Genomic DNA, 121,749 nt, shown 5'->3' on the forward strand with positions numbered 1-121,749 from the left:
GCGCCCTGCTCAGATGGGGGGAATGAGGAGCGGGGAGGCAAGGAGGATCCACCTCGGCTGGGTTCGAACAGCCAGCAGGGCCCAGGACATGGCCAGCGAGCATCCTCCTGTGGGGTCCCCAAAGCCTCCCAGTGAGAACCTGGCCTGTTTTGCATTGGGCAAACTGGGGGGCTTCGGAGCCAAACTGGGTGATTTGCAAACTGTTAAGGGCCTATCCCACCCCTAAAACGACGATTTTGAAGGCCGCCCTCAATGCCCTAGTGTGGCCCTGACGGAAGCTCAGCATCTCCTGTTACCCTGGGTTAACCAGCCAAAGGCTGCATTTGTGGGGCTTCACTTTGAAGGCCCAAAGAGAGTCGCTACCTGCCTGCAGCAAAAAGATGCATTTGGGGGAAGGAGTTGCACCAGGTGTTATCAAGAGTGTCCAAGGGTCAAAAAAGTCAAGGTGGTGGCCGTGACAGTGCAATTGAAGCTTTTTTGACCGTACCTTGCAGACAGACCTGGATGCTGGTTATACTCTCTACGCCAGTGTTTCTCAACCTTGACAACTGGGTGGACTTCAACTCCCAGAATTCCCCAACCAGCATGGCTGGTTGGGGAATTCTGGAAGTTGAAGTCCACACATCTTCAAGCTGTCAAGGCTGAGAAACTCTGCTCTACACACTCCAAAGCACCTTTTTGCCTTCAAATTGGAAGCACTGCACCCTCTAGTGACCCATATTCTGGCTGAATAGGTTGGCTTGTTCACACAACCTGTGAAAACAACAGCCGAGCTATCAACTCCACATACACAACTCCCTTTGAGTCCAACGTGCTGGCCAGACCAAGGCTATATGTGATTTGCACAGGAGTGGGGAAGCCATGGCTCTCTAGAGCAGCGTTTCTCAACTTCAGCAACTTGAAGATGCGTGGACGTCAACTCCCAGAATGGGGAATTCTGCGAGTTGACGTCCACGCGTCTTGAAGTTCCCGAGGTTAAGAAACACGGCTCTAAAGATTTGCAGAACTACAACTCCCAGTAGCCCCATTGAGCTTGGCCAATGGTCGGGAATCTGGGGAGGAGTTGGGCAATGCCTGAAGCCAAGGAGGTGCCAGTGCTCCTGAAGGTGCCCTTGAGCTGGCACTGCTTGGCCAGGATACAGGCAAGAGGTGCAGGTCCTCTGAAGATCCATCTGCAAACAAGGATGTAGTAAGATGCTGGCCCGTTGGGTCACCCAGTTGGCTTCTTTGATGAGCAGGAATATTTAAGACGCAGCGCTAGAGAGCAGGCACGGATCCCAACGCTTGAAGGTGTTCCCTGGTAGCTGCTTCGAAAAACAGCCTCCTCCCAGACCGATCCGGCTGCGTCGGCCTACAGCTCCCAGGACCCTGAGCCAGCACCGGTTCATCTTCCTCACGGCCTTGCACGGCACACCTTCCAAATGCCAAGAGCCGGGAGAAAAATCCAAGCCGGTTCCTTGTGTCGCTGCCCTGCCTTCTGCAGGCCTGAGAAAACGAAACGCTCCCCTCGGGGGCTTCTCCCGGGTGCCTGGTTGTTTGGGAACTGGGCTGTGGTGGGGGAGCTCCATGGGACTCCCCCCCATTGCAGTCTCTTCTCCAGCTCTCCAAGTGCCAAGGCTGGGCAGCCCCTCCGGCCCCTCCGGGGGAAGAAAAAGTGAATCTGCCCAGTGCAACTGCAGAACTTTGCTCAGCTTTATTGATCTTCCCGCTGAAAGCCTCTCGTCCGCACCCAACAGGACTTGTTCCCATCACCCTGTCCTGTGGGGAGTCCGCTCCTCCCCCCTCGGCCCTTGAGGGCTCTGCGGGGTCTCCCCGCGAGAAAACCAGGGCTTCATAGATGCGTCAACCCTGCTTCTCCGGAGAGGTGCCCAGCCTATTTTAAATGGCTTGTGGCAAGAGGAAGACAGGACCCTTCCGCCCGACGGACCCTGCCCCCGCTTTCCTGGCCCAGCCCTAACCCCCCCCCCCACTCTTTCATTCCAGGGTTAACCCTGAGGACCTTCTGCAGACGAATCCCCAGCCCACAGCTCTGCGTGCAGCCAGCATTCAGGTGAACCTTTAGTGATGAGCTGGGGAGGCAGAGGAAGGCTGGGTGCCTGGGCGCTTGGGCAGAGATCTGTGGGACCCCCGGCGAGGGCTCTCAGAGCGTCCACCTGCTCATGCCCAGAGACGACCCCTGAAAGCGGGGTGGGACTGCCGTAAAGGCAGCCTGCCCCTGCCCCAGCCCCTTCGCGGCAGGATCAGATGGCGGCGATACCCCGAACAGGCTGTGGGAATCAGGGCTTGCGGGAGAACAAAGCCACCATCCCGGGAATGGGAGCAAGCCAGGCGTGCCAGCCATTTCGGGGGAGGCTGTCAGCGCTCTCCACCCCCTCCAGGGACCAGCCCTTCCTCCCCTCTGGAGACCCCCCAGGTGAGCACAGGCCTTGTTTACTTTCAGGAGCAGCCAGGTAACGCTTGCTGAGAGTTGCATCAGAGCCAGGTGCCCTGGTGAAGGCCGGGCAGCCAGGAGGGAGCGCGGGAGCGTCGCTCCATTTCCTGAATTGCTCCCCCCTTGTGGAAATCAGCACTCAGACAAACGCGGTGGACCAGAGTTAGAGGAATTCAGACTCCAGACCTGTGTTGGGGTAAGGAATAGCGAAACGTATTTAGAGGATAGACCCAATTTTTTTAAAAAAAACAACAACAACTGAAAAACACAGCCAGCTGCTGAATTCATCGAGATGCTAGAAGGGATAGCAACGGATCCATTTCACAGATGTGACTCAGGAAAAAATGAATCTGGACGTTGGACTGAATTGGGAAAGAAGTCCGTTTTATTTGGAGCCCCAGCGATTCTGTAAATTTAGGTGAATTCTATGAACGTTTGGCCATTTTTAATCCAAAAGGCAACGGAAAAGATTCGTTTTTTTTAGCTGCTTAATGCACAAAAGCCAGTATATTTTCTTGAGATTTATTTGTTTACTGATATAAAACAAGCTACTTCCTTAAGACAAAGGGAAGCAGCATGATTCAAATACGTTCTTCCAGAGGCAGTACTGAAGAAAAAAAAGGGGGCAGAAAACTTAGCAATCGGTTTCACAGATCAGAACTTCTCTCGATGATCGATTTCTTCCAGGGTCATTTTAACTGAAAGCATACGAGTTTCCAATAAATAACTTATCCTCTCAAACTCGGTGGACAGATTATAAATCTAGGGATACATTTAAAAAAAAAAGGTTCCCCAAGTTCAATTCAGTTTAAATAGATACAGATTTACGCAGAGATGATTTTTCAGTTGCCCCCTTAAAATTTGGGAGAAGCTGTATACATTTTAGTATAAACATTTAAAGGCCTTTTCCCACCCAAACATGCCACAAACCCTGAAGCAAATCTAATTTTTTTCAAAGCAAAAGGAAGGAAGGAAGGGAGGGAGGGAGGAGAGATAGAGAGAGAGGGAGGGAGGGAGGGAGGGAGGAAGGAAGGAAGGAAGGAAGGAGAGATAGAGAGGAAGGAAGGGAGGAAGGGAGGGAGGAAGGAAGGAAGGAAGGAAGGAAGGAAGGAAGGAAGGAAGGAAGGAAGGAAGGAGAGATAGAGAGGAAGGAAGGGAGGGAGGGAGGGAGGGAGGGAGGTTTAGCCCGCTGGCCCCAAGCGATGGCACTCGGTCTCAAAGATTTTAGTTTCTTTCCTTTTTTGTCCTAAACGGCAGCAAGAACAGGCTTCTGCAGCAACAATCCCATTGTAAAGAAAATTGTTGACTTTCTGCCGTTTTCCCCCCCTCCCGCCTATAATTCTCCTTGCTGCCACTGCTAATTATCGAAGCAGAGCAAGCCGAGATGAAAGGAATTCTCCCCTGAGCCCGAGGATAGGGTCACAGAATCATGCGAGATGGCAGGAGGGGGAGAGGAGGAATAGCGTGCAAAAAGCAGGTTAAATTAGATTGTGTGCGTTTGCGAATGAGAGAGATTTAAATATAGCCACTTGCTACTTGCAAGTTGAACAACCTATATTGACCCCGGAAAACGGCAACAGCCGTAAGTCCAGAAAACGGAGTTGCTGGACGTTCTAGTGCTCGTGCAAAAATTATAGCAAAGCTGCCCCAAGAAGGTATGTGCAGCCGATTGAAAATGAAATAGCAATCATAGCTGCGTTGATCCATTGCAAGGGGGAAAAACATGGGGGGGAAAAACCCGGAGTTTTTTTTTACGGAGATCAACGAAAGTAGCACAAAACGACAGGCCAGCTTCGCAGTCCCCAAGAACTAGTTTGGGGAAGTGTAAAGATCAGAAATGAAAGCTTGGCTTCACACAAAACTGGGTTGTCGAAACACAATTGTGTGTTGGACACGCTATATTGAAAAAAAAAACCCTCTATTCCAGTTTAAGGGCCAGGAGTATGTAATTTAGTCAGACCCACTGGTTCTGATCCTATCCTGGTTCCTACAACATATGAAGACCATGGACGAGTTTTCACAACATGTGGAGCCACGAAATATTCAACCCCATCTTAACGGGGGTTCATTAGCTCAGCGGGTTGGGTGAACCAGGCAGTGGTATCTCCTCACCTGTACCATACAGGTGCGCCTGTGAGACGGCCAAGGATTAAGATCAGTCACCTACCTCTAGAGCAGTGTTTCCCAACTTCAGCCACTTTAAGATGGGTGGACTTCAACTCCCAGAATTCCCCAGCCAGCCATGCTGGCTGGGGAATTCTGGGAGTTGAAGTCCACCCATCTTAAAGTGGCCGAAGTTGGGAAACACTGCTCTAGAGGACGCCAAATTGGGGAAGGCTGCACCCACATATAAACGATGTATTTCTAATTTTATCAGAACAAATCCACATTTCTATTGGGCTTTATTGTTCAGATATAGGTACCTTCCCCTAATTGCTACCACGAGGGCAGGCTGCTGTTTCAAAGAGAAAGAGAAAGGAACAGCTGGCCTGAAAGGAAGACTTGTGTCAAGAGCTGCCTTTTCACAGGGAGCACCCCAGCAATGTTCAAAGGGGCCATCCTGCTTCTCCCTCGCTCCCTCCAGATCCCACCCCATGCTTCAGAGCAAATTTTGGAACTGCTGCTTGCTGGCACTGTCCTTCGAGATGTGAAAGACGTTGACTGCAAATGATATTTCTAAATGCTTTTAAGAGAGATGGAGAGGCGCTCGGATGCACACAGCTCTAGTAAAAGGCGAATCGTATTTCCCTTGTGATTCAAAACACCCTTTGGATTCACACGACATCCGGAACTACGCTCTAGCCACGCCGACTGGATCACACCACGTGCCAGGCTAGAAGGTAACCAGCTTGTTTGCGGCTCCGAACGCTGTGCAAGCGTAGCCAAAAAGTGCTTGTTTGCTGCCCCTTTCAAGATGCCAACGGCAGGCACCTGCAAGAGCCGTCGCCTGACGCCGAGTGGTAGCATCTGGTTGGGGACTGTTGAAAGGAGGCAGTGGGACAAAATGGGCTCTCACCTGGGACTCATCCAGCAGCTGGTCTCAAGTTAAAGGCAAATCCCCAAGGAAGCTGGCCAAGACAGCACACAATGGCCAGGAAGCAAAGCCAGCCAGTCCTCAGTAAGGGGGATTCGCCCATCAATATTAGGAACACCTGAATTCTTGCAAAAGTTGTGCTCCCTCCAGCTGTTCAGAGAAAGGTCATTGGGGAAGAGGGGGAGTGAAGCAAGAATCAGGCAGTTTCCCCCCTCTCTTCATCCCCTCTTCTTCTAAACCAGTGTTTTTTAAACTTGGCTACTTGACATGCTGGCTGGGGAATTCTGGGAGTTGAAGTCCACACCTCTTCAAGTTGCCAAGTTTGAAAAAACACTTGTAAATAAATCAGGTTGCAGCGATGCAAGCTGGGTCCATCCATTGTTAAGTCAAGCATGGCTTAACTAAGCTGCAGTTGGTTGGCTTCACACGTCAAAGTTACGAGAGTTACAAACCCCTATGTCATGGTCCATTCATTAGGCCCAAACTGGACAAAGTCTGCGATGACTCAGCATGATTTGTGCGTTCAGCCAAGAAGACAACAGCTTGTCCACTAGTAACGTTTCAAGCTTCAATAGATCTACACCATGGGCAAACCTGTGGTCTCCCTCAGAGGTCCAACTAGTGGGTGAAGCGTCCAGCTGTAGACTTGCTCCTCGGCAAATGAGGCAACAGGAGACCTCTGCCTTTCCCCCCTCTCAGATCTCATTATGTAAGGGAACACACTTTCCAAATCTCTTTCAACAGAGAATTTCAGAGAACTTCTTGCGAAGTCTTGTTGCAATGGCCCAGAGGCGCGAATGTCCTCTCTTGCACTGTGAAGACATCTCTCCAGCCTCCCTGGCTTTCTATTCAAGGAAAGGCACCCAGAAATAATTCCTTCTGGAGGGCACGCTGGGAGAGATGAACACGATTCGGGGATGAAAAGATGTGTAGCCCAAACCCCCAGCACCTCCATCCTCCGCTACCTCCAATATCAGTTTAGCTCTCAAGCTCTACCCAAAGAAATGAAGAAATGGCAAGCTTTGTGAGAATAAAGACGAACGGAAGCCTCTTCCCAGAGGAAGACGTTCCTTCGGCTTGGCCCATTTAGGTCACCTTGCCTTCTTTCCCCAGCAACAAGCCTTCTGGCAACTGCTCACCCCAACATCCCAAAAGCCAGAATTGCCAAACCGGTGGCACCAGCCCTTGTGGTCCACCACCGTGCAATAGACCAATTCTGAACAAGTGCCACCGTCCATAAAGTGCTTTTCCTTCAGATCATCAGAAGGAAGTATGCGAGGGAGTGAGAAGCAACCAAATCTGTTTTGGGGTCTGTTCCAGGCCTGGCCAGCTTTCAGCTTCAGCCTGTCCTCAGTTGTGGGGCTTCCAGCAGGGGACAGAAGCTACCAAGCTGTCCGTGGGGAGGCCTGTTGGCCTTCGCCGAGCGAGGAGGCACAGACAACAGCTGCTGCTTCCGATCCGTGCCAGCTACTGGATCCAAGGCAAGGGTGGAGTTGGAGAGCGGCTAGAAGGATGAGGCTCTCGTTCCACGGGAAGCAAATCAGGTCATCCTACCTGAAGGGCAACATCATGAGAAAGAAATATTGCAGAAGCTTCTATTCCCCTCAGTCCAGAGGAAAATGAAAGGACAGGAAGGGATTGAACAAGAGGGTCACCAAGATCAGCCAGGAAGCTGGAAGAATTTCTTTTCGGGAAAGGTTAAAGGGGTGGGGTGGGGGTGGCAGCACTTTCTGCAGTGGGGGCAGCATGGAGGGAAAGACAGGTGGAGGAGCAGGGAAGGTGGAGGATCCCTAGGCTTTTTTCCTTCCATGGAGGATTGCTGGAGAGGAGAAAACCCTCACTGCTGGTGTGAGGCGGCCATGTAAGTTACTGCTAGGAGTAGCAACCTTGTGAATACCTTCCACGTAAAAAGAGAGAGGGCTGCAAGGGAGGTTAATCCAATCCGATCCAGCTCCCCCTCCAGGCAATGAGAGTATCTGCTGGGGGCTTCCTTCTCCTGTGTTCTGGACCACCTTGCTCTGCCTCCTGCCAGTGGCAGGCTGGCACCGAAATGGAGGCGTGTCTTCAACAAGTGGTGAGCTGGCCATTTCAGTACCAGGGCAAAGAGAGCGTGTGGACAAGGCCCATGATGCTAAGCTGGCTAGTACAAAAGTATGGAACAGTTTGATCAATCAACTAAATACATCAACCAGTACTGAATGTGTACGTCTCTACTGCTAACGGTGAGCACTGGACTGTCCCATACCATCCCCCTCTCTGGGTGCGAGATTTTCTCCCTTCAAGCAAAACAAAAATTATCTACAATCAGTCCACATTATTTGGGGAGCACCCTTCTTCTCATTCTACTAGGAGTTGGGTTTGCCAACTGGCACTGACAGCAATGCATTCAAGGAAGACCCCACCAGAGGCATTTCACTCAACGCAGAAGTAATTTGCAAAACTGGCTCCCAGAAGAGGGTGAAGGAGAGAGATGGCATCACAAGGGATGGGATCCACGTGTGAAAAAGAGAAGAAAAAAGGCTGGAACCCCATACTGGAAATGTCTGCTTAGTTTTCCTGGCTGGGTTACGCTTTTCCACCCTTCATCCCATGTGCCATGTGCCAGAAAATACCCGGTATTATTCCACTTGGCCAGAACAGAAACCTTTTGCCTATTGCCTTAAGCCATCATGTACCCTGCTTGTGGCTTAATACGACATGTAAATGCAGGCACAGTGGCCCCCTACCTGGTTTGTGGTTTAGCATGGGGTACGTATGCAGCCAATTATGGTTTGCTCAATCAAGCCAACCATGATTGAATGCAATGTGCCGACAATCTCCCCAGTTCTCATGGAGATGTCACAGGCTGAACGTGTCATGCTGCAGATGTCAAAGTTCCAGCTACAGAGGGACTCTAAAGGCCAGTAACCCCACTAAGTCACGTTCTCACAGACTGATCTATGGAAAGCTATCAGCCTCCAAAGCCTGAACCCAATTCTTCTGCAGGCGCATCTGGTCTTTTGACTGGTTAAAGCGTTACACTTTTTCAGCACTGTTTACCTGTTTAATTTAATCTCTCCTGTTCTTCAACAAAACTAGCCGACCACATTTAGACGAGCATGTTGTGCACGCTCTGCTTAATTGTAGAAAATTAAAATCAAACTGTAGTGAAGCATGAGTAAGCACTTGCTGCAAACACAGTCTCAAAGAAGTCCGGGCATAGTCACAACTGAAACAAACCTGCCGCTGCCAGAAGCTGCTTGGCCCAGCAACGTAATGGGTCAGAACACCACCTGTTCAATTTCAACACAGAGAAATGCGTGCATCTATTTATTATTCAGCCTTCCCCAATCTGCCGCTCTCCAGATGTGCTGGGTTTCATTTGAGGAAGGCTGCTGTAGCACCTTCCCAGAGAAGAACCGCCCGCCATCTCTCCAGCCCCAGACACGACGTTCTTGAGTTCTCAGGCAACCAAGCAAATAAGGTAAAGGCTGGTGGGATCAACAAATTTAATCTGTAAGTAAGGGGGCCAGTTGTTTTTAATTAAAACAAGCTATTTATATCATATGTACAAAAAAAGAACCCATTTTTTTAAAAAAAAGGATAGTTTACACCCATTTCCCCTTTCCAACTTTGCTGCATCCCTTGTTTTTTCACCTTGATGTACGTAAATCAAAAGATTCTAGCAATTCATCTGGATCTTCAAAAAAAAAAAAAAAAAAGGGAGAACTAAAAGATTGAAGATCCACAAATGCTCTGCAGAAAGTCTTCTTGGTAGCCAATGCTTAACCGCTCACAAGAGTGTGCCAAGACCCACGTGCTACGCGCCTCATTTGATCTGGGCTGCTGTGAAAAAGGAGGGTCCGAGAGACCCGACCAGGCCCTCCTCCCAAATCCATCCGTGCACGCCAGCACTGCCTTTCGGTACACACGCAACGCTCCTCTCAACGGGGGGTGGGGGTGGGGGGCGATCAACACGTTCCTTTCAGGTCCACGCTCCAGAGTAATCAAGGAAAGGGTCCAGCAGTGCCAAATTCATTCGCTTTCTTTCTTGCCTGGTTCTTAGTGCTAGAGTTACCAAAGCCCATTCTCAATAAGCCACCGTTTCAGAGTCCCCCGACGTGGAAAACAGCACGCGGGCTTTGGCGTTGATGAAGTAGGTGGCAACGAACGAGACAATGAGGATAATGATGCCCACAACCAGGGTGATGATCTGCAGAGCATTGGAAAGGGAGAGCGTCAGCCAAAGAAATGAAGTTATTCAATGGCAGAGGAAATTATGCACATTTCGGATCGCTGAAGCCCAGAGATCAGATTGTGAGAAGTTGTCCCCCTCCACTAGGCCATGGGTCAGGGCCTACTTGGAACACCAGGACCAGTTCTGGCCACCACAATCTAAAAAGGCAACAACAGTTGCAGGGAATTCAGAGAAGGGTTATAACACCAGTGAGGAGACTCAAAACCAAGTCCTATGTAAAAATGTCCTATGAACTGGGTACGCTTAGCCTGCAGAAGAGAAGAAAGAGGCGAGATATGATTGCCGTCTTTGGCCCTCTAAAAGGCCGCCATATAGAGGAGGGGGTGGACATATTCTCTGTGGCCCAGACAGCAGACGCAGGACAAATTAGCTGAAATGGGGAAATATAATTTGAGGGAAATTCTTGATAGTAAAAGCTGTCAAAAAGCAGCAGAATAGGTGGCCTTGTAAAGTGGCACATCTCCCTTCACCGGATGCCTTCAGACAGAGGTTGGAGAGCCTTCTCTTGGAAGTCCTTCAGCAGATCTTTCAGGGGGTGGGACTGAAGCACCCCTGAAGTCCCTCCCAATACTATCATTCTTTGGGTTCTAGGTTGCCCCTGCTACAGGCGCATCCCCTGGTTGCCATATTGAGGACATAACCTGGGTTTGAACAGTCCACTCTTCAGCCAATTCTCCAAGTTTCATGACCAGTTACGACCTCCAAGTCCTCCCCAGGTTCTCTTAACTAGAAAGACCCGGCGCAGGCCGTCAGCGAGGTTCTGCCCTCCCCGAAATTTCAGATATCACAAGAGAGAATTAAGGGGGGGGAGTTAACTTCTGCCTTCAGGGCCTCATACCACTTTCTAATTTGCATGTATAAAGAAAGCTGGAAAAGCCCCCTTTAATTATTTTCAGGAACTTTCGAACCAAAAATGGCCAGAATTGATTGTTGCTTCCTGCAGTGAATCCCACTCCCCTCAAATGGGCTGCCATTACAACAACTGTCGGCGGCAAATGCCACAACGTGTTGGGTGAAAACATGTTGACACCTGTCTGTCTTGCATTTAGTTTTGGTCGATGATGCAGAATTCGAACACTGTGAGAGAGGGACTGGCACGACTGCATATTGATCACATCTCCCTCTTCCTCCAAGTTCAGTTCTTCGTCGGGGAGCTTTCATCATTTCAGTTGCCTTTCTTTATATCTTTTTGAGCTCCGTACTACCCCATTTATTTACTTAAAATAACTTTTTAAGGTGCGGGAGTTAGAACCATACATGGCTCTTCGACCGTATTACTGCACCAGCAGTCCTAGTGGAATTTGCCTTTTTAAAAAGCAGCTATGCGCTGGGACAACTTTCCCTCGACCTCCAAAATACCTTTCCTGGTCAGGTGTTGCCAGCTCAGGTTCCACAGACCCATCTGCACCAGCCCTTGGCTCTGGTGGGAAAACCAAGGCCTCGCCCAGCCCAGCCCCCAGCGAGTCTCCCTGAGGAGACCGTGGTGCAAAGTCGTGCGCTTCAGCAGACTGATCCGTCCCGCTGCATTCGGTGCCTCACCTCAAGCTCCCTGCTGGCGACCAGGAAGATCCGGCCATGAAGCTCTTTCCAGCGACTCTCAGTCCACGTGGAAAACTCGGTGGATCCCCACTGTTTGAGCTCAAAAGCCGGGGAGGACGCTGGCGTGCGGCGGACAGTCGACCTGACGCAGAACGGCTTGCGGGGAGAGGTGGAATTGGGGTACGGAGAGCCCTGCACCCACATGTAGTCATACAACTGCAGAGGAGGGCAACAGAGGCAAAGCCTGTTTGTTAACAGGTTGCTTTGAACATGAACGCTTTAAAATGAAAGCTGAGCTACCTGAGGGACTGCCTTGATAGGAATCTGTCCATATATAGATTTGCAGAAATTGCCCTATTCCAGATAACCCCACTGGCAGAGGCTCCCTTAAGGTGTGTGCAGAAAAGGGTCATCCCTGCGGAAGACACAATCAGCCGGGCCTCCGAACAGCAGGATGGTTGTAACGCATTGGCGTTTCTTGGCTCTTACCCTCTACTTTTATGCTGGGAGGCCTCTATCATCTTCCAATAAAAATCACTGAACCAATCTGGAATCTTCAGTGGGCACAAAAGGTTGGGGTTAGGGTTAGCTAGGCTCCTGGCTAGCTGTACATTCAGGAACTGTACCTGTCTATCTATGAGGTAGACAAGCTTGGGACTAAGATCCTCAGAAGGTCCCTGAATCCTGTGCAAATTTGCTGGGATATCAACAGCCTCATCTGAGATCTTCTCCAGATGCCTTCAAAAGTTAGGGTGGTGGCAACAGAAGAGGGAAGAGATCTCAGATGGCAAATTCCCCAAGGAAGTCCAGCAGGGTTTCATTGCTAAGTTTTCATCACCCGGCTGTTTATTTTCCAGAACTTTTTAAACAGTAAATGTTTGTTATACTTTTCCTAGTGATTGCTTATTTTATCCAGGTTTTTTAAAACAGTGCTTGACGAGAGGATGAGAAGACTCACATCTTCCTTGGAAGCTTTGCAATGGTCCTTGGTGGTGTTGTCTCTAAGGCGGGTACCTGTGAGGTTGGCCAAGACATACTGAACCAGACTGGTGGAGTTGACAGGACTAGACACAGCAATGTAGTACTGGAGGGGCTCGTCACCTGGGAGGGAACAGCAAGGAGAGGGGGGTTCAAAGGAGAGCTCTCAGGCAGTAGCCTTCACCCCTGAAGTCTTTCCTCTCTCTCTCACACACACACATACTAGCCTCACCCAGAGGCCCTTTGAAATCTGGCTTAGTGATGGACTGGAACCAGGAGTTGTTGGACTGGATCAGGAAACCATACAGCATGCGGGTGACCTGGAAGAAAAAGGCAAAGCGTCAAGGCACCAAGGTTTAAAGAGCAGCAGCTAACAGAGGTCTGTACCAGCCCCAGAAGAGAGCAGCTTCCACCCTTCCACTTAGCCATGAAGCCTACTGAATGCTGAAGAAGATGCAGGACTTGGCAGACCAAGAACTTAATGTATATATTTTCTAATGAGTTATCTAAAAAAACGGTGCTAGGAGTGCCAGTGGAGGATGACTCAAAGTGAATCTGATTGAGCTCATGCTGAAGCCTCCCATAATAGAGGTGAAAAGCCTCTCTCCTCCCTTATTGCGTCCGTAGATCGTCAGCCAACAGCCTTATTTAGGGTGACAAATTCCATTTTGGGTGCAGAAATGCCAGATGATCTCCCCTCTGACCACTGTGACAATGCCCATAAAGTTGTTCAGATTCACAATAGTCTTGACTCCACGTGGGCAAAGTCAATCGTGAAGATCAGCGTGACATCTTGGCTATATTAACTGGAGCTTGTTTGGGCCTATGAATCCTGAGGAAATGGATGGGGCATTCACTAGCATGTCCCCCAACCTTGTGGATTGGATAAGTGCCTCTCCTGGTTTTCGCAGAGGGTAGGAGTCATACTCAGCTGGCTCCTTTGATCAGAGATGGTCAACTCCTCTTTGTGGGAGAGCGTATCTCCTGTGGCTTGAAAGAGGCTGCAGAATGCCCTTTTCTCAAGAGGTCTTCTCTGGATCCAGACAGCTATTGCCCTGTCTCTGGCCTTCCCTTTTCAGGGAAGGTTGTTGAGACTGGGGTGAGGAGCTAACATCCTAGCACCTAAATTATCTGGCTCCTTTTCAGTCAGAATTCAGACCTGGGCGTGGGCTGGAAACTGCAGGAGTCATGCTTGTTTTTGATCTTTGTGGGGACCTGCGTGAGAAGACGCAGCACTTCTATTAGATCTCACAGCTGGCTTTGATGGCATCCTTCTGGGCCATCTCTAGAGACCGAGGACAATCTTCCTGATATATGATTCCAGTTGGGAGTTATGTGTGGGGAGAGTTCAGTCCAGTGTCTTCTTACAACTGGAATGCCCCAGGGATGAGTTCTCTCCCCACCATTTACATGAAGCACTGGCAGAGGTTTGGGATGTGGTGGTACTAACATGCTGATACGTAGAGAGTAAGGAAGGTGACCTCGATGAAGATATGCAGGCTCTGTTGCCTAGGCAAAGGGGGCTAAAGCATTCAGTCCGGAATGTCCAGAGAACGTTCAGAAGCTGCTCAAGCAGACACCTTCCTGATTCACTGAACTATAAGACTGTCAGCCTTTTACAAAGATGTTGAAGAGGTTCAGCACAATCAGACTTGCAAGATTTGGTGTCTATCTCAATAAAAGTAGTTTTAGCCATCCTGTGGACTTGATTTCATTGACTGGTCTATCTAGTGGGGTTGACGTAACGTTACCCAACTGCACATCACTATCCTGGGCTGCTTCAATGATGCGATGCAAGTCTTGTCCTGGTGCCTGGTGATGGTTGGGGACTGGATCTAAAGAAACAAGCTGAAGTCGACCCCAAGCGAGACGGGGCTACTGTTTCTTCAGTGAGGTTCTCTGTCAGCTCGGGCATTGTCTCTCAAAGGGGCAGCAGGACCCAAGAGAGCAGATCCAGGACTTGCAGGACCTCCTGGGCACATAGCTACTGCGAGATGGATGAGTGGCAAGCAAGCAGAGGCTGGTCAGGAAACCATCTGCTTGACTTCTGTTGGTGCCCCGTCCACGGCCAGAGGACCTTGTAATTCATTACCACCCAATTACATTACTGCACCATGCTCTACGTGGGACTGCCTTAAGGAGGCCCAGAAACTGCAGTGGGTACAAAATCTAGTGGCCCATATATTTGTGGCATTAAACACCATGAGCACATTACATCCTGAGAGAAATTACTTGTAGTTTGCCACTACTGTGAAGTCAGGGGAACTGAGGCCAGGAGATGTTTCGCAGCGATGGGCCCTATAATATGGAACAGCCTCCCCACAAAAGCCGTATTACCCTCATATTAATGCCCTAACAAAAGCAAGGAAGGGCTCTTCTAGAGGGCTTTTGAAATTTAATTTTTGGAAGGATCACCTCTGCATTACTTTAAGGCATCCCTTTTAATTTTTGTATTATTATACGGTGGATATTTAATGCTACATATTTTGTAATTATTTCTGTGCACCTCAGTAATTGCTTGATGGCAGCAGACTAGAAACAGAATAAATTCATCATCTGATCGCTGAAGAGACAGGTAGAAAGTTCCATGATTGGTGGTTTTACAGAAAGAGATGGAAGGGGTGAGCAGGAATTTCAAAAGGCAGGATGGGGAGAAGGAATTCCACACTCTGTGCAGCTCCTGACCTGCCCCTCCAGACCGGCTGAATAAATTATGCCGGCCCTAATTCAGAAGCTTTTCTGCACCACGTAAACCAGTCAGGGGAGGGCATCTTGCCAGCCAAAGCATCTGGGAATCTTGCATGCTGAACCTGGGGCAAGGGGGAGGACCCAACGCTGCAGAAGGAAAAGGGGGCGGGAGGAAGGAGGGCGTTCACAGGGAGCAGGACAACGCGGACCAAGGCAGAAGGGACGCGCAGGCAACCTTAGGCCTGGCTCCTTGCCCCACACCCCCCGGATCCCATCAGCACGTACCGTGAGCGGATCCGCCTGAATTGGCAAGGGGTCGCCCTTTCCTCCTGCAAGTGTGTAGAGCGTGCGGGCCACCACGGTGGCTATGGCAGCTAAGCTCTGGGAGAAAGAAAGGAGAATCAAGACAGCCCCTCTGGGACCTTTCTTCGTATGGCGGCGGCTGCCGGTCCCTATGACAACCCAGCCAGCAAGGCAATCCAAGTTAGCGCCCCCCCCTTGACAGACGGGCGGCTCCCTCTGTGGCCCAGCAAACCTTAGATGTTTCCGTCACATAATTCAGGGCCTCCTCTGGGCTCAGCCCCTCGGGATACTTCAGCCGGATGTTCTCGGACGTGTCGTAGACGCTCTGGTAGTACCTGAGAAGGGACGGAGCAGCCGTGTTGGCGTGGGTGGGGCAGGGGTGCAAGGAGAGGTCCTAGCTGGAGCAGGTGTGGGGAGGGATCCCTTGGGATGGGGCGGGGGGACGGATCTGGGCTTTGCCAGAAATCCGCCCCCCTTCCTCAAAGCACTGAACGAGGGTTTGTAATTAACTCGGCCCTTCTGTAGCTTTGCCTGTTTGATGAGCTCTTTATTAGAAAGGAAGCAGGGAGGGGGGAGGCAGAGGCAGAGGGAGAGAGACCTCTGCAAACAACCCCCCCAAATCCAAAATGGGGGATGCTCACAAATTCATTTAAGAAGATAACCAAACCCTGAAGAGATGATGCTTTCGTAGAAATGAGAAGGTTGTTGTGTGAGCCCGTCTCAAGAGGGGAAAAACCCTAACCCTAACCAATGGGCCCACCCTGGGCTGGTCAACCTTTGCCAGCTCAGGCCGGGTGAGGAGCTGACCAGCAGCTGCCCACCTCACACTTGGAGCACACAGCAAAGTCTTGTCGTTTGTACAGCACTTAATCAACAATTCCACTCATTTAATAGATTCTGCCCCAAAGAATGGCTACCCCAAACCTTGCTGTGTGCTCTGCCCTGCAGAATAAAAATCAGCTAACCTTGTTCCTGTATCCCACGTATTGCTTGTAAGTTACGCCCTTTTTATAGGCATCTTTATTTAAAGTTAATTGTACTTTTTAAAATGCCCACTCTTAAGGAACTGTAAAGGAAAGGAGGACTCCAGAGATTGCATGGGGCTACGGGTGAAGGGGCTCCCGTAGGAACTACCAGGCCTTTCAATACACTAGCCCTAACTTTTAGAGCAAAATGAGTCAGGATCCAACCCAAAGGGCAGCACGTGCTTCAAGAGTACAAGGACAGCAGGTGATGCTTGTCAAAAATGGGCAACGGCCACCATATGCGGCAGCGTTCCTCAATTTGGTACTCTCTAGATGTGTTGGGACTGCAACTCCCAGAATTCCACTGTCGATGGGGAATTCTGGGAGCTGCGGTCCTAACACAGCTGCAAGTGCCAGGATGGAGGAGGTTGATCTGAAAGTCCAGGGAAAGCACAAACTGGAAGGGAAGATAAAAACTGCCCCCCAGTTAACATTTTGTTAATGCTAATGGAATGTTGAATTATATACCGAAGCTTTGGAATCTGACTTTTATCAGGAATTATGGCTGTATCAAGCGGCGGGGCGGGGCGGGGGGGGCGCTTAATAGAATTAAGGAATTCTATTTGCTTAATAGAATTGAGAAACTGGAAAAAGTGATATTGTTCCATAAGTTACACATTTTGGAAATGTGTAACATTCACCCTGGAAAAGGATGAAGCAATATGTACTACTTTGGCAGAGATTTTATGATATTTTACAACAATTTGTCATATTTGATTATACTTTAGTACAATATGGTATTTATGAGTAAGCTTATTGATAAGTTTAATATATAGGGTAATTCCCCCCCCTGGTTTTTATATTTTTTTAAACTTTGTTAAGGATTGTTCTGTTTATTTATTTATTTTTTTAGCGAATCTTGGTGCTTTGCCTATATTTTGTATTTTTCTACATTGAAATAAATAAATAAATAAATAAATAAATAAATAAATAAATAAATAAATAAATGCTTTTTTTTCCCCTAAAAAACCCTGCCCCCTAGTAAATCTGCTAAGCTTGCATTAGCTCCAGAGATCTGAGACCATCGTATGGGGAAGAAGCAGATTCTGGAATCAGGAAGATTCAAGACCGAGCAGGGCACAGAGAAGAACCCCGACATTCCAGCAGGAACTCCTGGCTAGACTGCCAGCTGGCCCAGAGTTAAACCTTGGGAAGGCTTCGCCCATTGCCCTCTGCCGCCACCAGCACCTAGACTTACAGACATGCCCCACCCACCCAACGTCAACAAGCCAAGGACCAGGACTTCGAAGGAGTTGCACGGGATCCCATTCCTTGCCTCTCTCGGTCTGGAAACGTGGGCGATGAGAGCGACGAGGCAGGAGAGACTTCCACATATTGGAGTGGGGCAACGGGCCTGGGGATCAAGCGGGGAAGCACTCCATGGCTGCAACATCTGGATTTCCCCGGCCATCACAAAGATACTTCTTCCCCTGCTTGTTTTGTTTCAAAGCAGTCCTGGAAGAACAGATGAGTCCCTTCTGGATGCTCAGTTGCGGCTGCCACCCAGCCAGCCGCTGGAAACGTTCGCAAGACGAAACTGGATTTCTCGTGGTTGTCAGAACAATTATGTTGCGCCTCTTTAATTACATGGCGCACGTCTGCTTTCCCTCTGCCTTCTTCTGCCTCCCCCAGCCAGCAACGGCTACGCTCGTTCCAAGACCCTCTCCCCTGCTTTCGGCTGAGTTCCCGGTGCTCAGGTAAAATGTGGTCTTCTGAAAAGGCTTCGTCCATGGGCCACGCTGGCAAGGACTCCAAGCTGGGGAGAGTTCAAGCTTTTGTCCTATGCAAAAAGTCCCATCTGGCAAGCTTTAGGCCAGATTCCGGACTGCCGTTCTTTGCCGCGGCAGCTCTGTGAAGATTTTGATCAACCTGGGGTTTTGAACAAATTGCTGGGCTTTCAAGAGTAATGGAAAGAGAAGAAGTGAGCCAGAGAGAGCGGCTTCGTAATCAGGTTACAGGTTACATCTGTATTCTGAATAATGCAAGTAACAGCCCGGCACTCCTTCAGTACGTGGGGCCAGACACTGCTAGGTGGCTACCAGGCACCTGTGGGGAGTGAAGTGGAGGTCCTGCGTGTTCAACTGCCTTTCTGCCCTGAATGGCCCAAGGCGGGTTGCTCACCCGGCCGCAGCCTGTCTGCGTCTTGATCAAAGTCCCTCTTAACTTACAGCAATGCTCAATGAATGGCTATTTCAGAGATCTTGGTGGGGAGAGCTAGTAAGAGTGCCTTAAGGACTGGAAACTTGAACTAGCCAAACAGAATTCCAACTGAAGTCTCTCAAAACTTCTGAGGAGCAGGCGAAAGGTAAGGAAAGGAAACATTTGAAATTCCAGCATCTCCTCTCCAGCTTGGTCAAACCACAGACTCACTTTCAGGCATCTTCTCTCTAAATGTTCATAGATTAAAGCAAACCTCTGAAAAGGATCCATTACCTGTTCTCAAATTGGGAATAGTGGTCCGCCAGGACTACCCCGGGAATCTGCCAGGCCCTCAGGAATCGCTGGAATGAGCATGGTGGGAGCGGCTGGGTGACCCCGATCTCACTCATCACCACTGTGGTGTTTTTGCTGCTCTTGTTCAAGGTCTCCACGATCCTCTGGACGCTTTGCTAAACAACAGGGCCAAGAGTAAAGACAAGGAGCTAAATTATGAAGGTGCCTCCACCGTGAACTCTGAACAAGAAAAAACTCTATCAAGCCCCCTCTGGAACAGCCTACTGATGCACTGTTCAAGCTTTTCATGACCCTAAAATGGGCACGTTGATGACTTAAGGCCAAGACAGGGTGCAGCCCACCCCAAGTGGTGCTTAGGAACATGGAGAGCTCCCAAGAAATGCACCCGGATGAACGCTCTCAAGTGCAAAAATCTCCTACGGGTACCCACCCACCAGGCATTCGGAACAGAGGAAGGAGGGAGAGAAAAGTAACAGCAGAAAAGTTCCATCTCCTCAAGGCAAAAGGTGAGGACCAGGAATGGTTCCAAAGACTTCCTGGAAACTGTGGAACTCGAGAATGGCTAGAAGAAAGCAAGGGGGGCCTTCGACAGCTGTCCCAAACGAAGGGAGCAGCCCGGGAGAAGGAGGCAGCCCTCTGAGAGGCCAAGAAACCCGAAGGCCGGCAACACAAAGGAGAAGATGCTGGTCTGAAGGTGCTGGCGAGGAGTGTGAGCCGGATCTGTGCAGGAGCAGAAAGGCGGCCCTGGGATTTCAAAGAGGAAGGTCGCCCGGCCAGGGGGATGGCGGGGGGCAAGTGCGGCAGCAGAGCAGGGGGACCAAGGCAAGGCGGGAACGGCCTGAACGGGGGAGGAGATGCTGACACTTTGGCGAGGGATGGTTTCCACTGAGGCAAGAAAAGGCCAGCCTTCTGTCAACGTGTCCACTGTGACGTGAGGAACAGAACGGGCAACGCTGCTGTTTCTCAGATCATCAGCAGAGATGCCAAGGCCATCCGAACATGAGCTGGCCTTGCTGGATCGGACCCCTGGCCCATCTAGTCCAGCCATCTGTTCCCCCCGTGGCCAACCAGCTGCCCGAGGAAGCCCACGAGTCTCCCGGCAGAGGCCATCCCGCTGCCAGCAAGGCTAAGAGCCCTCGATCCCCAGGACTTCCATAAGGGCCTATCGGAGGCAAACGGTAGCTTTCTCCATCCTTCCCTGCAAGCACCACAATTCACAGCCTCCATAGAAGCAACTCACTACCTCAATCTCGTGGTTCTTCCGAGAGACAGGATCGGTGTGCATCCACAGAGAGGCGTTACTCTGGAGTGCCACCTGCAACAGAAGGAGCACGAAGGGCACACTTCAATGGTTGCCAGTGGCTTTCTGCAACGTAGCCTCCCATCAGGAGCGGAAGCCAAGGTGCAGAACCAGAAACACGCTGAAGGCCACACTTCAACATGGAGCAGCTTCTCCAGGGTGACAGGGAGCGGCAACCTTTTTAAAAGTCAGCCGTTGCCAAGTCTCCCCCCTGCCCCCGTGGCAGCTATCTGCACTGAATGGGCACAGTAAATGACAAGGATGAACCCACAATCTACTTCTTTTTTCCCTTTTTACTAGAACCCCAAGACCGCCAGCCAGGGCCTGGTGCAAAAATCTCAGAACCAGGAATGTGATCTGAAATTAAACGGAGTTCGCTCTTAGCGATTGGATTCGGGAGACATCTTCTTGCAAGACGCAAGTGAGATACAAGCGGACATCAGACTCACATCTGGGCATTCTCATGTCCCAGAGGCCCAACTCTCTTTGGCTCCTTCCACTCCTCGCTTCCAAAATACGGAAAGTACACTAGAAGCCAACATCCCAAAAGCAATCAGATAAATGGCTGCTGGAAAGCAAAACCAGCACCAGCTTGTCTTCCCTCACCTGGCTGAGCTCCAGGAAGGAATCGACGTTTTCCAGCTTGATGGGGAATCTGTCATTCTGCATATCGTACACCATGCGGGAGCTGCCAATGTAGTCAAAGGTCTCCTTAAGAGGGGAAGGGAAATTCAGAAATGGCCTCCCAGAAAAGAGGCAGAGAGTGTCCAGCCATCCAGCTGTAGCAACGAACTGTAACATTAATCTGCAAAACAGGCTTAATGCTTTTAAAGCTTTATGCAGTTTCTGCAAAACCCTCGTAACATCTCAGCCAAATAGTAGAGCAACCATGTTGGGCCGAGGGAAAAAAAAAAGAAAGGCAACATTCAGAACCGAACAACGCGTTTTCTGGAATTAACCATCCCACACAGAGTTCTTCATCCACTGAGGTGGTATGAAATAGTGTGGACTTCAACTCCCAGAATTCCCCAGTGAGCAAGCTGGGAATTGAAGTGGCCAAGGTTGAGAAACACTGATCTAAGGCAATGTTTTTCAAACCTAGCAAATGCTGGCTGGGGAATTCTGGGAGTTGAAGTCCACACAGCTTCAAGTGGCCAAGTTTGAAAAACACTGATCTAGGGCAACGTGAAGAATGGGGTCTCCTGGGTCCCAGCTCAGTCTTCTGACCGCCAGCTTGCTTAGACGAGCTGCAAATTCTTCCCCACAACACCACACGACAGCATGGAAAGTTGGAAAAACCCTACAGAGACGTCGTAAGGAGGACAACAGACCTGCCAGGCGCTGAGAATCCTAAAACATAATAGAGCTGATGACTTCTGGTTTCACGATCACAATTGTGTAATGACTAATTTTGTGGCCCTCTGAGGAAGGGCGCCACTGCCAATTCCCCCCATGTGGGGGGGGGCGGGGAAGAGACGATCACGTGGACATTTTACAGGACTGCGGAAGCCCCTGTAAAGTTGACAGCGCTGATCAAAGGAGGCCTCCCAACCAGATGCCTGGAGGGGAACATCAGCTGCTAACCATCGGCCCCCCACCCCCTCCCCCCTTTTCAAATATCCTCTTGGCTTTGCGCAGCTGCCATTTCCCCCAAATTAACTGCTTTTTGCTTCAGTGTGCACATATATTTTTAATCTGCTCCGTATGACTTTATGTTTGGAGACGGCGTGCCTGCGTGTGGCAGTTGCTAGGGGATGAGCAACAGAGAAGGGCCCTTTCCTGCCCCCTGGGGGCATATTGTTGCCCACAGCTGCTGCCCACGGGCGGCAGGAAACGGCCTTTCCGGCTAGAAATTCTGAAAATTACAGTTCCAGCACCACTGGAGGGCATCAGGTTCGAGAAGATTGCTTCTGACCAACCGCCCACTTTACTTGGCACCCTTGAAATGACTGGGGTGCTCCGGTTCTGCTGCCAGGAGCCCTCCTCTACTCTGGGCGAAACCCAGCTGGGCCAGTTTCCTATGGCCTCTCCCAGTAATGGGTGAACAGTTCTCTTCCGAAGCCAGCACGACCAGAACCAACAAACATGTTGCTTTTTCTCCTATTTCATTTGTTACTGCAGATTATACAGTACAGCGTGCTAAAATGAAGAAGGTAAAATCTACTCCTTTCCCAGCATAACCATGATTAAACCATCAATCCTTCCCTTCCACAGAGAGAGTTACCTTGGACTCTTTCCTGACTGATTTTGTACAGCCTCCCCCGCCCTGATATGCTCTCAATGTGCTGGGTCTCGGTTCCCAGAATGCCGTGTGCCTGCCTGCCATCTGAGAATTCTGGGAAATGAAGTCGGGTGTCTCAGGAGGACATTGGTTTGAGGAATGCTATTATGCCCCTTATATAAAATCAACACACTTTCTAATGCTTGTTTATGGGATGTTCCACAAGCAAATGTGAGAAACCAGACTGAAATCATTTTAAGGCAGTGTTTCTCAGCTTCCACAACTTTAAGATTGGGTGGGTTTCAACTCCCAGAATTCCCTAGCCAGCCTTGCTGGCTGGGGAATTCTGGAAGTTGAAGCCCACCCATCTTAAAGTTGCGGAGGTTGAGAAACACTGCTTTAAGGCATCTCCAAAAAAATGCTGTGAGGTTTTCCTATTTAAGTGTTCCTGAGCCTTCTCTCCCATCATTAGTTAATTCTCTGGTGGAACTGGGATTCGGAACATCTGTCTCTCTAGTTGGTTTATTCATTCCCCAGGGGAAATTCCGTTCTTGCAGGGCATGATATTTTCTAGCTGACGACAAGGAAGCCCTCTAGTGCAAATCTCATTCCTAATCCAGTGGCGGCAAGCTCTCTCCACTGAAAGCACAGGGGAAATTGGGTCACAACAAGCCACGGCACAGGTCGATGGGGCCGGCGGCTGGTTGCTCCTTGAGATTTCAGAAGAGCGAGACCTTCCAGGCCCACCCACGGGTTCCAGGGACCGAATCGGAGATCCGTTTCAAGCCGCAGAGTCCAGAAGAAAAGAAAAATGAGAACTTACCCCCTGGAAGAAGACAAACATGATGTTTTTGGGGAGCGACTGAACATCAGAGATTTTATGGATGGCTTCAGCTGCGGCTAAGAGGGTGACAAAGGAAGCGACTGCGCTCTCGGCCCCGGGGGCCACGTTCCAGAAAAAAGAGTGACTGTCAATCTGCCAGGAAGAAGAGGACGAATGAGGTCCAGCCAGTTCAGAGGATCTGCCAGCATTTCCCTCCCCAAAGTCAGCCATGCGTGTTTCCATGCACAGTTCAAAGAACTGGCTTTATGCCCAGATGGCAGCCACCGAGCCCCAAATATATTTTTCATTCATTTTCTAAAAGTATATGGTCAAAATCTACCAAGCACGTCAAAATGAGCTCGTGCAAGTTTTCAGAAACTGCAGCTGGGGCCTGAAACGACAGCGACCTCTGCACCAAGGCTTCAGATGGCCACGATGGGCAGGAGCATTTTCCATGGCAGCTCCAGCTGGCCCTCCTGCTTCAGGCCACCCTCATCAAGCAAGACTGGGGGAAGAAGGGGCCCTGGCTGTGCCTTTTTGAGTGCTGACCTGTTGTCCTCTTTTTTATTTACTTATTTGCTTTTTCAACTTGGACACGGCCCTACTCCAAATCATCTCTGGGCAGTTCACAGCATAAAAACAGAATAACAGATATACAATCCAAATCGAAAGCACAAAACATTAAACAAGATGGCAAATTTGGTCAGCAATACAGGTAGTCCTTGTTTAGCAACCACAATTGGGACCAGCCACTCGGTTGTTAAGTGAAGCGGTCACTGCGCTTGTGATCTGACTTCAGCTTTCCTTTGCTTTACAGACCTGTGGAGGTCGTCAATACAAGGATTGGTCGCAAAGTGACTTTTCATCACCATCGTTACTGCGAATGATCACTAAATGAAGCAGTCATTAAATGAGGACTACCTGTAATCAAACATATCATACACCCAGCAAAGGACTCCAGCCACCCTAGCCCAGAGCCTTGGAGAAGACTAGGTCTTCAAGGCCCTCCGGAACACCAGTTGGGTGAGAGCCACCCGGATCTCAGGGGGAGCCCCATTCTGGAAGACAGGTGCTGTGGCAAAGAAGACGTGCTTCCAGGTTACCAATTGATGGTGCTGCTTGATCAAAGCAACCCAGAGTGCACCAGCCCTGTCAGAATGAAACAATTTATAGTTTGCATTTTTAAATAAATTTATATGTTGTGTATATTGTATAATTTCTTGCTTTGTATTCTTATATTACATTATTACACATTATCTGCTATATATTATTGTATTATGTTTATAATTTGCATAATTTGTATGTTTTAGGCCAGCCTTCCCCAGTCTCCTTGAGGAATTGGAACTGCAATTCCCAGAATTCCTAAATAATCTGGGCTGGAAATTTCTGGGGGTTTAAAGTCCACTCATCTGGAAGGTGCCTGGGCTGCAGAAAACGATTTCAAGCATTTTAAAGTCAAGTTAAGTTTGCAAGTCCTTTTTGGAATCTTGCATTAAAAGTAGTTCAGAATGAAACAAAATACATCTTCCAAGTTACCAAAAAAAAAAAAAAGAAAAAAGAAAAAGAAAAAGAAAAACGCAGAAGCGTGACCATTTCACACAAGAATTCCCAAACTATGTCAGGATTAGGCCAATCAGGTTTTTGTTCCACAACACAGAAATGAGGGAACAAACCAGAACTCAGCACCCTGCCCTGGCAAGGCAACACTTACTCGAGAGGAAGCAATGACGACACTTTTAGGATCCAGCTTCTCCGAATCATTGACCGGCCGCACCGTACTCCACACGTTATAATCAGCAAGAGGATCGCAGACGACTTCTGAAAGCAGAGCAGCAGCAGCATGGCATCGCTGGCCCTTTTCTGACCTGGGAATTGCCAACCCACCCCACAGCACCAGCCATCGAGGACTTTAGTTCTTGAATAAGACCTGTGCCAGTGGTCCTGCGTGCTGAGCTGAAAGGCGATCCAGAAACGCTGAGAACAGCTCCCAAGCAGCCAAAAATCAAGGCAAACTTGGTACGTGATAACTGCAGCGAGATTATTGTACGCTCGAAAGTAGACAGACTCAGCACTACCCACAACGGAGGAACGGTTGGTGAAGATGATGGAACTTGCAGAGATGGCTAAGTTGACTTCTTTGATCAGAGAAAAGACTATCTCTACGTTTATTGCTGACTGGAAACCCTTTATAGACTTTTTGAATGAAACAGAGAAAAATGAACTTATGATTTATGGCTTTGATGATTAGAAAAAACAGATCATAGAAAAAAAGAGAGCTTTTATTTTTGTAACCATAGAGTAAAAGGTAATTTTGTAATTGTACTTATGTTTTCGGCAAAGAAAATCGGAAGCTACTTCTATTTCTTTCCATTCTTCCTTTTCTGCACCTTTTGTATTTTTTTTTCTTTCTTTTTTCCTTTCTTTACTTTATATTACTTCTTGTTAATTTTTACTCTTTATTCAAAACCCTTAATAAAAAATTACATATATACACACACACACATACACGTATGTATATATATTTATATGTACGTATATAAAAAAAAATCAACGCAAACCTGGGAAACAGAGCTCCGGCCAGGCCAGTGAGATCTTTTTTGGCAGACTGGCTACCTCAAAGCCCCATTGGAAATGTTGATGTTTGAACACGCAACCTTCCGAATACCAAAAGGAAAACTCTGCCACTGAACCATCAAAACTGCATTAATCCATCATACCCAGTTGGGTAACCCTGGCTGGCTGGGGGCGGTTCTGCAACTGAACCCTGGCTCTCCAGAGACCTCTGGCATCCACTGACAATGGGTCAAGCTACTTTTTTTTTTCTTGGCAGCTGAGGGCTGGGGGGGGCAGCTGGCATCACTGAAACCCAAGCTGCCAGAACTTCCATCTCCTATTTTAGGGGGGCATGTTGTAAAGTCTTAGATAAATTAAACCAAGCCAGTTTTCCATTCCTCCCACACACACACACAAAAGCTGGAAAGAATATTGTTGCTTCTTGCTTGGTTGCACACCAAAACCCAGGAATATGACTGATGGTGACTGCACAAAGGGGATTTCTACTTGCACAGAACTGATCCCACTAATTGGGAGCACAATAGATTAGAACAGGGTTTCTCAACCATGGCAACTTTAAGATATGTGGACTTCAATTCCCAGAATTCCCCAGCTGGCTGGCTGGGGAATTCTGGGAGTTGAGGTCCACAAATCTTCAAGCATACTGGCTGGGGAATTCTGGGTGTCTTAAAGTTGCCAAGGCTGAGAAATCCTGGATTTGAAGGTTGTTGTTTCATAGCACTTGGACCTTTTCCTCCTCCCAGTTCAGGCAAGAGGTGGAGGAGTTTATGACTGGTAAAATGGCTAGGCCAGGATTTTGTGTATTTTTCAAGACTGAATGTACAATGGATAAGACTGTGTGTCCCCGAGGATGGGGGGTTCTGAGAGAGAATGGCTTGACACAGGGTAGCCCCCAAAACCAGAGTCCCTCCAAACGTGGCCACGGAATAACAATTATAACATAACCCAAGAGAAGCATTATTAACTATATCCATCACTGATGAAAGTTCAATTTAAAAATGACTAAGGCATGTTTTTGTCTGAGTTCCTCCACTCTATGGAGGGCAGCCACGGCGTGCTGCGGAAAGGCCTGGCGTTCCCCATGGCTCGAGCAGGCTGGGCATCGTTGCCTTCGAGTTCAGTGCCCGGCTCAGCCGCCCCTGGCTCCCCCCTGCTGGGCTCACCTGGGTTGAGGCTGAAGGTGCTCTGAATGGTGCTGCGTCTCATGCAAGTGACGGTGCTGGTCACCGCGTGCATGTGGGAGGAGAGCTGCATGGCACAGAGGGGGTATTCGGGGTCAGAGCCGTTGAGGGGGGTGTTGTACTTCTGATAGCACTGCGAACAAAGCAGGGAGTGTTTTGATTTTTAGAAGCAGGCAGTTTTGTGGAGTCGTGGGCATGTCTTCATCATCCAAGCAACCAGAACTGACAGTTTATTAGCAAACTCTTTTTCATAGGACTAGCTGCACTTTCTTTAACGCTGAAGCCACAAAGCTGATAAAAACCAAACTACTGCTTATCTGTTTACATCAATGTGTGATGTTATTCTCGACAGTTCACACCCAGAGGAGTCATGACATCTACTATTAAAACTAAAGTAAAAAAAACGGTAATCCTCTGAGCCATACACCAACCTCACCCTGTGACTGACTCCAACTAAATGGCACCCCCCAAAGTCTCTTTGGGAAAGCACCACCTTAATTAAACAAATATTCATTCATATAAAGAATTCTAGCATGACTAAAAATGGTCTTATATCTCAATATCTAAACATTAAAACTGCCACATTTTAAACATATTCAGTACAAACCACATCCAAGTAAAGAGTCAGTTATAACAATAACTCGTATCATATGGGACTTCCTTATTTTGATTTCTTAACCTAACATTTCAAAAAACAGAGATGGGGCAGAGCAGAGAATCAACATGGCAAGCTTTTTGCCTCTGCAAATGGTTCCTTCGTTTTATTTACTCAGTACAACCAGAACATACAAGCTGAACCAGCTCTCCTATTCCTTTAGAGTGGAGAAATATTTTCCAGGAACCCCCTTTGCTGAGGTGGGAGAGAAGTCCACATGGCTGGCTTCTGCCAGTTGCCAAGGTCTGGCTGAATCACTGTGGGGCAGAGAGAGCAGCCATGATGAGATCAAGCCAAAGCCCCTGAACCCTGCCACTCCCCTTGATGGCCCTCCCCACAGAACTTGCACTGTTTATAGATCTAAAGGAAAATGAAGAATTCTCTTGACTGCAATTCTGCAAAGCAAGAATTGATCCTCCCCTTCCTGTCCCAAACTCCTGTATATCAGGAGTTCCCCTGAGCGTGCCAATAATTCCCCTCTATGTTGGCACTTAAATGAGTTTGCTTTTGAATGGAATGAGACCTAGCACTGATAGGCTTTTCAAATGCTGAAAGTGCTATACATACACTAGAGGAGTGTTTCTCAACCTTGGCAACTTTAAGACAGGTGGACTTCAACCCCCACAATTCCCCAGCCAGCATGGCATGGCTGGCTGGGGAATTTTGGGAGTTGAAGTCCACCCGTCTTAAAGTTGCCAAGGTTGAGAAACACTGCACTAGAACAACAGTCTTTTCAGATTTTACAAGAGAATGCCAAAATCTCACCCAATTTGCTGCATTAAACATTTCTAATGGATTACTTCCAGGTATACAAATGTCTCTGAACAGAGACATTGAATATGGATATTTATTGTTTTCTGCTCCCCTTTAGATTTCAAATTTATATTCCTGAGCTGTTTCTTCTTCTTTTTAAAATAACTTTTCTGTAGTTTGCGGGGGGGGGGGTTGGTTCCTGATTCTCCCTCTCTTATTTTCACTGTTTTGTTGATATATTTTTTGCTCAGATAAATTAATTTTTTATACTTGGGTACTAACTTTTGTGTTTAGCTGCACGCTTTAAAATATTCTCTTGTCCTTCCTGCTGCAGGAAAGGATGGCAGAGTTTTCATAAAGTACGGTACCTGCTTAATAACCTCAGTTTCAGTTTCATCTTGAAGAAGGAAGATAGGGAAGCCAAAGTCCAGGTAGGAGAGGCTGTTCCCAAGATAATTCCACTTGGTCATGTTGCAATGGGCGTATTCAGGGCCGTAGCTGCTGTTGTAGACGCCTGAACGAAAAAGAGGAAAGAGATGAGGAATCCACGAATCACAGCTGCTGGAAGAGTAGAAGCTTTCAGAGCAAGGAGACATGTGTGCTCCCAGGCTTGGAAATCATGGCCTGTCACAGAGCTAGGAAGGTTGCTGAAAACATTCTCCACATTTGACTGTGAAATCAAGTCAAGTCATGGGGAGTGCCAGAAAGAAAGAATTAAAGTCGGGGATGAGAAGAAAAAGAGGAATGAGACAAGGTAGGAGTCGAAAGGAAGTAGGAAAATGGGAAAAGAGGCAGAAAAGCATGTGTGTACGGACCAAAGTGATTGGAGACAGTTGAAAGAAATATCTTTCAGCAGCACACACAATTACAGTGATCATTGGGTTCCTCACCAAAGGAATACAGAAGAGCCCTGGACAAAGCAAGGTCACGGGATATATACCTTTGGTTTGTTACACAGGAACAATAAAGAAAATATTGTAAATCATATTATGATCTCTATAGTTGGAATGTCTTAGATAATACTTAGGGGATGACTTTACCACAGTGCCCCTACATTCCTCTAAACTAGTGTGACTCTATTCTTACTTGAGATACTAACATCATGTACCATAAACAATGGCATTGTGCCCATATACTGGGCTCCTTTCACACCAGAGGAAAAGCAACAGTCTGGTTGCTGTTATCTGCCTCCTTTCCAGGGTCGCAGTTCCAGCTGCCTGCCTTTCTGCACACGAGGCTTGCTCACACATACATTAAAGCATCATCCAGGTTCTTAAACCTCCACATTACAGTCAACTGTGGGCACTAACAGCCTTTCAAATTACATAGGGAGAAAAACTGTATGGACAAACTCTCCCATTTTTTTTTCAGCAGAAGAAATTCTCCACTCATTTCTCAAGGGCACGATTCCCCTTAGCAGTGATAGTAACTCCACAACTGAAAAGGCTCCACAGAAGGATTCCCCTTTTGATGACAGCTGACCTCAGGCGTTGCTCTTTTTCAACCCAAATGTCTGCCAGAGGATTACGAGGAAGACAGGGACTGATCTTAAGGGAGTGTAAATTCTCCCACTCTGGCTGAGTTTGATCAGAAGCCAGCCAGCACAGAAGCAACCCAGGCAAGCGCTTAAGAGGCAAGTTGGAACACCCCACAAGGGCCAGGCTTCCTCCATCCTCACCAAAGCCATCGTTGGGACACTGCAAGCCGGGAGAAAAGCCTTCAGGGGGCCTGGTCTTGGAGAGAGCCACCGCCAGCCCTGCGATCCGAGAGGTGCCCTTCAGCTTCTCCATCACTCTTCTGCCAAGAGAACCACAACATGAAAAATATAACCATATTTTTATTACCTGCTACTACAGCACTAAGGGGATGAAGTCAAGGTGGGACAAACAAAAAATAGCATTACTTTCTATAGGAATGGAATAAATCTTAGGTTTCCTAGGGTTTCCCCAGAGAGGCATTCTTGCCTTTTGCCCAGAAGCATTTTCAAGTGACTGGAAAGAGTACACAGATTAATGGCTTGTGTTCACACGAAACTGTGGTAGAACACAGCTAAGAAACCAAGAGGGCTTTATGCACACTTCATTTATTGCATGGGATTCTGGCTTGCTTCTGCTTGGAAAACTGGAAAAACACAAACAGACGTTATTAAGCCAAAACAGCAGGTGCCAAGAGAGATGAACCAGTGTCTTTCTTTATACCTAGCAAGTATCTCCTGGGGCCATTTTTCTCCCCAACTATCTACCGAAGGACAGTAGTTCAAAAACAGTCCAGGGCACATGATGCTAAAGTAAAACTGTGCACTTGGTCACTGGATACCAAAGGAACATCTTGCTAAACTTTTTCTGCAGAAGTTGCAGATTCAGGAAAAATAAGGAAAAATTTTGGGGGGAGGAGGGAAATGCCCACTTACCCTGTGAAAAGCTTTGTATCTAGCAGTACCATGTAAGGGGGATGTGGCCCATCTGACAGCACCCAGTTCAGATCCGACTCCTCCTCTGCTACATGAATTACTCCGGTATCTCCATTCAGAGAGGCTGTGAGAAAAAGTCAGACTGAGGACATCAGATAAGCAGAATTATACCTCCTCCGAAACCAGCAGCGGGGGGCCTGTGACCAAGCAGTTGCACCCCCCTCCCTCTAGGACACATTGTGCCACTCCCAGAGCCCTTTTGCGATGGACGGGGCTCTTTTCAGGGTTCTGCAAGGCTTTCCTGTATCACCCCCAATAATTGGCCGATTGTCCCCATTTGGGGACTAAGGATAAAATAGCTGTATTTAGCCTCTGCAAATATCAAGTCAGCCATTTCATTTATTAATAACACTTTAACATCCAGAAAATGAACCAGTGGTTTGTACCACCCTTTCTATTGATGTTGCAGTGTCCTCAATGACCCTCCAAGCCCCTGAAATGTTAAATAAAGAATGGCTGTTGGCTGCAAGAACTCTGCCCTGCCCAAAACAGTATCTCTGAAGACTTTCTGGGGATGACCTCCAAATCTCCATTCCCGCACCCCTCTGGTCTACAAAGCACTCTCCCAGTACTCTGCAATTTTCATTGCAAAATCTTTGCTTGCTCCCCCTCCTTAAAAGTCGTTTATGAAAGGATGGAGCAAGTCCTGTGTTTGCGCATAACGCTAAATGTTACTTTACTGAATAGGCCTCAACAATTTGATTTGCAACCCCAACTTCACTCCCTCACAGACAGGACTGTAAGATTAAGCTCTTTTGGGGAGAATAGTTAAGATTCATCTCTTTTAGGACTCATACAATTGGAAGGAACCTCAGAGGTCATCTAGTCCAAAGACCTGCTCAATGCAGGATCCACTTGAGCATCTCTGACAGAGGACCATCCAGTGCTCTGATTCATAAAAAAAAAAAAGAAGAAGAGAAGCAAAAGTTCCTGCTGTCCTATATTGCTCCTTTGCTGTGGAACTCTGGTGGCATGGCACCATGGGTTCTGGGGACCACCAAAACAGATCTGGAGCTGCAGGTAGCCTGCCTATTGTCCACACCTGCCTGGCCTATTTATGACCAAACAGACATGGGCGAGCTGGCATTGCCCCTCTACCCTTCCCAAGTAAATATTCCTTCAACACAAGACACTCACACTGGCAGCCTATTTGATGGGTGGCATTCAGGAGACGGACACAGGTGGCTGTTCTGTTCAGCGGGATATAGATTTTCTTCTCCACGGAGTTACACCACCCTGAACCTGCACAAAAAGTGATGAAGTTAGTGGGAAATGACTTTCAGCAAAAAAAGAAAAGCGACTAGAAAAAAGGAATATTCTGCTCTGGTGTTGGCAAACCAGAGCAGATTAACCAAGTGTTCATATAGGCGCGGTGAATTTCAATTCCCAGAATTTACAGCAGCTGGATACAAAGTCCAATACTTTGCCCTAGTCCCACCTTCCAGTCAATTCATTACAGAGTTTGAAGCAATGGGAAGAGCTAAAGGCAAAGTTCCAGGCAGTGGGGGAACATGGGCTAACATAATCATAGGATAGTCATGTAAATAAAAATATTAATAAATAATTAGTTGCACTCATCTGGGCAAGAGAACCTTCATCGTTACCTCAACAATTAAGCAGAACCTGTGGTCAATGAGAAGTCAGGAAAACTTGTTTCACAACCCTCCACCTCCAAATTGTGCAATCAAAAGACCTCTGAGATTTTGCCCAGATTGGAGGTATAAAATGAGAATTGAACCAGAGTGGATAAATTCTTCCCTAGAATTTCCTTCATGACCAAATGCACTGTACGGTGCAAATACCTCCATTCTTTAGCAAGCTGTGACTAACACCAGCTGCCTTTTCCTCTTTACTTACATTCTACTTATAGCATTAAGGGTCTCTCTTTACCAAAAAAAAAAAAAAAAAAGCAAGCTAAACTTCAGCCTGTTACAAAGCTAAAAGTTTTTGCTCAATAAGTTCTCCTTTATCTTCCTCCCAAGAGAAAAGCAATTTTATGATGCTTCCCCAGGAGACTTAGGCTAGGAACCCCCCCTCCCAGATCCTTAGAGGCACCTCCACCTCTATTTATGATAATCAACCATCATCACCCCCATATTATTCCACAGTGAACTCCTGGGGAAAAAAAGGATATAATACAATAAAAAAAAATCATATTAAGAAGATGCTAAGTAAAACCAGCCCATATCTATAAACTCAGTAAAGTTTGCCTATAACAAGCACACCATTCCCACACCCAATAGCCAAGCTAGAGCCCCAAAGCAAAAAAGAAACGAAGAGAAGAGGCTATGAACAGCCAGCAAGCAGCAGTAGCATTGAAACAGTCCTATACAGCTTCCATTTGCAGATGAGAAAGTGTTATGCAGCGTGGACACAAGGCAGACCCTGAATTGAGACGCCCTCCAAAGCCAAACCTCCGCCACCGGGCTTAATGCTGGGCTCCGTTAAATCACCCGGCAAGCTGGCTGTCCCTCAGATGCCAAAGCCTGAGCTTTTTCTGAAGTTTCCACACAGCTTGCTTCAACTGGTGCCCTCCTAATCCCAGCCTGGCCTCCTTCGCGGTTTTTGAAGGCCCAACATCAATAAAGAGGCCGTGCCCCCTCAGCCCGGATGGAAGTGGCTTATCCTTGTACGAAGCCCGCAGGAGGGGCTCGTTTTTGGCATAGCACAACAGGCCAACCGCCCCTTGGCTCCGAGGATTAGACACTGTACAGACCGTGTTTCTCAACCGTAGCCCCTTGAAGCTGTATGGACTTCAACTCCCAGAATTCCCCAGCCAGCATGGCTGGCTGGGGAATTTTGGGAGTTGAAGTCCATACAGCTTCAAGGGGCTAAGGCTGAGAAACACTGGTCCAGGTCATCGTGGCTTGTTCAACAGACCCCAGTTTAAGAATCCTGACCATGCCGGTTAGGCATTATGGGAGCTGAAGTCCAACCCTTCCGGAGAACAACTGTTTCGGGACGACGCCCGGCACGGGGAAGCCCGACGTCTGCCGCCTCGCCCTCTGGGCCCCCCACCGGACTTCCCCGGAGCAGCCACGCCCCCTCGCGCGACCACGCCTCACCCGGCGCCAGGGCGCACAAGACCATCCCGCGAAGGACCCACGCCGCCGCCTTCATCCTCCGGCCGCGGCAAGGGGCCGCTTCCTCCTCCTCTTCAACAGCCGCCATCTTGCCGGCAACTTCCGCTTCCTGCCCTGGCCGGGCTCTCTGGCCTCCACTCTATGGTCCAGGGCGGCGGTTCCTTCCGGTTTCCATGAAGGCGAGCGGGAGCGGAGGCTTGGGCTCGCCCTCCGCTAGGGGGCGGCGGACCCGCGCCTCTCTTCCCCTCTCTCTGGTACCCGGCCGGAAGAGGAAGGCCGGAAGAGACCGCCGGGACGGCAGCGGTGACGTGGAGGCGGCGGCTGAGGAGGCGACGGGGCGCCGCGCGATGCTGACCAAGTTCGAGACCAAATCGGCGCGCGTGAAAGGTACGCCGAGCCCGTGAGGGGCGGCCTGGGCGTCGTTGGCGGGGGGGAGCCTCGCTGCCGAGGGCGGCTGGCCTGCCCCGGAGGCGGCTCGCTTTAAAAACCGCTGTTGGGGCCCTGATCGCCCGTTCGTCCCTTGCCCTGGCGCGCCTGAAAGGGCAGTCGCGGTTCTCCTCAGGCCTCCCGGTTTAATCTTCGGCCGTTCGGGTTAAATCCCCCCCTGTCGCCCGCAGGGCGCCCAAAGAAGCCAGCTGCGATAACGGGACGGACAGCGCGTTAGATCCGACCGAAGCGGAGTTGACAGAGGGTGGAGCCCCTGATTGTCCCGCGCAGAAAGATTTTATTCCCTGCTGGGGGGCCCTGCGGTCGGAAGACCGCGTTCCCGGTTTTTCGGTTCGGTGCCAAAACGCTGCCTATCAATTTAATTATACATTTTAATAAATAAATGCTTATAAATAAATCCCTAGCACAGTATTCCACAGGTATCAAAGCAGGGGGAAGGTTGTGGGGTTGGGGCGTCAGGCGCGTCTGCAGACAGAAGCCGCTGCGTCTGGTTTGGCAAAGACGCGCCACGGATGGGGGTCTAAGAGTTCTCGTGGGCCAGATTCGTAAACCAGGTTAATCTGGGGGTGGGGGGCTCCGCTATCCCCCACCCGGCCTGGGTTGTGGGAATCCAACCTCAGCCAAGGCTTGGCACAATGTATAGGCAATACCAGCACTAATTTAAGGGAAAGGTTGAGCTGAGCAAGTTGGTTCATTCTCTTTCTTCGTAGAAAAGGTGTGCCGTATATTAAATGTTGTACAGGTTTCCTCTGGGCCCCGTGGAGGATAAGAACAGCAGCTGGCACCCAAGAAATGTCTTTATCTCTATTTTCAGGGCTGAGCTTTCACCCGAAGCGGCCTTGGATCCTGACGAGTTTACACAATGGGGTGATCCAGCTCTGGGACTATCGGATGTGCACCCTCATTGACAAATTTGATGAACACGATGGTCAGTGTGATCTGGTTATACTGGGTGCAGGCAAGCAGGGCCTGCTTTTCTCTAAAATATGAGAGGCTGCCATAATTTGCCGTGCAGCAAATTCTTATTTATTGATTTATACAATTTACACATTTACACAATTTACAGTTGTAAATTTACAACTATACAAATATGCTGCATTTTTTGCCTGTGTTTCTTTTTTAGTAACTTTTGTTATTATTCTTGAACACCGTTGCTTCCCATTCTCATTTTTTTTTTTTGTATTTTAATTTGACCTCTTTACTGTAGGAAAGAAATGCAAGCCACTCAGACTTCTGTTGGACTGCAACAGTATATAAGCCTCAATAAATAAATATGCTTTAGTTTTTGTTATTTTTTTACGTGGTATACTACTGATTACCAGAATTGATCAAACCAGTGAGAAACTTAACCATAACCCAAAGTTGTAATTTATAATAGATTTCCTCCAAGGGCTTTGTTAAAAAGCCAAGTTTAGTAGCTCTCCGAAAACATAGCATAATAGAGTTGTGGATAACCTGATTTTAAGATGAACTGTTTGTAAGTTATTCCAAAGAAGTAGGAATAGAATAGCCCCAATGTTCCTTGGGCCCTATAAATGATGCTCCCCAAGGAAAGGGAGCTGGAATCAACCTACCTTGCTGGATCTTATTGGATGGGACCAAGTCTATCCAAGATTAATTCTGCAGAAGAGGCAGAACTGGGGAAATAAAATATTGTAGGCAAAGAAGATACTATGGCAGATGAGTTTCATTCAGCAGAGGGAAGAAGTGATAAAGTGTGTGTCAGAAGAAAAAAAGAAAAATCAAAAGGAAATATTGCTGTTACAGCATTGAGTTAAGCACTCTTTCCTTTATTGAAAAGAAAGTGAAAAGCCTTAACCCTTCTCTGATTTCCCTGTGACTCACAGTATTTTATATTTGTTTTCTAGGACCCGTCAGAGGGATTGATTTCCACAAGCAACAACCGCTCTTTGTCTCTGGAGGGGATGATTATAAAATCAAGGTGATATTGGTGGTGGGGGCCAAAAAAGAAAACAGTGCCCAAGAAAGCTGCCCAAAAGAGGGGGAAAGGGACAGTGGGAGGTGTGCAGTACTTAAACAATGCATGATTTAGCTTTCCAAACTTCCTGCCACATGATGCAGGAGTGGGTAGTTGTTGCCTTGGGATGTAGTGAGATGGTTTATGAGAGGGTAGAATTCTTTAAAGATCTGTGGAGGGAAATAGGATGGTGGACTGATTGACCCTCTGAATTGACCTATTCAGCTGCTGCATGTTTGTCTTTCCCTTGACTATCTACCAAGATTGAGACAGACCCATAAGATGGAAGCGTAGGTAGAAGATTTCTCGACAGGCCATATGGAATCGGATGTGTGATCTGTAATTAATCAGATGAGGAAAAAACAGAGAGCAACCTAGGATTCACACCACTGATGCCTGCGTTTCTCTTCTCAAGGTCTGGAATTACAAGCTACGTCGTTGTCTCTTCACGCTGCTGGGGCACCTGGATTACATCCGCACTACCTTCTTTCATCATGTGAGTCCAGCTGAATGCTGCAGTCCTGTTTATGTCCTTTTCTCTGTGAGCTGAACTTTTGCAACAACCTGGGACATTTGTTCAGGGATTCAGAAACTGTAAGATGTTGTTAGGCCTGTTGCTCTGCCGAGGGTCCTGTTTGCCTGTCTGACAGAAAGAAAACTGTTGCGTGTCTCTTGTTTCTAGGAATATCCTTGGATCCTCAGTGCATCTGATGATCAGACCATCCGGGTGTGGAACTGGCAGTCCAGAACCTGTGTTTGGTAACCAAAAAACCCCACCTCGTTTCAGAGTTAAAAATGCGGCTCACAGACATTTGTCTTGCAAGGAGCCCCCCCCCCCCACCCCCGCGCCCGGCTTTTGTTGGTCACTGAGAGAAATTGGCTGATCCTAAACAGAATGCCTGCATGAGGGCAGAAACTGGTGAGGCTGAAAGTATGGCTATACAGAACTATTGGATTAATACAGATGTTGGGTGGCTCCTCTGCACGCGTATAGCTTTTTCAATATTTGCTACAAAAGCTGCTTGCCCAGCCATGCTCTGCAAGACTTCTACTGCTAGCTTCAGGCACCAGGCTGACTATTTGGAGAGAAGAGATTTATGGCCAGGTGTGGTGTGTTATTGAGTGCTATAAACATCTGTTAAGTAAATCCTATTGCTGCCATAGCTTTCCTGGAGCACCTTTTCAGTGTTCAGAGCTTGCAGGTATACATTTTCTGTACTGCAGCTGCTTTAAAGAGTAAGTGTGGTGGTTAGGTTCAGAATAAGATCAGAGAACACTGTTTGGACCTGAAGTTATTGGGACTCTCAGCCCAGCCACTGGCTTGGTTGTGCCCTGCACAAAGCTGTGATGAAGTTTGGCTTCATTTAGTGTGTTACGCCATCCCAGCCCTTGTGTTTTGTTATGTGTGATTTATGGCTTAGTATAGCGAGTGAATCTACATAGGGTTTATTCTGTAAATCACAGCTAAATGTGTCCCGAAGAGATAAATTGAGGGAGATGAGGGAAGAGCATTTTGCGAGTGGGCGGCCATGTAAATTGATTAATTGAATATACATATATACATATAAATCCCATACAAGTAATCTTAAGATCTGGTGAGAAGCCCCAGCGATACTGGAGATGGGGCTGAGATTGAGAACAATGGCTTGGTGTAACATTCATGTCCTTTCCCTCTGAATATGATGCTCCCTCTGCTTTCTGGAAGTGCATGGCTTAGGGTTCAGTCTGCTTTCCCAACCTGGTACCTTCCAGATGTGTCACATTTCATTTCCCAGAATCTATCCAGCATGGCTAACAGTTAGAGAAGAGTAGATTAGATGATCTGCAATAACAGAAGTGAATTCACTGGCCATGCATTTCTTCAGTACGTGTTTTGCTCGCAAATAGTTAACGCATTTTGTATTGTTGGAAGTGGTGTTTTCTGCCATACTGGAATGGCGTAAAAGGCCAGCTGTGCTATGCCATCTGTTCTCAGCCTTTGCAGGACGTTTAGGCCATAGAATGACAGCTAAGCTTCCTAAATACAGATGTGTAAATGAAAAGAACTTACGTTCTGTACTCATCATGATGTTGGTCTTGAATCTTGAGAGGACTCATCGCTGGATTTTGTCTTCTTCCTAGTGTATTGACTGGACATAACCATTATGTGATGTGCGCCCAGTTCCATCCTTCAGAGGACCTGGTAGTATCTGCCAGCCTGGACCAGACTGTGCGCGTTTGGGATATTTCTGGTGAGCTGCTCAGGTCAAGGGGGCTGTCCAGCAACAGGACTCTACTGAGAACTGCAGTTGATGAAACCAGAACATGACTGGAGTGAAAAAGCAGCAAGGGGAGAAGTGGACAGCAGAAGTGTAGCAGGCCCCCCAAATTAGGTGGAGGTGGGAGTTTTACTGGGCCTCATCTCTTGACTCTGTGGAAAGTGGTTGATGACTCCCTTGAACATCAGAAGATTTCTCACTGATTGTAGAAAGACCACTGTCCAGTTCCTGAGTAAACAGATTAAAACGAAGAAGGGGGAGAGGAATGAAATATGAGTTCAGACACTGGAGCAGTGCTTCTCAACCTTGGCAGGTTTAAGACATGTGGACTTCAACTCCCAGAATTCCCAGAAGGCTGGCTGGGGAATTCCAGAAGCTGAAGTCCACACGTCTTAAAGTTGCCAAGGTTGAGAAACACCGCGCTAGAGTGAAAAATAAAAAAAACGGGGGTGGGCAAACTAGAGTGGTGAGAGAAAGTTTGTAGACCTTTTAGGACTATCCCTGTTGTTCTGCGAGACAAAGTGTAATTGGAGCTTCCCATTAATACAAGTTCTGGTTAAATGGACAGTACACTTTTGAACAACATCAGCATCTGGTCCTTTGATCAGCAACTGTCCCCGGACTTGGACTGTGGTGCAGTCTTGTGGAAACAGAGCCTATAGGCCTTTTGGCTTTGAAATCCATTGCATCTGGAGGACGCTAGGATGAGGCAAGCTCTTGCTGAGAGGTGCAGAACTCTGATTAGAGGTGAGATCAGTTCAGGGTGTTGGAGAAGGGCCTGGGCTGGCTTCCCAGGGACACGTGAGCAACCATGATGCTCAGTCAATCCAATACGGGAACTCCCTCCATTTGAGAGGAAAAGAGCTTTAGCCCTCAGTGAGCTTGTCTGTGATCTGCCCACTGCTTTCTCAACTGCAGCTCTTGGCCAAGTAGGTTGCTGGGGTTTTGTGGCACACAATCGCAGATGACCCAGCTGTGTTGGGGGAGGGAGGGGGCGGAGAAGGGTCTGTGCTTGGCATGAGTTCATTGTCTCTTTTGCCAGCACCCATGCGGTGAGTTTTGCCTGCTCTCTCAGCAGAATCCAAACCCCCGAAATTGTTTCAAAGGCCTGGAAACGTTCCCAGTGTTTTTATGCTTTTGGAGTTGCTGACTTGATGCTTTCACAGCCTTCGCAACCCTGCTTGGTTCATCCAACAGTATCCGTACAGCAGCTCTTCTAGCAGGACGCTGTGGTGAAAAACAGACTGATAGAAGCTTGCTTTAATTTCAGCTCCTGGCTAAATATGGTTAGAAGCATCTCTTTTTGGCTGAGTCTCGTTTGTGCATCAGGACGGGGTGGGGGGGCACAGCCCAAGGCTCCTCTGCCCCCCAGGTCCTGTAAAGGTTACTGCCAATTTGTAACATTGAATGGGAAGGGGATTTTTGAAAACTATATGACGAGAGTCATTATATTCATGAGTTTCATTAACATTTAATGAAATTGAAGTTTTCATCCTGGCCTCATTTCCTTTTTGGGGTGTGGCTCCTGACATGCCGTTCAACAACCATGTGTGGTCCTTGGCCCCCCCTTTAGGCTATTTCATTATGAAATGAAGGGGCTGCTCCTGGATTCACAGCGCTGTGCACTACATTCTGAAGTCTCTTGATATTTCCAGAACTTTATGGCTGTCAGACCAATTGGAACATTCCAGTGGCCCATGTGGCAAGCCAGCTCCTCACTTCATTTGTAAGGCAATGTGGGGCGCTCTTGCTACTGCCGAGAGAGAGGGTGAACATAGCCAGTTTGGGTCTGGATTCCGGTTGCATTGTGCATGACAGAGTTGTATCATAACTATGAAGCCGTTTGCTTGTAAAACTAACAATGACTTTTCAGGATTTATAAAAGCACCTCTTCTAACTTCTGCATTCTTCTAATTCCAAAGTTGGTCCTTATCTTGAGTGCAATGGCATTTCAGCTGTAAAAGTAACAGGGCAGTTGACTTTAAAACCGAATGGCTGAACCTCTGTAGCTGTGTTCTTAACCAAGAGCATCTGTTCTGAAAATCGGGGCTGGATGTCATTCTGCTAGGCAGAGGGCTGGGAGGAGGGAGGACCTGGCAAACTAAGCATTTGAGGGAACAGTTCCCACAGAGGACTGCGCATAATGACAGGAGCCTGGCGGGGTGTGGCCCAACCCTCTCAGTCTGGTCTTTAATCTTCAGCTTCAGCCTGAGACTTTAGCATTGCTTTTAACTCCATCCCACTGTCAGGCAGGACTTCTGCATGCCTGGCTCATCGATCTCCCCTTAACAGCTGTATGCCAGTCTAATTTCCACAAGTCTTACTTGCATCTGCCCCTTTCTCTCTCTCCTCTCTCCCTCTCCCTCCCCGCTCTTCCCCACAACATGTCAAAGCTGGTTCATTCTGTGCGTGTTTCCCATTCCCTCTAGATTTGTGTAGTAACCCCAGAAATTTTCCATCTGTTGCTCAGTTCCTTGGATCTTTCTGAAAGCTTTCAATGACTTGGTTTCTCCAGGAGCAGGTATCTGTATTGTTCCTTCTACTCTTGACTAAGGTTCTTCCTTGAGCCTGGATCACCTTGGATTTGCAAATCACTTCTTGGAAGTGCCTCTGTCATACATTCACCCCACAATCAAGTTCATAGTAAACGCTTTCCGTCTTTTTTCTTATACAGTCCATGATATTTTTCTTCCTGGTCTGTTCTACTCAGAAAGAAAAGGTCCATCCTTCAGTTTTGTCACCTTTATTTATTAACCTGGTCTTTGCTTCCTCTGCCCCATGCACTCCTTCTCCTGCCTGAAGGCCTGAGAAAGAAGAATTTGTCTCCTGGAGCTGTGGAGTCCGAGGTCCGGGGAATCACCGGAGTAGATCTTTTTGGCACCACTGACGCTGTGGTGAAGCATGTCCTCGAGGTACTCTGGGATGTGGGTGGTGAGGAGGGTACCTTCCTGTCAAAATTTTTGGATCAAAAGTAGTTGTTGACTAGGGCCTCAGATCTCTTTTGAGTGACTTGACATTAGAGCCGGACCGCAGAGGCCTATCAGGAACCTATTTTGTAGAAGAGCATCCCCACGTGTAGCCTTTTGTGGAGTGAAAATAAGCTAAATGTCTTGGACTCCTTCTCCCATGGTCCCCTGTCATTGGCCATGCACCCTGGGTCTGTTGGAAGCAGAAGTCCAAAACTCCCAGCAGGCATCAGGGAAATGCTGGGCTTTGAAAGAAAGATTTGAGGCGGCCTTGAAGAATTGCTGTGGCAATTGCCTCTGGATATAAGAGGAAACAAGAGAGAAAGGATGGATTCCTTTGAAGCAGGAGGCAGCGATGGGCAGTAGTAGGCCACCTGCAGCCCCCAAATGTGGAGAGCTTCAGGTTGAAGAAAGCTGGTCAGATTCTAGTGATGACAGGAAGGTGGCAGCGGTTGTAGTAAACTGCTTTCACATCTCATTTTCCAGCATGCTCCCCAACCCACACCCTTATTTTAAAACTCTCCTTTTTTTAGGGACACGATCGTGGGGTAAACTGGGCAGCTTTCCACCCCACCATGCCTCTCATCGTATCAGGGGCTGATGATCGGCAAGTCAAGATTTGGAGGATGAACGGTAAACAACTCTCCATTTTTGCAAGCTGCAAAACGTAAGAGCCAAGATCAGCGGGCACATCTGCCCGTCACCAGTCAGCTGAGCTGCTCACCTTGTGGTCTCAAGACAATCCAAGGACTTTGGCATTCCACAGCAGTGTGTGTGAGCCCTGGCCCGCAAAGGAGGAGGACTGAGCTGCTGCAGAACAGATCTGATCGGGGGCTGGTGGGAAAAACCAGATGCTGCAGAATTCACTTTCTGCTTCTCAAAAGCTTATAGCAGGGTTCCTCAACCTCAGCACCTTTTAAGGTGGGTGGACTCAACTGCTGGCTGAGGAATTCTGGGAGTTGAAGTCCACCCATCTTAAAGTTGCTGAGGTTGAGGAACCCTGGCTTATAGGAACCAGTTAGATCGTGATTCGGATTGTGCTACTGACTTGAAAACATGGAAGGAAGATGCTCCAGCCTAAAAATCATCATTCTCTTGTATGTGATCCAGGGTTTAGAATTGCTCACAGAAACAGCAGGCAGGACAAGGGTTCATTTGTCTCCTGCCAGAGCCACTCACTGCAGCTTCCCAGCCATGGAGCATCGGTGGCCCTGTTTGCTTTTCCCTGAAGGTCCTCGGCATCTGCTCCCTGCTCACAGTTGCCCTTCCTTTCCCTTTAGAGTCAAAAGCCTGGGAGGTGGACACCTGCCGCGGCCATTACAACAACGTCTCCTGCTCTGTGTTCCACCCCCGGCAGGAGCTCATTCTCAGCAACTCAGAGGACAAGAGCATCCGAGTCTGGGATATGTCCAAACGGTAAGCACCCGTTGGATCTTGGCCCTATTGCTCCCCCTGCCCGCCCCCAAGTGGAACCCCAAGTGCTGAACCACCAAGTGGTGCTCAGGTGGCGGTGAACAGGAAGATTGGGGGACTTGTGGTGCTTATAAATATTGGCTGCTTTTTCAGTCTTATGCTGGGGCATTACAAGTACGTACTTCACGTGGAATAGAAGTCTGAATTCACTGGATTTTGGAATGGGGGGCTGTGTGCTTATTTTTCCTAAAATCTGGCTCAGCAGAGCTGCTGTTACTTTCCACCACTGGCATTTTTTCACTTGGTTTCGGTCTTTCTTTCTGATTGCACACCTCACTCACTTTTTCTCTGCAAACCCATGGAGAGGCACATTAGGTTTTTTCCTAATTTTCTCTCTATGGTAATAGCGCTGTGAGGTCAGTTGGGCTGCAAGCAGCTGGCTCAGATTCCCCCAAGGAGCCCCATAGTTGAGCAGGGACTTGAATCTAGGTCAATATTTCTCAAACTTGGCAACTTTAAGATGTCTGGACGTCAATTCCCAGAATTCTCCAGCCAGTGGGAATTCTGGGAATTGAAGTCCAGACATCTTAAAGTTGCCAAGTTTGAGAAATACTGACCTAAATCAAGCTTCAGCACTTTAATCCTGAGACTACATTGGCTTTTAAGACTGGTGTAATAATTCCCCCATGGAACTGGAGGTGTCAATGTATGACCCATGGACTTTTTTTGTCCACATTCCTCACCCCTGGGTTTTATGCATCCCTGCGTTTCAAGCAAAACAGTTCACTGGCCATTTGTTTTGTATTTCTCTGCTTTCTGCCCTCCCCAGCACGGGTGTTCAGACCTTCCGCAGGGACCATGACCGCTTCTGGGTGTTGGCAGCACACCCGAATCTCAACCTCTTCGCTGCAGGTAAAAGGATCTGGGTGTGGTCCTCATCTGGGGCCGAAGGATGGGCTTTTCGGGGGAGGGCCCTGAAAGGGTAATCCAGGGGTTGGCAACTTTTTTGCCCCACCTCATCCCCACCTTACTAGAATCTCACCCTATCACACCCATCGCATAAAATAAAAAAAGGGGGTGCGTATGGTTTTGTCCAGTCATCCACAAGGGTGTGACTCTGATTCTCTGGACTCCATCATTGCTGATGGTGATCCCAGTGCCTTCCCTCTGGGTGACTGGGACGAGAACTGAGGCACCACTGAGGGAATCCTCCATCGAGCTCTCTGTTCTTTCCACGCTGTCGTTTGGTGGCCTAGGAAGGCTTCCCTTTGCCCAGCAGTTGCTCCTCTGTTGACCTGCTGATCTTTTCAGTTTGGTTCCTTAAATTGTGGTTGGGTGGGGCTTTGGATGTGTAAATAGGAAAACAGTACGTTACCGAAGATAACAAGTCTGACGTAAATGAACGAGAGTCAGTGATTTGGTTCATATTTGCTGCTCCAGTTTCAATATTCCCTGAGGATTTTCAGATCTTCTTGTTCTTCTTTGCGATCGCCACAGTTCTGTTCCAAGAGTTCTATTCAGTTCTATTCTATTTTGCCAGAATCATTCATTAAACCTGGTTTAATGAAGCTTCTTGCATTCATGGTGTAAACCTGGTAGAACTGCCCTTCTAGAACTTCTCTGCTCCTTTGTTGTCCAGGCCACGATGGAGGCATGATAGTCTTCAAGCTGGAACGTGAGAGGCCCGCTTATGCTGTGCATGGGAACATGCTCTACTATGTAAAGGACCGCTTTCTTCGCCAGCTGGACTTCAACAGCTCCAAAGATGTGGCAGTGATGCAGCTGAGAAGGTGAGGGAGTGTCCTTCCTTCCTTCCTTCCTTCCTTCCTTCCTTCCTTCCTTCCTTCCTTCCTTCCTTCCTTCCTCCCTCCCTCCCTCCCTCCCTCCCTCCCTCCCTCTCTATCTCTCCTTCCTTCCTTCCTTCCTTCCTTCCCTCCCTCCCTCCCTCCCTCCCTCCCTCCTCTCTATCTCTTCTTCCTTCCGTCCTTCCTTCCCTCCCTCCCTCCCTCCCTCCCTCTCTATCTCTCCTTCCTTCCTTCCTCCCTCCCTCCCTCCCTCCCTTCCTTCCTTCCTTCCTCTCCCTCCCTCCCTCCCTCACTATCTCTCCTTCCTTCCCTCCCTCCCTCCTCTCTATCTCTTCTTCCTTACTTCCTTCCTTCCTTCCTTCCTTCCTTCCTCTCCCTCCCTCCCTCCCTCCCTCCCTCCCTCCTCTCTATCTCTCCTTCCTTCCTTCCTTCCTTCCTTCCTTCCTTCCTCCCTCCCTCCCTCCCTCCCTCCCTCCTCTCTATCTCTCCTTCCTTCCTTCCCTCCCTCCCTCCCTCCTCTCTATCTCTCTCTCCTTCCTTCCTTCCTTCCTTCCTTCCTTCCTTCCTTCCTTCCTTCCTTCCTTCCATTCCATTCCATTCCATTCCATTCCATTCCATTCCTTCCTTCCTTCCATTCCATTCCTTCCTTCCTTCCTTCCTTCCATTCCTTCCTTCCATTCCATTCCATTCCTTCCATTCCTTCCATTCCTTCCTTCCTTCCATTCCTTCCATTCCTTCCTTCCATTCCATTCCATTCCATTCCATTCCATTCCATTCCATTCCATTCCATTCCATTCATTCATTCCATTCCATTCCTTCCTTCATTCCATTCCATTCCATTCCATTCCATTCCATTCCATTCCATTCCATTCCATTCCATTCCATTCCATTCCATTCCATTCCATTCCATTCCATTCCATTCCATTCCATTCCATTCCATTCCTTCCTTCCATTCCTTCCTTCCATTCCTTCCTTCCTTCCTTCCATTCCTTCCTTCCTTCCTTCCTTCCTTCCTTCCTTCCATTCCTTCCTTCCTTCCTTCCTTCCTTCCTTCCTTCCTTCCTTCCTTCCTTCCTTCCTTCCTTCCTTCCTTCCTTCCTTCCTTCCTTCCTTCCTTCCTTCCTTCCTTGCCTTCTGCCCCCATTTAGTACAGAGGAGGGGCGTTCTCTAGCCCCAAGGCTGTGTGGAACTTCTACATCCTTTCTTTTACACTCCTCACGACTGCCTGTGACCATAATTGGGCCTTGGGGTCAAGATGAGTAGAGTTCCCAGTTGCTGAGATATAGAATACTGCAGTTCTGATTGCTACTTGATTGTTCTATTGTAACTTTTAATGAGCTGTGTTGCTTGTATTGGTTGATGATGGCTTTTCTTTCTTCAGAGTCACATGGTCTGAACTGGGTGACCATGCTTTAATAAATAAAGAGAATAATTGCCATCTTGAGATGGGAAAGACATGAAAATAGTAATAGATTGCTTTGACTCAGAATGAAGATGACCCTCAAATCAAATCAAATCTTTATTACGGTCAAAGACCAGCATAAAAGATGAGCCTGGATTTAAGACAGTTTCTTCCAAAAGAAAGAACGGACAGACAAAAAAATTATAAACCCAGACAAAAGTGCTGTGTAATATTATGTATGACTGCTAGATAAAATTGACTTAAAGTAAGCTATGTCATTTATAAAATGAATTGCTCCACATCTGCCTATAACCCTAACCCTAACCCTAACTGGATGAAGATAAAGGGAAGGGAAGAGGTAACTGAACAGAGAAGGAAACAAGCACAGCTCTGCGAAGACATCACCAAAGGGTTAAATTCGCCAGGCAAGCATCTCCAGTCAAACGATAATTTACTGTATCTTCAGAGGCATCTGTATTTTCAGCATCTGTACTTCTTTTTCTGTCGGTTTTCACACCCTTGCTATTTGCAACTAATTATTTTAGGGGGTGGGGGGAGGGACCAAATCTTCCTATACAGTAAGTTCTAAAACAGGGCATAATGGGGTTTTTAAAAAACATTTTCCATGAAGCCATAGGAAAAACTACTTTTAAAAGCGGGGGAGGGAGGGAGTGTAGGAAACATTTCAATAAACGCAGCGCTTATTAAATTTAAATTTATTTGATCAACTCAGGTGGCAGCACATAGCCATTACTGGCTGATCTGGGGGAAAAAAACTAGCAGAATCATGGTTGAAAGTTGATACTGAAAATAAAAACCATGCATTTTGTTGTAAGCAAAACAAAACGTGTTATTGAGACAGAAACAGTCTCATGCAGTCACAAGAGGGGACTAGCAGTAGTAGCACTAGATTAAACTTTGTTATACCACTGAAAACATTGAATTCTACAACATACCACCAAATTACTGTTCCTTAAGGCTTAATTAACTCTGAATCTTACATAAATCTTCACAGTATGCAGTTTGTATGTGAGATGTTGTCTGGAGAAGGCATGCTATTCCTCCCCAAAGCAAAAAGCCCAGAATTTCTGCTTTCTCCTTTAGGGGAAAAACCCTGTCCTCTGGGCAGTGGGGAGGCAGGGCTGTATTCCCCAGTTTTTTCCCTGAACCTTTTCATCTCTGGATTGCTGTAGAAATCCTGAGAAGGTGGCAGCTGAAAGGAAATCAGGGTGGATCAGACTGGAGGAATAGCAGACGCTTAAGCGGCTCTGAGTAGACAGATGGGAACCCAGCTGGGCCTCCAGGCTGGCTGCTTGCCCCCAGTCCTCTTCCTTGGCCAAGGGAAGATGCCCTGTCCGGGGCAGTTGCGCTCCACCCCTTCTCAGTCCTCTGCTCGGGAAGTGGTCACCAGGAGCAGCCAATAAACTGGGGGGTGAGAGCACAGGTTCTTGAAGGATTGTTGCTGGTGGGGAGGGGGCATTTCCCCCACCAGTCATGCCTGGTGCAGTGCCAAGTGCTTCAGGCAGGGCTGCTTGGCCCCGGGGTCTTTGGAACTTGGGCCCTTCTTCTGACTTGCCAAGGCTCTCAGCCAGAGCGGGCTCCACGCCTGACCTTCCTCTTCTGTCTTCTGCAGTGGCTCCAAGTTTCCCGTCTTCAACATGTCCTACAACCCTGCTGAGAACGCAGTGCTCCTCTGCACGGTAGGCAGAAGCCCAGTTGGACTAGGCGGAGGGGTTGTCGAAAGGCAGAGCGGGGAAGGGGGAAGCAGAGCAGCTGCTGCTGACTTCCACGGCTGTCTCAGCCAGGAGCAACCGTGATGGAAAAGTCATATTCTTTCATGGAGGGTTGGGAGGGATACCGTTGGTTGTAGACAGGTGTGAAAAATCTCTCTGTGTAAGAAGATGGAGATCAGGGGCTCTTTTGTTCTGCCCTTGTTCTGAATTTGCAGTATGTTTCTCTCTTCCTTCTTTCCATTCACTGTTCCCTCCCCATCCTTATAAGTTGCAGCAAGGCAACCGGGCTGTTCCAGTTTTTTCTCCACCTCCACCCCAAGGCATTTTTCCCAGCCGAGTGTCATTCCTGCTGCTTGCAGAGGCTTAGCCTGGAATTCTGGGAGTTGTAGTCCATCACATTCAGAGGACACCAGACTAGAGAAGACTATGTGTACGGTGTTCCAGATGCAAGCATGTGCATTGCATCGAGCCCTGACTGGGTCGCGATTCCATCCAGGATGCTTCAGGCTCCAGATCCATGGCTGGATCCACATTCTTGCCTTCAGGTGGACTGCAGTTGAGAGGGAAAAAATCTGTTCCAGAATAGGGTTTTGAAAGAAATCTCTCTCCTGGGAACAAATTTGCCCTGGATCCTGCTGGGAGCCGAGGTTTATCTTTCCTGGAAATAGTCTGCAGTGAGGAGGATGGATAGGGTTGTTTTGCTTTCTAATCCTTGTTGAGGGGGGCTGTTTATCCATTTATTGGACAAGGTCCAATAAATGGATAAATGGGGTCAGGCTTTTTAAAGGTATAAGATGCACCCACCGTTTTCAAAAGTTACGTAATGTAACTTTTATTCTCAAATCCAAGTAGGTGAAAATTCCTGTACGACAGATAATAAATCATTACGGAAATAGAGAAGACTGCAAACCTCCCATAGAAATGCCTGGTCTGTCCATCCCTCATCGATTGAAAGCCTAACCGAGAGTCATACATTGCTGCTGTTTTCTCTCCACAGAGAGCTAGTAATCTGGAGAACAGCACCTACGACCTGTACACCATTCCCAAGGATGCCGACTCCCAGAACCCAGATGGTAAGCCTTGTGTGCGATGCATGGTTTTTTTCCTCCTCTGCTCCCTCGCCAAAGGTTTTCCTCTCCCCCGATCCTGGGGAGCCCAAATGAGATTGGCAGGCCCTTTGACTTGAAAAATTCATGCCTGTCTCTTGTTTTTACAGTCGGAAATATATATTTTATAAATCAGTTATTAGAAGCTCTCCATCCTGTCTCTTCACCCAGCAGGCTGTTCCGCTGGCTTGCTTCCCTTGATGGATTTCTTAGCAGAGCAGCAAATCTATCCCAGGCAGGCCTGGATGCTTTCGAGGCGGCTGTAAAAGTGCCCAGTGTTCATTTTCTCCCTCTTGGCAGATTCCTGATCAAACTTGCGCTGTCTGCAAATCAAAATGAGTTGCTGGAACTTCTGCCTAATCAGCACGCCATTTCACCAGGGAGTTCAAATTCCACCTGGGTCCCCCCTGCCTCTGACGTCACAGCAGTAAACGCCGCTGCAAGGGGCTGCTGCGAGCCAGGCCAGCCGTGATCGCCCCCCTTCACGGGTTTAGAAAATTCAGTCCTGCTGCTGGCTGTCCTTGGCCATCAAGGAGGGGCACTGTGGTGCTTCTCCCGCCCACCCACTCTCTGTGTGAAGGCACAGAACCTCTTCTTCTTTTTTCTTTTTTTCTTTTTGCATGCTGGCCTTGCTCACAGCAAACTGCAGGTTCTGGCACAGGGTTTGAGAGTGCTTTTGAACCTCATTCCTATCCTGTGGTGATCGTGGCATGCATGAAATGAATGCTTGGCCAGATTCAAACAGGGCAGATGCCAGCTCCTTCCCCCTTCAGTCTGAGGCTGAGCAAATCAATTCCGTTGCTCCGGTTATGAAAAATAGCAGAGGTCTTCTCTTACAGTCTCTCTCTTGCGGTTTGAAGCAGCCCAAAGTCTCAGCCAGGGAAGTGACTGGTAGCGGAAAAGACTCAGATTATTCACAACTGCTACCTGATTTTTAACCCTTTGAAATGCCATGTGGGGGTGGTACCAGAGCAAAAACTTAATTCAAATGAAAGTAAATTAAATGAAATTAATAAGTTCGCTCCCTTGATATTTAACCCGTCAATGTCCTTCTGGAAAGGCGTTGCCCAGAACTGTACACAATACTCCATGTGTCTCAGCAGTGCAGAGTAGAGGGGAATAAAGTTCTTCTAATGCAGCCCTGACCTGCATTAGCCCTTTCAACAGCGGTCTCCTGCTGCTGGTTCATGTTCATCTTGTCAGTGGCCACACCTAGCAACTTCTCATTCAAGCTGTAAATTCCCCCATGTTGTCCAGGTGCCTCATATTTTTCCTCCCTAAATGTAGTAACATACATTTTTTTCTGTTGAAGGACATCTTGTTCTTCTCAGCCCAGGCTTCCAACCTATCCAGATTCTAATTTTATGCAATTTTGTTCTCCCATCCTGGCTGTTGGCCAGTTTTGCCAGTTTTCTATGATTCCCAAGTATGTCCATAAGCAGCCCATCAATTTCATCATCCAGATCATTAATAAAAATGTTGGATGCTCAGTGTAGAACAGTGTTTTTCAAACTTGGCCACTTTGAAGTGTGGGGACTTCAACTCCCAGAAGTCTATGCTGGCTAGGGAATTGTAGGAGTTGAAGTCCCCACATCTTAAAGTGGCCAAGTTTGAAAAACACCGATGAAGAGCCATGAATGCCAACTCTCTGAGTGCAGTTATCCAGCCGGTTGTTGGCCCACCTCATAGCAGTGCGATCCAAACCCCATTTGTCAATGATAATGTCGTGTGGAACCTTCTCAAAAGCCTTGCTGAAATTCAGGTAGATTATGTCCACAGCGTTCCCTTGTCCACTAAATAAGTCATGAAGGAAAAAATGCTACAAGGTTGTTATTAGAAGCTCTTCACCCAGGTTTTGGGCTAGGATAGAAACAAGCCCAACAAATGTAAGGACATGCGGGAGCCCTTGCAATGTTGCGGCGCTGTGCTTGGGATTGTTTTATTTGTTCTATTTTATATTATTGATGCCACCTAGGCTTATCTTGTATAAGATAGGCAGTCCTGTAAGTTTCTAAATAAATATTAAATCAGTTGTTAAGTGCTTAAAGACTCAATTGTACTTGGCCTCTTGGAAGTTTCTGAAGAAGAATTAGGTGCATACTTTTAAAAAGCATTTTTTTAAGGAAAGGGAAATCAACCACCAGCTTCCTTTTAAAGCCGTTGTTGGTGAAAATCTCTCTGTTCAGCTGCTATATTTTGAAGAGAGCCATCCTAAGAGCTGGCTTACCCTGACTTCTGCCTCCATCCTGCATGTGCACATTGAAGGGCCGGTCGCTGCTTTCTTCCTGCTGGAGGGTTCAGAAGGGGCTTGGGTTGCTGACAGAGCTGCTCTCAGTGCAGGTTTTCCTCTGTGCTTCAGAGGGAGGCCCCAGGTGTTGAAATGCAGGTTGCAGGGGTGGAGGAAAGCTCTCTTTGGACCTAGGGACCCCGAGGGCTCCCTTGGCTTGGCTGCAAAGCCATCACTCGTTAGCCTGATAGAACAGCTTGTCGTTCAGGATGGCTGTTCTGTCCTGCGCCAGACCATAATGGCGCTTCCCCTCCAGGCTTCGTCTCTGTGGTTGCCATTTTAAGGATCCAAGGCGGGGGAGAGAGGCATGCGGTGGCGGGGGGGGGCTGGATTTTATTTGCAGCCTGAAATTAGATGGCATTGAGTGAGGGTGGAGGCCGCAGCGACGCTGGGGCCAACCCTGCCTTACCGCTTGCTTCTGGCTTGCCTTCCAGCTCCGGAAGGGAAACGTTCCTCTGGGCTGACAGCTGTGTGGGTCGCTCGGAACCGCTTTGCTGTCTTGGATCGGATGCACTCGGTAAGGCCCGAGATCCTGGGGGTGGCACCCTTCCTCATGGACAGAGCACTGGCTCCATCCTCCGTACAAGTATCAGCTTCTCCCACATGACGCTGGGACTTGCTTGACAGCCTCAGAGGGAAAAGCTCAGCTTTAGAAAGCAGGAAAACCGAAGTGAAGGAGGGCTGAAGCCCAGAGTGATGCGCTCACTGTTCTGCTAGCACACTTGGTGAGATCTAAAGAGTGGAGGCAAAGATGCAGATTTAGTGCAAAACTGGCTGAGTCCGTGTACTCCCAAAGCACAGATCAGTTAGGGTTCCCACGCCTCTCTATCTTGCCTTCAATGAACAGACCCCTTGAGGGAGCCCCTGAGGAAAAGAGGCGAACATCTCAGATGGGACCACTCGCATGGGTGCAGTGGGGGAATCAGCCTCTTCCAAATCCATCACTTCCAGCTATCATTACCAGTGGTTCCTGGATGAGGGGGATTGTAGTCTGTAACATCTGGGGACAACTGGACCAGAATGTGGTAGTTTTTCCTGGGAGACCAGCAGCCAAGCCACCTTTTAGGGCAACGGGAGGGGGCACAGAACCAAGTATGCTGCTTTGAGCTCCTTGGGGAAAGGAGGGGATGATCAATTTTAAAAATAAGAATTAAGGAGGCATAAGAGAGTCCATTAAGATGTGTGTGCTTCAACAGGGATGGGAAAAGTGGTTCCCGGTAGCTTGATTTCTCTGTGCGCTGCTCTGAACTTTAGTTTTCGTGGGCCTTAATTAGGCTTTCATTTCACAAATGAATTGGGAAGTGTGTAGCACTTCTTGATAGTTAAGTGTTTGTGTACCTTTTAGCTCTGCAAAATAGGCTAATGTCTTCTGGTGGACAGTGTGTCTGGGTAATGCCTTGCTAAAGGCTGTCTCAGCAATTCATAGCAGAAGTGAGCCTTGGACTAGGACAGAGTTTTCCGCTCTGGGCCTCTTCCAGAAGCGAGGATTTCAACTCACAGGGTCCTTAGCAAGGTCAAGCTGGTTGGGGAATTCCAGGGGCGAAAGTCTTGACGTTTCAAAGACATTTTCCCCTGTGTCTCTCAGCCACAGTGTTCTCCCCCCCAGCCATGGTTTTATTGCCTGCTGGTAAGGTGTCCCTCCAGAACCATTCGGGTGGGATGGTTCGAATCCAGGTGTAAAGAAAAAGATGCCGAGAAACAGCTCTGGGTCAGACCTTGCTACTTCTGCATTTGAGACTCATGGTTTGGCCCAGGTATTGTGGGAGCCCAGCCGTCGTCTCAGCACGTCCTGGGACAGCGTAAACCTTGTGGGTCACTGAAGGTTCCATGAATGCGGCTGTTGGGTTTTGCTTCCCTGAGTTTATGGTCAGTGCATTGCGTGCTCTGCGGAGCCTTGTGTGTGCAAAAGAGTTTCTCCTGCTTTTCTTGCCTTCTGTTTCTACTGCGTGATCGTGCTCACGTTCTTAATCTGCCCAAACTTGGCAGATCCTGATTAAGAACCTGAAGAATGAAATCACTAAGAAGGTTCAAGTCCCCAACTGTGATGAGATTTTCTACGCTGGCACAGGGAATCTCTTGCTGAGGGATGCAGACTCCATCACCCTCTTTGACGTTCAGCAGAAACGGTAAGCCTTCCAGCAGGATATAATCTGACCTTTGAAGGGGAAAGGCAGTGACATCAGTTGCCTGAGCTCCTGATAGTCCCCTGGTTTTGACAGTTTAAGGGGGTAGGTTAGTTAGCAGCGCATCCTAAAGCCCAAAGAGCTTGCTGCTAAACCTTGTCAGGGCAAGCAGGATTCCTTGCCTGCTTCAGTGGGGAAGCAGGAAGGCCCGCCATCTGGCCAGAGCTGGTTCAGTGTCCTTAAAATACCAGCAGTGTGTGCCTTTGAGCGTCAGGCCTGGCCATGGGGACGATCAGTATGCAGGGAGTTGTGCTTGGTCTGTAGAGAGAGATGGAAAAGGTTTGTAGTGGGCAGAAGAAGAGTTTAGCTGCCCGAGACCCAAGATTTACTTCACAGTAATGAGGAAACAGATGCTCTTTGCTTCTCCTGGTAAGGGAGAGAAGGATACGCTCCTGTACTAAGAGTGCCTTCTGACCTTGCAGGACCCTGGCTTCGGTTAAGATCTCCAAGGTGAAATACGTCATCTGGTCAGCAGACATGTCCCACGTGGCTCTCCTGGCAAAGCACGGTAAGAGGAGGCCTCGTGTGCCTCTTGGCAGCCAGGCTCGATCCAGCTACACTTTGCGGCCTGGCAGGCCCACTCAGAAGGCTGTAGCACAAGGGCTGGGATAGGTTTAACGCTGTCGTTCCAAATGAATTTGTTGCTGGTTCAGTGACCATTTTGGATTTGGGATCTGTCAAAACAGTTACGAGGAGCTTCATTTTTAATGGCTTTGTCTACCGTTCCCCTGGCTTCTCAGCATAAAGGTGAGGGGATTTTGACCCCCATCCGAGCAAGTCAAGGAACCATTATTGCCCATTGCAACTGGCACCCATTCCCTCCACTGGTGGTTTGCTTCTTTGTTTTTGCATTACTGATCTCCCACCTGACTTCTTAAAAATAACAGGAATGAAAATAATATTATTCTTATAGGATGAACCCACCTTAGTTGGATCCAACCCAGTTATTATTCTCTGGCCTGTAAGTGGCTAGAAATCTGCCTTCCGTTCCAGATTGCCGGGCCTCAAGAACTCTTGGCCAACCTGGCCGAAAGCTCTGGGGGAGCAGCAGATGGGGAAGACCGCTTTGGGCACGACCACCCCATCAGATGCTTGGCTTCAGTGGGTTGCTGCTCTTGGGAATGATCTCTCCATGTGGGTTTTCCCCCCCAGCGATCATGATCTGCAACAGAAAGCTAGAGTCGCTGTGCAACATCCATGAGAACATCCGGGTCAAGAGCGGGGCTTGGGACGAGAGCGGCGTCTTCATTTACACCACGAGCAACCACATCAAATATGCTGTCACCACCGGGTAAGTGCCCTGCGCAAAGAGTGTGCGGCCCCCAGGCTGCCTTCCTCTCTGTAGTCCCCTGAAGCAGCATCTCCCAACTTGGTTCCTTCCAAGTAGCCCCACTGGCTGGGGATTATGGGTGTTGGGGGGTACTGTTCTAAGACTGGGATAGAAAATTGTAGCCCGTATAGGTATGCAGCCTGATTTCCAGTCCAGTTTTATCCAGGTTTGGGAGCAGGGAGTTTATTGCATATTCCCAAGATTTAAGGCCTCGCTTTCACTGCTTTAAAAAAAAACAAAGAACTTTTTCATTTTGCCCCTTCAGATTTACCCCAAAGGTAGATATTTTGCCTCTGTCCAGTCTAGTGACTTCATGATATCTGTGCCAAACTCTTGGGGCCAAGTTCAGCCTCCAGACACAAAGAAGTTGCCCGCTCTGTGGCATGCTGGAACACTGGTATAAGCCAAAAGGTTAAAGTTATTTGCAGTCTCAGCTTACTTGATGTCTAAACACGTTTGCTAAGAAATGGGATAATGGGTTCTGTGCAGAACGGCGCTCAAGAATCCTTTGTGTCCTGCCACTTGCAGGAAGCGTGGCTCATTTCCCTACGGGAGAGGTTGTCCTTCCTCTCTCTTCACGCCAACTGATTTCTTCACTTCCTCCTTCTAGAGATCATGGGATCATCCGCACGCTGGATTTGCCCATCTACGTGACACGAGTGAAGGGGAACAATGTCTACTGCCTGGACCGGGAGTGCCGGCCCCGCGTCCTGACCATTGATCCGACTGAGTTCAAATTCAAGCTGGCGCTGATCAATCGGAAGTATGATGAGGTGGGTTGGTGTGAGGATGCTGGTCCTGTAGAATTTGCCTTTTTCCCTTCCACCCCGTAGTCTTTCCATTGGACTGTTTTGGTGACTCACAGGACTGTTGTGCAAAGGAGAAAGGGAGAACCCAGATAAGCTGCCTTGGGCTCCTGGAGAAAAGTCAGAATATAAGTCTAACAAACAACATAAATGGATACGTTAAAGAATGACTTTGGGGGTGATAATTATATCATTAGAATTAAGGATTTTAAGTCCCTCTACTACATGGCCAAACCAGGAATTTATTTTAGGACTAGAACCAATTTCCCTCTCCCGTCACACAAAATACACTCCTGGGTTCTTGACCAAACTTCTTTTGATCACCATAGCGTAATTTGGAAGGAAAAGGCAAGTGGGATTTTTTTTTTTGCTCGCTGTATTAAACTATCTGAAGGGACAGACTCTTGGTGGATCTGCAAATAACCCACCCGTGATCCCAGTTTAGTGAACGAAATCCAGAGCCACTCCTTATTGAGGAGAGCCTTACTTTTTCACTCTCGGAAGGTCCTCCATATGGTGCGTAATGCGAAGCTTGTGGGGCAGTCCATCATCGCCTACCTCCAGAAGAAGGGCTACCCTGAAGTTGCTCTGCATTTCGTGAAGGATGAGAAGACTCGGTTTACCCTGGCCCTGGAATGTGGCAACATTGAGGTGAGGTTCTGCGCAGTTGTCCTCCAGTCATCTCCAAGGACAAATTGAGGACGGTCGTAAAAGGCAGAGGGTTCGCAGGTTCTCTGTTCCCATGCCATAAAGATTCTGGCCTATGGAGAGCGGGCAGCATTCCAGTTTGGGGCTTGCGCAAGCAAATTATCCAGCTGGAATTCAAACACTCAAAGCTCTGCTTTGCGTTCGAACTTGGAATCCTAATTTGGTGTTCCTCAAAAGGCCAGGATCTGTAAGCTGTTAACAAGCCCTGATTTATAATTCTGGTTTCTGTGGGAGCAGCAAACCAGGATCCCAGGTTTGGATACAACACTCAGCTTTTCATTTCTACTTTGTGAGAAGAGCAAAGCTGATAGCATTAGGAAATCATCCGTTCAGGTCCTTCCACTACTGGCTTTTTTTTGCTCGTCCTACTCTTCCTTAAGTCCACTGGCTCCTTCCCCCAGATACATCCCCAGTTCACTTTTTTTTAAAAAAAAATCCTTGGGGGTCACGATTTTAGGGAAGAAAGGAGGGCAGGAGCGCTCTTTGCTTTTCCTTCCATGACTTCTTCTGTGTCCTCTTAGATTGCTCTGGAGGCAGCCAAAGCCCTGGATGACAAGAACTGCTGGGAGAAACTGGGAGAGGTGGCCCTGTTGCAGGGGAACCACCAGATCGTGGAGATGTGCTACCAGCGCACCAAGAACTTTGACAAGCTCTCCTTCCTGTACTTGATCACAGGCAACCTGGAAAAGCTGCGCAAGATGATGAGGATCGGTTAGTTTCAGCGCAGAGCCACAAGGCTGTTAATCCTGAGATGCGTTGCAGTGTGGCCTCCTGAGGCGGATGCCCGTCCCACTGGCCTCGCGGGCTGCAAATTCGGGGGGGTGTTAGTTGCGTGGAGGGTATACTGCATGGCAGGAGTGGGCAATGCTGGCAACCACGCAGCTGTTTCTCAGGGTTCTTACAGCCGTAGGAGATTCCAGGCCAGCCAGGAAGGTGATATGTGCCTAACAGAGAGGTTGGGGTCACCTGTCATACTTCACCTGCTGAGTCAACCCTTGGTTAGCCTGAACCCTGCTTAGGGATTTTTCTGGTTTTTTTCCTGTCTTGTGCAACCAGTCAAGACCCAGGTAGTTTTAGACAAAAAAAAAAGTATTGTTTCAAACATTGCTGAAGGAGAAAAAAAACGTGAAATAGCAGTAACGGGCACTTTATTTTATTTTTAACACAGTGCACACTGAATCACACTAGATCAGTGTTTCTCAACCTCGGCCGCTTTAAGATGGGTGGACTTCAACTCCCAGAATTCCCCAGCCAGCCTTGCCCAGCCCCAGTGGATGGCTGGGGAGAGGGCGAGGGCTTGGACCGGAGTTGGAGGCGGGGAACAGGCAGCCTTGGCCCAAGGAGCCAACTAGTGCTCTGGGGGGCAGGCCAAGAGTCAAGACACCTCTTTTTTCTTGCAGCGGAAATCCGGAAGGATATGAGTGGCCACTACCAGAATGCCCTGTATCTTGGTGATATTGCCGAAAGGGTGAGGATCCTGAAGAACTGTGGGCAGAGTAAGTCAGCCAGCAATTCGGATCGGGTTCCCCACCAAAGTCCCCCCGCTGCTCCCGGGTACCCACGCGCCCTCCCTCCCTCCCTCTCGCTTGCTTGTCCTGCAGAGTCCCTGGCCTATCTCACCGCTGCTACTCACGGCCTGGAGGAGGAAGCGGAGAACCTGAAGGAGACCTTTGACCCAGAGAAGGAGGTGGTGAGCGTGGGGCCGGAGGGTTGGGAAGGCAGGAAGGGGCTGCTCCTTGTTTTGGTATGCCCTACCCCGTAAGACCCCAGGCAAATTGCCACTGCTGCTGTTGCTTTCTCCTGGGAGAAAACTGTCCAGGGATATCTTCAGCTTCTCAAACAACTGTTGCTGAACACTGGCTCCCAGCATCCCTCACCGTTGCCTACACTGGCTGGGGCTCCGGGGAGTTGCAGTTCAACTGTATCTGGGGACAGAGATTCCCCAGAGATATAAGGTGTTCTCTGTCGGCACTCCCGTGCTGAGCCTCACCTGCGCTAAGAGAACGGAAAGGGGTCAAGTGCACACACAGGGTTTGGTAAAACGGCCCGCAAGCTAATCGGCTGGAGATGAGAGTGGCTCCTGTACCCCAGTTACCATGGGTATTTGTTGGGTAACCTGTCTTGCTGCCCACGGGCATTCAAGCCAACCAACAGCAAAAAAGGAGGCTGCTCTTTTCCTGCGACAGACTGACTGGTCCAGGGCTTGTCTCTCAGGCCTGAGCTGAAATTGCCGCCTGGCTCTCGGGGCACACTTCCTGTTAGCTCCTTTAGGAGGCCCAGGGAGGGGGCGGGGGAGGGACTCATCCACATAGCTGGACATGGGTGTCCACCAGGATTTCTGAAAGTTCTCGTGTTCCTTCATCCTTCAGATCCCAGAGATTGACCCCAAAGCCCACTTACTCCAGCCACCTGCACCCATCATGCCCTTGGACACGAACTGGCCTCTGCTCACTGTCTCCAAGGGCTTCTTCGAGGGCACCATCGCCAGCAAAGGTCAGGAGGTCCAGGCCCTTGTCCCAATTCTTGCAGGGCACAGGCTGCTTTTGGGTGGGGTGCAGCATCTTTGGACTGCCCAGATGAGTGAGCTTGTCCCTCCCTGCAGGCAAAGGAGGCGCCTTGGCGGCTGACATTGATATCGACACTGTGGGCACTGAAGGCTGGGGAGAAGACGCTGAACTGCAGCTGGATGAAGGTGAGCGTGATGGTCAAATCTCAGGAAGGGTGTGTTACCTGGAACCAAAAGTCTGGCCGTGATTCATGCTGCACCCAGACACGAACTGGGCACCTGGGCATGTGCAAAAGGCATTTCTTCCTGTACATTAATGTCTCCGTCTTTCATGGTTTGTTAATGGCTCTGCCTTTCATCTGTGTTTCCACTGGAATGTTTTGACTATCTAGTTCTTTTCAAGCAGCTGCTTCCGTATTTTCCAAAGGAGAAACAGTCCAGATTTGTCCACCAGCCTTTAGTGTAGCCTGAAAATCTGCTTGTTTTAACTGCAGAGATATAGCCTGGTCCATCATTTCCTTAAGTACTTATTTCTCTCTACTCTTGTTTATTTGCGGGGGGGGGGGGGGTTGTTAAGATTAAGATTCACCTGTGAATGAGAACTTGGGGATGCTCAGAAGCTGGCCACTTATGAGCATGTGCCTAATAATGATACCAGTATTGTAACCTGTGGGGTATAACAGTTAAGGGGAGTCCTAGGTTCATGTCCCCACTTAGCCATGGAAGCTCACTGGTGAATTTGGACCAGTTGCTCCCTCTAAGTCCAACCCACCTCAGTGGGTGGTTGTTGTCAGGAATGGATTTTTTTTTCCCGTTTTTTCAACAATGTAAACCCTCCTGAGTGAGCTCCTGGAGGAGAGGCTGGACAGCAGCTTAGTAAGTTCGTGGAATAGATTTTGAGTGGTTTTTCCCTGATGGTGCAAGAGAGCTGCTTCCTGTTTTTCTGCTGCCTGGTGGGGCGTGCGTGTGCACGTCTGCGTGCCTGCCTTTGCCGCGCTCACAAAAGGCTCCTTTCCCCTTCCTTTCAGATGGCTTCGTCGATGCTGGAGAAGGCTTCGGGGAGGACGGCTTGGCGAAAGGACAAGAGGAAGGAGGTGGATGGGAGATTGAAGAAGACCTGGACCTTCCTCCAGAACTGGTAAATTAACTCAGTGTGTATTACTGCAACTTATCGGCTGCACTTTCCTGTGGCCGCACGTGGGTTACTTTGAAAACATCCTGTCTAATCAGGCTTTCCTCCCTGCTGCTTTTCAGACATGTTCAGACTACAATTCCCATCTTCCCCAAGGGCCAGGACATGAAAGGGCCAGGAAAGGGGGCTTGAGGACATGGCAGGAAGCTTCATGAAAATGTCCTAACATTTGTGTGTGTGGGGGGGCTTGCTTGGTGATGGAAGTGTGGAGTACAGGTAGCCCCCAGTTTAAGAACGAGGTCCGTTCCCAAGGTCTGTCCTTAAGTCGAACTTGTATGTAAGTCGGAACAGTATCATTGTATAATACTGCGTAAGTAGTATTATGTAATGAACTCAAACCATGGTGTATTTAACTCGAATCATTGTGTATTGAACTAGAATTTTGCTATAGTAGGCTCCTTTCTTACCTATGGGTCATCCTTAAACCGGGCGTTTTTAATCTGAGAACTCCCCGTGTTGGTGGGGTAGGAGCAACCCGTGTCACCTCATTCTGGCTCTGTTTACTTACTGCCTTTTCTCCGTTCTGCTAGGATATCCCTGCTGGTCCCACGGGAGAAGGAGAAGACGGATTCTTTGTACCACCCACCAAAGGCACCAGCCCTGCGCAGGTGGGAGCGCTGCTGGCCCAAATACAGGGAATGGCTGCCATGACAGCAGATGCTGCAGAGAAAATCCAGAAGGAGCTGGGGGGAACTGGGCATTGCGGGAGGAAGTCCTGTTTCGGGCAGAGGCTTGAAGGCTTCCTCTGCTTCTCAAACCCCTCCGTGTTCCTCCAAATGATTTAGGCAGCTGCCAGTTGGTTTAGGAGATTTAAATGTTTCTTTAGCACGTGAGTGGGAGAGGTGGGGCAGACTTTTAACTTCCTCTGCTGAGCCTGAATCCTGTATCTTAAGGTTAGGTCAAGTGCCTGTTTTGCGGAGCGGTGTGCTTCTAGCGAGGCCTCTCTTTTTCCCATTTAGGTCTGGTGTAACAATTCCCAACTCCCAGTGGATCACATCCTGGCTGGCTCTTTTGAGACAGCCATGAGGGTAAGTTTTCGAGTGCTTTTATCCCTTCTGGGCTTGTACAGCATGCAGATATTTACAGGTGGGTAACAGGTGTTGTCTTCATCGCAAAAACTGTGAGGCAGGAACAGGGCCATTGTCGAACCCGGTTGATCTCCTTTTGGGCTCTTCTCGAGGAACAGCTCAGGTCCAACCTGCCCCTCCATAGATGCACAGCCAGTCACGAGGTTTCCTCTAGAGCAGTGTTTCTCCAGCTTGGCAACATGTGGACTTCAGTTCCCAGAATTCCCTAGCCAGCAAGTTGCCGAGTTGGAGGAAGTGGCCGAGTTGGAGAAACACTGCTCTAGAGGCTGGGCAACTGGGAGGCTGGGGAGGACTTTTGGAGAGGCAGCCTTAACCTGCGCCGGTGATGTTGCTGCCTCTTCTCCACAGCTTCTCCATGACCAGGTGGGAGTGGTCACATTTGGCCCCTACAAGCAGCTCTTCCTGCAGACCTATGCCCGGGGCCGAACAACATACCAGGCTCTGCCCAGCCTGCCGTCAATGTATGGATACCCTCATCGCAACTGGTACGTGGCGGGCCAAGCGCCTGGTTGCCATTTGTGTTCTTTTGGGCACTGGCTGGGGGCTGCAGGGCTGGGTCTTTGCTTCCTGTTTTGCAAGCAGTCTGGTGTGGCCAGCCACATCGGGAGACAGCCAGAACTGCGGGTGGCCGTGGACTGACCCCAGTGGCCTCCAGGCTTTGAAAGAACAAGGCAGAGGGATAAAAGTTCCTGCCTCTGTTCTGCCAGAAGGAAGGGTGGTTCTCTGGGGCAAATCGTGTGTCAGCAGTAGAGGGTGGAGAGTCTTCCCCCAGTCCTGTGCCCCCCCGGACTTCCCCAACTCATCTTGCCTCTCCTGTGGGTCCCCTTCCTGGCAAGCGCGGAGGGAGTTTTTGCTGCTTTGGATATGCCTCCCCTCTCCCTTCCCTTCCCTTCCCTTCCCTTCCCTTCCCTTCCCTTCCCTTCCCTTCCCTTCCCTTCCCTTCCCTTCCCTTCCCTTCCCTTCCCTTCCCTTCCCTTCCCTTCCCTTCCCTTCCCTTCCCTTCCCTTCCCTTCCCTTCCCTTCCCTTCCCTTCCCTTCCCTTCCCTTCCCTTCCCTTCCCCTCCCCCCAGTGCTTAGAGAAACCCAGTTTTTTGGTGTTGGGATCTGGGTTTGTGTGGTAAGGGAGACGAAGCTAAAACAAAGCAGAGCCTTTTGTATTTCAGCTTGTTGTTTAAGCTTGAGAGGCCTGGCTGAGAAACAGGACCCTGTTATTAGGAGAATTTAAGGATTGAGGTTGTTCCAACCACTTTTGAACCTCCCGGCTTCTGCAGTGGGCCAGTGCTCACAATTCTCTTTGCAATCTGCCTCCCCACAAACTCCAGGAAGGACGCTGGGTTGAAAAACGCCGTCCCGGCTGTTGGCCTGAAGCTGAACGACCTGATTCAGCGCCTGCAGCTGTGCTACCAGCTCACCACGGCCGGCAAATTTGAGGAGGCCGTGGAGAAGTTCCGCTCTGTCCTGCTCAGTGTGCCGCTGCTGGTGGTGGACAACAAGCAGGAGATTGCTGAGGTGCGCATTGCCCCCTTTCTCCAGTCGTGCAGCCACTTGTTCTTCCCCAACCCCAGGGGCCTTTCGAATGTGTAGCCTTTCAAGAGTGCCCCGTACCAAGGCCGATAGAGGGGGGTTGCAGTGCCAACCAGGAGGCGGTGGAAGTTTGACGCACGCGATGTACAGCCACGACCTCCAGGTCATGCACCAAGGCAAGCGTGAGCCAAGACAGACTGGATTGCTGGAACCATTCAAATGGCTGCCGGAATCCTGCCTGTGGCCAGGAAGTTCTGTCCCCGCTGCCATAAGGCAGAGCACTCTTCCCCCGCGGGTATCTCACGGCCCCCAAGGCTTGAGCCGGCAAGCTTTCGGGGGGCCGGCCCAGGAGTGAAGGCTCCCTTGCACCTGCAGGGCCAGCAGCTGATCGCCATCTGCCGGGAGTACATCGTGGGGCTGTCGATGGAGCTTGAAAGGAAGAGCCTGCCGAAGGAGTCCCTGGAGGAGCAGAAACGCATTTGTGAGGTGGGTCGGCTCTCGCGGCTGCCGACGGGGATCCTCTCAGCCAGGATCTCGGGCCAGAGGCTGAGATGCTGCCTTGCCCCTTGGCGGGTGTTTGGGATGGGGGAGCATTCCTTGCCCTCCGTTGGCAGCCCCAGGTCGGAGAGGCCAAGCCTCCAAAGGCCGTGGAGAAGACTCGGGGGCTGTCGTGCTCCGAGGACACTCCTCTTCCTGGCCGGTTTCCAAAACCATGGAACGGCAGACCCTGGCCGTCGACCCTTTCCTGCAGCGTCTCCACCCCAAGCAGGCCCCATTCTGAATGCACATTGTACCCCACAGATGGCTGCCTACTTCACCCACTCCAACCTGCAGCCCGTCCACATGATCCTGGTCCTTCGAACAGCCCTCAACCTCTTCTTCAAGCTCAAGAACTTCAAGACGGCCGCCACCTTTGCCCGCCGCCTCCTGGAGCTCGGCCCCAAGCCTGAAGTGGCCCAGCAGGTGGGTGCCCCAAGGGCAGGGGAAGGGAGGATCAAGGAGAGGCTTATGGGGGTTAGTGGGAAGCCTCTCAGGGGCTTTTCTCAACACTTGGGAGGGTACTTGACCGGGAGTCTGGAAGGGTCGTGGGAAGATCCTGATACCCACTGAGTTGGGCTATTAATTTGACTGCGCCAGAAGCTTCGCACAGCATCCTAGTAACCAAGGGAAGAAAATAAGTCCTGTTTGTGTCAGCCGTGCAGATGTTAGGGTTGAACCTGGGAAGCAAAAGGACACTTTTAATTCTGACCGCAATCTCGTGTTATGGAGTGCAGTGATTGCAGAGGTAAAATAGGGGAAGAGGGGATCATCTTCACCACCCCATGCTCCCTTTGATTGAAGCCAGGTTTTTTCTAAAAGTGTGTGAAGGCCTTAAAGGAGCAGTGCAAAAAGGGTCCTTCCAGGCGATATGGGGTAGCACAGTGTTTCAGCTGCCCTTCTCAGTCTCCAGAACCCACTCCAAGGGGGAGGCCTGTAGGTCCTGTGGAACAGCCAGCTGGAAACCCACACACTGAGAGACCACATTTGCGTGGAGAGTCAGTAATTGGTAGCGAATGGGAGCTGAGCAGCCGTTCCCCCGGTACATCAGATTTCAGAGCCCCCTTTTCACATCCTGACCCTCTCTCTCCCCCTCTCGGCTCCTCCAGACCCGCAAAATCCTGACGGCATGTGAGAAAAACCCCAGCGATGCTCACCAGCTCAACTACGACATGCATAACCCTTTTGACATCTGTGCCGCCTCCTTCCGGCCCATCTACCGGGGCAAGCCGGTCGAAAAATGCCCGCTGAGTGGGGCCTGCTATTGCCCAGAGTTCCGCGGTCAGATCTGCAGAGTCACAACTGTAAGTTGGAGCTTCTCTCTTTCGGCCCATCCCCTCGGGGTGTCTGGGGCTCAGGCAGCAGGAACGTCCACCCAGCACTGGTAGATACAAGGTTTGGGCAAAGCCACTTTAGGCCCAGTAGGATGGTTCAGTAGAAATGGAAGAATATGCCTTTTCAAAATATTCTTCATCTTCAAATGTCCTGTTGATAATGTTCCATTTGCAACCCGTGGCCTTCGCCTACAGTCAACAACGGCTTGGTCCATCCTAGTTTCAGAACTCTACCCTGTCATTCTGCTGTAGGTTTTGCTTATTTCAGGGCGGGGGGAAAGTGCCTGCCTTCACACAGCACACTAAAGCAGTGTTTCTCAACCTTGGCAGCTTGAAGATGCTGGTTGGGAATTCTGGGAATTGCAGTCCACACATCTTCAAGCCGCCAAGGTTGAGAAACACTGCACTAAAGCATAACCAGGTTTAATACCAGCATGCAAGCCATCCATTGTAGCTTACACTACAAGCCACAAGTGAAAGTAGCCACAGGTTCCCTGGGTGGTCTAAATTACCTCTGGGTGGAAAAGATTCTCTCCGCTCTCTGTCTTCCTGTGACTTGAACCTGCGGGCAGTCCGATCTTTTGAACAAATCGCCAGCTTGCGTTCCGGTGATCCTCTTCCACTGCTCGAGCTCTTCAGTCCACCTGTCCGGTGTAGAGATCAGCAGGCACCCTGCGAACGCTTGGCTGAACCCCCGTTTTGGCAGTGCACCTGGCTGGAGCCATAGGCTAGCTTCAGAGACCTAACAGGCGGCTAAGCCACAATGGGCAGACTTCTCAGCCTCGCTCAGTTAAAACTAAGTAACTCATGCTGTAGCTCGGGGTGATTGAGAACTTAGGGCTGTCCATATTGTGGGGCGACCGCTCCTAATGTGAAGATGTACGTGCAGTTGGAGTCTAGAGAAGACAAGGGGGTTGGAAAACCTGCTACGTAAAGGGAGATTTTAAACTGGGGGTCGGGCACTAATTATTCCTCCTTTGAACGCAGGTGACAGAGATTGGCAAAGATGTCATCGGCTTAAGGATCAGTCCTCTGCAATTCCGCTGAGGTTGCCCACTCTTGCACCCCCCTCCTTTCCATCTTGGGCAGTGTCCAGTGACCCCTCCAAGCACTTGCTCCTCACATCATCTCCTGCAGCATTTCAGATGGAGACCAGTGCCCTTCATTGGCTGAGCCACCGCCTCCCCACTTCTAGCTGTGGCTTCCAGGAGAATCAAAATGCCTGACCAGTTCCACCCCTTTCCAGTTTGGCCCAGTTTGTTTAGAAGTTTGCTGGGCTCAAGGCTGGAGGAAACTCCCCAGGGCGGATTGAGGGAGGGACAGAAGGCGTTGGGGTGGCTGGTTTTGTGCGCTGAGTGGGCTGAAAACCCCACTGCTGCTCCACCTTTATTACTTTTCTCTTCCTCCTCCCCCCCCCCATTCTGCATTCTGTCTCTTCTTATGTTCTTGGACTTAATAAAGAGAAATTAGTTAAGGAAAAGAGAAAAGAGTGTTATTTGCTTGCTTCAGAGAGATTCTGTCTGCATGAAAAACTGCACAGATTTTGGCAAATTGACAAAATGGAGGGAAAGATCCAGTTTTTCCAGTCACACCCAAATGAGGTAAAGTTGACCATTGCTTCAGGTTTTGACCCCGGTTTTCCTCCAGAGGATGCACTTCCTCCTCCAATTCTTCCCCACACCAACCACCTGGTGGGGTAGCAAAGCTTGGGAGAAGGGGGCTCCATTTCACCAGTGAATTTCCATGATTGGAGCACGGGGGATTTTAGCTGAGGAATCCCCAGTCCTAATTCAGTGCTGTTGCCATGTGATGCACTCTGGATGTAGACAATTCCCAGAGAAGCAGAATTTTTTTAAAATAAAATTTTATTGCTTTTTAATTAATAACAAAAAGGGGAAAAAACCCCACAAAAATAATAATACACAAGAAGAAAACGTTAAAAGGTGCTATTACGAAAGAGCGACAAAAATACAACAAAAAACCTTAGCATAGCATATCATTATAACAGTAAGTAGTTACAAATCGCTATATATTTATCTAATTTAAATATTGTTCAGATGCATATATATTTCCGATACATTTGTGTGACTGTCATTTTTTTAACCCAGTGTATTTTGTATAAATGAGTCTCATATTTCATGACTCTGTCCATATAAAGTCTATGCCTACAGGCGATCCGCTCATAAATCAGGTCTTCAATCCGTTGAGTGAACGGGGCCGTACATTTACCTTTCCAATGCTGCAACGTCAGTCTTTCGGCCATAGTGAGGGCGTGGAGAATCCACTGACGTTGCCCAGATGTCAAATTCCATGTACTGTGTATATAGTTCAAAAGAATATTATCCTCTGAACATTTTAGCTTTTGTCGCACCATCATGTTTATATAGTCACTACTTTCTCCCAAAACTTAGTAAGTATAGGACATTGTAAGAACATATGTTTTAAAGAGGCATCGTCCTTCTTACATCTCCAACAAAATGCTGTTTTTGACAATCCTTTTCCATACAAACGTAGCAGATTCCAATACATTCTAAATATTATTTTTTGTTCTAAAAGTTGTAATTTGAGATCCATGGACACTCTTGCTATAGAAGTTAAAACACTCTCCCGTTATCTAGGCAATACAGAAACCTCTAATTCTTTATTCCACTCATCCCTTAACATCTGCATATCCAGTTGATTTATTGATAACAAATATCTATAAAAGCTAATAGTAGATGTTTTAGTTCTGAAGGATTTAACAAGTCATTCTAGAATCTGGGGTGTCTCGGAAGCTGAAAATGCTGCTGGTCCAAGTTGTTAACAAATGTTGTAGCTGTAAATATTGCCTTTGGGTTACAACTGATAGATGATATTTATCTCTTAACACAGCATGTGTTAAAAATTTGTCTTCGTCATCTACCAGTTGACGAAGTCAATATCCCCGCTTCCATCCAATTCTTCCATATCGCCATCTTTTCCCCAATTTTTAAAGTTGGGTTCCCCCATAAAGTCAACCTGGCATGAGAAAAAAGATCAAATCTTTTTTTATTAGACATTACGTTCCATAGCTTTCTAATTGACGGAACTGTTTCCAGAGATATTTATTTATATTGGATGTTACTAACTGAGTTATGTATTTTGGCATGCACCTACCTAAATATTTAATACATTTGGTACAAATATGAAACTGATATTCCTTAAATGGATGGGTAACTAAATTTTCATCTATTAGCATCCATTCCAATTTGGACCAATTCATAGAATATCCTGCTAAAGGCATCTACCATTTGCATCAATGAGGTTTAGTAATAAAAAAAAGAATGTCATCTGCAAATAAAGCCAATTTGCGTTCAATTGAATGCCGTAGCGCTCTGTAAATCTCCCGATGTTGTCTCACGGCACAAGCCAGGGGCTCCACGCGGATACCAAAAAGCGAGGGCGAAAGTGGACATCCTTGTCCAGTGCCTCTAAATAGTGGGGAAGGAGCCAAAAGAACGCCGTTAGCCTTTACTTTAGATGTGGGTGACTCGTATAATGTCTTAACCCATTTCATAAATTTCAAGGGAAATCCAAACCGATTTAATACAGCAAACATATACTGTCTATATATTTTGTCCAAAGCTTTTTCTGCATCTTTAAATTAATATAACCATAAAATTGCCGATGAAACCCACCAGCTTTCAATACTGGATTAGTTATACAATGGCACCCTCTAGTGGTCAGAAATAATATCGCCGGGAAGAAAAAAGACTGGAAAGATTTTCCATTAACTTGTTTATAGGAACTGCCCCAACCAGCACAAAGGATAAGAAAGGACAACTTGTTCACGTAGATACGTAAAGCCGAGTGAAATACGTCAAAGGCAGATTCATCCAAAAATTACTAATAAAACATTACCAATAAAAAAGTAGAAAGAAAAAGGATTGTGTTTCTTTAAGAGTCCACAATGATGCAAACTCTGTTAGTCTTTGCTTTTTTAAGCAAAACTAATAAAGAAATAGTTAAAAAGAAATCCAATTTCCCTTGAAATACCTATAATAGCCAAGAGGAAATAGCCCTCTGCGAAAAGCCTCTCTTTAATTATAAAAAGGGGATCTGTAAAAATTAAGAAATGGGATGGTCAGATCAAGTGTCCATCTGAATTTGGCTTCAGCGCAGCATGGAACTGGAGGGAAATCCCACCTCCCAGCTGCTCACTCATCAAGGGATCACAAAAAGCTCTGCTTTGCGATGTCCTTGCCAGGAACAGCCATCTGGAGGACATGATCAATTTCAGGTGCTCTCCTTAGCTCCGGAGAAGTCTTCAGGCTCAAAGGGACCACCCCGAGCCTTAAAACCTGCGCCGTCGGTCCCTTTGAGAAGGAGGCTCTGGTTTGTTAGAAGCAAGATAGTATATAATAAAACGAATTAACCAGTAAACAAAGTCTTTGTCCGCAGCGTCTGATAATTCAGGACTTTGAATCGAGAGAGAAGCGAGAGACGTGTTCTACAGCACCATTCCCAAACCGGAAGTGAGAGAAGCAGAGTTTATGGCATCAGTGGGATGAAGATGCAAAAGCAGCAGTTGGGGAACGTTTGCCCACAAAGGAAGCCATGTTCCTGCAGCACATTGATCACAGTTCACTCCATTACAACACCTGAAGTCACAAAACAGCCAATCACATTTAGCCCTCCTGTGCTGTGAACCTGTCCGGTTTGTGGGGACCCTTGGCTGCTGTGGCAGCACAGTGGCCTCCCTGAGAACTAAAGGAAATCGACCCTGATTGCTCATTGGAAGGATTGATAACGAAGCTCAAGCTCAGATGCTTTGGGCACCTAATGCGAAGGGAGGACTCTTTGGAAAAGACCCTGGTGCTGGGAAAGATTGAAGGCAAAAGGAGAAGAGGACAGCAGAGGATGAGATGGTTAGAGAGCATCATTTCAAGAAGCGTGAAACTGAGCAAACTCAGAGAGGCAGTGAAGGACAGGAAGGCCTGGCGCAATGTGGTTCATGGGGTCACGAAGAGTTGGACATGACTTAGCGACTGAACAACAACAAAAGGAGGATGCTGCTCTCTGCTACCTGAATGGAAGGTGGAGGGACTGCAGTATGAACCAGGCGACCCACCTTGCTGCCTCCTTCCCTCATTCTCAGAGCGGTTGGTCGCCAAAGGGAGCACCATCTTGCTAGTCCAGGGGGTGTCTTCCTAGAGGGACTCATAGTGAGTTTTGCAGATGCATCCCGCTAAGAGCAGAGTCAACAGCAAGAAGCAGACCAGGTTCACCCAGGCAGTTGCCTGAACGCGAGAAAAAAAAAAAGTTGTTTGGAACAGGTAGAGTGATAGAACTGAAAGAGACATTAGAGGTCATCCAGTCCAACTGAAGGTCTCAAATGCATCAAGTCCCACTGGAGGTGAGTGAGTCCTGATGGATGGCCCCATCCCCACAGGGCCAAGAGCAGGCCTTGGGTTTTGGATAACTTCCACCCAGTCTCCTAAAATGAGTGGGATGTTCTTAGGAGGATGGTGGGCTCCCCGCTGTGGAGGGCCCTGGAAAAAGCAGCTTATCTGAACCCAAGACAGCACTGATGGCCCTTGTGTATGATCTCTGGAGGGCTCAGGATGGGGACGGTGTGTCCATCCTGGCCCTCTCAATGGTGGCTTTTGACACCATTGACCATGGTATTTTACTGGCTGACCCTGGGGGTTGGGGCACTGTTTTGCAGCAGTTCTCCTCCTTCCTCTGGGGCTGGTACCAGTCAGTGCTGGCAGGGGAGGAGAGGTCCAGCCCCAAGCCCGCTGGGGTTTAGTGGGGTGCCTCAGGGCTCCGGTCACTTGCCTCTCCTATTTAACATCTCCACGAAGCTGCTGGAAGGTGTCATTCAGCAGCATGGGGTTTGGTATCCTCAGTATGGTGAGGACATCCAGTTATATATCTCTACCCCATGCTGGAGAGATGATGCTGTTCAGGTGGTTGATCAGTGCCCGGAGGCTGTAAGGGCCTGGTGGAAACATACAGGCTGCAACTGAAGCCAGCAAGTTGTGGGGTTTTGGCCTCCAGGGTCGAGAGAAATAACATCTTTGACTCCGGATGGGGTAACACTCCCCCAGACAGAACTACTGCACAATCTGGAGGTTGGAAAAGCAGGTAGCAGCTGTGGCTGGGGGGGGCTCTGCAGATTGTTCTTGCACACCAGTTGCACCCTTCCTGGACCGGGAGGCCCTGCTCACAGTCACTCGTGCCTTAGTCACTTCCCAACTGGATTACTGTAATGCGCTCTACATGGGGCTGCCCTTGAAGACCATCCAGAATGCAGCAGCACACGGCTGTTCTGGGTGCTCTGTGGTTCGCCCTGTCACATCGCTGTTGCGTGACCTGTACTTTGTTCAATCTAAATCAAATGAAATTTAGTCCATTCTGGCCTTACGCTCTTTCTGTACTCCAGAAAGAGCCTAAGGCCAGACTGGCCTAGATCCATAGATCCTTCAAAGGTAAGAACAAGCCCCCAAAGGTTCTGAACTACTGGGTTGTTATGTCATCACCACATTCTCACAACACATAAAACTAGGTCAGGTAAAGGCCTGCCAGATTAATTTCCCCAGCATGTAAAGCTCAGTTAGCCTTTTTTGTGGTTTAGCACGTTGTGCAAATCCAACCTGTTTGCTTGTTTATTGTTCAGTGTACTGAATGAACCCAGGAAAAGGGTTTATTCGATAATCGGGTTAACGTGTTGTGTGAATGCAGCCAAAGAGGGGCCAAGGCTTGCTTCTCTCTTAGCACATCAATTTTCTTGGTCCTTGCCTCCTACAAATGTGGATTTCTGAATGGACCCACAGAAAGCATCCGTGCCAACTTGGAGGACACAAGCAGAGATGAGAAGAAAGAAGAAGAGGATGAGCGACAGCACCAAGAAGGCCTCGAGCTGCGAGCGATCCCTCTCCGGAGAGGAGCACAGAGAAACCGCATCAGGACCAGGACGCAACCAGCCCCAGCAGCCCGGTCTCCGCCCAGCACCCTCACCCACAAGTGCCCATCACCGTAGCAGCAGCTGTAGATGCCATGGACCAGAGAGGCAGAGGTGAAGATGGCCATCAGGACAGAGATGCTGGAAGCGAGATAGCAGAGGGGGGCACCGCTGGACCCGCTAACGCTCAGCGCCCCGTACAGAATGCAACGGTTACAAAACTCTGCCTGGAAGTGAGAGAGGGCAGAGGGGTGGCCGGTCTACTAGGCCACGGAAAAGGGGCAAACTTCCCCACTCCGGTGCCTGCCACATGCACAAGATGATGCGGCTGACAGGTGTGATGGAATGGAATTATGAAGGCCAGGCTCAGAGAGACAAACATTTTCTTACCTCCCCAGAAGAGCGTGGGAGGAACAAGAGGATGAGGCTGGCACCTCCCTGAGGAATTCACACTGTTGTGGCTGGAGGACTTTGGAAACTGGGGTTTCAGTCTGGGAAGATTCTTGCTAGAGGTTGTAGCTAATAAACATAGCTGGACTGAATTTGCATTGTCTCTTGGAGTTCCTTGGGCTAGGCCCGACATCAATCTCCCCAGACTGAAACCCCAGTTCCCAAAGTCCTCCAGCCACAACAGTGTGAATTCCTCAGGGAGGTGCCAGTCTCCCACGCTCTTCTGGGGAGCTAAGAAAATGTTTATCTCCCTGAGCCTGTCCTTCATAATTCCATTCCGTCACAACGGGAGCCATAACCCACCACCGGGTTGAAGGGTCCAGTGGGGAACGGCTGGCTGCGGTTGCTCCGTGTATAAAATAATATACAGTATTATAGTTACTATGCTCCACGTACACTATATAGAATTATTTTTTAGGTAATTTAATATGGATATTTATTTTTGCAGTTTTTAATGTTTGATTTTAATTGTGAGCCGCCCAGAGTCACCCTCTGGGGGAGACGGGCAGCATGCCAATTTAATAAATAATTAAATATGACATTCCTTGAGAATATTTTTGCAAGAATAATATATTCTCAGAAGGGCCTTTTCTCACTTGCTTGTCACAGACATTGCTTTTTTGGGGGAGGGGGGAGCAACAACTCTTTCCCCCCTCCCCTTGGTGTTTGCCCATGTAGTTTAGCTGGCCGGGACTTTTTCTAGTGAAGGGCATTATTTTGATACACAATTTTATATTCTATATATACACCATTTTATATTTTTTATATATATATATATATGCTTCACATAATGTATAACCATACCTGTAACAGTGCACTCTATTTTATTTCTAAAGGGTTAACTTGCTTTTGCTTTGTAAAGAGCACTGGCTTCTTCTTCTCCCCCCCCCCCTTATCTCTTTGCTGAATGCCCGATTGTCTTCGAAGAAGCAATTAGCCGAGTACAAGCTGTTTGTTGGACCAAGCTTTTCGCAACAGTTGTGGGGCCCTGCATTCTAGAGAAAGATAAGAAGAATCTGGTATGCCATTCCCTTGGTAACCAGAAGAAAAAGTTACAGTTAAGTTTACCTTCCTAAGAACCACCTTTCACTTGCTCAGACCGTCCCAAAAATCCCTTGTATGGGTATGAGGGGATGTACTATCTGATTACAGATTTAAATGTCTGTAAAGCCTCTGATGTTTGTTTTGTGAGGGGTGATTTCATCAACATCTCTTGTTAATGTGTTGATTGGGGTCACCCAGCTGTGTCTTGATCAAAATACATCTGCTATTCATCAGAAGTCTCATCTCAAGTCTTCTTATTGGCTTTTTATTGAAACTTGGGAAATAAAAGTGCCATACACTAGTTTTGGGGACCCAGAAAGGGCACTTCTCTTTGCACAACTCTCTAAGTTAAAAAAACAAGTACCCTATTTTCACCCACACCCCTTGAGCTCCTTAAAGACAGCTTTATGCTTCCTGCAGGTTTGAATCCAGAGTCACTGCCAGTTCGCATTTAAACCATCAACTGCCAGCGATGGCCACTCCGGGTCTGGACGGTGCGGTCTATCAGAGAGCGAGGTCTCGTGGAGAAGAACAGCACTGTGCTTCTCTATGCTAACCTTTTCCAGAGGTTGCACTGTGGGCTGTGGTTATACACCCTGCTGCGTGGTTGTCGGCTACGGTTACATGCTGAACCATGGAAAAATTAACCCAGATTGAGACCATCCAGATGTGGCATGTATTAAACCCCCAGACAGCTGGGCAAGATCACACAGTTCTTAGGAAAGGCTCTTTACTGCTCCCCTGGGGAAAAGACAGAACCTTGGAGAGCCAGTTTGGTCTAGTCCAGTGCGGCTCAACCTTGGCCGCTTGAAGATGGGTGGGCTTCAACTCCCAGAATTCCCCAGGCAGCTGGCTTGCTGGCTGGGGAATTCTGCGAGCTGAAGCCCACCCATCTTCAGCCGGCCAAGGTTGAGCTGCACCGGTCTAGCGGTGAAGGCAGCAGGCGCTGAGTTCCAGTCCCGCCTTAGGCACGAAGCCAGCTGGGTGCCCTTGGGCCAGTCTCTCTCGCCCAGCCCTGGGAAGGGGTGAGGGCAAGCCACGCGCCCCGAGCGAAGCTGGCAGGACCGCCGCCGCCGCCTGCGGGCAGGGAGCCGGGCGGGGCTTCTCCCGATGCCCAGCGGCGCCCAGCGGCGCCCACCTGCCTTCCTGCGCCGCGGCTGGCGGGCTTCCCAGCAGCGGGCCGAAGGACAGCGCCGCCTCCGACCAGCGGCAGCCAGGGAGGCGCGTCCGGGGCGCGGCGACCCCCGAGCAGCCGGGCCGGGCCGGGCGGGGCGCGGAGTCTGGGCTGGCAGCGCCGCCGGCCGGAGGGGACGGAGCGGACGGCGGGCGCCGGGGTCCCGCGCGCGGCGGCGCCGGCTCGCCCGGGCGAAGGAGAGCGCAAAGCAGCCGGCGAGGGCGCCGCGGAAGGCGGTGGCGCGCAGAGCCGGCTCGCCCAGCAGCCCCTCCGACGGCTGCGCCGCCCCCCAAGCGGGTGCCCGGGCGGGCCGGGCCGCCCCGCCGCGTCGGCCGCGCTCCGGCCCCGAGGCGCGCCGGGCTGCGTCCCTCCGCCGCCCAGACGGGCAGCGCCCGGCGGACCCCGGGAGCGCGGGCATCGGAGGGCTCCGGCCCAGGCGCAGCCCCTTGGGGCGAGGAATCGGGTCGCGCCTGGCGCGCCCCCGACTTCTGGCTTCGCAGACCCTGCGACGGCACCCGGGGGCGCGGCTTCGCCCGAGGGGCCAACGCAGCGAGCGGCGCTTCGCAGCCTCCGCCTTGGAGCTTCTTCGCAGGGCCCGCCCGGCTGCGCCCTCCCCAGGCACGACGGGCCGGGGTCGGTGGTGGGTGGGGGGAGACGGCCGGGTGGAAAGGGGGCCACGCCCACCGCTGGGCAACTGGAGGCAGGGGGCAGGCTGCTGCGTAAAAAAGGGGGGGGGGGGCTGCCCGTCTCGCAGAAGGGACTGAAAATTGAACCGCCGAGAAACGACCGGGGAGGAACCCGCCAACTACCCCAACTGCGTTTTAGCCCAGCGGGCAGCGAGCGACCGCAACGTATGAACATCCCCCGCGAACCCCGTTCTTCCGACTGGCCCCGAATTCCCGGTCAGCAGAGCGGCTCCCGCGATCAGGCAACAGAGGCCGGGAAGGAGAAACCCCCCGCACGCCCAGCCCCTTTCTGGCCAGCAGGAAGTTTGATTTCTTTCTTTCTCTCTTTTACAAAAGCATATTCTGCGCTCGTTGAGGAAAAGATTTTTTTTTTTCGGCTGGGGGGAACCATTTTCAAACGATCCCCACAATTTATTTACTGCATTTTCCAAAAGTACCAAGGATTTGCCTCCCCCCCCACTCCTCCTCCCCCCTCCCTGCAAAAACCCTTCAGAGCCATTATTTCCCCAAGGCTGGCTGGGGAATTCTGGGAGCCGAAGTCCACACATCTTAAAGCAGTCAAGGTCGAGAAACGCTGCTTCAAAGTGCTCCGAAAGTCAATTGTGCTTGGCGACAGGTTCCCAGCAGCGACACCCCCCCATTTCCTGTCCCTGAAGAAAACACGAAGCCAGCTCTCCTGCTTTCCCTTCTTCTTTCTGCCCCACAGCAATCCAAAGCGAAGCCTCCCCCTTCTCCAAGCCTCCAGCAAAAGTCTCGCTCACCCTCTGCAGGTTGGGCTCCTGTTCCGACCTCATTGTTCCCACGAGATCCGCCTCTCCTGTTCCAAACGGGAACTGGCGGGGCTCGATTCAGTTACTAAACTGAGAAGACTCCAGAAAAGAACTTGCCCAGGGAATTCAAAACAGCTTGCTAGGATCTATTACGCCCTCCCTCCAAGTTTTTAAAGAGTTTTGGTTATCCCAAATGGGTGGCCCCCGATTTCCACTGAACAGACCACCAGGGGCCCTTCCAAAGGAGGGTGTGCTGCAGCTCCTTGGACAGAAGTGGCCACGGGGTGGGTGTGGAGTCTGATGTGGGGTGCCAGACAGCCCCAAGCGGTTGGACACGCTTGCTGCGGAAAGGCCCGTCCCTCAGAGGGGCAGGTAGAGGGAATACTCGGAGTGGGCCCACTTCTTCACAGGCTTGCTGGTCCTGCCAATCATGGGCAGCTTCTGGGCGTAGCGCGAGACGTGCGTGGGGCCATGGTGCTGCAGGAAACAGGTCTGGAAGAGGCGCCCTTGGCACCGGCGCTCCACCTGCCGTCCCGCAATCACGAAACTGAAGTGCGGTGCCCCCTGGAGGGAAAAGCGGCACTTCTGGAAGACGTCGCGGGCGACGGGCCGGTGGCTCTGCTGGCGCAAGGCGCTGCGGGAGCGGGCCAGGCTGGCGGAACGGTGCAAGGCGGGCCGGCTGCCCGAAAAGTCCCCGCGGGGGCTCTCTTCTTCCCGGGGGCTGACGGTGGCGTTGGCGGTCAGCTGGGGCATCTTGCGCACGGCGTCCCCGGTCCCAAAGGCCGGCTGCTCCTTCTTGGCATCTGTCGTCTTGGGAGGGCTGGCTGGCATCGGCCCTGCTGGGCACAGCCCCGAACCAGTGCCGAAGCGGGTGGCCAGGCTGTCCCCAAAGAAGTAGTAGAGCTCCTGGTAAATCTCATTCAGCGAGACAGCTGGGGGGCTGGCAGGGATGCCGACGCCCGCCTGGGGGCCCCCGCTGCCCAGCTGCAGCAGGTGGCTGGCGATGCCGAAGCCGAACTCCACCTGAGGGTCTTGGAGGGGGCTGAGCCAAGGGACGCTGTCCCGCGGGCGCCCCTCAGGGCCAGCAGCACCCTCTGCCTGGACTGGCACCGAAATGGACTGGGCTTTCATCTTCAGGAGGCGCTCTACTGCCACCTGCAGGGAGGGAGGAGAAGCCCAACAGAGAGCTGGTCAGCACATGCTGCTCGCCTGGGGCGATCCAGGCAGTTTTCCAGATGACCAGGCAGAAATGTCCCCTCACGCTGCAGGGATGCCTCTGCACAGAGGCCTTTGTGATCAACTGGGCTAGAAACTGGGCATATCCCAGGATCTGGATGAACAGGAATTAAAACAAAAACATACAGCAAAGCCCTCCCAGCAGGAAGTTACACCTGGTGCTCTTTGGCAGCTCCAGCAGTCCTCCTGTCACCCCGCTTTCAGAGGCGCCCCCAAAGGGAGGGGCGCTGAGCAGCAATTATGGGAACAGAAATTCATCACGTCTGGAAGCTGTGGAAGTGTGGCAACCTTTCCAAGAGATCACAGGGCCACGGGCCAGTAAATTAATTGTTTGGGACAATGTTACATGATGTTATGGATTTCAGCCTCCTGGCCTGAATGTTCACAGCATTCCATGCCAAGCCACAAGCTGGCTTTGGCGAGATTCTGGCCATCTTACAACCCGCAATAAAAGAAAGAATGTTTGGATTCCACCGATGGCTCCTAGACAGCCCTGCCAGTCCTGACCCGCAGACGTCTGATTAAATGCTGCAGCTCTCGGCCGCTTAGAAGTAAATCACTGTGGCCGGAGTCCCCACCATGCCCGAGAGACTCACCAGAATGGCCCCGTACACCTTGTGTCCATCCGCCTTCACCTGTGCATTGGACACCGAGTAATCGTCCAGCACCGCCTGCAGGTTGGACCAATAGGTCGAGAGGTGGGGATACAGGACCCGCTGCACTGCCTGAGATGGAGAGGTCTGTAAGAGATCTGCCCACGCCGGGGGGCAGCCCAAGACAACAGCGGGGCCCGCCACGACTTACCTCCCATCCCAAGGCGTGCAGCCCCACCACGGCCCCATAGTGTGAGCAGAGGGGGCGGACGGGGTCAGCCAACACCTTCTGTAGCGTGAGCAGGATCTGATGGTACAGGCCGCTCATCAGGTCACCATGGGTCCTGAGGAAGGAGAAGGAAAATCCAAGTGACTTCACGGGTTGCACCAAACCACCCCTGGCTTAATCATGGCTGAAGAAATCTCCATTGGTTTGTTGGCACAAAGCCTTAAACCAGTGTTTCTCAACCTTGGCCACTTGAAGATGGGTGGACTTCAACTCCCAGAATTCTGGGAGCTGAAGTCCACCCATCTTCAAGTGGCCAAGGTTGAGAAACACTGCTGTAGATTCTTCACTCCAATTCCAGCCTTTCCCAGGGTTAGAAGTTGAAGTCCACCCAAGTTGCCAAGGTTGAGAAACTCTACCTTAAACGATAAACTGTTAGAAACCCCAGTGGCTGGATTCACACCACACCCACATCATAGCATTTGTCACTGGCTGAATTACCCAGCTTGGGCCACCCTAAGTTGTGAGATATTGAATGAAAGGCCACCTTGAAATTAAGGCTCAGCGTCATGTGTGACCCCAGCCTTAATCTTTATACCAGTCTGTGGTCCCCCACAGCTTCGGCATGGCCCAAGAAATCCCCCCAAAGTGGGAGGATAATTAAATTCATATTTTGCTTGCTAAAATTCACTTTAATTTGATTGGATTTTATTCCAGTTTTGATTTTAGTTCTCCTCCGGACCCCCTCTCCTCCTGTGAGTTTTGGCCAGCTCTTCCCAGCATGGGGCTCCGAGGCAGGGACCCCTGGCCACCAAATCAGGCTCCTTTTTGTCCCTAAGGACCAGGGGTAGGTGAGACACCAAGGGCCCATGGTCTTGGAGGAGGAGGAGGAGGAGGAGGAGACATTACCAGAAGATCTGGCCCAAGAGCAGGGCCGCGTAGTCGCGCAGGGTCCAGTGATCGTTTAGAGGGTTGATGGAGGCTGCCAGGGGTTCAAGGACACAGTACATGACGCTGGCAATGAGGCTTTTGACGTAGGACCCCAGGCACAAGTAGGGGTTCTGGATGAGGCTCTTAGCCACGTGCAACAAGCGGTTCAGCTGCTCCAGGTCGTGGCTCACCGATTTGACCTGCAAAGGAGGCCAGAGGGCAAATATGTCACCCAAGGCCCCCACCAGCCTTCTTAAAGTGGTCCTTCCTGCTAGGTTGGGCCAAAGACAACCGCCTAAAAGCAGTAGGCAGGGTGCCCACTTCCAGGCAGGTCAGGTTCACAGGCTGGGTGACCCTTCATGCCACAATGTGGCTGGTCTTCTTTCTGGCTAAAGGCACTGGGTGAACCCATCCAACAGTGGTTTAGTTGATAAACCACGGTAAAACTTTGGCTTTACACTCAAGCACAGGATCCTTATCTTCCCCCTTCAGTCAGTGCGGTTCCCCAAGGTGTTTGAGACACAAAGAATCCTTATTGGTGGTATCTTTGTGAAGTAAAAAATTAAGGTTTTCCTGGGTGCAAATTCCCACAGCGGACAACTAAATGTTTCTAGGAAGCCTACAGACAGAACGTGAGCACAACATTTGGCAAAACTAGGTTAGATTATGTCTGGTGACAAATATTTAGTACAATTTTAAGAAGATTTATCTTAAAAGATGGACCATTATAAAAACAAAGACATTTAAAAAATCTAAAATACTAATTTACTAAATTACTAGAACTCTTAAACAAAGCAATAAAGCAAGAACGTATTTGACTTTTAATTCAACGCTAATTAAAATGTTAAGCAACTGAAGCGTTAGTTCTAGGAAGATGGAATAAATACACGAATATGCTGTGTTAACAATCACTGACTGTTATTTAACGTGACAAAATCATAAAACGATGCTTTGGAATTCTGCCCTGTAGGACTGCGAGGGATAGGGAGACTGAACTATCCTGCAAGGGTGATCAAGAGGAATTTAGCTCTTCTCCTGGGTGCCATCTCTGAGGGGTGTTGTAGGAGGGGAAGAGTAAGAACAGCATCAGTTCTCCTGTATTGGGTTGTTGAAAGGGGTATAATCAAATCTTTACACCAATTTAAATAAAAGGGCAACAAAGAAAGAGGCTGTGTCCGATTGATTGCCTCCAAGGGACATGGGCATAAATTATCTTCCAGAACAGTTGACCCTGACACTAGCTAGTGTAAAAGATCTTCTGTGAGTTGGGCACAAAATAATCAAATAACCTGGTAAGTGATTTGGCTGCTGCAGAGGCCCTAAGTTACAGATTGGTGAAAAAAAGCAGTTTATAAAGGGTTCATTTAGCTGCCATGGCCAATTAACTTTCTCGTTTCCCACAAACGGTCTCTTTTCCATTTGAAGGCCATCTAAGAAAGCAGCCACCGCTCCAACCTTATGGAAATGGGTCATTTCTACTGGCATCCTACAATTTTCTATAAAACAGAATGTTAAATGTGGCTAAATTCAACTTCCCAAGAGTCCCACTAAAAAAAAATTAAAAAAAAAATAAAAATTCTGCCCCTCATTGGTGCAAAGATAAACTCAAAGCGTGCAGGTGGCACTAACTAGAATTGTGAACGATCTTCGTCAGGAATGGGGAAGAGGGAGCAGTGTACAAAAAGCGATGCAGGGCTCGGGCCACGCCCCGTCCACTCACCCCACTCACGATGTAGACAAAGTAAGGCAGGAGTGCCGCAATCTTCGAATTGGTCTGTAAGTCCTGGAGGGCAACCTAGGCAGGGAGGGTGGAGAACGTTTCAACTCTTTGGCGTTGGCCAACCCTCCTCTCAGAACTCAGAGAATGTGTCATGGGTGGGCTCACAAAATGGCTGCCATGTAGTGGGAGGATCAGTCACAGGGACCCATCTGAGGGTTCTTGCAGGCCTGCAGTCTGCAAATCCCTTCTTTTTCCTCCCAGTCCTGCCCTTTCATATCAGCTGAGCCTCTTCCCCTCACTCACCTTCATCAGCTGAGGGTCATCCCCCAGCACAGCTCGAGTCACATGCTGGTAATACTTCAACAGGTCATCTGTCAGCACCGAGACGGCACTGGGCACTGAAATGAAGGAACCCAAAAAAGCAGCCGATAAAGTAGAGTGGGAAACCAACAGCTTCTACCAGTTGCTGAATTACAGTTCCCAGGATCCCCCATCACTTCACAGGTGGAGCTGGTGAGAAGCATTAAGGCCCAGATTCTCCACTCACGCAATAAAGCATTGCTCACTGCATGCCTGAAATATCCCAGTTTGATATATCTTGGCCAATAATGAGTGGCTGGAGTCACACAATACACTGACGCAGGTTAACAAAGTTAACAGATCACAATCGTTGTGTTCAGACTTACTCTCCCCAGAATAACGTGATGGCCTGTTTCATACAACCCGCAAAGAGAATGGCTGGGGGAGGCTGGGGGATGTTAAGCAACAATCCATCCTTTGTGTTTCGCCTTTGTATCCTGAAGCAGAGATTTTGAATGGAGGCAACTAGTGAACTGATTACACTAGCTGGTTTGGAAGCCAATGAGACATAGACCCAGGCAGCTGCAAGGCAGCTCTTCCCAAGGCTTGTACCCGTTTGCAGAGCTGGGTTGGCGACTGCCAAATAAAGACTCTCCCTGGAACCACCAGGAGGTTCCGCCAGCTTTTATCACTCGTAGACAATTGTAAAAAAAAAAGGAAGACAATTTGTAAAAAGAAGACAATTGCCCTTCTCTTGGTCATCACCACAATTGCCTGCTTGCTGTGCTGTTGTGGTTTCAAAGTGTTAAAAATGCAGAGTAAAACATATTTTCAATGCATGTGTATAAACGTGTGTTTAGCAGTTCTTACCGGACCCTTGGGCCTCAAGGTTGCCTTTCCCGTCCAAGTAAGAGACGTGAACTAGAACAGAAGAGAGAATCAGTGAAGATGCCGCACAAGTATTTTTTGGATTCAGCTTCCCTGGAACAGCAATTCATAAGGAAAGACATACAGCTGTGGGACTCTTGCTCAATCTCCAGAGCACTGTTGTTCTAAGGTAGGCTGAGCAAAATTATAAGACTGCTAGAACAGCATTTCTCAACCTTGGGGGCTTTAAGATGTGTGGACTTCAACTCCCAGAATTCCCCAGCCAGCCATGCTGGCTGGGGAATTCTGGGAGTTGAAGTCCACACATCTTAAAGTCCCCAAGGTTGAGAAATGCTGATCTAGGATGCAGGACAAGGAAGAATCGAAGTTGCAGGAAGGCAGGTTCTCACTGAAAGTTACTATAAACCTCCTGACAGTAAGAGAGGGTGGTTTAATCCCTTTTCTTAGATGCATTCAGACAGGATGCTTTAATTTGGAATCCTGCGCCCAGCCAGGGATCGGAATCTATGGCCAACTAACCCCTTCCCACCCTATAGCATTACGACCTTCAGAATAAGGATCTGCTGCCCCTTTGCATGGACACAAGTGTTCCCTTATCCCACACTGCACCTGGACTCTCCGTCTTTTGATTCGGAGCACAAAAGGACAATCTAAATATTGTATTAAATCACTTTCAAGGGCACGTGCTAAACATTTTGGGGCTTTAAGTGTTTTTGTTGAAGATCTAATTGAGGGAGCCTCTATTGTTCCCACTGCACTCGGACAGGGAAGCAGGATCAAAATCACAGGGTACAAGCCACAGGGAGCTCACCATTTATACTATTATTGTTCGTTTTATTTACGAATAATTCTTTGTCTTAAGGAAGCCTAAAGCAGCAGGCACCACAATATCAGTAAAAAATAGCAACACTAAAAGTACAGAGTTTTAGCTCGGTGAGTTACGACAATGTTAACAAACACTCTCCAGCAACCCAGACATTTTTTTTAACCTTTTGTTCCTGGGCCCACGCTGTTGAACCTTTAAAGCGCGATCTAAAGTAGACAAAGGGGTGGCCAAGCCATGCCTCCCCCAGGGAGACCGTTCTGGAATCAGGAAGTGACCTGTGGGGGACAACCTTGTGGCATCTTGGTCTTCATATCTCAGCCCCTTCTCCCAGGCCTACCTCTCACCGCCGTCTCCGTGCAGCCCTTGGGGATGTCAGTTGCCAGAGCGAGTTCCACCAGGTTGACTTCACGATCTTCTTGGAAGTATAGCTCTCCTTCCTTAATGGCCCGGAAGGGGAGAGCGTCCGGAGAGCCATGGCCACACACCACCTGCAACCATAACACACTCAGCTTTGCTCCAAGCGGCTGTTCGTTGGCCTGATGTCGATGGAAGCTTCCTGCCTGTATACAGTATGTTTCTCTGGGTTTCTAAATGATCAACTAACAGTTTAATGCAGCGTTTCTCAACTTGGCAACTTTAAGACGTGTGGACTTCAACTCCCAGAAGTCCCCAGCCAGCCACGCTGGCTGGGGACTTCTGGGAGTTGAAGTCCACACGTCTTAAAGTTGCCAAGTTGAGAAACACTGGTTTAACATTTCTGAAGCTTTTTTTAATAAAGATTGACTGTGCAGGGCAAATCTTTTGCAGTCCCCATATCAACGTTTTACAGCTTTTCACAAAGGCGCGCAGAGTCTCTTCCCAGCTTCACGATTCCTTTTATATAAGCCTTGTGAAAAGAATGGAAGCTTTATTCCAAAATTAAAGTGAAATTAAAGTGAAAAGGCATTTTTGTAAAGCTTCCGCATTGTCTTAATAGGTTACGCAGTTGCCAGCCCTATAAGGTCGACCAGATTAAGAAACCAATGCCATGTGGGTCTAGAACTACTTTTGGGGGGAACAGCTAAAGTAACAGAATCTTGCAAGCCTGAATGCGCTTCCCTCCTCCCACACTTTATCTTCGTGTGAACTAAGAAGGGGTTTGTCTGACGTATTTTGTCAAGTTAGTTTCTTGGAAGTCAGTCTCCTGCTTTCTAGGCCAGCACCTTAACTGCTATACCATACTGGCTCTCTCTTAACTAAAGTGATTAGAAATGGACTGATTTCTTCACCTTACAAGATATCATGTGGAACCTGTCAAGAATGTCCTTTATCTTCTTTTATATTTAACTTAGTTTGGGAACACTGGACACCAAAGTTAGCTGATGTTAGATCAGTTGCTAGTTCCAAGCCATCTTCATCAACAATATTTTTCTAGAACTTGACAAATTACAAAAGGGTTACGGCCATATTTTTTGCCTTTTTACCAGATTCATGGGCTGCATCACCCCAAATCGTTAGAGAGATGTCAGCTTTCTAGGGTAGCACAATTCTCTTTTTGAAATAGCATCAAAGATCAGTCAGTCCAGAAGGAGAGTTCGGGAGAGGGTTGCATCTGAACCAATGCTGCCTTGAAGATCCAACAGATTTGCTCTCCATCCTGGAGCTGTCAAAACTTTCCTCATGCTCTTTAAGCAGTGAGGCTAATTAACGAATCTATAGCCAGGGCTCAGAGGCCAACTGACTGGGACAAGGGCTGTCCAGACCAAAGCTGCTGGCTCTAACAAGCTCTCCTAAACCAGAGTCCAACATGGTCCCTCTAGCCCAAAATTGCCACACAAGGGAGAAAGGAATTTGCTCTCGGCACGGAAAAGCTCCCTCCTGCTCCCCAGGACCCAGCTCACTTCCACGTTGCTCCAGCGCAGTGCCCGGTTGAAGTCTTCCACCGTCAGCTTCCGCCGTTTGGTGTGTTTCATGAACTGGGAACTGTTCTAAACCGAGGGAAGAAGGAACGGGATGTAAACAGGACCTTCCGCTGAACCCCTCCTTGGACTCAGCATCGCATGTTCCCCCTTCGTGATCTAATCGCCTCCAGATGTGCTGGGGGGATCATTCCCAGGATTCCCAGCAATCAGGAAGGCGCTGGGTGGGTGAGAGATGCTCCACAGCTAGGATATTCCTGACCCCAGAGGTGTGGCATTTCCCCTTTCTTGCTGGCTTTTAGGAAAAGCAATGGCTGGGTGCATAAAACACACTAAACTCAGGTTAACAAAACACAGTTGTGGTGTTGACAGCATGCTACACCAAAATCAGTAAACCATATTACCGCTTAATGTGATGGCCTGGTTCCCACAATGTGCTGAACCACACACTACCAACCCCATTTTAGGCTAGGCTAGGCTAGCATGTTGTGCACATTCAGGCAAGATGGCATGTTCTTCTCTCTGCCACAAGCCAGGGGGTCAAACTACAGGAAGGACATGGCGATGGGGAGAGAGACATCTTTTAATAACGTCATGATCCTTGAAACAGTGCATGGAAAGGTTTGAAATAAACACACTTTCTGCATAATGTTGAATGGGCCCCCATTATACTATAGAACCTTTTTGGGGCATTTCAGTCTTGAGTTTTTAATGCTATTCCTGGCTGAACGTTCCGTTTTAAATTGAAGGAAAGGGGGCACGCCCCCCCCGATTATGCTGAATCCAAACAAACCGGGGTTCTGCTGACAAAAGAGGTTTCTTTATTTCCCCACATCCTAGGACCGTGCCCCTCCCACCTGGGTTGCTTCTCGCAGACGGTAGCAGACGTCTTCCGCCAGCAGAGCAGCGACTTCGTCGGTCAGCTCCACGCCCGTGCTTTCGGCCATCAGCCGCACCGACTCCCGTGGAATCTCCACAAAGCGCCGTTCCTCCCGTTCAGACATGGTGTCAGCGCTGGCATGCGGGAGGGTAGCCCCACAGCTGTCACACAGAACAGATGCAGAAGACCACTTAAAAGGGTCCCATAATCACTTGGTGGGAGAGATCGGCTGGTCATGCAGTCTAATTCTCACATTCGTGCAGAAGATGCAGAGTTCTCCTTCCCATCTATGCTGCCCAGACATTGAGAGTCAGATGGCATGCAAGTTTAAATAACAACAAAAACAGGTTATGGAAACTGAGACCCACATACTCAGAGACTACCATCTAGATGAGTCTTTTTCAAACTTGGCAACTTGAAGAGGTGTGGACTTCAACTCCCAGAATTCCCCAGCCAGCCTGTTGAGGTCCACTCACCTTAAAGTTGCCAAGTTTGAAAAACTCTCACCGAGATCGACTAATTGCCTGACTGAATACTATAGAAAGACATAATAGAAAGAAATTCATCTTTTATCTGCTTGTTTGGAAATGGTCCACCACTAGGACAACTCCCTGTAAGAATACACAGCAATCAGTCCTTTTCTTTTCACATTACGGCTGAAGGTCTGTCTTTGCTACCTTCTTACAGGCCGTAAGGGGATCAGGGGCTTCCATAGTAGGTCAGAAATCGGCTTTGTCAGAGAGCCAGTTTGGTGCAGCGGGGAAGGTGATGGAATGGTCATTTTAGGGTTAATTTGAAGACAGAACATCGTGTATGGTCCCAGAACTGTCCTTCACTACTTGCTGAGCAGATATTGAAGCTACAAACTGTGTTCAATTTTGCGTGTTGTGCCCAGTATCAGCTAGAGAGAGAAGTGCAAGCACTCGGAGAATGGGGTGCAGCGGGAGGCGCTTGTAACTGAGATAAGGCACTGGCTAGCTTGAAAGATTGAAGGCAAAAAGAGAAGGGGATGGCAGAGGATGAGATGGCTAGATAGCATCACCGAAGCAATGAGTGTGAAACTGAGCAAACTCCGGGAGGCAGTGAAGGACAGGAAGGCCTGGCGCGATGCGGTTCATGGGGTCACGAAGAGTCGGACACGACTTAGCGACTGAACAACAACTGGCTAGCTCAGCTATATTTCCCTTAGCAACAACCAGTGCCCACCCTCTGGGAGTGAGTACCCACCTTCTCAGGAGTCTTTTGACTGGGTATACCAATAAACTTGCATTAACCTATGATGTAATGCTTTTCTGATTGCAGCCGTTTAAAAACTCAGTGATTTGCATGGAGCATTGTGCTTGATCTGGAAAACTTTCCCAAGCGCCCTTTCTTCCGCAGCTTAAAGCCATTAAAGAGATTTGGGCCACACGTGATTCATCGGGCATGGCACGCCAGGTCCACAAACCCATTACGTTTCCTGGGGCAACAAAAGCACCAGGCTAGAAACCAGGAGACGGTGAGTTCTAGATCTCCCTCAGGCACGAGAGCCAACCGGGTGACTTCGGGCCCGTCCCGCTCTCTCAGCCCAGTCCACCTCGCAGGGCTGTGGTGGCGGTAGGGAAAAGAGGAGGAAAGAGTGTTCGGTGTGTTTGCCACATCGTCAAAAGGTGGGATAAAAATATAATCCTCATTATCACGCACCAATGACAGCTGGTTAAGAAAACAAGCCCTTGGCACATCAGTCTAGCAAGCGTTTGGACGAGCGCTTTTAAGAAGAAGAATGCACCCTTGTTCCTTTACTCCATGGCCCCTCTGGCTGGGTGTTTGTGGGGTTTTTAATACAACCTGAACTCTCACACGTGGGGCCGGTCCCTCTCTCAGCCCAACCCACCTTGCAGGGCTGTTATGGGGAGAAGAGGAGGAGGCAGGAGCATTTCAGCTGAAGAAAGATAAAAAAGGCAGGGTAAAAATATAACAACGACAACAGCAACTCGCTTCTCAGCTGCAGCAGCAACAATAACACACTTCCCTCTCAGCTGCAATATCTCAGTTAGTTTTAAAGGGGCACTTTCTACACCCCTGGTTCCCCCAGTAGCACCGCTCAGATCTGGGAGCCAAAGAGTCCTGCCTGCCAATAAAATTTAAAAAATAATAATTAAAAAATGGAAGAGAAGGAGAGGAAGAACGAACGAACGAACTTCGGGCTTATGAGTGTGCGCGTGCTGGAGAGATTTTAAAATCCCTGAAATGCAATTGTTTCTCAACCTTGGGCGCTGGAAGAGGGGTGGACTTCAACTCCCAGAATTCCCCAGCCAGCGTTGCTGGCTGGGGAATTCTGGGAGTTGAAGTCCACCCTTCTTCCAGCGCCCAAGGTTGAGAAACGCTGAATTAGGCGACCCTTGGAGGGGGAATGAAATCATGGCGGGAAGCGAGCAAAAGGAACAGGCAGCAGTTTTTGGGGAGGGGAGAGGAAAGGGACCCCACTCACCCCGCCCTCGTTTCAACTCCTCCGCCTCGCCCGCGTCGCTACGGAAGCAGCAGCCATGGCAGCGGAGCCGGGACGGGCCGCTCATCGCCGTGCTCCTATTGGCTACGTCGCGGGCGCGTCGCACAGCCACGTGACCAGGTGAGGGCAGAAGCCGTTTGCGCCAGGAGGCGATCACGTGATCGTCCCTTAAAGGGGCAGCCTGCTCCCGGCCCCTCTGCGTCGAATAGGTACGTGGCTGCCCCTCTCCTCCGCGCGGCTCTGGGAGGCCTGCAGTTGGATGAATGACGAGCAAAATGAAAACGGAAACAAAACAGAGAAGTAGCGCGACACAGCAGCCGAGGGCGCTGGCAACATCCCGCGCTCCAATTCACCAGAGAAGGCGCTCGAGCCCGCGCGGCGAAGCCACCGGAAGTCCAGAGCGTCCTTTCGCCTCTATGGCTAGCGCGGAGCGGCCCTTAAAGTCGCCCCCGCGACCCGGAAGTAGACTCGCGGCGGCGCGGGAGCGACGGTTGAAGCACGGGCAGGTAAGAGTCGGGAGTGGGTGGCGGGGCTCTCGCGGCCGCTGGGGGGCTGGAGAAGGGGGCGCCGCCGCGGGCGGAGGAGGAGGAAGGGTCCGGGCGCGGGAGGCCAAGTGGGGGTGGTGCGGCGCCCCCGCCAGGGTGCTCGGCGGTGGACGACGACGAGAATGAGGAGGTCACGTGTACGTCTCCTTATATGAGGAGTCGTCAAACTCTGGAAGTGCACCCATCTATATTATGTATGTGTGCATTTACATATATATTTGTGTGTGTGTGTACACACATAAATACACACATACATGATAAAAAAATAAAACCCCAGCTGCGATTATTTATATATATTGTTAGTTGTTCAGTCGCTAAGTCGTGTCCGACTCTTCGTGGCCCCATGAACCGCATCGCGCCAGGCCTTCCTGTCCTTCAGTGCCTCCCTGAGTTTGCTCAGTTTCATGCTCATTGCTTCAGGGATGCTGTCTAACCATCTCATCCTCTGCCGTCCTCTTCTCCTTTTGCCTTCAGTCTTTCCCAGCATCAGGTCTTCTCCAAAGAGTCCTCTCTTCGCATTAGGTGACCAAAGTATCTGAGCTTCAACTTCAGTATCAATCCTACAGATAGATAGATATAGATATACATCTGTATATAATGTGTGTATGTATGTGTGTGTGTCTATAGATACACACACACAAATCGCAGTTTGGGTTTTTCAAGGCTCCTTCAGGGTGGCCGAGTTTTTGGAACTTCCTCCCCAAAGCGAAGGGCAGCAACAGTCACAATAAGAACACTCAGCCTGCAGGGCGAAGAAGGGCCCAGGCAGACGCCCACAAGCGGCCCAGGGCAGCTGCCACAGGAAGGTTTTGGCGAGCGCCACGGGCCCTGCAAGGACCAGGTTGGGGGAGCCTCTCTGCCGGTGTGGCGCCTGAGGGAGCCCCGCGCTGCGCCCTGGAAGGCAAGAGGAGTGCCTTGGAATGGGGTCCAAAGGCTGCAGAAGCAGTCCGGCTGTGCCTGCCGGCAGAGAACCAGTAGCTGCTGCGTTCGGGGCCCTTGGAAGTGTCGGGGCACCTCCAAAGGCTGCCCCAGGTAGAGAGTGCGGCAGCAGCCTGGTGTTTAAAGCTGCCTTTCGGTAGACTTCAGGCAAGGGGTGTGTAATTTACAACTGTGGTGGTGGTGGTTATCCTCTGGGAATAACAGGTCAGTTACGCAGGCTTTCATTCTTGAGGGGTGAAGGTGAAAAGGCAATTTAAGCCTAACAGTAAGATGAATAAAGCCAAGAGTAAGCAAAGCCAGCTGAGGAGGGTTGTCCGTTGTCCGTTGTTGCAGCCCATTATCTGTTACGGCCCTGAAGGAACTTTGCAAGTTCAGAGCTGCAGGAAGGACTTGCAGTCAATAAAAAGCAATCATAACTAAGTTTACCGATCGGGAAGAAAAAAATGCGACCACAATAGCACAAAAGAGTGTACTCAGATCTTGGTCAACAAGATGTTTCAGAAGTTGCTACTGAATCTTAGGAAATACTAACCAAGTTTCTATTCAGTGGCTAGCAAATAAAACCTACTATAAGGATTGCAAAATGTAGAATCCCAGCTGGCATTTAATTCTGTGTTATTGTATTTTAAAGTCAAAGGTCCAGGCTGCTGTTGGAAGCACTGTGTTAGGCTTAGGTGGACTTTCTTGTCTAATCCAGCCAGATGGTAGTTAACTGTTCTTATAAGCTCTGATAGTTAAATGGAACCTTCAAAAGCAGTCTGATCACTAAAGGTGGCCACCTGCAAGCCTTCTCTGAAGCGTTTGTTTGCCATCTGTCAGTACTGAAATGAATCTGACAGAGCAGCCGTTTTGACAGGTTGGCAAAATGGGCTCTATCTATATTTATGCACGGGGCTTCTGGGAAAATTAGAAGTGTTAAATGTTCCACACATGGTTCTAGAAAGAGAAACAGTTTGGTGTAGTGGTTAAGGTGCTGGCCTAGAAACCAGGAGATGGTGAGTTCTAGTCCCGCCTTAGGCATGAAAGCCGGCTGGGTGACTTTGGGCCAGTCCCCCTCTCTCAGCCCAACCCGCCTCACAGGGTTGTTGTTGGGAAAATAGGAGGAGGAAGGAGTATTAGGTATGTTTGCTGCCTTGAGTTATTTATAAAAATAATAAAGGCGGGATAAAAAAATATTTTAAAAAATGGCTGATGTTCTAAATCAATTTGGAATAAAATAACCACATTTGGCTTTACAGCATTTCGCAAATTAAATAGAAAGAGGGCTGTGTGTGGTAGACTCTTTCCTCATCCTGCAGCCATACTAAGCCCTGTTGCAAGGCTTAAACGCTGTCTCCATTTTGCCGGCTTCCAGCCCAGCCCCAGGGCTGCATTAAGCGTTGCGCTCAGGTGGGCTGCCGTGGGCTTTCTTTCCCTCCTTGGGAGGTTTTGCAGAGTGACCTGTTGATCGCTCCTGCCTCCTGTATGGATGGCCCTTTAAACAGAAATTTCCCAAGGAGGTCTGGAATGTGGCAGAGCTGGTTCTGTAGTAATCCAGAGCAGGGATTCCCACAGTAATGGGAAGCTGGAGTTGTAACTGGATGATCCAGAGGATGTTTTGAAATCGTTGCTAGGTGCTCTTTCCTTACCCTGAGCTTCAAACATAATTATGCTTGGCTGGAAGGAGAAGCGCTAAGAGGACTCGGAGAGGGCATGGGGCAGGAAGAAATTCCGCTTTCCTTACTCCGTGCTTTTCTGCTTGCGTGTTTCTGGCCGCTGCTCTTCACGTTACTGTGTGCAACTTGCCTTTGCCTCTGCTGCCTGAGCCTGGCCCAGCCCCTAAAGGAAAGCCCGGGGCCCCGGAGGCCATCCCGCTTAGCGCTCTTCGGTGACTAACTCTCCAGCAGGCGGCGCTGTTCTGTTACTTCGCTATCTGTCCTCACCACATTGCCTTATTTAGCTGCAGTAAGTGGACGTCAGCTGCTGCCCCCGCCTGGGCCGCGTCCCCTTATCTGCAGTAGAGGACTTCCGTCTGTTGCAGGAGAAGGAAGGCGACCAGCCATGCAGGGATCGCAGCCACGCTGCCCAGTCTCTTTCTGAAATGGGGTTAGAGCTGCGTGGAATGAAAATGTCCAGCGCCCCTATTTTCAGAAGCAGGCATCATTTTTAAATGCCGTTCAGATTGAATGGCCTGATCCTTTTTTTATAACACCCGTGTACTGCCAAATCCATGTGGATTGTTGATGTTTTTATTCAGTTTAAGAGGAGGGGGTCGCTGCCTGAATTTCCACGGGTAAAGTGTTCCATAGGGATGAAGAAATATTGTTTTCTTGTTCCATTTCCCTGAATCTCTTGGAGAGAGCGGCACTTTTCAATATGCCTAGCCAGGAAGTACACACAGTGGATGGCTTGACTTGGCTTAGGGTGGGTGGTCCCAGCTGCTAAGTGACAGAGGGACTTATAGATAACCGTCAGCATCCTGAATTGTACTCCAGAGCCTAATGGCAATCGATGCAGTACTTGCAACACCAATATTGCATGAACTGGTGGAGATTGGGCGTGACGTTTAGCATCAATTGCATTTTACACATAGCTTCCAAATGCAGCCCCATGTAAATTGCATTACAGTAGTCTATCACCTTAGTAATGTCACTGTGCCGTTTTCCCACATAGTCCAGCTTCCATCTGCTGAAATGTTCCCTCTTACTGTGGCTGGACTCTGCCTGAAGCCATTCTTCCTTCTGTTTATGAATTAAATTGTTCTGACAAGTTACATTCTTTTGTCTCTTTTTCCCCTTCCCAAAAAGGACGCCACTAAAACTGGTTGTAGAGACAAAATCTTGCCTGTGTAAACTTAGTGCAACCCCCCTGGCTTAGTGCAAGATCTGCTAAAGGACAATTTATTTGATTTATGCCCATGGCAGTCATTAAACTCTTGGTATTTCACAATACTGTATGGCAGCCAGCTTCTGTTTGGAGACCTCCAGGGAAGGGGAGCGCACCACTTCATCAGAGGGCCTATTCCTCTGGTTGGCAATTCTCACTGACAGAAAATTCCTCCTAACATCTAATCTGAGTCTTCTTCCTTGCAGTTCAGCCCACTGGTTCTCAGTGTGCCCTCCTCTGTGTGACAAGCCCTTCGTATCCGAAGACTTCTCTTAGCCTTATTGTGTCTTCTCGTAGCCTTCCCTTCTGCTGGCTATTCATACCCCATTCCTTAACTGAACTTGGTTTTTTCTCTCACCATCTTGGTAGCTCTCTGCTGCACTAGCTTCAATTTGTCAGTGTCCTTTTGTAGATGGCAGTGCCCAAAACTGAACAGTGTATAAGTGGAGCCTGGTCAAGACGTAGTAGAGGGAGACAACTATTTCACATGATCTGGACTCTGGGATCCTGGGAATGGAGCCCTTTTGGTTTTTTTGGCTTGTGTCCAATGTGTGATAGAGTGGGACACACGGATCCGTTTCACATGGACTACTGCCAGGCCAGGTGTAAGAACCACGGTATTCGTTCCCAATGAAAACAACTCTCATTGAAACCAAGGCAGGTTCAAAGGAAAGTTCATTTATTTAAAGTAGTGCACAGCTCTAAAGCATTGCTGGAACTGAGTCCCGTGCGTGCCAAAACTTAGTTTTACCTCATTCCCAGTTCACCCCCCCCTTCTGTCTTTGAATCTCTCTTGTGCATGTCAAAGATTCCCTCTGGTTCTCCCGTTGGTATGACCTTGGGCATTGCTGAGAGCCAGATAATAGTCCATCTGTGCCTAACGGTTCACCTTCCAACCTTCCCCCCCGTCTTCGCTCTCTACTGTAATGGCAGAAACGAAGCAAGCGGACTAGCAGTGTGAGTGACTGATTGCAAGGGTTCTGACACCAGGTCTTCCCGATCCTATACAAGCGGCTTTTTATTTTTCTTTCCAGGTGAAGGATGTTCCATTTCTCCCAGTTAAATTTTATCCTATCCATTTTGACTCACTATCTAAGGCTGCCTAGATCTGTTTGGATATTTTCTTTCTCTTCTAGCCGCTCCTCCTAGTTTTGGGTCACCTGCAGATTTGATAATCATACTGCTGCAGCACTGCTGATTGGATAAGGTAAAAGATTGGTGGTTCTTGGGTCTATACAGTCAGTCTACCTCTATCTCCTGCCTTTGGGTAGCTGCTTGTTATTTTTTTCTGCCACCCCTTGACTTCTAGGTAACAACTGGCCTGCTGCCCCACACGTGAGAAAGACAGGGCTCCCACTCCGCTATCTTCATTGGCAAGTAAAAGGTTGAAAAACTTGGATAGCTTTGGTAGCACCATATCCTGGCTAAAGAAAGTTGAGGTGTGTGAATAGTGAAATTGGCCTCTCCTCTCCACCCCCTCCTTTGGGAACTAGACTGATCTCACAAGAAATAAATCAGACTTTATTTTTTTAAAGGAAGGAAGGAACCAGTAGAATGTCAACAACTCTCTTTAGCTTTAAGACACCTCCTAAACATTCAGTAGTAAAGGAGATAAAAATCTAGATCTGTTCGAATTGCAGATCATGATTGAAAAGGATCTCTGGTAGAAAAAAAATATTTTGGACAGATTACAAGATGATGCTGATCTGCTCATTATTTAGATGCATCTCTGCTGTAAAGAGGTTCTAAGTTGCATAAAATATACAATTATTGAGCTTGTACAGAGAAAATAGACATCAGAGACCAAAAAAATGAAACATTACTGTTAAAATAAAAATTATTATCATGCAATATTTTTAGCTAAACCTTTTTTAACCTATCCTTTCAAAGATAGCCATTTTCTTAAAACAGGTTTCCCTTTGTCTCAGTCCTAGGCTTCTCGTCCACCTCCTTATAGATTCCAGTCAGTTAATTCTGAAGCTGTTGGGGTTCACTTTGTTTCTCTTCTCAGCCTCAGTTCCCAAATTCTGCCCTCCTTTTTAAGAAGGTAAACATTTTATTCCATTTTATTCCCTAGCAGAAAGAGAGACATTGTGTGATGTAAAGGAATGTAGAGCTGACCATGGGGAAGATATGAGATAGCCATTCGGGGGGTGTTGCAGAGGCTTTCAAGACTCTGTTATTCTTCCTTACTACAATAAAGAGATTTCTGGAATTCCTGCTGTGCCTGTTTCTTGACCTGGCCTACCTCAAAGGGCTGATGTGGTCACATGATCCCAAACTGGGCATCGGTTAGCATGACTGTGTATTGGAACCCAGATGTTGCTAGCTACTAATGAATATAGGATAGGCTTTTACCTGCCAATCCACTTACACATGCCCTCTGCCTCTTCAATCTGATGATTATTAGTAAAGTTGAATAGCACAGGGCCTAGGATAGAGCTGAACTGGCACTCCACTTAGTACTATTCTCCATTCTGGAGACATTTATGATCTGTTGGAGTATCTTGTTTTCATGAGAAACTGCTTTGCTCATGTCAAGGTACATTATGTCCATGGCATTCCCTCAATCTATTAAACTAGTAACTGTATAGATATGGCAATAAGGTTAGTCAGGCATGACTTTTTATAACAAACCCATAATAATTGTTGTCCAGTGATCACAGTTTGCTCAAGGATTTTACCTAGTAGAGACTTCAAGCTGACATAATATCCCAGGTCCCCCTCCTTCCTATTTTTGAAGATAGAGACACTTGCTTTCCTCCACTCCTCTGGGACCTCACCTCCTTGTCTGGGAGTTCTCAAAGATTATAGTTGGCAGTTTCGCTGTCTCCTCTACTAGCTCCTTGAGGACCCTAGGATGCCATTCATCTGTCTCTGGAGACTAGAATTTGCTTCAGTTAGTTAAACTCTCTCTTACCTTCTCAGTGTCCTGAACCGTCCCTGTCCCTCTCCTACTAGTAGCACAATTGCAGCCAGAGAGAAATCAGACATAAAATACGATAACTTCTTGTATCGCCTGTTACCAATTGATTCCTTTCTCCTTGCAACACATCTTTTTGCCTTTCTTTTGGTTTGTGATGCACCTGAACAAGTCTTTTTGTTGCTCTGGCCATTTCTCGCAAGCCTGAGCTCATCCTAAGGTTTAGCTTTTCTGACACAATACGTACAGGTTTAACAACTGCCTAGTATCCATTTTCTATACATGTCTCTTCTCCTTCTGAACACTTGGAAAAAGCCCCGTGTCCAGAGTTTGCAAGGCTTGCTCAGGTGGCTGTGGATTTTCTTCTAGAGTGCCTTACACTGAGTGCCTGCTTCTCTGGGTTACGTGCTTCTGCTTACTTCCTCTTTGCGCTGTTTGGCATTCGCATCCCTTTGGTACACCTCCTGAGGAGCCTCACCTGTCCTACCCAGGAACTTCTGTTCTTCCTTGGTACGTTGCAGTGTAGAAACTCCTCAAGCCCTTTTACTTCCTCTAATGAGTTTATACTTCCGTAAGTGTAGTTTGGACATCCCAATAATTGCATAATCCAGATTTATTTACTTGCTTGCCTTCAAGTCAGTGGCAACTACCTAGACTGCAGTTTTCTTGGCAAGATTTCAGAAGTGGCTTGCCATTGCCTCCTTCCTAGGGCTGAGAGAGCAGGACTGGCCCAAGGTCGCCTAAGGCAGGACTAGAACTCATGGTCCCCTGGTTTCTAGACAGGGGCCTTAACCACGACACCAAACTGGCTTTCCCAGAATTTCTGTTTACAGGTAATTCTCCACGTACATTTTAAACAGAAATTCCTGAGGCACCTTACAAAACCTAGTAAAAACTGACCTCAGATTAAGATAAATTAAGAGTAACCAAAATGTACACATTCTGTTGTTCTGTGGCTCATCTCTGTCTGCCAAAGGCACATCAGGAGTGAAAATGGCTTAGTTCTGTTTCATGGTCTGCAAGTCACAGTATGATTAGGAATCGTGTCATGATTTGAGAAAGCAGCTGTTAGCTCCTGAATGTGATTCTAGAAGCCTGTGGTTTTTGGTAACTGCTTGGTGACCTTCTATCCGCTTAGTGATGGTCTCTTGTTTCCCAGCCAGGGCGGGGCAGCAGCCAATATGACTACCAGCCAGAAGCATCGGAACTTTGTGGCTGAGCCCATGGGCGACAAGCCTGTTGGCACTTTAGCTGGCATCGGAGATGTGCTTGGCAAGAAGCTGGAAGACAAAGGTTTTGACAAGGTATCCTTTGAGCCATTAAATCTGAAAGCAAAATCCAGCTAATAGATGGAGAAGGACAGATGCTGTTTTCTCTTCTTGGGTAAATCATTTTGAGTCCTTCAGAAATTTCAGCAGTGTCCCTGGGGCTGTAACTCTGGGGGAGCTAGCCTCACTTTTCCGTTGTCTGCCACATGACGAGAGCTGATTGTGCCCAAGCCAGAGGCCAGTCTGGAGCGGCCTATAGCTAAGGATCTGTCGGTGCCTGGACAGAAGAGCTTCACGCACACTGTCCTCAGCTCCACCCAGGACAGATGGGGTAGAAATGTAGTTGCCCCATGCAAGGGCTTTGCTTTCCCAGTGCAAATTAGGTTGACAGAAGAGATTCTCTTAGGGCGACTCTTTTGTCTGAGAAATGCAAACTGACCACTAGTATGTTTTCATCAGATCTGTGAGGTAGGCTAATTGGAAAGAGAACAACTGAGCTAACTTCAACCACCCAGCTCCTCGGTCACTGTGGCGTAGTGCTTAAGATACTGGAGCAGGACTGAAGAGAGCCAGGTTCAAATCCAGCATACTAGTCTACCTTTCCACCCACACCCGTCAGCAAGGCGCAAGCCATTAACCTGATTGTAAGGGAAAGCCAGGGCCCTCTCCTTGGATTTAAATTCCTGTGTTAAAAACTCTTAGCCATAAGAAGCTCCTGGGTGATTAGTGGTTGTTGTGAAAGTAAAGAAATAAAATGAGTTTCTCTTGAATTCCCAAAGAAAAGGCAGAATAGGAATCTAATACTGTTACTGATTATAAATCTGGTGTCCGAGTAGGGATTTGAACCAGAGGTTCCTCAACGTAAGTCCCAAACTTTCACTCCAGAAATCATCTGCAAAGAGTGCTGAGAGCTTTGCTAGTCTTTGGGCTTCACTGGTCTGTGGTACAAGAACCTTTAGCCTCCCAGTGGCTTTGTTTTAAGTTCTGACATTTATCCCTATTACTTACCCTCTTCTCTTCTCTTCTCTTCTCTTCTCTTCTCTTCTCTTCTCTTCTCTTCTCTTCTCTTCTCTTCTCTTCTCTTCTCTTCTCTTCTCAGGCTTATGTAGTGCTTGGACAGTTCTTAGTGCTGAAGAAGGACGAAGACCTCTTCCGTGAATGGCTGAAGGACACATGTGGAGCAAACGCAAAACAATCCAGAGACTGTTATGGCTGTCTGCGGGAATGGTGCGATGCCTTCTTGTGAATGTTGTGTGTCAAAGCTTGGTGGGTGCTGTGAGGGCTTTTGTAGGTAGCTAGCGACTGAACCGTCCCTAATCCTCAGCATAGACTCCTTATAGCCTTTCCAGCATGTACAAGGGTTCTTCTGGGATTTCACTCTGAAAATCAGAAAAATAAATGCTCCTTTTTAATGTCACTCAACTTCTGTTCCTCCAAAGAAGTTGAGAAAGGGGCCACGTTCCAGTTTGGACCCCTTACAGGTGTTTTCCTCTTCGTAGCTTTCTCTGTTGAGCTATCCCTTAGTACTTCCCTGTTGAATTCTCGGCTCCCTGGGCTTGTGGTTTAACTACTGGTTCCAAAAGCAAGATTTGTATTAATATTGGCGGGGATGTTCTTTCTCTTCTTGAACCTCCACGTAGCTTTTATGCCACCTAGTTGAAGGTCAGGAACCAAAATAATGCAGTGTTTTTAAATCAATAAAAATCAGCGGTGTTTAATATTCAGTGGTGCTTGAATGTTCATTTGAGGTGTCTGCTTATGTGGAAGAGGGGTGGGTTGTGGGTAGATCCCAGGTTGGGGTATGTGGAAAGCCTGACCCCCTGCTGCAGCAGTCGCTGAGTGGAAGGAGAACTCAGGAGGTGCTCTCTCGATCTCACTGTAAGAGGAGGTCTTCAGACTGATCCAGGCGGGCCTCTTTAAAATGTCCAGGGGTGGACGTTGAGCTTACTGGCTCAGTTGTCGGAATGGATGCGTTCCTGATATTATTACTACTGTTATAAAAATCTATATGCCGCCCGACTCCTAGTGACTCTGATCGGGTTGGAATGCTTAGTCTTTTGAGATGGTGGCCTTGTGAAGAACGGCTGACGGGGTTGTTTCTGGACTGAGGCCAAAACCGACGCTCAGACCTCTCGTCTGTCAGTGCGAAACTAGCAGCCTGGGGAAGACGCTGCTCTGATGCTACGGCAAGGAGATTCTTTGCAGCAGGCCACATGCCAGCTTATTACGACCAGATTTCATACTCGTGGGATGGGTTCTTCAGGCTGCGATGATTCCTCGGCATAGAATTAGAAGAAGCCCTAGGGGCACAGGTAGTCTTGGACCGACTTATTTATTTACTAAATCAATTGATATAGCCGCCCACCTCACCACAGGTGACTCCGGGTGGCGTACAGCAAAGCTAAAAACAGTAAAATACATTAAAAATATCTTAGTGCAATAGGGACCAGAAAATTCATCATTAAGTGGCGCGGTCATTAAGTGAGGCATCATGTGACCACACCTGATTTTATGGCCTTTTTGCCACAGCCAAGTGAATCCCTGTGGTCGTTAAGCGAGGCATCACGTGGCCGTGACGTGTGGCCTTCCCTGCCGGCTTCCCCGTTGACTTGGCTTGTCGGAAGCCGGCCGGGAAGGTCGCCAATGGCCGTCAGGTGACCGCAGGACGCCGCAACGGTCGTAAATGCGTGATGGTTGCCAGGCGCCCAAAACGCAATCACACGGCCGTGGGGACGCTGCGACGGTTGTAAGCGTGAGGACAGGCCGCAGGCCGCTTTTTCAGTGCCATGTAACTTCAAACAGTCGCTAAACGGACGGTCGTAAGCTGACGGGCGGCCCCCGCTTGGGGCAGAAACCCGGCTTAAGGCGGCCTTGGCCAGCGGCCGTCCGCCTGGCTCGCGCCCGCCCACCCGGCGAGGGGCAGCGCGCGTGTCCGGGGCGGCTGGGAAGCTTTTTCCGCCCCGAAGTAGCCGGGCCCGCGGGCCGAGGCCGCGGAGGGGGCCCCGTCGCCAGCTCCGGCCGCGGGAAAACCCGGCGCGTCGCGGGGTCCTCCGGGTCTGCCCCGCAGACGGTCCGAGGCGCCGGTCGCGAAGCCGGAGCCGAGCCGGCCCGGGGGCGTGGCGTGGCGTGAGGCCCCGCCCCTGGCCCCGCCCCTCCCGCCGCCGCGGCGGGCAGCCGGTCAGTCGCGGCGGGGATGGCGATGGCGGCGGCGGCGGCGGCGGCGCTGCTCGGGCTGCTCTCGGCGCTGCTGGCGCCCGCCGGGGCCGGGGCCGGGGCCGGGGCCGGGGCCGCGCCGGACTCGGCCCGGGAGGCGGCGCGCTTCGCCCTGGCCGAGGCTTTCCCGGCGGGGCGTCCCCGCGCGCTCTGGGCGCTGCGCGGGGCCGAGGCGCAGGTCAGTGGCGCCCGGCTGGGGCAGGCGGCGCGCGGGGCGGAGGAGGGGCCGGCGGCGGGGGCCTCCCTGCCCCTTCCCGCCCTGCGGGAGACCTTTCCTGACCGGCGGCCCGGGTGTTTCGCGCGAGGGTCCCCGAGACCCCCGCCCCCCCAACCCTCGCCCGAGGCGCTGCCGGGGGTCGGCTGGGCGGGGGGCAGCCGCCTGCTCCAAGCGGGTGCAGACGAGCGAGGGCCGCGCAGCACCGGGGATGCCCCCTCCTCACTTTCCCTGCCCGCCCCCGAGGAGCCGCTCAGCTGCTGCTCCCTCCGGTGGGGGTAAAGCAGCAGCCAAGTGGGGGAATCCGGGCCGCGGATGAGCCCCGCAGAGGACCCCGAGCCTGACCGTTTGCGTCGTTGGCCAGGTGGGGTGGGGGACTCCCCACGGACAGCACTGCTGTCCCCGGAAAGGGTGCCCGATGGCTTGAAACGCTCCTGCCCCCAGAAGCGTTGGGCTTCACCAGGCTGCCTGGAATTAGGAGCGCTGCAACCCGGCTTGTCCGGAGAAGGCCTGGCTGGGGAACGCGGCTTTCACAGGCAAAGGGAAAAGTCAAAGGGGGGGCCAGGTGCTCCCTGCCACCTGCCGGTCCCTGAAATTGAGTTGGTGTCCGAATAATGGTGCGGCGGCTGACCCTGGTTGATGCTGGTTCGGAGGTCACAGACCTTCAGAGCTGAGCGGGTGGGGCGGCCAGCATCCCTTCTGCTTTTGGTCTGTTATGCAAGAGGATTAAGGTGGTGACTACAAGCCACGTGCCCTTCGGCTGACTCGCCAGCTGGAGAATCAGAAGCCCGCCGGCCTGCTCCTGCTGGGGTCAAGGACCCCTGTGAACAGGAGGGCCTTGCGGGCCGGGAGACAACCTACTGCGTGACTTCATTCCGTCACTGGGCGCCAAAGATCCGGAAGGCTGAAGATGCGCAGCCCTGCCCTGCCCTGCCCTGCTGGCGAGGCAATTACAGGATCGCAGTGAGAGAGTGCCAGGCTGGAAGGGCAAGGAACTCCGTGAGCGTTTCTTGCTGACGCTCAATGTTCTTGCAAGGCTGCAGTCCTCTGCCCCAAGCCCAGAAGAAGGGATCATCTTGTTGGGTGGGAGGAGGGGGCCGCCAAGCAGCCTTGGTGAAAAACGGCCCCTCCTGCTCAGTTCTTACCAAACCTGTTCAGCTCACCTCCGGCAGTCTCATTTAGCCACGGCTTCAGTCCCGGTGCTCTTTCCTCGAGAGCAGGTGGTGAACGGCGTCAGACACTACCTGGAGGTCGCCCTGCTCCGGAGTCCATGCAAGAGGAGCGAAATTGCGGGCTGTGACGCTCCTGGGCCTGTCCCGCCTGGAAAACCGGAACACGTGGTAAGAAGTGACCCTCCCAAAGTGTTTGGTTCTTGGTTCTCATGGAGGGGATCCATCCATCCATCCATCCATCCATCCATCCATCCATCCATCCATCCATCCATCCAATCCCTGCCCATCTCCCCCCAATGGGGGACTCTGGGCGGCTTACAACTCATTAAAACTTTAATAGTCCCCTAATTCCAGCAACTAGTTTTCAAAGCGCCCAGTTTTTGCACAGTTCTGTTGAAAAATGGTTTGGGCTGATCAGAATTAAATGCAGCCTTTAAAAACTCCTTTCACGGAGGACCCCCTTCCCTCCCTCGACCAGAGCAAGCAAATTGCAGCTTCCGTCCTGCACTGCGTTAGAGCACTGTTTCTCAACCTTGGCCGCGTGAAGATGTGTGGACTTCAATTCCCAGAATTCCCCAGCCAGCTTTGCTGGCTGGGGAATTCTGGGAGTTGAAGTCCACACATCTTCACGCGGCCAAGGTTGAGAAACACTGGCATAGAGGAATCCCTATGGCATTGCCCTCCCACTGTGGATCCAGGCCTTGGTCAGTCTCGCACACTGCCTCACAACCCAGCTGCAGCCGGAGCACTTTCCTTCAGGCCAAGCATTCCCGGTGGGGTGGCCAGCCATTGGGGAAGGCCCTCTCCCAGCTCCTTTCTCACCCCTACCGCGCTCCTGGTTTCTGGGTTCCTCCTCCTCCTCCTCCCCCCAGCCCAGCAGGCTCTGCTTTCCTTCCCTTGGATTGTTACCGAGGAAGGTGTCCCATTCCACGATTGGTCTTTTTGCACGCGTGTGACTCACGGCTGTTCTCACCATCCAGTCCTGCCACTTCGAGGTGTGGAGTCAGCCTTGGGCGAGCAGGAGGAGGCTGCTTAAGCAAGACTGCCATCCCACGGGTAAGTCGGCCCTTGGCCTGCCTGGAGCATCTGCAGGGCGCCGGGTCCCGGGGCTGCGGCCCTTGGTGTTATCTGCTGGCATCAGCAGATCCCCAAGCCAGGGGTTTCCTTTGCAAATGATGGCTGTGGAAAGAAGGAGCAAAGAGAGTGGGGAAGAGGGCCTAGGCTCTCACCGCTCAGATAGAAATTCAGTGGCGTCCCTCGCAAGAGAGTGGTTGGCTTCCTTGGTTGTGTTAAGCCAGGTTGTTTCAAACCATGGTTTGGTAAACAAGCCCTGGCTGCTGAGGTTGCAAATCAGGCTGGGCGGGCTCGCACATTGTGCTGACTCACCATGGGGGTGGTTCGTGTTGCCTTCGCGGGTTGTGAACTCGTGTCATTCTGGCACATTCAGCATCGCTGGTGCAGGACAGGGAGGAACGGATTTACAGACTGTCAGCTGCCAGTTGAGGGCTAGAGGAACAGTTTAGCAGTGGAACCCAGGGCCCGGAGAAGTCGTGGCTCTTCTCTTGCTGGATATATATAGGCAGCTGAGTTGTCACTTTAATTCGGTTTGTTTGCGTGTTTAGCAAATTTATATAGCCGCCTGTCCTGTGCAGCAAGAGGCCACCCCCATAACTCTAGGGCAGTGTTTCTCAATTTCCGTAGCTTGAAGTTGTATGGACTTCAACTCCCATAATTCTCCAGCCAGCCTGCTGAGGTTGGGAAACACCCCTCTAGGGTTCCTTGATTTACAGGCAGTCCTTGACTTGTGACCATTCGTTCAGCGACCTTTTGAAGTTATGACGGTGCTGAACGAATGGTGGTTACGACTGGTCCTTGGAGTTCCGGCCATCCCAGCACCCCCCACGGTCGTGTGATCACAATCTGATCCCTTGGCAACCAGCTTGCACTTACAACCGGTTGCAGTGCCCCTTCTGTTGGGTAGAAGGGCCCATCTTTGATCCAAGAAGGTCTTGGGGAGGAGGGCTGTTTGGAGCAGAAGAGGACTATAGCTGAAGTTCTCTGGTGTGGCGGTTGCAGTATCGCCTTGATTGGAAAGTTGCTCGTTCTCGTTTGGCAGAACCGTTGGACGAAATCCAGGCAGCCGCGCTGGGGGCCTGGGAGGCGTTTCCTCTCAAGGGCCCTTTTGTGGAAGCAGCTGAGGTGGGTGATGCTTTTCCCCAGGGGAATATCAGCAGGGCCTGCAGGAGCCGGGTTGCTCTGAGGAGCAAGCGGGTGGGCTCGGCTCCCCTTCTCCCCTCTGCTCCCAAGAGACGACCGTCCACTGATGCTCGAGGGGAGTCGTAGGCTGTGCAGTCTTCCTCCCCTTCCTGCTTTGCTTCTGCTTCATTTTTCTTACGGCAGAGGAGGCCCAGGGCCTGGCACAGGAGATTCTCCTCCAGGAGGAATCAGGAAAGGCGGCTGGGCGGAGGGAGGGCACGACACAGTGCTTCTCCACACCTGCTTGGGGGCCCTCAGAGCCACCCGGAATTGGCAAGGCTGCAATTTCTGGGCTTTCCTTGGTGCTCGGGGGGCGATGTGGATTTTGAAAAGCAAATCGTGTCCTTTAAAGACCAAGCGTTCCCTCCCAAATTTCTCCCATTATAAGGAGTCTTGGGGCAAAATGGGGGTCCTCAGAGCCCGTAAGGTGCCCAGCTCGCCTGTCAACGTCTTCCTGGATGTCCGAAAGCCCCATGGACTCCAGTGACATTGCAGGCCCACCTGTCACGCGGGGTAGAAGTCTGAGTGTGGAACCCAGGACAAAAAATGGCTGCTCGTTCTCCATCTTCAGAGCCTTGACTTCCTCTTGTTTCTAGAGAGGACTTACTTGCCGCAGCCATGGTGGGGCTAGGCCAGTGATCCGGTTTTAGTTGTCCTCCACGGCTCTGGTTCTCAGGTCTGGGTGCTCTCTTTTCTTCCACAGAATGCCTCCACCCACCTGGTCTCTCTTTTCAAGGAGTTTCTGACCACCTTCAAGAAGAGCTACGTGGACAGAAGAGGTGACTGCTGAACGAGAGACATCCCCAAAGGGACACGACAGCATTTGGGGAGTTAGGGAACCCGGAGCAGGCACCGTTGCACAAGTTCACGGGATGTTGCAGGCCTGCCCCAGCATTAAAAACAGCCTGAGATTGCACATGAGAATCCAGTCTTGTGATCATGAGCTCCTTGGTTCAGCGGAAGCACTCCCAGGGCTAGGCCTGTTTTTCAGCAGAGGGTTTGGGGTTGGGTTCTCGCTGCTCCTCCCTTACCCAGTTTCGCCTCGTTCTGTTCAGCACAATGTTGTAAATCCAGATTATAATTGGGGGTTGTTTCCATGGGCTGCTTTGCTTCAGAAACCCAAAGGCGCTTCCGGATCTTTGCTGAGAATCTGGAGAAGGCCCAGATCATTCAGGAACTGGATCAGGGCACAGCAGAATACGGACTCACCAAATTTAGCGACCTGACAGGTAGGTGGGGCGTTCGGTGTCCGGTTTCTCCTCTGGATCAGAGAGGTTGCTCGGAAAGCGCGAGGATATTTCGCGTCTACGTCCGAGTTCATTCCGTACAGAACCGTCTGTGTCATCTGCAGGAGATAATTTCTCAGTCGTAACAGCCAGCAAAGATTGCGGGCGTTGTGCAGTTTGCCTCTGTGCTGGTTCTAATTTATCCAGGCCTTTTTTAAAACTCTGAGGCTGGCTGCAGCTGACACGTGCAACTACGGGGTCAGTGAGCCTCACTTTAGTCCTGTCCATCAAGCCCATGTGCTTAGTGGCTTGGGGTGTTCTGTGTTAGCCAATCCCTTAATTGTGGATAGATGCACTATGTAGCACAGTGTTTCTCAACCTTGGCCACTTTAAGATGCGTGGACTTCAACTCCCAGAATTCCCCAGCCAGCTGGGGGAATTCTGGGAGTTGAAGTCCACGCATCTTAAAGTGGCCAAGGTTGAGTAACATGGATGTAGCTAGCCTGGGGAAAAAAATAATAGCTGGAACAATAGGTTCTCTCTTGAACATGAAATCTGAAAGGCCCGCAGGATGTACGAAAGTCTGATTTAGTTCCAGGAAATGTTAGTTAGTGCGTTAGTTTTGGCAACCCAAGGCGATGCATCTCTCCAGAGAAGCTGGGCCAAACTTGGGGTCTCTTTCCAGCGTAATCTTGCAACTGATTTTGGTTTGATTTGGGTTGTTTTCCTTGGATTCATTCAGCTGGATTTTATTACTTGGCCAGATCTCGCGCCTTTCCTGTTTCAGTCTGACTGCATTTATTATGTCTGTCCTGAGTGTTTTGACTGTGCTGAATAAATATAAAGCCGGTACAGGGTGACACAGATTAATGATTTAATTGAAAAGGACGACCCCACTTCCTGTCCAGTAAGAAGGTGGAACCAATGCTGTTTTGGGTGCTTTTGCTGTTGAAAATATTTAGAGCAGCAGAGTTTCACGAGTGCCCCCCAGGAGGAAATCCACCAGAATGATCTCCCGGGAGTTTTTTAAACACCTGGCTTGTTGGCTTTAGCCTACTTCAAATTAAGGTGGCTCTGACTCTTGTGTGAACCTAGTCAATTTGTGATTTATTCAGTAATCCAGGGCTAGGGTGACATTTAGTGCAAACCCAGTGTAAAAGACATAAGCTGCAGAGTATATAGGAACGGGATGAGGGGGGCAATATTTGTCCATTTCTGAAAAGGCAAACTTTTCTACTAACCAAAAAAGGAATCCGTATGTTTCCCTTTGGCACAGATTTCATGACCATTTTGCAAACTCTATTTTCACGTGTATTTTTAATATTTGATATGCAGACGATACGTCTTCACGGTTTATATTTTTCTGTTCTTGTTTTGCTTGCTATTATGTTTTTCCATTTTTTAAATTTTTGTGGTTTTTTCATTTTATTTTTGGTAGGTAGTTGGGTTTTGGGGGGAGGTTGTATTCTTTTTGTATTTTTAAAAAACACTTGCAATAACATTTTATTTTAAATAAAGTACTTTTGTTGAATAGCGAAATAAATGACAATCGTTTTAAAAAATAGCGATAACTTTGTAATTGTTATTAACAATAACAATAATTTTGTGTTATTGCTAAAATAATAATTTTAAAAAGTAATAATTTTAAAAAATAGTGTAGGGTTGATGGGGAATGGGATTTGCCATGCACGTTCTGCTTCTCTCCTCCCAGAGGAAGAATTTCGTTCCATGTACTTGAATCCGTTGCTGGTGAAGGGGCCTGGCCGACCCATGAAAGTGGCCCCCGTCCCCAACGGTTCATTCCCTGATGAATGGGACTGGCGGGACCACGGGGCGGTCACGGAGGTGAAAAACCAGGTGGGTCTTCCTGTGCTGCGGTCCCCTTGCCCAACAGTTGGGTGGGTTCTGAGTGGCGCCGCGTTTGTTCCGCGTGGGTGGCGATGCCCGGCTCTGCTCGGCAAGTAGGAGGGCCCTTGCCAGGCGGTCTGGAGCAAGTCCTCCTTTCCTCGTTGCGTCAGGACAACGGCTGCGTAGGGGCTGGAGAAGTTCCCTGAGCCCAAAGACGACAGGAATGGAGGTTTCCCTTGCAGTGGATCCGGGCAAGAGGAGGCTTAACGGAAGCAAGCCAGGAGTGGAAAACAGAGGAAAGAAAAGGGTTTTTTCCCCTCTCATTTGCAGCGTCTGGACTTATGTATCAAAAATAAGCACAGGGAGATTAAGACATAAAAAAAGGGCTTCTTTTCGTGGCTACCTGATGAAGTGACAGGCACCAGCTGAAACGGTTTGGAGGGGGAATTAGCCGAATGCGTGGAGGATCAGGCTGCGATGGCTGCTAAATGAAGAGGCCCCCCCTTAAATCCAGGCTGTTGGGAGGAGACAGAAAGAGAGGGGGCACCTTCCTGTGGATTTCCTGGGTGCCCCTGATGGGTCTCCCTGAGACCCCAAAGCGTGGGTGAAGCGGGCCTTTGGCCTGGCTCCCCCGGGCTTTCCTGACGCCGCATGTTTTTCCTCCTCTCCCCCCTGCAGGGCGCGTGTGGCTCGTGCTGGGCTTTCTCTGTGACGGGGAACGTGGAAGGGCAGTGGTTCCTCCGCAAGGGCTCCTTGATCTCCCTCTCCGAGCAAGGTAGAGGCCAGCGCTGGGGGCAGGGGGCACAGCCAGCCTGGGGTTAGTTGCCCTGTTTGAAAATGTGAATCCCCCCCTCGGGTAGGGTGGTTCAGTGGCGCTCTTTCTGGCTGCTCCCCCCTCCCCATGGGGATGTTCACACAAAACAGGAGGAAGTGAGCGATTCGGAGTGACTGCCGGTCAAGGGGGTTTGTGCAGGCTCGGCAGCTTTTGAGGCTCATGATGTTGTTCTGCTTAGTCTGTGTCTCGCGTGACGGCTGGTTGAGCTGGCGAAGCTTTCCGGGCCAGGTGGGGCAAGGGTTGCGTTTCAGCCGGCTTCTCACCCGGCCGGGGCTGGCTGGGGCTGAGCGAGGAGGACCGGCCCGAGGTCAGCCAGACGCTTCTGGGCCAAGGAGGACGCGACCCGAGTCTTCTCCTGCTCCGGGTCCAGCCCCTTCCCCACTAGACCCCCCGGCTCTTGGGCTGGGAGGGAGAGAGGGAGGGGGCCAGAGTCTCCCGGGGCGCTTCTGGGGCAGAGGGGGGACCCAAGCCTGGGCTCCCAGCTCCCAGCTCCCAGGCCAGCCCCTTCCCCATTGCACTCCACTGGCCCTCTTTACTGCAGATAATCATAAACTAAGTAAACACATAACAATAGGCAAAACTTAACGACGCTTTGCATGAGACGCTGAAACCTTGTGAGATGTTAAATGTTGTGCTGCAGAATCGTGGGGATTTGGTGGGGGGCCTTGCTGGGCACCTTCTGACTTGGGCTTCTGCTCCCCTGCTTTCTGTGATAAACATGGAAACCCCCATCCCTGAGCTTAGCCCTGGAACCCTCGATGAGCAGCAGTGGGGACCTCACAGCCCCCTCCCCACCTTTCCTGGTGGAAAAATTGATGGGAATGCTTTTGTTTGTGTGGAATTGCACACAATTGGGGTGGGAACTTTATGTGTGCAATTTTAACCCCTTTTTTCCAACCCCAACCTTCAGCTTTGCTGTCAATCTCCTTCTGGCTGCACTTGCTTGGCTCACAGAGCTAAAAGGGCCCCTTCTGTTTCTCCAGCACATCCAGGTCACCACGGAAGGCCTGGGGCTTCCCGTGTCATCCAAACCCAGGATATGCCACTTGAGTCTCTGGAAACCAGGACTAGTTGTAGTTTCTTGGTGCTGGGCTGGGCTCTGGGATCCCTGTGGGTCCAGTGGCTTGGATGATATGGTCAGCAAGAACGTTTGTTGTAGATCACAAGTTCTCAAAACCTCAAATGGTGGCCAGTTTGGACAATGTGGGAAGCCACAAGGCTTGGCGCAGATTGCAAAGCATGTTTTCCAAAAACCCAAAACAGCTACTGGTTCGAGCAGCAGGGATGAGGCGAACAGCGGTGTGCGTGCTGGGGTTTTGTTCAGTGCGCAATGCAAGAACAGCTGCTAGATGCGTTGAATGGGGTTGTGTTTCAGCCATGCCAGGAGCAGAGCTGGCGCATCTGGGCTGCGGAAATTCAGATGTCTGCTTGGTGGCAATGAAGAGAGGTTTTGGGCTCTCTTCACTGCCCTCTAGTGGCGGTCCAGATGTCTGAGCCTGCACTGGTAATCCTAGCCTGGAGACTGGGTGATGGTGGGCAATAAAGCTGGATTTAGGCGTAAGCTAAACAAGCTACGGCTTAGGGTTTCATAGTCCAAAGGGGCGTCTCAAAATGTCTGATTTTTTCCCATTTGCTACAGTTTTGTTATATTTCCATATGTGAAAGTAAATGAAGTCCTTGTGTATGGCTCGCGTGACCTTCATTAAGATGCGCTTTGTTTCTGAACGCGTTCACACCTTCTGTCCAAAGAGGGCCCTTCTCCACCCCATCATGGATTGCTGTGCATCCTGGTGGCATTCTTGCCACGTTCAGTTGTTCCACAGCCTTATGCCTGATAGACCCTCCACAGCTCCCCATAGTTTAGGGCCTCCCCAGGTCTGAATCCAGCCCAGATGGGAAAGGCCACACTGGATGTAGATGTCTCCCCAGGAGGAAGGGCATGAACTCCAAAGGGTGCCTGCACCCAGCTCCAGTGTCCGGTTGACCTTCACGCTGCCCTCTCCCTCCCCAGAGCTGGTGGACTGCGATCTTCTGGACGAAGCCTGTGGAGGTGGCCTGCCTTCCAATGCCTACGAGGCGATTGAGCAGCTGGGTGAGTCTGCCAGGGGCCGACCCTACATTTCTTGCCAAGATGAGGCTGGGCCTGTTTTTGGAAGGTGGCACTTTGGCCAACCTCTCAGGGTCTGCCGAGGGAAAAAACAAACGAAGGCTTATCAGCATTTTTTTCAGCCTGAACTCTGTGTGGACTTCTTTAAGCAGGAAACAGGCCCAGGCTGTCTGCGCAGAGAACGACTCGGTGAAGCAAATTGCTCTTTTGGGGAGGGTTTTGCTGAGCGAGCCGTCCTGGACCGGTTGCTTTTAGGCAACCTGCTTCTGAAGCTTCTCCTGCAGAGCTTTGCCGAGCTGGAGGCTGCTCTGTGCCTTTGGGTGGCATATGTGGGGCCTCGCCCTCCAGAGCGGGTGGGTCCCAGTTAAGAGGGGGTGGGGCTGAGGAAGAACTGACTTGGTTTTTTGAGAGATCCGATTCATTTGTGAAAATGCTTACTCTTCATGTATTTCACCATTTTTTTTCTCCTGACACTTAAAAATAAGAATTGCATGACAACCTTTGGAAGCTGGATCCAAGACCTTGGGGAGACCTAGGTTGTCCCGCCCTGGGGAAGATGATGGCGTCTGTTAGTTTTCCTAACAGACAACTGAAGAGTTCCTGTTGTGTTTTCATCCTTGAAGCCCCCTTTCTCACGACTGGAGCCTCTGTTTCCCCTCCCTCGGCCCCAACACCCTTCTGAGGGCTTTCCTTGACTGGGTTTCTCCCTTGCCTGCCAGGGGGCCTGGAGACCGAGCGTGACTACAGCTACCAAGGTTTTGAACAGAAGTGTGGCTTCTCCAAGGAGAAAGTGGCTGTTTACATCAACAGCAGCGTGGCCATCTCCCGGGACGAGAAGGGTGCGTTTCTTCCTTTTGCCACGTATTTAATCCATTTTTATTCAGGAAGTTTTTTACAAAGTAAACACAATACAAATTTAAAGAAAAGAGAAAGTAAAGAAAGGTAAAAGAAAAGCGATAAGTAAATTGAAAGAAAAAAGACGAAAGGAGGAAGAAGAGAAAGAGAGAGAGAAGGAAGGAAGGAAGGAAGGAAGGAAGGAAGGAAGGAAGGAAGGAAGGAAGGAAGGAAGGAAGGAAGGAAGGAAGGAAGGAAGGAAGGAAAAAGTGGCTTCTGATCTTCTTTACAGCAGTTAGAAATGCATTTATATTTCATCCTCTCTCTTTGAGGTTATATCATGGCTCCCTTCTTTCCATAGTCTACCCTTTCTAATCATCACACTCATAAATCACAAGTTTTTCCGTTTTCAGCAAAAAGTCCCTAAGGGGTTTCCAGTCACTGATAAATGTAGTAGTTGTCTTTTCCCTAATCAAACAAGTCAGTTTGGCCACCTCTGCAGATCCTGTCATCTCAACCAACCATTCCTCCATGGTAGGTATTTCAGAATCTTTCCATCTCTGTGCATATATAATCTCACTGCAGTTACCATGAAAAAACATCGTTAAGTCTTTCCTCATTGCCTGTCCGTTAGTCCTAGCAAGAAAAGTTCTAGTTTCAGTTGAGAGAAGGGTGTGAAGCCAGATGGTAGGTCTTGTGGTCTTCCCCTGCCTGGGCCCTCACTCTGAAGGAAGGCAATTTCTGCACCCCACGAGGTTCTTCAAGAGGGTGAAACCCACAGCCATGAAATCCTCAAGCTGGAGAAGGTTAATTCAGGCCATCCAGTCTTACTGCAGGAAGACGGATTCAAGCATCTCAGTTGATGGATGCTCAGCTCTTGCTGGGACACGGGCTGGGTTCACATGACGCACACTAAACCAGGGTTAACAAAACTCAGTTGCTTGGTTTCCTGCAACATGACTGGTGGTTGCCTGAGCCCGTCTCACGTGTGTGTGAGAGAGATGTTGTGTTCTCATAACATGGTGAATCATCAACTGTCAATGTTTTTCAAACTTGGCAACTTTAAAATGTGTGGGTGGACTTCAACTCCCAGAACCCCCCATTGGATCTTCGAAATCTAGATCCGTGTTTCTCAACCCCAGCATCTTTATCTTTGGGGTCAGCTCCATCTTACCTGTGCTCTACGTGTCCCTCTCTCCCCCGACAGAGATTGCAGTCTGGCTGGCCAAGAATGGTCCCATCTCCATTGCTCTGAATGCCTTTGCTATGCAGGTGAGAGCGCTCCTGGGGGGCTGGTCCTGCCTTCCGTGTGGGGAGCAGCAGAGGCCAGTATGCTGGTGAGGGAGAGGGAGGAGTCTATCTGGGGCTGGATTTGGTGGGCTGTTCTTGAGGAGTCTTTTGTGGTGGGAATGGGGAACCGTGTTAACTTCTTTCTGATTCAAATCCAGATTTCCCATCCTTCCTTTATAAGGGTGGATGGGATTGTGGGCTTGGCTACAGGTTTGGACCCACAATAAGTCATACTGTGATTTGTTTCTTTGTGGATTAAAAATACAAAGTCTGCTTTGAATTGAGTGTTGCTCCTGGTGGCTTTATGGACACCTCCAGGCCGTTTTCTTGGCACTGTTATGGAAGGGGTTTGCTCCTGAACTGCATCTTTCAGGATGTTTTTCTGCTTCCCAAATTGGCCTCCAGTCCTGGGATTTCCTGATGCTCTCTCAGCCATGTCCTAAGCAGGTTGCATGAGCGAGGCCACTACGAAGCTGAATGAAGGTCTGCGCAGAAATAGTCACATGGGCCTGGCTATAGCACTGGTGAAGGGAGGCCAATGTTCGTGGTCAATTTCTAAAACTAGGACTCAGCCCCTTAGCTTCTGAAGAACCTCAGAAGGCCACCTGGCGACCATCTCTTGAAGAAGCAGAGGCAACATTCCTGGGCCTATTTTTTAAACCTGGGAGTGGGAACAGGAGGCCTCTGAGAGGCAAACGACATGTATTCCTGCTCTCGAAACCACCCCCCAAACTGGCCAATATTTCACTACCAAAACATGATCTCTGGGTTATGGAGGCTGCAAATGTGCTGGGCTGTGTGCAGCCTGTGGCTTGAATATCCTGCCCTCATCCAACACAGCACCTTCTCCCTCCTGCTCCAAATCTATCCAACGTTTATTCATGACTGAGACATAGTTTGGCTTAATTGTGGATGATGGAAACCAGACAGAACCAAGTCTGCCCTGAAGACGAGCAATAACATTGTGGCTTGTTTGGCTAATTCCTGGTTTGTTTTCCTGCCTTGAGTGCCCCTGGTAAAGGGTTGGATAGAAATCAAATCAGTACTATTGCTATTATAATTATTATCATCTCTATTATTATTATTTTATCTGCACATTTATGGTAAAGGGAAAAATGAAAACCCAGACCCAGTGGGAATAAACCAGAAAACTACATTCAAAGCCACAGCCCCTCTTTGCACATCACATCGAGCCAGTGGCAGTCGCCCCAACACCAAATCATGGGATCCAATGATGGTTTAAAACTCTAAAACAGGTTGGGATTTATTCACTGACCCCGTTTGTACATCCCTAAGCAGAAAGGCCGGCAGCAGGTGCCCAAATGACTTAGATGATCTTGCAAAGCTAAGCTGAGTCAGGCTTGCAGCCTTCAACCCAGGCTAACCAAACACAGTGGCTGTCTTCACACAACCTGTGACGTCCAAGCCAATAAACCGCTTTCTGGCTCAACACTGCTGCATACAAGACGTGAGATCATGGCTGGGTTCTTGTTTGCCGTAACTACATTTTAGCCTAGCCTAGTTTTCCCTCTTCTCTCTCCACCCAGTTCTACCGGAGGGGAATTTCCCACCCTTTCTTCATCTTCTGTAATCCCTGGATGATTGACCACGCTGTCCTCTTGGTGGGCTACGGCAAACGTGAGTGGCTGTTTTGGGTTGAGGAAATCCTGTGGGCCGGGGGGGCGGGTGTTGGTTTTTTATTTTTTATCAAGGATCTTTGTTTCTGAATCTCATTTTTGGACTCTTTTTCCTTTGATGGCAGAACTGGGCAGCCCTGATGTTTGGAAACGAACAGCAGCCTGCTCCAGAGGTCTGAGCAAGTGTGCGCTGAGTCTGTAGGCTTGAAAGAAAGCGGTAGCACATTTCGTGACAATCCATTTCAGAGTGGAAAAATTAGAACAATCCTTCCTCTCCTTCCCCCAGCAGATAAACCTTCAAGTTTTAATTTTAGATGCGTTCGTTTATTTCTCCAGTATGAATGCTTCTGAACAGAAGCCAATTCCTTTCAGATGATAACATTTTATGCTGCCTTGAACGTGGAGGGAACTGTTTTTCCCCTGAACGTGTTTCAGCTGTCTGGAAAACACAGTAGGAAATGCATCTAAAAGCCAAGAGCCCCTTGCAGAGCAGGATCCCTCTGGTCCAGTGTTTCTCAACCTGAGCTACTTTAAGAGGTGTGGACTTCAACATGGCTGGCTGGGGAATTCTGGGAGTTGAAGTCCACACCTCTTAAAGTTGCTAAGGTTGAGAAACTTTGCTCTGCTCCAACTTGTAGAAGTCTGGATGGAATTTCTGCTGCTCACGGCTGCACGTGGCTCAGCTGGGGATAATGGGAGTTGTCATCTGCCACCTCCTGAGAGTCTGCTCTGCTTTTTTTCTCTGACCCTTTTCTGGAAGCAAATAGCACTTATGGCTAGTTCGTGACCATGGTGCGTTCCTCCCACAGGTGGCCGAGTTCCATTCTGGGCGATCAAGAACAGTTGGGGGGAAGATTGGGGAGAGAAGGTATGCCTGGGCTGTGATGCGCCCTCCTCATGCATCTCCCCTTCCCTGCCCTTATCAGTGGGGTGAAAGGGGGGAGTACAGTGCGCTCTTCAATGGCTCTGCTACTAGTCCACTCCTTCTGAACCTTGAACTGCTTGTCTCCTCTCTTCTGCAGGGCTACTACTACCTGTATCGCGGCAGCCATGCCTGTGGCATGAACAGCATGTGCAGCTCGGCTGTGGTGAATTAGCCAGCTTCAGACCCTCTCCATCGCCTCTTGGAGCCCTGCCCTCTAGGGCTGACACGGGTCTCTGCCGCCAAGGCCTCTCCTCAGGGTCTTTCCCACAGTCCCTGTGGGGCAGAATCTGGCACGTGGCACGTGTCCCCTGTGGAAAGCCGCAGCCCAGAGACTTTTTGAGAGAGAATTGGGAGCGGAGGCCCCGGGATAAAACCTTCATCCTACTAGGATTACCTTACCAGTCCAGAATCAGTGCTGGTGTACCTGCTGGGGGTGGGATACACATTGCTCTCGCCATGCATCAGCCGTTCACCTCCTCGCTTCCACAAATTGTTTTTTGAATTCTTTTTTTTTTTTTACTGTTTGTGGGCTGCAGACCTGCCATACCCTAAGTCTGGCTTGTTTTAACCCTGCTTAGGTTTTTTTGCAGTGCAAACCCAACAGGTGATTATGGTTCTGTGCATGGTGTAATCCCAGGGTTGAAAAGAGCTTAGTTTGGTATATGACATCGGTGTAACCGTTGGGAATGCAGAGGGAGCTGATCCTTAGAGCTCAACAATTATTTCTCATGAGCTAATTTCAGATTTGAGATGACTCAGCGACAGGCCCTGCTTCTATGCAGGAAGGTCTCTCAGTAAATTATGGGGGACATCAGATCCTTCTGGTAGAGAACTTCTGCCGAGAAAGACAGAGGTATCAGTAGTGTGCTAGTTGAACACTGTGGTCTCACTTCTTATAATTTAACTTCAAAAACTCTGTAAGAGGGATGTTCTGACAAACTCCTCTTCCTTGCAAGGGTCCTTTAGGTGCTCCATCAGTAGGTGAGCATTAGTATTCTCTTCCTGGATGTGAGAAACAATAAAACACACTTCTAACAAAAATGTCTTTTGCTTAAGAATTAAAACAAGCCTTCTTGTTCCTTCCACCCCCGTGTTCGCATTCCTACGTTCTTCTCCATTTGGGGTTAGCTGGGACAGCTTCCTCAGCCTGGAGACCTGCCAGGTATATGCCCAGCAACTCCCAGGATTCCCACCCGACCTGGGCATTGTGGACCCTTCTAGGGAAGCATTTGCAGAGTGCCTAGGGCTGGGTTGGGGTGCCCCCGATCTGTTTTTGCAGGACTTGGAGAAAGGTCTTGGGAGCTGCGAAAGGTCCCCAAGAGAGTATTTTTAGGCCTGGATTCCCTAGGTTGTTAACCTGCTCAGGAAAGTAATGATTCCAGTATTGCAGTTTACGTGCACTTTAATCACATGGAATTCTTTTTGCCTTCCTCCCCGCCTCCCCAGTCATCCAAAATTGATTGAACTCAACTCATGATTGTGTATCATGGCCCTGTTTGCTCTCGGCAATAGAAATTTGGAGGGAGGTTTGAAAGGCTGGGGCGGGGGGATCCTTCCTCTTGTGCAGTAATCCCCTCGGGCCAGTCTTGTGCATCACAGTCCTGCAGCAAACCTTTGCAAAATACTGCCTCCCCCCTTCCCCATCCCACTGGTTGGATTTGCAAGCTTGAAAGCATACGTGGGAAATATGGTTACGGAAACAAATTGGGCGATGGACGTTTCTCTTCTAGGTCTCCGTGGGATTGCAGACAAGACAGCCCCCATTTCTGGCTGTCTCCTGGCGTGCATCTCAGGGGGTCATTAAGTCTGCCTCGCCTTAAGCATTCGCACACAGGGTAGCGGACACAGCGGCCGCTGCCAAACTCTTCTGCCTTCCACCCACTGAACCAAAGGGGCTGTGATGGTGGATTCTTGATTTAGGCAGCCGTTCCTCTGCTGCTGCTTGCTATAATTTGTTTTGCACAGTGATCCAGAGAGATGTCTTTTGGCTTTTAATTTTGGCTGCTTTGCTGAATCCAGCAAAGTATCACAGATGAAAAGGAGAAGAAAAACAAAAAACAAAAATGCAATTTTTTTATGATCTTAAAAGAGATACTTTCTAAACATCCATAAATTATGGGATTCTTTAAAAAAACTCAGAACAATGCTCCACATTTTAAAATACCATTAAGTCAAACATAGATTTATTAAATTTTTATTATTAGACTATATGACACAACATAATGTACACCCAAATCAAGTGACAGGTAATGTCAGCTCTTCGAAGTAAACCAGGTCAAGAAATGGGTACCAGAAGAAACACCAAAGTCTGCTTTCTTATTCTGGGCTGTAATAACTGAATCTTGAAAGCTGGACCACATTTGCCTTTCCCTCCCTCTCATACGAAAGGCAGTCAACGTGGGGCAGCCTTGAGTTTCTTTCTCACCATGTCTGCTTTCCTGGGTCAAGATCATGTTTTGCTAAGGGTCACCACGTCCCTTCTGCAAGGTCATCCGTGTGCTCCTCTGCTGGCAAATACTATCAATATAAATCTGGGTAACTTGGGGAATTTGGGTCAGATTACATTCTCTAGATCAGTGTTTCTCAATCGTGGCAACATTAAGAGGTCTGGACTTCAACTCCCAGAATTCCCCAGCCAGCATGCTGGCTGGGGAATTCTGGGAGTTGAAGTCCATGCATCTTACAATTGCTGAGGTTGAGAAACACTGCTGTATGTGCCCAAATATGCTTCAGGTATTACTATATTTTATCATGATGCTTCATATAGTTTATAAAAACACCCCAAAGGGACATAAATTGAGTTGGTGATTTACAAGTCATTTTAGTACTGGAATTTTCTGTACATTATTGTACTAAATACCTAATGTAGTGTTTCCCAGCCTGGGCAACTTTAAGATGCATGGTCTTCAACTCCCAAAATTCCCCTCTAGGCTGAGGGATTCTGGGAATTGAACTCCATACATCTTAAAGTTGCCCAGGCTGGGAAGCACTGCCTTGGAGCCTCTGGCCGGCCGGCAAGCCACGAACGCCTCAGCCAGGAGCCCCCCTTGGACTACAACTCCCCCCACGGCCCCAGCGTCATGTGTGGGGGCCTCGCTTAGCCCCCTCGCGTCGCCCACCCGAGGCGGAACGACTCGCCGCGCAGCACAGCGGCCGGGGGGAACGATGAGGCCGCTGCACCAGGAAGTGAGTGCCCGAGAACCGGAAGCCGGAAGCCACGCTTGTCTCGTTTCGGAGGAGACGCGCGGCGCCAGTCCCTGAGGAGGTTCGCCGGCAGAGCGAGGGCTGGTGGGGGGGCTCTGGGGGGCTCGTGTTGCCGCGGGCCCTGCAGGGGGGGGTCGCAGCGTTGCTGCGCTGCCTGTGAGCGGCTTCGGATGGGAGGGAAGCCCTCTCCGCAGCGCCGGCAGGCTCAGGAGGCGCGGAAGCGCCGTCGCTGCCGCCGGGGTGGGCGTTGGGGGGGGGGGGGGCAGCGTCAGTCGGGCCCACCCGGGAGAGGCCTGTCCCCACGCCTGCCTCTCGGCTCGCGTGGGAGGGAGCCAGTGGACGTGACCGTTGCCCTCGCGTGCCTGTCTGCTTCTCCCGGGCAGCTGAAAAGCCCCCTTTTCCCGGATTCACCCGGTGCACGAGACCCGCGTGTCTTAAACGTTTTTGCTCCCAGGACCCCCTCCCACTTTTAAAAACTACGGAGGACCCCCAAAGCGGTGTGGGTTATACTGATCGGTATTTACTGTATTCAGAATGGATGCATTCGTAGAATATTTATTGCATTATGCAAAACAACAGTCACCCTGTAGATATTAAATGAAATATTTTTCGTGGAAAAAACGTTTTTTTAACCAGTAAAAAATAATAGTGAGAAGAGGGACATCGTTTTACATTTTTGCAAATATCTTCAATGTCTGGCAAACAGTTTTGATTTTGCAGGCCCCTGAGAGGGTCTTGGGGGACCACCAGGGTTCCTCAGACCACAGTTTAAGAAACACTGTATTAAATCATAAATGTAATGTATTAACCCCGCAACGGAAACAAATCACTATTTTCACAGACCTGAGCTATGAAAAAACAAATTAAGATTTGTCCTGTTTGAGTGAGTGTGTGGACGGTCATTTGGTTGACTGTTGAGGAAAAGTGAATACAGTGGACTTCTTCTTTCCTAACCTCAAGCAGGGCAATTAATGTTCCTTGATTAGGACCTTCCGTGTTCTTAATTCCTAGCCACCATTTAACCAACGGAGCTACAAAGAGCTTACTTGTTCCAAAGCAATTCTGCTTGTGAGCTTCATGGTGTCATCGTATAAATAAAATGCTGAAGTAATTAGGCTTGGAGTTCAGTCTTCAAGGAAATTGTTCATTCTTTGTTGTTCTTGTACTCTCAGATTCTGCAAAAACAGAACAAAAATGTTGACAGCTATGAAAACGGCATAACAGAGCAATGAACCAGTGTGGTCACTGAATTGCGATTTTAAAATAAAGAGTTAAAAGGAGCACTGTCTGTCTTAATAGCAAGGTTTTTAAAAATCCAATGATTTCCTCTTCTTCCCCATCCTCCAGCTCTTCCAGAAGTGTGAATGAACCAAGGAGTGAAATTAGCACTGGATCCATACTCTTTCATCTGCAACAACATTGGCTGGCCCTGGAAGCAGGTCTGTCTCTTGAAACTCCAAACTGAAGGAATTTCTGTCTATTTCTTAGACGAAGATAGATCAGATAGTCCTCCCTATCCCTAAACTCCAGAAAAACAGAACATTGGGGGAGCCTGTGGAGTGGCTCTAAAAGTTGCCACCAACTTGTAATTTATATATTATTTTTTTTAAAAAATGGGGCAACCAAATTAACTGTCATTTAGTTTGATTTTATTTAATTAAAGCACATTGAACTTTTGCCCTGGCCCTGCCCATTTTGGGCAATGTGCTCTCTGGAGGTCAAGTGGCCAAAGACTTTTGCTTTTCCCTTTCTAAATGTCAATTTTTAAACTGTTTTTTGCAGCCTTCTAGATTGTGGACACATCCTGGAAGCAATTCACCTCGGCAGAGAGACCGTTTACAGTGGCTAACAGAGCACTATGTCCCAAGCGACCAAGCGCAAACATGTGGTGAAAGAAGTGCTGGAAGAATACGTGGTTCCTTCAGAGAGGCAGCAGATTGTCCGGGTGAGACCGTTGGCCTGGTCAGCAAGAATTTCTAAGAGCTTTATGTAGCACCCAGTGCCGTGGCTACAGGTCACCTGAAGGCAGCTTCGCACTTAGGTTGGATTTGTATGATTTGCTTGATCGTGGTTAACCGTGATTTGCAGTTGTAGGGGTCCTCCAAACTTGGTTTTTCATTTGCAGGCATTTCACGAAGATGTTAGCTAGGTGGGGAATGAAAGCCTGCAAATGAAAAACCAAGCTGAGAGAACCTTTACAACCCAATACTCCAACCCTGAGTTACGTATATTCTCTACAGCACTTTAACTTTAAGATGTGTGGACTTCAACTCCCAGAATTCCCCAGCTAGGCTGGGGAGTTGAAGTCCACACATCTTAAAGTCGCCAAGGTTGAAAAACACTGCCCTACAGTCAAAACAGTTATTCCCTCAGTCCTGTTACCTGGGTTTACATACAAGGGCAGGCCATAAATTGGCTGGGTTCCCTCAGCTTAGTAGACTAAAATGTGGTTGGCTAGTATAACGGTTCAGTGTGCCTTGTGAACACAGTGTCCACTGATCGGGATCAGCATCTTCTTTGATTAGAGAACCTGGAGCCTCTCCATTTGCTGTTCATTTTGTCTACAAATGCAGAAATTCAAGAGGTTTGCCCTTATTCCTCAGTGGTAGAAGAAATCTGGGCTGGTAACCAATCCCATAAAAAGGTGTTTTTCAGAGGCCCACAAGGTTGCATCCTTAACCATGGTTTACTCAACACAGTTTTCTAAGTTCAGATGAGATATGGAGCCATAAACTGCATTGCCTAGATTTGGATATCTGTCTAGCTCAGTGTTTCTCAACCTTGGGAACTTTAAGATGTGTGGACTTCAACTCCCAGAATTCCCCAGCCAGCATGGCTGGCTGGGGAATTCTGGGAGTTGAAATCCATACATCTTAAATTTGCTACAGTTGAGAAACACTAGTCTAGCTGGTGGCTCAGTGTGCCATGCAAACAGAGACCGATTTCAGAATAAGCCGCAAAACAGGCCATGCTCTTACAAGCAGCTATGCTTGCTCCTTCTAGGTGCTAGGGACTCCAGGCAACAACCTCCATGAGGTGGAGACTGCTGAGGGGAAGCGGTTTCTGGTGAGCATGCCCACCAAGTTCCGTAAGAATATCTGGATCAAGAGAGGTGAGCAGCAGGGTGTCCTTGTACTGCCGGGGGGGGGGAATGGCCCTCTTCCCCACATCACAGCAGCCCTTCCTCCCTCCAGGAGACTTCTTACTGGTTGATCCCATAGAAGAAGGGGAGAAAGTGAAAGCAGAGATCAGTTTTGTCCTCTACAAGGACCACGTTCGGTACCTTAAGAAGGAAGGATATTGGTGAGTATCTTTACGAGATAAGAGAGCCGCAAGTTCTGAAGAAAAGGAGGGGAAATGCACTCATTTTTCTTACGGCATCTTTGTTTTAGTGCTTCCTTAGACCCAACACCCTTTCCTGATGTATTTTATCAAGGGAGAGTAAAACATTTTTACTGCAGCTTCTCGGTTTTTGACATTAAAATTCCGAAGGGGTAAATGACTCTTATAAACTCTTCTGCAACAATATTATGGCACCCTCCATTTTTTTTGGCAGGCCTGATGCTTTCTTAGGAGACGTAAAAGGAACTCGAAGCAGCACTAAAGAAAGGTAAATGGGAGTCCTGGACCCCCGTGGGAGTGGCATCAGGGCATTTCAAAGGCACTCGTTGATGAGTAAATGCTAAACGGGAAGAGATTGCTGTCAGTTATCAATATTTTATGTTAACGTTTTGGGAAAGTCAGTTCCGGTTTCAGTAGGTGGCCTTCGTATTTGGAACCACCAAGCAATAACAGAGGTTTTATTTCAAGTCTTGATGCTCATTCTTTAAAAGCTCTAAACTTCCATTGGTGGTTTCTTGATCATTATGATCTTAGGATAGGAGCTTTCAAACATTTTTACCAATCCAGCCATTTTAGCAATAAGCCCCTTCTCCCCCTTGTAGAATGTTACCTATTTTAAGTAGCTTTTGCTCACCAAAGTTATTAAACCTTAAAGAGCATACACCAGCCGGCTAAAATGATGATTAACATGACTTGCTTTAAAATTGGATATTTAAAATCTTTCATCTAAATTATATTTTGTGGCAATTTAGCTCAAAGTGTGATGGAAATAATTGAAATTGAATGACTGAGGTTGCTTTTCCCAAGAACCCTTTTTTATCTTTCTAGTAGAGAGGGGGTACAAAGCCCACCTCAGTCTTCTGGAGAAGAAGATTCTGAGGATGACGACACTGACCTGTTCGTGAACACAAACCGCATAAGTTATGACTATATGGAGAGTGAGGAGAGCAGTGACTCAGAGGAAGAAGAGAAGTAACAGCCAGTCTCATGGAGCAGACCAAGCCGGCCAGATCCTGGTGTAGTGGGAAGGAATGTGGCTCAGGTCTCAGCCACTGAGCGTGGACTAGCTGAGGGGTTCAGAAGCAGCAACTCTGCCTCCCAACCTTCCGAAGGGCCACAGGAGACCATCTAGTGAAATGACGGTATCCTCAGAAGGGGCATAGCTGAATTTCTTTGGCTCATTTTTTATTTGCTTTTTTTCCCAGAGTTTTAAGAATAGGTTAGGAAGGGGGAGGCCGGCTGCTCCCATCTCCACAATTAAACTGCTGCCCCGAAACTGCCCAAAGAGTTGCTGCTCTTGGGGCCAATTTGGGGTTGTAGTTTTTTATTTGGGGTTTGAAGCTGCGATTAAGTGCTGGAGGCTGCTGTAGGAACTTTCAACAACCTGTTGCAGATAAGGAGTGGAGCGGAAGCTGTCCTTTGTTCAGTGCATCAGCTTGCCTCTACTGGATATCTTGACTGTACTCGAATTCTCTCCCCATTTCTTTTGCCTTTATTTAATAAAAGTGTACTCGAAATGCAGCGAGCAGTGAATCTGATACTTCCTCCAAGTGCCAGCCATTTTGCGGGAACACAGGCATGAAATCTTCCCGATCAGTTTACAGAGGGGAATATGTCTTGGCTTTAATTAGACCTGGGCTTCCTTGGGTTAAGCAACTGAATCTCAGCATCATGCATGGATACCTATGTTATGTTTTCAAAAAACCTCCAAATTGGAAAA

General features: G+C 49.3%; 6 protein-coding genes across 16 annotated transcripts; 4 read left to right on the top strand and 2 right to left on the bottom strand.

The window, feature by feature from the left end:
* Positions 1-8,952: 8,952 nt before the first annotated feature.
* On the bottom strand, positions 8,953-33,886 carry NCSTN (nicastrin). The gene is made up of 17 exons (XM_007441185.3): positions 33,732-33,886; positions 31,804-31,908; positions 30,607-30,730; positions 29,875-29,993; positions 28,565-28,710; positions 26,771-26,921; positions 24,745-24,851; positions 23,034-23,186; positions 20,596-20,700; positions 19,933-20,004; positions 18,669-18,844; positions 15,443-15,545; positions 15,193-15,288; positions 12,452-12,539; positions 12,200-12,342; positions 11,242-11,457; positions 8,953-9,657 (listed from the first exon to the last, which is right to left on the bottom strand). Exons 1-17 carry the CDS (start codon positions 33,835-33,837, stop codon positions 9,535-9,537), a joined length of 2,133 nt encoding a protein of 710 aa, XP_007441247.1. The 5' UTR covers positions 33,838-33,886; the 3' UTR covers positions 8,953-9,534.
* A 106-nt stretch (positions 33,887-33,992) lies between these two features.
* Positions 33,993-65,830, top strand: COPA (coat protein complex I subunit alpha). 2 transcript variants are annotated; one of them, XM_088151145.1, is made up of 33 exons: positions 33,993-34,136; positions 35,011-35,124; positions 36,065-36,138; positions 36,590-36,670; positions 36,857-36,933; positions 38,296-38,405; positions 41,235-41,344; positions 41,932-42,031; positions 42,679-42,814; positions 43,641-43,723; positions 44,451-44,601; positions 47,652-47,718; positions 48,749-48,824; positions 51,579-51,661; positions 53,131-53,270; positions 53,750-53,835; positions 54,480-54,618; positions 55,268-55,430; positions 55,968-56,114; positions 56,693-56,882; positions 57,572-57,667; positions 57,773-57,858; positions 58,541-58,664; positions 58,774-58,863; positions 59,706-59,815; positions 60,400-60,477; positions 60,829-60,897; positions 61,306-61,442; positions 62,280-62,466; positions 62,857-62,967; positions 63,283-63,444; positions 64,128-64,322; positions 65,340-65,830. In XM_088151145.1, exons 1-33 carry the CDS (start codon positions 34,097-34,099, stop codon positions 65,397-65,399), a joined length of 3,672 nt encoding a protein of 1,223 aa, XP_088007271.1. In that variant the 5' UTR covers positions 33,993-34,096; the 3' UTR covers positions 65,400-65,830. The 2 variants fall into 2 exon arrangements, with proteins under 2 accessions (XP_088007271.1, XP_088007270.1); XM_088151144.1 differs by having other exon boundaries at positions 33,994-34,136; positions 57,773-57,861.
* Positions 65,831-75,058: 9,228 nt separating this feature from the next.
* On the bottom strand, positions 75,059-87,499 carry TAF6L (TATA-box binding protein associated factor 6 like). Of its 6 annotated transcripts, none has more exons than XM_088151094.1 (12): positions 87,369-87,497; positions 86,772-86,819; positions 84,876-85,059; positions 84,001-84,087; positions 82,458-82,608; positions 81,277-81,327; positions 80,410-80,504; positions 80,107-80,181; positions 78,366-78,586; positions 77,442-77,574; positions 77,234-77,362; positions 75,059-76,556 (listed from the first exon to the last, which is right to left on the bottom strand). In XM_088151094.1, exons 3-12 carry the CDS (start codon positions 85,020-85,022, stop codon positions 75,762-75,764), a joined length of 1,884 nt encoding a protein of 627 aa, XP_088007220.1. In that variant the 5' UTR covers positions 85,023-85,059; positions 86,772-86,819; positions 87,369-87,497; the 3' UTR covers positions 75,059-75,761. The 6 variants fall into 6 exon arrangements, with proteins under 6 accessions (XP_088007220.1, XP_088007223.1, XP_088007221.1 ...); XM_088151097.1 differs by having other exon boundaries at positions 86,726-86,819; XM_088151095.1 differs by lacking the exon at positions 86,772-86,819 and having other exon boundaries at positions 87,369-87,499.
* Positions 87,500-87,732: 233 nt separating this feature from the next.
* Positions 87,733-97,650, top strand: BANF1 (barrier to autointegration nuclear assembly factor 1). 4 transcript variants are annotated; one of them, XM_088151100.1, is made up of 6 exons: positions 87,872-87,892; positions 92,872-92,942; positions 93,045-93,174; positions 93,664-93,782; positions 95,818-95,962; positions 97,026-97,650. In XM_088151100.1, the coding sequence occupies exons 5-6, from the start codon at positions 95,840-95,842 to the stop codon at positions 97,170-97,172; spliced, it is 270 nt and encodes an 89-aa protein (XP_088007226.1). In that variant the 5' UTR covers positions 87,872-87,892; positions 92,872-92,942; positions 93,045-93,174; positions 93,664-93,782; positions 95,818-95,839; the 3' UTR covers positions 97,173-97,650. The 4 variants fall into 4 exon arrangements, with proteins under 4 accessions (XP_088007225.1, XP_088007227.1, XP_088007226.1 ...); XM_088151101.1 differs by lacking the exons at positions 93,045-93,174; positions 93,664-93,782 and having other exon boundaries at positions 87,842-87,892; XM_088151099.1 differs by lacking the exons at positions 92,872-92,942; positions 93,045-93,174; positions 93,664-93,782 and having other exon boundaries at positions 87,733-87,892.
* A 1,429-nt stretch (positions 97,651-99,079) lies between these two features.
* Positions 99,080-114,562, top strand: CTSF (cathepsin F). 2 transcript variants are annotated; one of them, XM_088151113.1, is made up of 14 exons: positions 99,080-99,317; positions 100,574-100,693; positions 101,506-101,581; positions 102,642-102,724; positions 103,485-103,560; positions 103,897-104,010; positions 105,719-105,864; positions 106,534-106,630; positions 108,702-108,782; positions 109,517-109,636; positions 110,839-110,903; positions 112,469-112,559; positions 113,368-113,426; positions 113,581-114,562. In XM_088151113.1, exons 1-14 carry the CDS (start codon positions 99,120-99,122, stop codon positions 113,653-113,655), a joined length of 1,401 nt encoding a protein of 466 aa, XP_088007239.1. In that variant the 5' UTR covers positions 99,080-99,119; the 3' UTR covers positions 113,656-114,562. The 2 variants fall into 2 exon arrangements, with proteins under 2 accessions (XP_088007239.1, XP_088007240.1); XM_088151114.1 differs by lacking the exons at positions 105,719-105,864; positions 106,534-106,630.
* Positions 114,563-116,652: 2,090 nt separating this feature from the next.
* EIF1AD (eukaryotic translation initiation factor 1A domain containing) lies at positions 116,653-121,546 on the top strand. The gene is made up of 7 exons (XM_007438908.3): positions 116,653-116,748; positions 118,035-118,126; positions 118,470-118,632; positions 119,691-119,799; positions 119,882-119,990; positions 120,244-120,297; positions 120,858-121,546. Exons 3-7 carry the CDS (start codon positions 118,546-118,548, stop codon positions 121,003-121,005), a joined length of 507 nt encoding a protein of 168 aa, XP_007438970.1. The 5' UTR covers positions 116,653-116,748; positions 118,035-118,126; positions 118,470-118,545; the 3' UTR covers positions 121,006-121,546.
* Positions 121,547-121,749: the final 203 nt, after the last annotated feature.

This window comes from Python bivittatus, unplaced genomic scaffold (assembly GCF_059951505.1).
Source record: "Python bivittatus isolate LINGU-HERP-01145 unplaced genomic scaffold, Pbiv_v1 ctg000660_np1212, whole genome shotgun sequence".
NCBI lineage: Eukaryota > Metazoa > Chordata > Lepidosauria > Squamata > Pythonidae > Python > Python bivittatus.

Bases quoted from the DNA above. Each gene is read 5' to 3' on its own strand.
- NCSTN (XM_007441185.3), bottom strand. From the start codon at position 33,837: ATGGCGGCTGTTGAAGAGGAGGAGGAAGCGGCCCCTTGCCGCGGCCGG. The intron at 11,458-12,199 runs GTGAGTCTTCTC...CCTCCTCTGCAG, and splicing joins GCAAAGCTTCCAAGGAAGAT to TTGTATGACTACATGTGGGT. The intron at 9,658-11,241 runs GTGAGGCACCGA...AATGCTCTGCAG, and splicing joins TCGCCAGCAGGGAGCTTGAG to ATCATCACCCTGGTTGTGGG.
- COPA (XM_088151144.1), top strand. From the start codon at position 34,097: ATGCTGACCAAGTTCGAGACCAAATCGGCGCGCGTGAAAG. The intron at 42,815-43,640 runs GTAAGCACCCGT...TGCCCTCCCCAG, and splicing joins GTCTGGGATATGTCCAAACG to CACGGGTGTTCAGACCTTCC. The intron at 44,602-47,651 runs GTGAGGGAGTGT...TGTCTTCTGCAG, and splicing joins GCAGTGATGCAGCTGAGAAG to TGGCTCCAAGTTTCCCGTCT.
- TAF6L (XM_025176945.2), bottom strand. From the start codon at position 86,619: ATGTGCCAAGGGCTTGTTTTCTTAACCAGCTGTCATTG. The intron at 85,060-86,581 runs GTGCGTGATAAT...TCTGTGTGACAG, and splicing joins TTCTTAACCAGCTGTCATTG to CTGTGGGGCTACCCTCCCGC. The intron at 78,587-80,106 runs GTGAGTGGACGG...CCTCCTTTGCAG, and splicing joins TTGTCTACATCGTGAGTGGG to GTCAAATCGGTGAGCCACGA.
- BANF1 (XM_088151099.1), top strand. From the start codon at position 95,840: ATGACTACCAGCCAGAAGCATCGGAACTTTGTGGCTGAGCCCATGGGC. The intron at 95,963-97,025 runs GTATCCTTTGAG...TTCTCTTCTCAG, and splicing joins AAGACAAAGGTTTTGACAAG to GCTTATGTAGTGCTTGGACA.
- CTSF (XM_088151113.1), top strand. From the start codon at position 99,120: ATGGCGATGGCGGCGGCGGCGGCGGCGGCGCTGCTCGGGCTGCTCTCG. The intron at 102,725-103,484 runs GTGGGTGATGCT...TTTCTTCCACAG, and splicing joins CTTTTGTGGAAGCAGCTGAG to AATGCCTCCACCCACCTGGT. The intron at 110,904-112,468 runs GTGAGAGCGCTC...CTCTCCACCCAG, and splicing joins TGAATGCCTTTGCTATGCAG to TTCTACCGGAGGGGAATTTC.
- EIF1AD (XM_007438908.3), top strand. From the start codon at position 118,546: ATGTCCCAAGCGACCAAGCGCAAACATGTGGTGAAAGAAGTGCTGGAA. The intron at 119,800-119,881 runs GTGAGCAGCAGG...TCCTCCCTCCAG, and splicing joins GAATATCTGGATCAAGAGAG to GAGACTTCTTACTGGTTGAT. The intron at 120,298-120,857 runs GTAAATGGGAGT...TTATCTTTCTAG, and splicing joins CGAAGCAGCACTAAAGAAAG to TAGAGAGGGGGTACAAAGCC.